Source organism: Prunus dulcis, chromosome 4, assembly GCF_902201215.1.
Source record: "Prunus dulcis chromosome 4, ALMONDv2, whole genome shotgun sequence".
Classification (NCBI taxonomy): Eukaryota; Viridiplantae; Streptophyta; class Magnoliopsida; order Rosales; family Rosaceae; genus Prunus; species Prunus dulcis.
Window position 1 is genome coordinate 14034154 of NC_047653.1, and position 104809 is coordinate 14138962.

Below are 104809 nucleotides of genomic sequence, written 5' to 3' on the forward strand. Positions count from 1 at the left end.
TATGCTATTCGTCGAGCCCACCAATTACCATGTGCACATGAAATTGCGGAGTATAGAGATCGTGGTGTACCAATACCATTTGATGTTGTGCATTCACATTGGCGGAAATTAGATCTCATCAATATAGGAAACAGTAGTCATGGCACAACTTCACCAGGAAGATCACAATTACAAAGATTCAATATGTGGTATGAACAACATGATGATGAAAAGAAGAGACAAGTCCACATGACACTGGAGGAGCTAATGAACCCTGGTTCTACTGCGCTTATTGAACCAAAAGAGAAGTTGAAGACTAAAGAAAGATTGCGAAAAGTCGACACTTCTACTCGTCGTTTGCCATCTGCAATTGAGATTGTTGAGGCCTTCATTGCTCTACCTAAAAATAAACCAAAGCAAAGCCTCACCGCCTCACTAAAAATAAAATCGAAGAAAAGTGCCATTGCAGTGCCAAAGAAAAGAGACATGGTTGCTTCTAATTCCATGTTGTCTAATCCAAAAAAATTTAATGTATGTGCTACAAATGTTGTATTTTACAATGTGTAGATGTCTTCGACATGCACCCAAGGGGCTCACGTTCCTAGTTAAACAAAAAAAATATATTAAGGTTAATTCCAGACTTATATTCTACCTTCTATTGTCACAGCAAAACGACTTACCTGGTTATTCCAAATTGCAGATGCTATGTGAGTTTTAAAACTCGTAAGCAAAGATAGATCAATGGGACTTACTCGAGATGGCTCAGTAGGCTCGTCATATACCTCAATATTACTATCATGAGTAGCAACTACATCTTCAACCTCTGCGTCAACATTACTATCATGAGTAGAAGCTACATTTTCAACCTCTGTAGTATCCTCAAAGTGATCTTAGGGAGCCGCTCTCTGTCTCCTCATGGAGGATGTGGGACGCTGTCTATTAGGTCGAGACGATAAAGGCTCAGCAGTACCTCTGTGAGTCCTCTTCATATCTAAAAACAAACAATATTAAGTACACACTCAGTAACGTATTCGGTGGATGATCACTGAAAACTGGAAACAAATTTGGTGGACTATCACTGTAAAAACAACACATATTCGGTGGAGTACCACTAAAAAACCGAAATACATTCGGTGGGAATCTCCTGAAAAATAGAAACAAATTCGGTGGACTACCACCGAAACAAAGTAACGATTTTGGTGGTAACCCACTGAAAGTAAAATTAATTTTAGTACAGATCAGGTTCAAATTCGGTGGACTACCACTGAAGTAATGTAACCATTTCGGTGGTAATCCACCAAAACTAAAATCCAGTTTCGTAAAACTAGGTACGAACCATACACCCACAGCGTTGAAATCAAAAATTAAAATCAGACTTTGGCTTTTCGAAAGTGAAATCAAATGTAGGCTTAATCAACACTTAGAAACGTAAATATAGAAATCAAACATTAGCTCTTCGAAGGATTTGTGAAAACTTGACAGATTGGTGATGGATGCTTGAGATGGCTGAGGAGATGGTGGTTTGCGATGGGGTGAGGTGTTTGGGGTTGCCTGTGAGGTGTGATGGCTCTGTTTCAGAGATGGGTTCGGGTTTGCAAAGATGGGTTGTGCTATGGGGTTCGGTGATTTGCAGAGATGGGTTGTGCGATGGCTTTGTTTCAAAGGGAATGGGGTGTGCGGTGGAGTTTGTTGTGAATCTAATGGGGTGTGCGATGGGGTGTGTCTGCAAGATGAGGGAATTTTCGATGGGGTGGGGCTTGATATCAGATGGGGTGGGGTTTGATATCACATGAAGTGTGTTTGAAAGGGAAGGAGGGTTTTCGATGGGTGGTGTATGATATGGGATGGGGTTTACACAGTGAGTTAGGGAATGGGGTTCATAAGGGCAATTTAGGAAAAATTTTTGGTATAATGAGTAATTTGAAATTTTATTAAAATTCAGTGGGGTGTAAAAAATTATGGGGTGTAAAGAGCAAATAATGGGGTTCATATAGACTTTCCCATTAGCATATCATACATGAACCATTTTCATTGAATTGGGATCAAAATCCGATGTAATTAATAAGAGATGCATTTGGTGACATAATACGATAATACTTGTGTTCATAACCCTTTAACTTAACGAAACAAATCTTAATTTGTCTTAATTTGATCGAAAAATCGTTCCAATTTGATATTATATATATTTTCAGAGAAAATGATTAAAAAGTTCACTTCAAGCCTTAAATTGTCTAATTAGTATAAATAATTAAGTTTTCTTCTTTGGATTGAAGCGGAAGAAAAAAAGAAGTTATTTCGGTTCATTTTAAACGTAACATTCATGGATGTCACTCTTGAATAGTAATCTATTGGATGTCACTGGTGGGTAGGGTGTCCATGTTTAGTTGCTTCATTTTATTTTATGTTTTTCCTCCCATTTCTTCTTTTTATGTCAAGACCACAAAAGTGAATAAAAAACTCTATTAGAGACCAATCATTTTAACAAAAAAAAAGCACCCATATGAAAATCAAAATACTAATCATGTCATTGTCGGAGAACGACATGATCAAGGTCACTGTTGAAGAATTACAAGGTCATAATAACTGGACTGGCTTGTACTTATTTGGAGGCATTGGACCATTTTTTCTTTGTGCCCTCCTATTTGTCCTTATATGGTAAAACCCCTTTATTTTATTATATTTTTATTTACTAAATATATATGCACATGTAAAAATATTGTGAACTTTTTTTTGTCAATAAATAAGGATACTTTTCAACTTATTTATTTATTTATATGACATAAAAGAAATCGAGTCATGTTATTGGACCTGATTTCCAATAATCTAACAAACCGAATATGGATATAGTCGTGAAAGATCCTTCGGATTATTGAATCAAATTACATTGAAATTTTTTTATATTTAAATCGAATCGGATCACTCTATATTTGATCCACCTTTGACCCATTTACAAGTCTACTACCATATGTTATAGGCATGTTTAATATGGGGTTAAGTTTACGGTTTTGCTCCTCTCTTTTTTGTTCTTTTTTTTAAAATAATAAATTTAAAGAAGGGGCCACCTTACACTATCGCCAACCACCACTGTCGATCATCCCTCATCCACCGGACCCCGATGTACAAGTCTACTACCATGTCTTGTAGGCATGTTTACTATGGGGTTAAGTTTACGTTTTTTACTCTTCTTTTTTTTTTTTTGTTTAGGAAGGGGCCACCTTACACTATCGCCAACCACCACCGTCGGTCATCTAACGTCCACCAAACACCACCGCCCCCATTTACAAGTCTACTATCATGTGTTGTATGACAGGAACAGCCCCGGATTCCCTCTTCGAATCTGTGACGAATCCTGCTGCCCGTTCGACATCTCGCCAATGTCGGACCCACTTACTAAAAATTCCTTTAGCCCCAATTTGAACTAATAGATAAAATTGTGGAAAAATTTTCCTTGAGTTGTCTATTGGTATGGTAAGAGAAGTAAATCATGATTTATGATAGCTAACATTTTGTCCTGAAGTTTGTTGGAAAATATAAAGCAGTTATTTAATTGTATTAGCTACCTTTTAAGTAGCATAAGAAAAGAGTAAACAATCATCTGCAGAATAAAGATTTTGTTATAAAACTAAGGGGAATTATAGAGAGAAATAAGAGGAAGAGAAAGACAAACTTGTATCATTCATCCTTGATAATCACCTATTTATAGGCTTACAATCATAGAAAATTAACCCAGAAATTGAAGTTAAAGGTACTAATTACAATAGTAATACAATAGGTTACAAACCATTAAAACCTGGAGGTAGTTGATATTATGGTGGTCATCCACATTCCACATATTTATAACATTCCCCCTTGGATGACCACCAAATAAACGACATAGTTGCCTCATTAAAAACTTTGCTTGGAAAACCCAGTGGGACAAAGCCTAAGCGAACGGAAAAAGAGTGCAACATTCTTCTGGATCATTGATATGGTGTTGGAAGCGCTTATACTGCCTTGTTAAAACCTTGCTAGGAAAAACCCGGTGGGACAAAAACCTAGGCGAAGGGAAAAGAGTACAATGCGCATATATCTTGTATGTAGTAGAACTAGGATGCTCCCCCTGATTGATATCTCCCCCAGATTTTGAATAACTTCTGGAATCTAAACTTCAAAAAGGCTTTGGTAAAAAGAGGTTCACCAGATTATCTTATGAACGAATTTGTTTGACTCCAATCTCTTGACTTTTTCGGAAACTATGTCACCCTTGATGAACCCTTCTTTGATTTGAGCAATACAAGCAACATTGTCTTCATACATGATCGTTTATCACACTATTTGACCTGTTTTTCACTTTTCAAATAATTGAACTCTTTAGGAACATCATCAACTAATCTAATAGTTAGAATATGTTACACCAATATCAAATTTGAATTCAAAATACTCAGACTCTTAGTGTTAACTCTTAATTAAGAATATTGTGGTACTTTATATCCTTCAAGGGGTCGCTTCATGTGATATATCTAAAATATTTCATGAGTTTTGAGGATTTCCTTTTACCATACAGTCTTAATAAATATGTGTGAGAACCTAGAAAATATATATATATATATATATAAAATAATTATGCATACTACATATTAATTATTTACTAGCCTCTTCGCACGCGCTTCCGAGCTTGCGAGAGGCTTCTTTCAGAAATTTTTAAATTTATTTTAGAATTAAAAAAGATAATGGTTAGTTGTGTTCCATAAAAATAGGATCCATTATCTTATTTTTCTTTTAATTTTAATTTTTTAATATGAAAAATATGAATTTACCATATTATCCTCATTTAATTAATAATTTCAATTCTTAATATTTGAATCAACCAATGGCATTTTTTGGTATTTTGAATGTTTCACCATTCTCTGCCTTTTGCTTTATATATATAGATTAATATGAATTTTTCTTATTTAAATATTTATTGTGAAGACTTATATGTTATTAAATCTTAAGCTTAGTATGAGATTATCCCTTTAGTTGAAAGATGACACCATTCTTGTTATCCATGTGTAGAGACTTCAAATTGGTTTTAATCAAATCATCATTGCCATGCCACCTTACATTCTAGTAACAAGTGATGTTGTGATATCATTGGCCAAAGGTGGATGACTCACATTATTCCTTACCTTTCTACCTTATCTTTTGGTGGTGGTGTTGTGATATCATTGGCCAAAAGGGGATGAGTCACATTATTCCCTTACTTTTCTATCTTATCCTTTGGTGGTTTAAAATATTGCATATATAAATATTATTTGGGTGCATCCATAGCCTCTCCTATAAGTATCATGCTTCCTTATTTCAATCATTCATTCCAATCCTTCTATTTTCAAGTCAAGCATGTCTAATTTGTGCAATATTTCACACAATATATATTATTTGGAGTGTTTGTGAAGTATGCATTATTCATGGAATATGAGAACTTCAGTGACGGGGTATCCGAAGAATAAATGTACCAGACGGGGACATAGGGCAGTGAGGCCGATAGGGGTCACGTACTGGGTACAATTTGTGAAAGATATGAAGTAATGATGTGATATGATTTGGATTGTGTATCTTTTTATTATGTTTTTCTAGAGTGTGTAAAATGACATTGCTTGACTGTCATATTACATAATCTACTCACTGAGCGGTGGTTTGCTCATCCCTCACCTATGTTGTTTTTCATATCAATTAGTGAGCAAGACAAAGCTGAAACCAAAGAAGTTGGATTAGTTTAAAGTGATAAACTTTTATTTATATCTTGTACACTTATAAGATTATTATAATTTATATATATATATATAATGGTAATGTATTTTAACCAATTTTTCAGTCTTTTTATTTATTTCTTTCAATTCAAGCACCCAAATTCTAGAATATTCTTTATTTTCGAATCGGGTCGTGATAATATGCATTTAACATATGGTATAAAAAACTTAAAGAAATGTGGATGCATCTACGATGGGATGGGAGACTAAAACCATGTCTCTACTAGGGAACCTTATGTGATATTAGTGACCTTATTTCACTTCACAACCACCAATCCGTAACGTTCATACTTAACATTTGTAATTTGGTGTTTGAGTTACAGGTTCAATATCCAACACTTCATATTTAGTGATAAATGGAATTGTATATTTCTATATTTTGGTCTATCACTTAACTTGTCAACATTCATGAAGCATGATTTAATATAATCATAGCTCTTGATGATTGTAGTAGCTACTAATAAACCAAATGTATCATCAATTTGTGATCCCACAATTCACATGTGCATGCGCATGCATAAGTTTTTAGCATCTCATTGCTTTGGGGTACCAATATCTTTTAAGGGCTTCTATTGTCACTTATGGGACAAACATCAATTTTAAGATGAATTATTTAGAATATGTATATCATAACCTCCTATAGAGCGTTATTTTCGATAGGGTTTGAATTTTTCAAATAATCTCCACTTCTGGGCAGTTAAGACTTTAGAACCTATATTTATGTCATGCAACATATATAGTCACTTATTGTCATGTTAATGGATTGTGATACGAGAGTATCAAGCCCTCTTAGCATATGTATAACTTATACATGCATTATCTTGATGAGACAAAAGCAGACTAATTCAACACTATTTCACGACGTTCTTTAGGAACTGCCATTTGGCCCCTAACGGTGGGGAAATTGTCTCAAAATTTAGGAAAATAAACTCACCATAATTATCAAGTCAAATTGACTGGATTGGATAATGTAGGAGTTGTGCTTGTAAGCGTCTTGACGATAGACAAAAATGTGACCATTTGTTAGGCTCATCCAGTAAAACTGGTGAAGTGGTCCATAATTAAATGTTGTATAGGCTCACAATCCCCTTTAATTATTTAAACAAAGAGGGGTCAAAGTCAATTTTTGACTGAGATGGTCCTATGATAGCTTTTCTTTGTGAGCATGGTTTGCAATGGTATTTGTTAGACAAGGCAATATTTTGAGTCTTTAAACGATATCCTTACGAATTTATAAAAATCTTATGCATCATTATGAACTATGGATTGCCAAGACAGTCATGTTACAACATAAAAGTTATTGGGTCAATGAACTTCTAGTTCATGACATCATAATGGTTGTGTAATACAACCCACAAAAGAAAGTATGAAGTTTCTCCAATAGACACCTCTGACTGTCAATATTGGGGAGGCAACAAAATATTACCATTTGTAAAACAAAATTAACTAATAACCCAACAAAAATAAAATCTAATAATAATAATAAATGAGTAAAGTGGTATAAACGAGGAGTAAACTAAATTAATTAAAGACTATGAAATTCCAAGATAATTCAATATTAATGTGGATTCAATATGTAGATAGAACTACAAGTTTAAGAATCGGATTTCCAACCAATTCAATGTGCATCAAAGTAGGCTACTTTCCATGAAATCATAAAATTTGAGTTTTTGATAATTCATCTCATGGATATAGAACTTCAGGTTCATATATAGTATTAAGATCCATGACAAGCTATGAACTTCAGGTTCATATCAACATATATTCGAAGCTTTAGGTTCGAATATGTAGATTTAATTAAATTGAATTAATAGTTGTGCTTTGAACTTCATATTCAAATCAATGTATATGCATTTGAAACTTCTGGTTTGGGTTCTTGACATATGTAGGCCTCATGGAATTGATTTTGATTAATACAAAATGAAGGAGTTTCATGTCCTTATGTGCTTTTTAAATTCGTAGAACTTCACGCCCTCAATTATTTGGAATCAAAGAACTTTAGTTTATGATTCAATCAAAAGGACTCCAACTCCTAATCTAGTTATATGATGAGGATCGAGGAACTTCAGCCCTTGATCTTTTGTATAATACAAACTCATCATAACAAGCTATAATTAATTAAGATCATGCTTAAAATTAAATAAACAAACAAATAAATAAAACATGACATTATATTCATGTGTAATAAGAATAAGAAACTTTTTTTTGTTCTTAAACGAGTATCGTGCTGATAACGTGTTATAAAACTAGGGGAAATTGTATAGAGAAATAAGAGGAAGAGAAAGACAATAGAATTTGTTCTATAAACTTGTATCATTCATCCTTGATAATCACCTATTCATAGGCTTACAACTATAGGAAATTAACTCATAAATTGTAGGTTAAAGATACTAATTACAATAGTAATACAATAGGTTACAAACCATTAAAACCTAGAGGTAGTGGATGTTATGGTGGTCATCCACATTCCATATATTTATAACACTCCCCCTTGAATTGCCCCCAAACAAACGACATAGTTCCCTAAAACCATACAAAGGTTTAATCACACAAAGTTTCAATCATACCATGAGGTTTGCCATTTAGCAAACCAGAGTGGAGGAAAACCAAATTTATATAGACAAGTAAAGAGATAATTCCAATTGATTCTATCATAAACTTTTTTCATATCTAATTTAATTGCCATTCGAGGCTTCTTAAAAATGTTCTGAGGAAAATTTGATAAAATTTCATGTCCAATAAGAATATTATAAAAAATTAACTACTTTAGTACAAATGCAACCTGAGAGGTACAAGAATGCAGAATTGGTCGTAATCTATTAACGAGGATTTTGGAGATGATTTTATAAGAAAGATTACAAAGACTAACATGTCGGTAATGAGTAGTTTTTTTGCCTTAGGAAGAAGTGTTATATAAGTACAGTCCTGATCTCTTGGACCCCTATAGTCCAAGAGATTTATGGTCACTCACCGTTGGATGTAAATTCAACGGTTGACTTGAATCGGGTAATAATAATTTATGTCATATTGCATTTATATATATCATTTTGAACTATTGGATTAATATCCAACGGTGGGTGACCACAATCTCTTGGACTCCTGTGGTCCAAGAGATCGGGACTGTATATAAGTATGATTAATTTCTTGCAAAGACATATTCGAATGAAGGGCCTTAAGATAGCGTAAACATTTTCCTAAATAATATTCCAATTTTTTTTATAAATAAAATGGCATGAAAACCAGGTCGTGGTGCTTTAAGACCACTAATTTGTCATATTGATAGATCAATTTCAGGAGAAGTAAAAGGGGCTATAAGATTTTGAGCATCAGCCTGTGAAATACAAGGTTGTATATGATTCAGAAAGGAATTTAATAGGTTTGAATCAATACTATGATCAAGGCTAAAACGTTGGTGATAATCTTGAACAATGAGATTTAAGCTCATTTTGAATTTTGGTAATTGTATTTTTAATGTTGCAGTAGCATGAAAAGTATTTAGTATTTGAATCTCCTATTTAGTACATTAATCATCTGATTATAACCAAAATGCCTCTACAATTCCATAAAACTTGCTTCATTCTTCATGAGTTGATAAAGTTGACCCAAGAGGGCTAGGGAATTGTTCAAGTGTACCAACAAGTTGGGCCATATTTGCATCAGCTTGTAGTTTAGATGGGACTTTGAAACTGATCCTAAGTACTAATAAGTTAGGGTAGATTGTATCAACTGGCATCTTGGAATTAAATATACTAGCATGAAAATCAGTGGAAACAGTAGCATCAGCCAGATGATTAGCATCATACCCCATGAGATATGACAAGTTTTTTTTCTAATTTCTTTCTCAGTTAATGATAATTTACAGCTACAATAAAATATGATCGCGAGAAAATCAAAATTGTGCATTCACCACCCTGTTACAGCTACAATAAAGACCAACAAGCAATGGCTCCTACACTCAACTCTACGTTGCAAAACAGCCACTGTTGCAAGCAGGAAACAGCATATGAAAGATAATTTTAAACATCTAAGTAGAAAGGAAAACCAGATTCATAAAAACTACTCTCTGATAAACTTCACCAATTATCACCTCTCTTTTTTTCTTCATTTACTCCCTCATGCTACTATCATCCTCATCCTCGTCATCACGCAGTTCAAGGTCAGCAAGCAACTCTTCAAGTGGGACAGAAGGTGCATCTTCCCCATCAGTCATGGATGCCCTCTCTGACGGCCGGTACTCTTCATTATGGTATAATGATATATTTAACCTCATCTCAGGGTTCTCCTCCAGATCCTTCAAGAACTGCTCATACTCAGAGTCCACCTTTTCTTGATCAAGTTTAGCTTTATCATCAACTTCCATGCCAAGGGATTTAAGCTTCCATGGACGAGCCTTCGCGTGCTTCTTCTGTCGCTTTTCTTCGTAGCTCTTCTTTATTAAAATTGCATCAGGAATGACTAGACCCTTGTACTTCTCTAGTTCATCGTCATTACTGTTAGCCCCATATAAGTCGTAACCAAGAGCATAATCCCCGGGGTTTAAAAGATGGCCAAGATGTGTTTTAATATTGAAAATAGTATCATTCTTTCCAAAGTCAGAGACGCGAGCAACTTGTGCATCAGCTAAAGCAAACCTTGAGCCACCAACATTAACTTCAGGCGAAATAATCTCGATATCAAGCACTATATACTCCACTAGCTCCCGGCTTGTATGTAGAGATTTAAAGGAATACCTCCAATACTGATCAGTATCAAGGAAACAATGTCTCAGGGTGAAAGGATCAAACAAAGCAACACTGTTGGTCACTTTAGTGCAGATCACAAGAGGACCGAGGTTTCCCAAACTGGACCTGACCTTGGGAGGCAGACAAATCAAATCTTCACGGCAAATGGGGCTTATCTCAACTGAGAATGTATGCTTATAATTATAATTATTACTTTTAGAATCATGGGAAACAAGCTGTTTGTCACTGCGACTCCTTACTGGAGCAACTTTACCAACAAATTCCACAAATTTCACACCATGACTTCGGTTTGCAAAAAAGAAGTCGATACCTTGTTCCATCTGCTTTATTTTTATGGCACTAGCAGCAGCACCATGCCTCAGGATCAGCTGCTCGAGATAGAAAAACGTGCGTCGGTGAGAAACATGCTGGCGGAGTTGCACAGATGCAACCCATTGGTCAGGGTTGGCCTGAACCCTTGAACAAGACTCACACATATGCTCTTGTTGAACATACTCCACAACATATGATTGTTCAAGTATTGCTCCATTAAGAACCTCCTTCTGAACTTTCAACTTAACCTTGATCCTCTTGGAGTGAGGTTCAGTCCAAATAAACTCGGCATGAACTAGCCTAACTTTATTCAAATTCTTCAATCTCTTAACACAGAAGGTTAGCAGCTCCTTTGATTCTAATTGGGCTTTGATCCAAGTTCTTGGAGGCTGCAAGTAGCAATCACACTCTGGACAATGAACAATGGTCACATGCTTCTGCAAACCTTCCGTAATATCAACTTCAGAGCGCAAACACTTGACACACATATTGGCAGCATTTGGTGCCATGGGGATACCGCATTTGCAACATAGTACACTGCCAACAGTTTGATGAACCATAAACATACCTGCCTCTTCAGCCATTGCTGGTGAATCCCAAAAAAAAAAAAAGAGAGAGACAAATTGTTAGTATTTTACAATACCAACATAATAACAGCAAAGGTCGAAAATTTTGAGCAATAAAAATTATATATCCTTGCATTTAGCTCCTAAAACTATAATTTCAGGGTCATGAATCACTTATCCCTCAAATTAAATGGAAATCTCATCATTCACAATTCGAACTTTAACTGGTTTCGAGCTACTAAAAACAGACCAAATTTATATTCAAAAGAGAAAAAGATGTAATTTCACACTAAAAACATACCAAAACAGAGGAAAAAAAATTGAAACCAGATTATCATAAATTTATATATTGCAGACCCAAAAAAGGGCCACACCATAGAAAACCAATCATCTCAAAAGAAAGCAATTATAATTAATGTATTGCCTATTTCATCAGAATTTATTACAAAAAATTATATCAACAGTAACCAAACCACTTTTAACATTGTTGAAATAAGCTAATTGGTAGAGTTTATTACAAGACGTAACATCAACAATGAAAAACAGAGATACTAATTAACCCCATCCTGCCCAAGGAAAAAAAACAATCTGACCCCCATCAACCTAGATTTCATTTCATCATCACAAGTAAGCCCAAAACTGATTCACAGCCTGGGTTTCAAACGCACAAAATCATATGCACAAGGAGAACGTTAAAAGACCAAGCAGCTGAGATATTTTAGAACACAAGGCAAAATGATATCTGCAACATCATGCATCCCCCTAAAATCCTCTATCAAGCATTTCAATTTACCTCACAAACCTCCTACAGCTCAATTAGAACAAAAGCACCAAATTAACAGCAAACAAACCCTAATTCTATAAATTCAAGTTGAAAAACAGAAGAGATAAGAGAGAAGCTGACATTACTAATATGAAATCCTCACCTTGTCTCCAAATTAATGGTCCAAATACAAATTAAACAGTTGAAAACCTGCACAGACCATAGCGCAAAATTAAAACCTAAAACTTACAATATAAATTAGAAAACTCAAACCTTGAATAATTAAAATTATCTTTTGGCATAGGGAGAGTGATGCCCATAAGGATGCCCATCACTAAACTTTCTGGCTAAGATGGTTTCAGTTTAACAAAATTGAAACCCTAAACTTTCTATTTCAAAGGATGCCCATCGCTCACAGATTTGTGCCCACCCAAGTTTGGTGCTCGTATCTAAGAGAGAGAGAGAGAGAGAGAGAGAGAGAGAGAGCAAAACAGAGCTATAGAGAAATAGAATCGAGTGAGAGACGGAGAGTGAAGGCTGAAACGATTAAGAGAGAGAGAGAGAGAGAGAGAGAGAGAGAGAGAGAGATAGACGGCAGGGATCGAGCAAAATGGGGGTTTAGATTGGGGCTGAGATTTTTGGTATGGGTTTGGTTTTGAAACGAAGCCTGGGAAAGAGATTGAGAGACCATGAGATATAGAGATGAGAGAAACAATTATGGAGAAGAAAGAGAGAGATACCTGAGAGGAGATGAGTTGTGTTGGTGGCGCTGTCTCGTCGTCACAGAAGGAGGAGAGGAGCGACTTTGGAAGGAGTCGAACTCGAAGAGAGAGGGAAAAGAGAAACCCACCCCTAACTCAATTTCAAATGTCTTACTGATTTAACCGCTAACTAACTGAACGGTGTGGATAACTCCACATCACCAACTGTTCATGTAATGGTCTATAACAGTGGGCGCATCCATGCACCAGGCCTGCTGTAGAATTTTCCCTTAAACTAAACCTTGGTTGTTTGGGTGATTATACTAGTTTGGCCTTTCTTTGATTTAAATTCCTCATTACAGTCCCGATCTCTTGGATTACAGGGGTTCAAGAGATTTGTGGTCACTCACCGTTAGATGTAAATTCAACGGTTCACTTACTCTTGCATTCATTTTAAGAAACTTTTTTGAACTATTGGATTAATATCCAACGGTGAGTGACCACAATATCTTGGACTCTTGTAGTTAAAGAGATCGAAACTGTTCCTCATTAATGTCCATGAAGAATGTCATTTTTTTTGTCGAACTTTCCATTATATTCTCTAGAAGAACCAAAACTAAATTCTATGAGAATAAAAAAAATTAGGTTCTGGATGTGAAAAAATTTCATGAAACAAGGCAAGATTTGGATTCTTTAAATCATGCATGCCAACACGATTGATATGATACGAAATTGTATTGGTATGACTGATCTATGAGAGACTTACAAACAATTGCATGATTTGGGTTCATTAGTATCATGCTACCGCAATTGGGGACTCTTTTTTTTCGTTACAATACAATTGGCAATTGGCATAGGCGTAAGTTATGTATTTTATGAGAAAATTGTTTGTCTTCTATAAGGGAAGGGAAAAGTAAAAAATAAATTAGTGGACTATATATATGTGTGTTTGTGTATTGTTGAAACCTTCCACTCACTATAACAAATTCCAAAACTTTCGTTGTCATATTTGAGCTTCCCATATTTTCTTGAATAAGGGCTATTAATTTTAAAATTCTTTGACATACGCTTTTCTTTTGAATAAAAATGTAAATATGTATCCCTCAATTGAAAATTGAAAATTGAAATGAGAATGTCAATGCTCTAGTATGGGGCCTTGATTTGTAAACAAATGGTCTCAGGTTCGAACTCCAATAACACCTTAGAGCACTTCCACCACAAAACCCAGCCTCAGCAAAAGGCCCCCCCAAATTGAAGAAACCCACCCCATCTCACAAATTCAGCCCAGGCAGATGGTGGGCTCCACTGAGATTGAGCATGCCCGAAGGCAAGAAAAGCCCGAACTGTTGCTTGAGAGCGCTGACATCAGCGAATAATTTTTTTTTTTTAAAATCGAAAAAAATCTGAAAAATTACCAAAAAAATTTAGAATATTTTTTTTATACATACCTAGCAATTTTTTATTATTAATCTCATACATAAAAATAAAATTAATCATATGTGAATAGTAATTGTCCTTGGGTTGCCATGACAATGGGTGAAAAAGCAAATAAAAAATATTGCTAGGGCAGGCACTAGTCACGTGAATAGTGCTTGCCCTTTGCCATGGCACGATGGGTGGAAGTGCTCTTAATAGTTTGAGAAATCCCCCTCTCGGTTCTAGCTTAGACTATCACTTTTATTCAAAAGAAAATTGGAATGAAAATTAAAAAGATACTGAATCAATGAGAATCTTTTATTAATCTCAAGTGATAATATTGAAAAATTGAACTGTGCACATCTATTATTATTACCAAAGAAAACGACTTTAATTTCACGTATTGCTGTCACTATTGTTTCTTGTTGTAACATTGTTGTTGGTATTATTGTTTGAATGAACATTGCCAACGATAGAGGTGATGGCTGCTACCAGAGCCGCTGTGAAGTTAGGGTCAGCTGTGATGGCCGCTGTTGCTGCATTGACTTTGTCAGCCAATGAGTGTGTAGCGCTATCCAATCCCTGAAAGCTATCGAGAACCGAGAATTTCGATTGGCTGGAAAGGGCTTGACCTAGAATTTGTGGCATAGACATCATGTTTTGAGGAAAACTACTTGGAGGCAGCTGGTTTGGCTGGCCAAGTGGCATCTCTGAGGAAGTTGGAGTTCGAGTGAGGTCCAATGTGACAGTGGGAAATGGAGCTGAAGCTGAGAGTGTTGCCAAACTTGGTGGGCAGTTTGGTAGGGCACTTCTTGCCAGGAAGCTGTTTGAGCTTATTAGGCCATCAGCACTAGGCATTGAGCCTGATAGTAGCATTGATGCTGCTGCTGATGTTGTAGACGCCATTGCCATTGCAGCAGGAGGGAGTGGATGGTTGTGGTGGCCTTCGTAGGTCGTTACAAGTATTGTTCGGTCTTCTGCACATCTTTGCACCTGTCAATTACGATTCCAATTAGGTCCAGTTATTAACATGTTATGCTGTCAAACTGTTAATCTAAAAACAAGAAAGAGGTATGTACTTGTTAACCCAAGAACAAGAAAGAGAGTATGTACCTGTTTGCGAACTGGGCAACCAGTTCCCATGGTACAACGATAATAAGCTCGAGGGCATGGGTTTCCTTTAGCCATTTTCTGACCATACTTTCTCCATTGGCATCCATCAGATATCTGCAAGAGAATTTGATATTAGGATGATGAAGCACGTGTGTTTTAATTTCCTGTTTTCTGTTTGGGTTATTGAGGTGTGCTTTGAAATGATCAGAAAAGTACTTGCTTCTGAATATATATGTACTGCATAATTTGTCCACACCCATCTCATTAAGAAGACATTTCTTTCCGAGTTTTCCAATTAATTTTATAATACGTTTACTAATATTGAAGATTATAATCTGTATCACACATTCAGATGAGAATCAACATGATCGATCAATGGTCTATGTATACAGTTTGACAAACAAATCTCAACTATATGATAGTTTCTTACCATGGACGCTTCAGATCGTGCCCGAACAGAAACGCGGGCTTTCTTAATCATGGACATGGTTTCCGATGAGGCTTGATCCACGTCCCTGGGACTCATCATCTTGGACACTTTCTTAGGAACCCACCCTTGAAACTCTTGGTCAGGGCTATCTTCTCCCCCATTAGTAGTACTAATTCTTCCACTAAGATCCCTGTGAAGTACATGACTAGTACTCTTGCCGCACTCCATTGACTCAACGATGTCGTTTCGTGGAGGCGACCCGGAACAATCTTGGGATCTGCAGCCTTCCAAAGAGCACTGTGAAAGCTCATCTTTCTCAGCCCTGCCCATATCCATAAATTGCCTTGGAACAATATGGTTGAACCCGTTCATCATCTGCTTCTCTTCTACCACGACTGATCCATTATTGATCATCTAAGCAAACCCATGAAGTTGCGGATATTAGTGAAATTAAAGAAATAATATATATTATGTAGTCAAGGAATCAGATTAATATATATATATATATATACACATATACCTTGTGTTGTTCTGGAGTTTGATGATCAGCCTTTTGATTTTGCTGGCGTTGCATCAGTGTCACAATCTGCACCTGTAATGCCTGGTAATTGTTGTTCACCTGGCTAATCATAACTCTCAACCGTTGATTTTCTACACTCATACGGCCTAATTCAGCCTGAAGAACTGCCAACTGCATGAAAACCCAAAATTAATTTCTCACATGAATATATATTAATTCATCTAAATTAATGAACCACCAAAATTAATAGTAATTCAAGCTCGTAAAGTTCGTAATTATTTAGCCCCAGAAAGAAAAGAAAAAAAAACTGTCCAAATATTCCATTTATATATACGTGCCTACCTCATTTGTTCTATGCTTGTCTTCCATATTATGGGACGATGAAGTTCCATCATCCATGGATGATTTGTCGCTACTGGTGTATGTTGTGAGAAGATTTAAACCAGTCTATAATAATCAAAACCATGAAAAAAAATGAAAATGAAAAACAAAAACAATTAGCACTAATTCAGGTGGCGTAAGAAATTCAAAGAAAGAAAAAAAAAAAAAAAAAAAAAAAAAAAAAAGACTCGGTAAATATATTGGACGAACTATATGACTAGAACTTTTCATACATTTACGTCGGGTAGTTGCTTTTCTTGACCAACGCCGTGATGATCATGTGCGCCTTCTTCTTTAACCTCAACCGTCTGATCTCTCATTTCCATCAGACGACCCTTGTTATCAGCAAAGAAGTCCAACTCATCAACAATCCGCTTCCCGTGATGATCGTGATCAACGGCTGTTTCCGGAGAAAGTAGAGGCTGCTCGATTGATCTGCAGTTGTGAATCGAATGATCCCTAGCTGCAGATTCCATGGTTTGTGTAAGAAATGAATGAAATGGTGTTTTGGAGGGTTTAAATTGAATTCAGTCTATTTCTATATGTGAAGGATTTGGTTTGCTGCTGGTGGTAGGAAGAAGAAGAAAAAGAGAGCTGTTGTGGACAGGGCAGTCGTCTTGGTTTGTCCATAAAAATAAAAATATATATATATATATATATATATATAGAGAGAGAGAGAGAGAGAGAGAGAGAGAGAGAGAGAGAGAGAGAGAGAAGAGAGAGAAACGAAGGCCAAAGAGTGAAGTTTGAAGTCATAAGAGATGCAATAGACTCGGCTTTAAAAGGGTTTGGTTGGACTAAGACCAACCAACATGTGTATGCTGAAAATGAGTGAGATCGATCTTAACATACAACAACATCATGAAATATGGTAGAGAATAGAGGAGTGAGGTCAGGTGGTGCGTCAAGCCACCACGTGGCTACACATTCGCGAGAGAGAGAGAGAGGGGGTAACTCTTCTTTCCATCTGTTATATATATTTTTTTATTTTTCATTTCCTTTAGAACAATTGTGGGAAGGGATAAAAGCAGCAGGGTGGTACATGCATGTTACTAGCACAAGTCAATAAGACCTATATGCTTAATTATTACAGATTTTTTTTAAAAAAAAATTGGAAAATTAGTTTTCACTAATAGGTGTTATTGGCATTCCAAAATGGTCATCTCAACTCTACCCTAATGAAAAAATAAGGAGATATAGAAGTGCACATCCTGATCAAATGCACTCGCTTAAGTACCTAGAAATAAAGCGTCTATTTGCAACGATGGTCGGAGATCATCTAATGGTTGCAAAGTATTATAACATTAAAATTATTGAATAATATCTAATGGTATATTTTTAAGCGTTCCTGCAATTTGTTATGGCGGTTTTCGTTCAACCTCACATTATCTCATACCTAAAATTCATGGAAATTTTGCTAGGGCTTAATCATAATGATAAAATTCATTGAAAATTTTCAAGTGATAATGATAAAACTCATTGAAATTTTTCAGGAAAAGTATAAAGGAGCTGGTAGATAAGAAATGTTGCTAATTTTGTTGGAGAGAAAATACAAGAATGTATGTAGTTGTGTGTAGTTGTGTGTCAAAGAAGTGAGTTTGATTGATTCCTGATGTGCATTGGGGCTATTGGTCCGGCGCAATCCATGTGCAGGGAGGAAAAGGCAGAGTCAACGATATAGACGGCCAAGCTCCCTTGCGACTATACTGGGTCCCATTTATGTTTTCTTTGACCGCCCTCGTTTTGGATCAAATCAATCATCAAAGAAAACAAAAGGCGTACAAAAGAAGTTAATTGTAGTAATTTTGGTGAGGTAAGGTGTTCCAATATTCAAATATTGTCATTATATAGTCACCCGATGAATCGAGTGAAATGTGATATGATTATAGCAGTTGAGAAAATGAAGTATATACGTAATGGATTGGTTGAAAGAGGAAAAATATGTAAAACAAAAGTAATTTGTATGTCACGGTAGTACTCGATGAAACTTTGATGTGGAGAAATATTCGTTTTATCGACACATGTATTATAATATGGATAACCAACATGGTTTATATTTTAGGAACCTATAGTACAATATTAATAAATAGAAATAAATAATCTAACATGAGTTGATTGATAACGCCACGTAGCACTATAATGTTTCTAAACCTAATATAGTACACCTATTATAATTTGATTAGGGTAAATTTGTAGCATCATACTAACATGCATGTGGTTTTACCATTGCGCATGATGATTTCTCATAGAATAGCGACTAATTACAATTAAGATAATGTGTATATTTCCTTAGTTTTTAAATAAATAATTGGATCAATAGTAAAGAGACTTGTAATTTAAATGATTAAGTGCATTAACCGAACATATGAGGATCTGTATCTAAATTTCTCTCTCCCAATAATATCACCAAAAATCGACAAAAACGTAGTTAGCATTTTTATATTATGATTTAAAAATAGAGTTTGGTGATTTCTCCTCTCGACTTGCCACGTTTCTTGATTCTCTAATTGATTCCTCACATGAGATATTTGGCTAATGCTAATCAAGTTTCCAAGTTTCATAAAAAATAAATAAATAAATGAGTGTTCATATTATCATACAATTATATGATCCCAAAATTCCCTTTGTACACATTTGTGTATGCATTAAAAAAAATATATAAATCCATCAATAATTTTGATTAAGAAAAGTAAGTCGCTATCTGTCTCAAGTCTTAATTTGATGAATATATATCCCAACATTGCATCATCCAAATGAAGTCAAAAGTACAAAAAAAGACGTAACTTGGAAATGCTATGCTCACAATATTATCTTATCTCTTAGATTCATATGGTCACGACCTTCTCACTTTTTCATACTTTGCCTCCGTCCCGTAATAATTGAAATAGAAATTATTAGAATGTTCCAATATCACGGAAAGTCTAAAAAGTTATATCCTCTGTGAGTCTGGATTCACATTTTCATTTCATGTTGTCTATGTGAATCTGGATATGGAATCGGAGACCATCCAACAATTTAAGCAGACTTAGACTTGAATATTATATATCTATATACAGGCAATATACATGACAAATAGTTCAAAAGTTATTCAAGGAAAAAATATGGTGCCATGGATGTATTCTATATATAACTGTACTTTTTTTTTTTTAACGTCAATGTGTTTTAACCACTTGATGTAGGGATAAATACTCTTAATCACTTGAACTGCTTGCGTTTGAATATTCTTACATAGTTTAAGTATTATTATATATGCTCGTGTAAATAATTGACTTCGCCTATCATATGAAAATTAAGGATGATCATATAGATTAATTTTCAACAGTCAACTCACCCCGCCCGACGCATTAAGACTGAATCATGTCCATATTCTCCTTTCTAAAAAGGTTTTTTTGTTACATATGTTAAAGATTTCTCATCATATTTCGTTTATAATAAGACAACACAAACTTGAATATGAGAAATTCTAACCCATTTAAAATCTGTGGATTTTGCCAAACTTGAGGTTTGAATGGCACCAACGACATTGTGGTTGGTGAGTATTGAAAGTTAATTTGAAAGAGAGGCAAACTAATAGAGACTACATAGTATCAATAACTATTCAGTTCTACTTTAGGACCACTCTACATATAATTACTCATATTGCTTGTATAATTGTGAATAAATATGACTGCACTTTTAGAAAACTGCAGAATACTCTAGAAAATCAACTTTTTATTTTCTGCATGCATGGCTGTGAAACCTTTTGATTTTGATATGGCTGGTTTTAGGCACCTTTTGATTAATAAGTTGGGGAAAGTCACTTGTCCAATTAAGTACAGCCTTGAGGTCCATTCAAAGAGTCTTATATATATATACATGTACTACTTTAAGTCAGACTACAAAATGGGTAACCTTCGCTTAATTAAAGACAAGTCTAAAAGGGATTAGTTGGCAAAGCTTGCTCACAAGTTTTAAATGGTTGTAGAGTTAAGATTGATGCTCGTGTTTGTTAGATAGTTTGATATGTTATATATATGGATTTATTATTAATCGATTTGGTGTTTATTCTCATTATCTCACTCTATAAACGATGAAATTAAACTTATTTTTCAAAAGTGATAAGAAACATACCCTAACATATGACACAAGAAAGTTTATAGCATATCCTCCTAAAATTAAAGCCATAGAAGCATCGCATGAGACATGCTTCGTGCACCTCCTCAAGCTTAATATAGTTGCACATAGATAGCCCCCTCAAGCTTAATATAATTGCGCATGACAGTGTTGGCCTCCTCATTTAAGATTATAAAGTCATTTACTATTATAAATTATAAATTTTGTTCTTTCCAATCTAAAAATCCTAACTCCTCACTTCTCTTGTTCCCATTTTTCCTGTGTCCTCCCCGTCACCTATCTCAATTTTTTGACACCTCCGTTAACATAACAGTGTTAACAGCCTGGTCCAAACAATCGCAAGATCTCCTTTCCTCCCCATTTCTACCACAATTTGCGAAAGGTTTTGGTGGCTATTCTTATTGTAAAATATGTAATTAGCATACAAAACTTTCTTGTATGGAATCAACCCAACAAGTTCAGACCAACCAAAAAAGAAAAGAAAAAGGAATCATCCCAACAAGTGGTGGCGAACATAATTTATTGCAAAAAAGAAAATACCCACATTAGTTGTGTCTCATATTTACTCAAAAACAAATTTATATTCATATTTCCATTTATTCTTCCATCCCAAAGTTAGTACGTTTCTCTGAGTTATATGTGATGACTTTGAAAAAGCCACTAAATGTTTGTATTATTTTCATAACACAAAGTACTACCTCAAACGTCAACGGCATAATTCCAATCAAAAATAAAATTTAATGGCATAATTTTTTAGAAAAGGGGTTGAAACTTGACCGACTAATAAATTATTTTGTTGAGGTTCAATGCTTGCTTGCCCTAATTTTATAAACAAGAAAAATGCTTACCAAATGCGAACAAATAAAGCTTGCCGTGTTGACATAAGATTCAATTCAGCATGGCATGCAATTACTTGCAGAGTAACACAAAGAAAAAGTTAGGTCGAATATTAAAGAAAAAGTTTATAGAGTTTGAAAAAATTGTAGTGAGAGACGGTGGAATTTAATAAGACAGCATTGAGAGAGCAGAAAAACATTATATTGAAGAAAAAGAGTACTCTACCCTATGATACATTTGGTAGGGAAATATTCATTATTGATAGGGGCTAAGGTTGGACCAAGATGGTGGCCAAATTAAGAGCCCCCGTCGGGTTGGATTGGATCACCAAAATTAATTAATATAGGAGTTACAATTTTGTCAAAGCAAAGGAAATAAGTGGTTTTAATTTCCACTTTCTGCGTTTGGTTTATGGGAAAAGAGGCTTGAGGATAGGAAATCAATTGTTTTTTCATGTTTGGTAAATTCAGGACATGGGAAGCGGTTGCTTGGCACATGGAAAAATAGGAGGGAAAATGTAACCCTCCTCCCTCCTTATGTTCTCATTTTCCCTTCTCCTGAGAAACTTTGGGAAAATAGGGCAGCATTAAATGCACATTTTTCATGACCATTTTGTCTCTATTAACAATTTAGAATTATAATATAGCATTAAATGCATTCTTTTTTTTTTTTTTTTATATATTTGATTTCATATGGGTATAATTAAAAAATTAAACAAACTTTGTTTTATATTCCAATGCAAAATGCAAAACAAACATAGAAAATGAAATAAAGTGGTATTTCCTGATTACTTTCCTAGCTTTAGAAAACATGGGGAAAAAATTTTCAATTTCTCATACCTTGGGGAAAAGACATGAGAAATTATTCCCATCAAATCTTTTCCGCGAACCAAATGGGAATCTTGAATCATATATGCAAGCATTTGTATTAGGCCTTTCACGTTTGTTAAAGGTTTGAACATAGAGTGATAAAATTTACAGCTAGACAATACTCGAGTTTTCTTATTAGACCAAATTCCCACCAATCATGTTTACTTACTTGGAATGAGAGAAGTAATTAAGGAATCGGAGAACTTAGAGAAAATAAGGAATTTGAATTGAATCAACTAGCCTCCTTGGTTGATCTAATTCCTAGTTTTGACGGTATTGCATTACTATTTTCAAAATGAGACCCATATATTGTCTGGTTCCATATGTATTAATAAAAATGGGAAAGTTATTAACTAAAATAATTATCTTTCTTCTCGTAGCCATTCCCGATAAGTGAACATATCATTTTTCTCAAGCTCTCAATTGGCAAGACAATTTAATCGGTCTTGCAACATTATTTTCAAGGCAGCTACTTGTTTATATCTTAATACAATATGTTATATTGTACTTCAAAGTTTTGGTCCTTGACCAACTAAATTAGTCAAAGATCGCAAATATAACTCTGACGCTGAAGACCTACTAGAAGCATAGGACATCTCACTTTGTCAAAGGTTGAGTCCTCCTTTAGGACATTATTAGCCTTCAAGTACCATTTTATTTTAAGGGTAATTCTGCACCCAAAAAAAAGAAGAAGGTATTTGGAGTGCTCAATGCAAGTAAGAACATTCATAATGGGATGGTGTATAAGGAGGTGTATGTTAAATATACACCATTTGTAGTCAGAATCATCTCTAATGGAAAGATGTAAATGGTTGTGAAAATACATCACAACCATGGAGATGTAAAATTAGATGCACATTTGCATCTTTTTTTACATCCTTTGCAAGTGGGAGTCACAAGAAAAAAAGAGAAAGAGAAGGATTGGAATTCAAAATGGAAGGCCTAGATTTCATGCAATTTGCATTGCACTTCCAATGGCCCAGATTTCTACATAGATATTTTTTTGTTAGTTTGTAGGTAAAATCATATGTTCTCCAAATTTAAATTTTTTTAGGTCCATTTATTTGGAAAAATAAAATAAATCTAACAATACGCACAAAATTAATTTTAAAAAGTTAAAACATACAAAAAAAACACACATAAAAGAATTATCACAAACAAATCGAATATGCATCTTTGGATTTACATCGTTTCTCATTGGAGCAAAAAACATATTCACACCCCCAAGAGGTGTAAAGGGAATGTAAAAATGGCATTACACCCCCAAAAATACACCCTCCACTATAGATACTCTAAGATTCGGATTTGGCACGACTGACCTTCTTCCGACTAGGCTTCCTCCTCCAACTACCCTCACCTGTCCTCTCCTTTGACTAATGAAGACCCTTTTATTTTTTTTGTCTTTTCTTCATTCTTCTTCCTAGAGAATTCTGTACAGCCAATGGTTTTGGCATATGATCTTATGCAAACGGTTTCCAGTTTTCCAACCTTAAGTTTTCTCATTATACTAGGTTCCAAAAAATTTGTCATTAATTTTTAGGCTAAATATTTTTTTGGAATTCAATGTGGTCAATGAGAAAAACATTTAATCAAATTGGTCACTGTATTTCTAAAATTTACAATTTATAGATATTTTATTATCTTTCATTAAGTATAGTTTTTATTTTTTATTTTTTAGAAAGAACCTTCAGTCTTCTTCCTCTAACTCAACAAATTAAGGTATACTGAGCTATTAGGGTTTAACAAATTGGGGAAAATCTTGAATTGAAATCAAAATTATGAGGTATAAGAAAAATAAATAAATCCAAACCAAATTAAAATAAAATCAACAACTTACCAATATATTTTGGTGTTCTATCACCTTGAATACGTCTCCTTGTCATCCGAAGTGACAATACAGTTCTCACTCAATTGATTCAGGCTTCAATATAGCATCCAATCCATGACCTTATACCTCACAATTTCTATTTCAATCCAAGATTTTCCCTAATTTGTTAAACACTAATAGCACAATATACCCTAACTCATTGAGTTGGAGGAAGAAACTAAACGTGCTTCCTAAAAAAGAAACTGAATGTGCTTCCTAAAAAAAGAAACTACACTTAACGGAATGTCTAAACATTGTAAAGTTTGGGAAACACAATGACCAATTTGGCTAGATTTTTTTTTCAGTGGCCAAATTGAATTTTCATGTAAAACCAGTGACCAAAAAGTTATTTAATCCTTAATTTTTAAACATTTTTTTCTTTAAAACCTAAACTATATACAAAACATACCAGCTATGGTTGCAATCACCACCTTCGTTTTCTTTTGTTAATTAAAAAAATTTATCAGTTATCTTAAAAGGTTTTGAACAAATTAATAAAATAAGCGGAGATATAAGTACCATACAGAATTTGCTTGTGTGAATAACAAAAACTTGATGCAAATTATGCAATTGATCCGTTCTACATGTATGTTAATTTTTGGGATTTCTGTAAATTGAAAAGCTTGAAGATACAACAGTCCTGAGCAGGGGCTAGGATAGGACTTGATAGGCAGCAGTCTGCAGTTCGAACTCAGAATAATGATATTCGGGTTATGGATAAAATCAAGACATTGTTTGAACTGTTTTTACAACAAATGAAACCTACAATCGTGCCTTTCTCACAAGGTTGCCATCAACATGGCACGGATTTTGGCTCTGAGATCATCCGAGACCTCAGTAGCTTGAGAGGGATGGGATGGAGCTCTTCCAATTTGATGCGACTTCGAAAAATCCACAAAAGCTTCCCTATTAGCATGATCACCCTCACTAGCTTTTGATTGATCTACCTTTGTATAGATCTCCCCTTCTTCTAAATCCGCTTCTTTTTCAGGCTCGGGTTTCCTATGCTTTCCCGATCTGCTGCGGTGCAGATGCTCATCCTCGGAGGAGTTATCGTGCTTATGCCGCCGCCTATAATGCTGGTGCTCATCATCAGACGAGTCACTATGCTTATACCTTCGTTGGGAAATCCGATGCTCATCATCAGAGGAACTCTCATGCCTATTCCTTTTTCGAGGCTGATGTTCATCATCAGAGGTATTTCTCTTATGCCTCCTCCGCGTGTGCCGATGCTTCTCATCATCATAACTGTCATGCTTACGATGGCGCCGAGAATCTCCATCCTTAGAAGAGGAATGCCTTCTGTGTTTATGCCTATCCCTACTATGTTCTGAAGAATGATGAGACCGACGCTTCTTCCTTGAGTGTTTGTGACCCCTTTTATCTTCTTCCTCCTCTGCCTCTTGTTCTAAATCATTGTCACTTTCTTCTTCTCCTTCATGCCTTTTAGATCTGGCACGGTAGCTCCTCTTTGATCGCCGCTCGTTACAATCATCAACAGAATTCTTCTTCTCAAACTCCTCAACCTTATCTGAAATATCAGCTTCTAATGGAACTGAACTGCCTTCTCTTTCTTTGGCTGAAAGATTTACAACCTCATTACCTGAAGAGGAAATCCCAGATTCTGGTGGTTCAGCCGATAAGCCACGCAATGATTCACTTTTCAATGGTGCAGATCCACTTTTTATCATGGCTGCAAACATCTTTGCTCGTTTCAATCTCTCAGCCTTCAGTTTCTGCTCTCTGGTCAAGGATGCTTCAGAGGAATCAGCCTCATTTGCGGCTGCAAGCGCAGCCGTCTCTGCAATAGCCTTGGCAACAGGGACAGGAATGCGAGGCTCCCCAGAAAAATTTTCCTTTTGAACGGAAGTTTGAAGTTGCGATGCATGTAGACTCCCTGAGCTCAAATCTCGCACACCCTCATTGCTATGGCCTTGACCTATACCACTCGATGACTTTGGGAATATCTCTAGACCCGGATTCTTGATGCCTCTTGTGGCTGCCTGAAGAATAGCTGCAGCTGTATCCAGACTGACTCCAGACTGAGGTTCGCTAGCTTTAGAAGGCGGATCATGTCCATCCTTCTTTAACTTGCTAATTACCATCTTAAATTTCTCTTTCCTGTCATAATCAAAGGGTAGATCATGACCAGCAGATCCTGATGAGGCGGTATCACCTTCCTTAGCAGTTTTCTTGTCCACTACATGCCCGACTGACTCATGCTTCTCAGAAACCAATCCTTTGCCAGGTAACTTGGACTGCAGGAAAAGAGACAGTCATAAATATCAGTAATATGGAAACAATACAGCATCAATCAATCAGATACTAACAAAGGATGTGAAGGAAGAATGCCATAAACAAACCTAAATTTTCACAACATAGATTTAACCTCTATATGCGCTAAAAAATTAGACTTCAAACAATTACCACTATCAAACTCTCTGGTAACTCACAAAATCCAAATTTACATATTCTCACAAACAGCAATGTTCCAATGTACACAGATTTGCATCTACTTAAAGACCCTTGGATTGCTAGTAAACCATATGCAGGCTGGCAACCCAACGGCTTTTAGGTAGACGTACATCAGTTCTTATGTGCAATGGAGAGTTACTCTTCTTATCAAATACAAATTTAATAACTTCCAACTGATATCCAAAATGTACATGAATGATAAACAACACAAGGCAGCTTAAGAAAATAGCCTACTAATACAAGACAACATATAGAGGAACATATGCACCCTAAATAGAATAGCTGGATGATTCACAAATTTGGGGGCAAAGGCACCCATAATTCTTTCATTTTTATCAAAAGAAACTCAATCAAAAAGCATAAAATCATTAAAGGCATTACAGGATCAGCACATACGCACCTCCTGAGCTTTTTGAAGAACTGTTAAATAGTAAGAATGATACTGGTTGGATGGCATAAGGAACAGAAACCTTCCATGTTTACAATTCTGTTCAATCAAAACAGCTTCAAATTCTCTACCGTTTTTCAATATGAACTCAACTATTTTCTCAACCACTTTCTTTTGATCAGGCGGTGGCTCCAAAATGGGTAGTTCAACCTTGGGTGTGCTAGGCATAGCAGGAGCATGTGACTTATTGGCAGCAGTGGAGACCAATCCTGGGGCATCACTCCCTTTCTTCGTCCCACTAATAGCTCCACCTTTAACTGTGCTAACTGTGCGATTATGTTTAATGACATTAACTTTTTCTTTCAAAGGAATACATGGACTCTTGGAAACAATATCATTTTTCCCAGCTATATTTCCAGAAGATTCTATCTGTTCTGATCCATGAGGAACAGATGCACTAACAGCATTAACAGCTTCGACGGACTTGAGCTTTCCCAATTCAGGTGCATCCTCAATTATACCATCCTCATCCTCTCCAGACCCATATACAGAACCAAGCAAAGACAATGCACCACCTGTCTGGTCAATCCCACCATCAGCTTTCTTCTCTTCATCTAGAGATTTTCCATCAGTATCATACTCCAGGAGTTCTTGGTGATCGACAAGAAACCTAAAGTAGGCATGAAGATGATGGTCAGGCATCAAGAACCCAAACGTAGGATTGTCTCCTTGTTTCACCCTCAAAATAATTTCTGATTGCCCACCATGCTTGGAGACGAATGTAGCAGTTCTTGCAATGATCTGATGTAACTTTTCTGTTGGAGGCTAAGGGAGAAAAAACAGAAAAGAAAAAAAAATCTTTCAGAATATGGAGAAATTCCACAAATGCAGATTTCACCTCAAAATAAAAAGACAAATAAATACCGCAAAAGAATACCTAAAATAAACACTCAGAACCTCACATATGTCAGATAACCACAAATATCAGAGAACACAACTCTACCAAGATATGTTTCTTCCAATTTGCTCACAAGCAGTAAAGATTCAGTAAATTTCTACAATCCTAATCCCACCTGCACAGCCCCTTGGGTCACAAGAACCGCATGCCTTCTCCGAGCATCTGAAACTTAGACATGGTAAGCCTTAGAATAACACACGCACCCTAGCAATTATCATCTGGCAGCATTTGTTAACTATCAAACAAACAATAATATCCAGGTCATATGAAGTTGTACAGAGACAAATAGGAAACATGAGGGAGTAGGCTTACAAGGTTTTGAATTAAGCTTTCCGGCACTGGAAAGGCTGGTTGAAAAACAGGCTCAGTATCATTATTCTTCTGCTCAGTGAACTCATCTGGGTTTCCATATGAGAAGCCAACAGTATGATAGCCACCAGCATCTGCCTGTTCTGGATCATTACCTGTATCTGGACATAAAAGGCTTAATAATCATAATCTCTTACAAACATCAATTTTACCCGAAGCGGCGTCATTGATACACACAGCCAACTGGCACAAAACATGGAGGCAAAAGAAAATAACAATAAAAGCTACAGTTAGATCAGAAATATTCTTACTCGTGTCTCTGATATATGCAACTGTTGCAAATTATATTCCATCCTGCAAACTGAAAAAATAATGCAAAAACAATAGCACTAATACAAGATAGTCACCAAACTCCGTCTCTCAATCATAGTCTTACACTCAGCCCCAAGAAAACGAGGCAAGAAAAGAACACCTCTTCTCAGGATCTGGCTCATTTCCAATTGCGATACAAAACAAGAGGGCCAATGAATCAAGACCTAAGGTCTATGTGGGGCATATTCTTCTGGGGGGTCTTCATAAAGCAAAGTTCACACTTAATTCAATCACCATGAATTCTATTACCATCTGATAGTTGCACGCCAAATATCAAGCTAAGCCCACAAATCCCTTCTTTATTTTCAGGCAGATAAATGTTTGTATTCATGTAGCAACCAAACAATTTTTACATATTTATTGGATTCTCGGCAAGTTAAAACCACATTACCAGGCAGGAAAATCTCAAAAACCAATGCATTTCAAGTGCAAAAACTATTTTGATTTTAATGAAACCTTACTAAGCACCAAACAAAACAGCAGCATGGCAAATTCATCTATAAAGCATAAAACTAATGCAACTATTTCCCGTGTGCTATCTTAACACACTAATTTTTAGCCCTTAATTTTCCTCTACAACATCCCTCTTCTCAGAAACCATACAATATCTACCAAATAACAAATCCTGAATATGAAAGCGATTGCTTCACCACTCTCTTCCCTTAAAAGTATCATTTCCTTATGTTTCAATAACCAAAACTTAACTAATTCAATGCAGACCAATCCAAACTATAATAATACAAAAACAATTACTTAAATTCAAAATAAAAGCTAACAACTTGTTCACTGATTTTGACTAATTTACCTTGTTCTGGTTCTTCAGACGGTGACGGTAAATCGAGGTACCGCTCCTGATCGAGCTCGAACTCGAGAGCGGCATCAGGTTGAGGCGGCGGCGAGGAGGATGAACGCGTGAGATGTCGTCGGCGCGTGATAGGGGGTAGAGGGCCGGAGAGGAGGTGGCGAACATCGTAGCGGTCGATGAAGAGCGAGTTCCACTCGACGAGGGCGTCGCGTGAGTTCACGAACGAGGCGCTGGCGTCGTCGTCGAAGAACAGAGCGTGGCGGCCCACCACCTCTAGATCCATTTCTTCACGACTGTCGTATTGGGTCGGAATTTGAGACAGAGCACAGAGAGAGAGAGAGAGAGAGAGAGAGAGAGAGAGAGAGAGGAGACGGGATTAGGATTTAGACACCAAGAGAAACCCTAATTGTGATTTTCTCAAGGGTCGGGATTCGACAAAGGACAAGGTGGACCTATTTTGACTCTCTCTTTCTGTGTTTTTGTTGTTTGATCACTGAATACACTTTTCATCCCCGTCCCTATAGTTTAACGAGTTTCTACTTTCGTCCCGATAATTTAATTTGAATTTCAATTTTATGCCCGTAAATGTTTTATTTATTTATTAGATTACTAAAGGTTTATACCATTGATCGAACTCATGAAATTTATTTATTGTTAAATTCAGGCTTTAACCAAAAAAAAAAAAATTCAAATACCAAATTTCATTTGATAAATTTCAAAGCGAAAACGTCGGACACGTAAGATAGACCAATTTATCAAGATAATATGTTCACTCTTTTCACTCGAGTTGGATCTCCCTCCTTATATATTAGAGTAGCTTAGAATATCATTTTATCAAAACGTCTACAAACATTTTGTGGCATTGAAGGCATTGATGATATTTGTGGCATTGAAGGCATTGATGATATTAACCTTGAACTGGTGTATCTGTCTAGGTTTGCTTTGCTGGGTGCCAATGTCACATCTTATAACTGTGCGAGTGTTGCATGCCAGAACTTCCTAAGCTAACCAAGTCCACTTGTAAATCGAGTTCTTGTAGGTAGTACATGTAACGTCCCCAACGGTATCAATCTTGGGGTTTAGATTAGTAAAGATTTAATTGAGTTTTTTTCATTTTGTTTTTTTGGGCCTGAATAAATTTGATGAACTTAAGCTTCATTTGAAGACATTCCAACCATTATTTCTTCCACACTCGCAAATTTCGAACGAAACTGTAACTCATTATTCAGAAGTAGAACAAGAGCAACCAAATTCGTACTCATGGAAAAATGCTTTGGCTTGTGTCTGTTCTGTTGGCATGTTACAATTTTACAAGCTTTTCGTTGTGTTTGTATAACTCACATGTACAGGTTGAGTATAAACAGATATTTGTGTAGTTTCTAACTGCTACTCTACAATGCCACTGTCAACGAGTTAAGGTAAATATTCGCCAAGCCAAGTGATGATACAGCAAACTGAAGACATTCACATAAAATCAGACAGCAACAGATGAATGTGACAAGTGATCAATAAATTGAATTGTCGATTGCAGATATCGATTGTTTGTGCTCAAACATGACTTCCCAGTCTCTATCAGTTTGGAGCAAATTGATGATATTTCCTGACTTAGCTGCCAAATAGAGTAGACAAAAGCAAATAAGACAATGAGGGGAGAAAATGAATACTGTATATGATTTGAAAGTCCAAGAAACCAAAGAAACCAAAGATGCAGACATTAAATTGTTTCAGCGATCAAAGAAGAGGAAGTCATTTTCTTCAAAAGTTGCTTAAGCAGCATTTGCCTCAGCCAGGTTTGTCCCCGCATCAGCATGGGAAATGTAGGAAGCTAATCATATAGATTGCCTCCAATAAGACGTAGAGCTTTTGAGCAATAGCTTCTAGTAGCTGGTTATCTTAAGCAGTTTTGAGGCTATGAGCAGGTTTTGGAGGCCAAATATGGAATTCCAGATCCCCATACAGTTACTGAAGGCCGCCACCAGCCACGGTGGGTTCTGGAAACAGGAAAATTAACTTTCGAATAAGAGTTGGACGCAGGAGCTAAATGTTTGACTATGCAGCCAAAAGACACTTGGAGCCTAAGAATGAGTTTGGATGATGGAGTATAAGAGTACTATGAAATTTGAAAACGATGGTATGTTCTAGAATTTTTGAAATTTTTTGTTTTGCAAACCTATGAAGAATAATGGAATTACATACGGAGTTTGAAGTTTATCTTTATGTTCAGGTATCAATCTATAGGTGCATGACCCCTAAATTCCAAGTTCTTTTCCAAGTACAATTATGAATTTCTTTCTTTATGAATCCCGATAAGGAAATTAGTATATGGCGTTTTAGACACTCTAAATCTGTCAAAGTTCCAAGTTTCTTTTCACTGTCCAAACACACCGTAAAACTATCACACTATCACACCTCTAGGCAGCTATGACAAACATACAGTACAACATACAAGATTTATGTGATCAAGCCATCATATTAGAACCTTTTTCTGGCAGTCCTCAGAGGTGTGACAAGGAAGAAAATCAAAGTCGAAAGCATCACAAGATCAACGTCCAGCCACTCATGAATCCCACTTCACATGCATACATACACTTGTAGGGCATTTAATGTACATCTTCCACTGATGAACTGAATTATTGTGTTATTCGGGCCCTTTTGGTAACATCATCGTTTTTGGTTTTCCGTTTTCTTTTTCAGTTTTTTTTTTTTTTTTTGGGGTTAGAGATAATGGGGAAATATATGGGAGAGACGAAAGAGTGGAGTTAGGATGGTAGGAGAGAGGTTGGAGGTGTGAGAAATGTATATGAAAACTAAAAAAAAATTAAAAATTTTAAAAAAAGTTACTATATTTAAGTTTTTGTTTGAGTCATTCTCTTCATTTCTTCCTCATCCCTCCAACCACCCTCCCTTCACCCATCTTCATCCCTCCTTTCCATTATATATTTTCACTAAGGTTACCAAAAAGTCAGTTCAGCAATTTCACTGGAACTTACAATCAAAGATGACGCAATGCAGTTGCAAGCTTCAAGCGCCATGCTCCCACGAGCAGTCTAAGTTTTAATCAATCACTGCCACAGATCAGTACCACAAAAATAGAAGGGCAAAAAGGAAATCCCATATTGAAAGTCATTGTTACCATGGAAGGTTCCTGTTGAATAGCATCAACCAGGTTCTGAAGAACAAACTGGCACAATGAGGCAAGCTCATGCAGATATGATGGATCACCAAAGAACAATTCGTCATTTCCTAGAAGCTGAAGAAATAAAAAATAGAATATATTAGCAGCCACAAGATAACGAAACTTCAGATGAAATACAAGACCTATAGCAAAAGCACAAGATAGTGCACACAGAGGTAATGTTTTCCCCCATTTTCTAGGCATTCCTAGCATTTAAGAATATTGTTTGTTTTAACTTTTAGAACTTTGACAAATGCAAACTTTTGAGATCTAGGAATTTCCACAAAGAACTGAATTGTGTACCTTTCCATTATCTGCATGATAAGGAAGATTTTGTTGAGATAGTGCCGCTAACAGCGAAACAATTGCACACAAAAATTTCACCCTCATTCTTGGAGTCATCCTATAACAATATCTTACAACATCAAAACAATAAGTATGTACAAATTATATTGATGCAAGGTTCTCAACATTAAGGCTCACCATGACTGTGAGTTGAGCAGCAACACCAAGTTCTTTGGTAAGTACGTAACTCCATGCTCAAGATTACCTTCATTTGGAAAAGATACAAAATAAAAGATATAAAAATGTTACTTAATATGATTTGATTGGGCAGGTGATAACTCAGAAACTCAAAAAGTGAATGGACAATGCTAATTAATTTATGATACTTCGGCATGTTTTATACTTTGTCAAATATTAAGGCAAATGCTAGGTTGACCATATTATTGTACTACATTGTTTACCGCCTCTGTAATGGAGTTTGGACCTACTTGTATTGGTGAGCAGCCCTACCTCCATTAGAGAGGTGGTACAATAATGTGGTCTCTCTAGCATTCCTTTTATGAAAATGTTTGAACTCCTTAATAGAAGAATCAACTTTTAAAAAATAAAGTACTGTCATCCTTTTTTACATAATCCAAAGTTAGATGACTTTGGCATATAGTGTGACTTCCATTATTGTTTTTCAGGAAAGTTGCATAAATACCACTTGGACTATTTGGGGTGCAGGCATTTACCACCCAATAATTGTTTTTGACAATTTGCCACCCACATTTGACTTTTAGTGTTAATGTACCACCTCCATCCAATTTTCTGTTAAATCAAGTCATGTAATGTGCACATGGGTGTTCTACGAGGGCAATTTCGTTAATTGCCTCAATAATTAAAAGACAAATTTTTTTCTGTTGGACTGAAAAAAGATGAGAAAAAATTCGAAAAGAAAATTACCAGCCCCGTCTTCCCTCTCTCTCTCTCTCTCTCTCTCTCTCTCTCACACACACACACACACACACAGAGCCAAAAGCAAAGCACTAACCCCAACAATGGGTGCCAATCTCTCTACACTCACACTACACAACCTTATCCTACACACAGCACCATCGCCTCTTTTGTGATTAATTCCTTTCTTTAATGTTGACGCATGAAGCATGGAAATTTTTTAACTACTTGTGTTGTATTTTGGCTTGTTCTACATGCCACAAGGTCTTGATATATGATTTATCTGTACTTGCGTTTGATAGAAGTTGAGAATCCAAGGACAAAAAGAAAGGAGTTTCATAAAAAAACAGATCAGAGAAAAATTAGAAACTTGAAGAGAGAGGGGGGCCTGCGTGAAGGTGGGTTTTTGGGAGGGGCCAGAATGGGAAGGGGGAGGGGAGGGGGGTGGGGGGTGGTCGGTGGAGGGGATGCCTGGGAGGGGAAGAGTTTGAGTGGGCCTTGTTCTTCTTTTTATTTTAGTGTTTTTTTTCATTAATTTATTTGAGGGACAAATTTGGATATGTATAATGAAATTGTGGGGAATGGGTGACTAGAGAGCATGATGGGGTGTCTTTAGAGTATTTTAATGGAAAACTGGATGGAAGTTGAGGGAGGTGGCACATTAACACTAACAATGAAGTTTAGGAGGCCAACTGCCAAAAGAAAAGTATTGGGTGGTAGATGCACACACCCCTAATAGTCCAGGTGGTATTTGTGCAAATTTCCCTTATTTTTTCCAAGTTTTCTGGTCATTGTATAAATCATTTATAAGAAGCAGGACAATTTTTAACTTGCAGGCATTCCTCAAAAGACTACCCTAAAAAAAATTGCAGGCATTCAATTTTTAATTTGCAGGCACAGTTCATAAAAAAAAAAATCATTATAGATTGTTCAGAAGATGGCCATAAGAAAGATAAAATACAGATGCAACCTAATCTACATATTATTGAGATATTACAGAACTACAAGCAAAATGGAAATGAAGGAAAAAAGAAGATAGTAAAAACCTGGAACCATAACCAAGAGACTAAATAATTTTTGAATTGAGGAGAGTACTCCATCAGCATCAATTGGTGTTCTAAAGCCTGCACAAGAAAACCAGAATTTTCTTTTTCTTTTTAAATTCAAATGCTATGACCCCAATGGAATGTGAAGTTACCTTATATATATATACACCTGGCCTTTACATAATACCTAGTGAGTAAGCTTATATACATAAAATGAAAATAAGCAACAGCATATACACACATACACACAGATTTTCTAGCATGGAACACCACCGAGCATGGGGGCCATTGATAGTGAAAGTTAATGTGATCAATAGCATCAAGGGGCATCACACATCTATGTCACACCAGTGATACACCTTGTATAAATTATTCATGTACAATAAGGTGAACATGCACACATAGTTATGCAATGTGATGAAGTTAAGAGTAGGAAGAGGGTTTGATATGTAGGAACCAGAATGGCACAATGCCCTGTTACCATACTGTACTTAAGTTTTGGACAAGAGTATATTGGACAATTTGTATTGCAATTGACAAAGAGAGTTCTCTCAATACATCTACAGAATTTTTTTGTCTGCCCAATACTGTGGCATATCACTGAAGACCGTTTATTAGGCATCAAATCATGTCTGAATGCATGCTTGGTTGATGGAGGAGGTAAGTCGCAGCAACTCCTTAAAACTTTATTGAAGAGGGGGTAAAGAGGGTTCTAGAACGGTGGTTCTGAATAAAATACTATTGTCAAATGAAAATTTCACTTTGAAGGAAGGGTTAACTAACCATCCAGTACATCTAAAATTTGCAAAGAGTTGATTGCTGAATCAATCAGTCCATCCGAATGGGAAATTAAGCCACCCAGTAGAGCTACCTGAACTATTAATGCAGGAATGAGGAAAAATATATGGTTAAGTTGATACACAACATGATCACACCAGAAGAAAACATTACCTCTGCAGTCTCAAGATAAAGATTTAACTGTCTAATCTGGGGTGAAATAGAAGGTAATGTGACTTCAGAAAATGCTATGCAGGATTTTACAAAACCAAGATGCCTATTCCCATCTTTCAAAGCCTTAATCGCTAAACAATTACTGGAGTGAATAAGAGTTTCCTGAAAGTAAATTAAGTGTTGAATTAACAGTAGAAAGGAATATATATAAATGAATGTACATATATTTGATATTATGGAAAATTGTCTTCCGATCAATTATCCGGGTTGGTATTAAAACAAGTACTTCTCATCATTGCGTCTTTCAACCCAAACTTATCATCAGACAGTTCAATGCAGTTACATAGAATCAAATCACTACTATCGTTAAAAACAGATATTGGACTTGTTGAAGTTAACAACAAAACATAATCAGGAAATCAAAAAAACCTTAAGCCCACGAATGCCACCAAAATATCCACGGCATTCAACTAAGAATGCCAACTGACTCTCCATCTCTGCCCCATAATCAACCTATCAATGAAGAGCAACAATCAATACCAGACAATCATATGAATTGCTACCACAAAAGAGTCACAACATTCTATTATGTAGTTCAAAATTAATCACCAGAGATACAAACTGAGAAATCAAACGTGCTGGTTGGTTAGTATCATCTTTTAGATTCCCAAAATTTTCGTCCTGATGTAGAGCCTGAGAAATTTCGAGAAGAAACTGTATGGTTCGTGGATCACATATACAACCATTCCTGCCAAATGAATAAGAAAACGTTAAACTGCTCCCAGGAAATTGAAGGACACATCATTCATATATACATGAGTAAAAAGAAAAAGAAAATTCTAATTTGAGCAGTTTCAAAAAGTTCTGAAGTTCAGACGATGTTTGTCTTTCAAAAGGCACAATAACAGTGAGGTGAGGCATTAAGTAGACAAAGTAGAAAATGAATATAAAGTAACTAAAAAGGCACCTTATCCCTATATCAAGGATATGCATATTGACGATGCTTCGCGAACTTCCATGCATTAGATCCAAGATCTTGAGAAAATGATTCTACAAAATAAAAAGCACAACTAATTACCCATGGGTAGTTCAACAAGATCTTATGGTTCAAAACTACACACCAATTATATAACTACAAGCAAGGTGATCATTACTTTAAAACTCCTTGCCATCATGGTATTAACACTGCCTGATAGGAGGGAGAGAGGAGAGAGAGAATACAACCAGGAAACCAGCTGCACCATAAGTACAAGGAAAAGCATACCATGGAAAATATGTCTTCTAAATCCTTGTAATAAGAAAGAAGCTTCACCAAGATGGACTGCAAGGTTGCCATTTCATCATCAGCAATCTCTTCACTGCATGCTCGTTTTGAAATACCTTCTAAAATGGAGTTCAGATGGTCATCCTGGCATATAATTAGATTCAGAGGAAGAAAACCGTGACAGCATGTAGATGCTAATGTGGTATACACACATTTGCATTCATCAATGCGAAGTTAACAAAAAATAAATATTACAGTTAGAATAAAAATCTTATAACAAGAACATCGAAGAGATGTCCCAAAAAACCCAGAGAGTGAAGACATTCCAATTAACTCAGCTCAACGTCGTCATATTGCCCATTAATCTTAACTAAATGTGGGGGGAATTGTCAATAGTGTTTAAGTTTATAAGTAGCAAGCCGAATTTCTCTTATCAATTGCCCTTGATATATACAGATGAGAAGGAAACTCAAAACTGCATAATCTTTTATTTTACCCTTCATATTCCGTACGAGCACTCCACTTTTTTCTGGTGTAACTTACATCAAAACTAGGAGAAAGTCACTATTCATGTTACAAATTACATTTTGCATTATGATTTAAATTGTGCAAGAAATTGGAGTTGTTCTTAGACAATATGATTTAACAAAGTGTTAGTTTCCATTTTACTTACCTGCGCAAGACCTAAAGTGCTGCACTTTAGTACAATTTAAGTTTAGTATACATTGTTGGTCCAATTCCTTACAATTTAAGCTTTCACGGCAATTCTCCAGTATGGTATTGGAGCTCGAATGTCCACAAAACCTTGGTTCAAATCTTAATGTCTCCACTTGTATATTCCTTTTCTAACATGGAAACCTCACACGTCAAGCACGCCTACACATAGACATAGGGATGGGTCTTAATGGGTTTTAAGCCTAATATTTATTGTAGCTTACTTCCTCAAAGTTTAAACAATAAGGACAACTGCTTATGGAGGCAGCTTTAGAAATACTAAGGTTGAAAGAGTGTTGTTTATAAGAGTTCAATGAGTTGCTGTTTGGTTTTATTGCGGTTTTCTGTTTTTTTGTGTTTGTTTTTGTTTTTTTTGTTTTGGTGGACTGCTTGATCACATTCAAGTAATATCATATTTCTCTGTTTCATATCCCCCCCCCAACCACAACAACAACAACAAAAAATAGACTAATTTAAAGTAAACAAAGAACCAGTCAACCAGAACGGTGTTACAACCAATTGGCACTTTCGATTCATCTAATAAATATGAAAACCTACTAAGACGCACCATATGATTTTGAAGGATAATATCCACATAAGCATCCGCAACCTTCAAGTACTCATCAAGGCCATCATATTGAACAATAACCTGATTTATCATCAAATAAAATGCATAAATTAGGTTTAAAATGAAAATTCTTAACCGGATTCCTCAGAAATGAAGTACTATGAAATTTTAAAAAAGAAAAGGTAAAATAACCAATGAAAAATAAAAACTAAGCAACTGGAAACAGATCCCTCTAAATACCTGGATGGCTTTGTCCACCACAGCGTTGGCAGTGTCAATTTGAGATCTTTCACACAGCCTAAATCCAAGTAATCTGTAATTCAAGCACTTTCCCAACCCAAAAAAAAAATAAAAAAATGAAGCAACAGAGATGATTCAAGAACTGCACATTGAAGACGGTCTTTCATAGATAAACTTGGACCTAACATCTAGATTAACCCAGGAAGGGTGACACATCAATAATGAAGTGCTTTACGTGTTCCAAAGTTATGACTTGACCACCTTCTTATGAACAATACCTGATCAAAGGAATCATCATTGCTTAACTCAATGAGACGAAGGATCTCCACAGCCCTTGAGCTAACTACTTCCGATGGAAGTTGCTTGAGTAGATGATGAAGAACAATTGAGACATATGGGAACCTTCCAAACAACTCCACTTGGTTGTCCCCAAGTCCAAGCTCAATGAGCACATCACCTACTTGTCTCTTTCAACAGATTAAAATTATGACTACATCATTACACAGTAAAGACTACTACTTCATGTCACAAAAGCTATTCATGATTTGATAGATTCAACTACCAACTAATTCATCTCACACCAGCATCACGTTTGGATATATTCAAAAACATTCTCTAAAACTTTTAAGAGATGAAAGAAGGCTTTGGAGTGAGCACAATGAAGATGAGACTCCCAACAAATCCGACATTGTTCAAATGGTATAATATTATGTTCTGCTTTATAATTACTTCAAAGGGTTCATACCAGCATATTAATGCTTATTAAATCCTAAAGCACCGTGCACTACCAATACCACATAAGTTTGCTTCCTATATTTTCAAAACAAGATATATCCAGGGCAATGGAATTTTGAATATAGCCATTTAATATAGAGTGCCGAAGACAAGTATTATTGCTACATGCAGTACATACCTCGGACATGTTCTTAAATATGCATTTCATGATAAACTCAATGGTGGGTTCCATCAGACCGACAAGCAATCTTTTGTTGTCACTCAAATTTCCATGACTGGTTTCCTCTGCTGATATGACCCGCATCAACACAATTTTGAAGTCATTCGCACAAGTGAGCAGGCATCCTGTAAAATAATTGCGAAACATGAGACTGTAAAGTATTAATTATTAGTACTGTTAGAAGTAAATAGTAAGAGTAAAAAGTACAAGGATGTTGTTTACCAACAGAAGGTTCAAATAGATTATTCAAGAACTCTATCAATCTGAGGTCCAAGCTAGGCTAGAATGCATGAATGATTTTATAAATTTGAGACCAAGTTATACATCTTTTAGCATAAGTTTGGTTTAAGCAGGAGCACAATTAGATTTCACCTATACTACAAACTTTCTGGTCAGTAAACCTTATCACCTATAGAAGTGGCAAGCACCAAAATAAACTGATAATTTATGAAATTAGCAAAAAAAATTTAACTTTTAAGAAAGACTATAAATAAAGTATTGAGAGCAAAAAAAAAATTCTTTCCAGCGGCTATTTATGCATTCAACCATTATCAGTTTTGACTCTTCTAAAGGTTGTTCTCTGACAAAACTATGATAAAAAATAATTTTTTTCATCAAATGACAGGGAAAGGGGGTTATCAACTTGGGACCTCAGGTGCAAGGGGTAAACGCTCATAACCACTAGATTTGAAAGCCCCTTGCAACAAGGATAAATGAATTGAAAAACACCCCAAACATCAATCTATCTTAGTTCAAAAAGGAAGTTAATCAAACTGAAATTTTGATTCAGTTTACAGTCCACCATTTTCTCTGCACCTTACTAAACATTGGATTTTTGTTTCAAGACAACTCCTACCTACAATTGCATTATAGTGATGATTGGAAATTGGAATGGATGAGAATAAGCATATAACAGGCCACGTGTCTTGGTGAGATGAGTAGTGTTCTGCCATACATATTTTTTATTTCAACAGGTCACTAAACCCATCTGATTGGGTCAATTATCAATGCCCTTCTGCCACAAAGTGCTACTGGGAAGGCACGTCATGAATAATCGTGTCCTTCCTCACTAATCCTATTTGCATTATTCTTGTCTTCTCTGTTCCTCTTCTCTTTTTTTCTTTAAATTGAACCAAATCAATCCACCACCAGTCACCAGTAAATTTATCATCTGTGTTGTGACTATAAATGTAGTACAGAAAATATATACCTGTATAATGTGAAGGTAACTTCCTCATACAATGGGACATATACAGACGGCAATAGGCAGATGCCAATGGATCTGCTAACCCTCTCGTCATCATTACCAAGCGCCGGAGACTGTCAAGAGGTTGGTCAACCAAGAAACGCCAGCAAGGCAATAATGCCAGCTCCAAATAACTGAAATTCATATCAAATTAATACCTGGATAATTCCATATTTAGAAAAAGGGGATGTGACAGAAGGAAGAAGCAAGAAGGAAATTCTTGCACGTAGAAACTACAAGTAAAAGAGCATAAAAAGAAAGTTGATAAAAAACATTGGAAGTCAATCAGGCAGTAACAATCAAGTCCTGATATCTTAAACACCCTATCCCAGTTTTGGTTCTTGTTTTTATTTTATTTTAGAATATCTAAGGCTTTAAGCTCAAAATATTAATGAAATCTTTTCCTTCTCATTTTGTTCCAGAAGAAAGTCTCATCCTTGTTCCTGTGCCCTTCTCTGTTTCTTTAATGCATGGTCATTTATTTATTAAAGAAAACTACCAAAGATTACAACATCATTAGAACAGAACAAAAGTAAGGCTGCATGCATTGCTACAGCATTTTTAGAGAGAGAGAGAGAGAGAGAGAGAGAGAGAGAGAGAGAGAGAGAGAGAGAGAATGAACAAAAAATCATAAAAATAATGAACAAGAACTTACATGCGTGGAAGAAGCTCTCGGACAGCACCAATTTTGCAGAACCAGTTATTGCAAGTTTCTTTGGCATCAGAGCAAACATCACTTGCTGAAAAGTTCTCTGCCGTAAACCAATCGAAACTTCAGGAAAAAAAAAATCATAAAACTGATACAGTAAAACGAAACTAACAATCTGCAAACCAATTGAAGTTAATTAATGTTACGAGTGCAAACAAAAACGATAACCAATAGTGGAGATAAGGAAGACTGGCAGATAAGTTTGCTAGTTCTCCAGGGCATCTATGATACATCGCGTCCTGTATTAAAGTTATGTATATGACAGTCCACTTTCCCTGCTTTTTGCAAAATCATCAGGCAAGTTAAGTTTCGCTTTCAACCATGTCAACATGCATAAAGATTTATTCCATACACTTCGACATATTCTAGAAATAGCGTCAAACAAAAAGACTTCAAAAGTATTGCTTCTAAGGAAAATAAAACAACTGATACAGAGGAAGAAATTTAACAGCAATACCTGGTAGGAAGCAGAATTTGGTTTCATCTTCATCAAATTCAGCTTTCAATTTGATGCGTTCCCATACCATATCCCCAAGCATATCCAAAATATCCGTAGCAAGAGCAAAGAGTGTAGGATAGCATTGTAAAACAGATGTATCCATCAAAAGCCTAGCAACCTGTCAAAAGAAAAATTGCTTTTGAAATGATAAAAGGTAATAACATTTACACAAAGAAGCAGCAGCATATACTCCTAAACCTATTTCTCTCACAAGATGGAGGAACATGAATTAGTAATATGATCCATGGACCTATCAAACTTTTTTTTTTAAGACAAACTAAATTTACATAAAAGTGGAAATGAGAAAACTGGTTATGTGTGCAATGAAGGAAAAACTTTAAGCTTGAGTTATAAACATGTATGGCTAAATTAACTTCAGAATGGCCTAATTCTCAGACAAGATGGATTCTTAACATGAATTGGTAATCTAACATGTTGACCTTTCAGAACTCATAAAAAAATGACCTTTTGCATAAGAGGCTACAGCTAAAATTTAGTGCTTTATGCCAAATAAATGGAAATATTAAAGCTCAAGTATAAGCACATATATCGCTAAGTAACTTCATAAATGATTTCATAGTAAAGGATGAAGATGCAACGAAGTTTTCAGCATAAAATGAAATAGTAACCTATGTAATCTTTTTTCATACCACAAACTCTCTCGAGGTAAGATATATTGTGCAAACCGAATTATCAACAAAAAATAATAAAATTACTTTTATTGATATTTTCAGGGATGTCACACGATCATCAGCATGCCATGCACGAGTTAATTCAGCTTTAAGTTCATGCAACCGAGAAACATATTCCTGCCCTGTGATGACCTTGCCACCCTCTTCTGCAAATTTTTCTGGATCGTCCAGTTCCTCCAAATGCATACTTGTTGAAGATTTCTCATATGCTGTAAATTCACATCATTAACAAAGAAAACCAAGTGATTGTTATAGCTGCTTTAACACATCGAGTATTGGCAACAAAAAGCTGGTGAAAATGATACTTTGTAGTTAGACAAAGGAAAGGAGTCCGACATACTTTTCCTGCCTTTCACCATCATATCGGACATCTGTAATTATTAAGAAAAGGAAAAAAAGGGTTACAAGGTAGGTTACAGCTTTCAATAAGGTACATAAGGAGAGGGAATAGCTGGGCCAGTTTAAAATATGATAATACCATTTAGGGAAAAATATAAAGATTTATCAAAAAGCTAATGAATGGGGAAGCTTATAAAAGAGATATATGATAAAAAAAATTTGAATTCCCATAGCATACTTCATACTTTTGAAAACTAGCCAGCAACAAGTGCAGTAACATTAATCCAGGAAACCCAAAAATAAAACTCTATTTCAATATGAAAAACATATAGAATCTGAAACCGATGTCAGAAACATAAGCCTCGCCTGCTAAGATATTTCATGCTTTTGTTTTGAAAACTAGCTAGCAACAATTGAAGTGGCATTCATCCAGGAATCAAACTCTAATTCATTACGAAATATACAGAATTGAAAATGGTGTCAGACACAAAGGCAACCCAGATATACTAGCTTGAAAATTACTCAAGATACCATCAAGCCACAGCAGATTGCACAAAATTTGAATATAGCACAGAATGTGGAACTCAAAACAAACCAAGAAGCATGAAATGCTTACTGAAGAAGTTGAAACTGTTTTGGAGACTGGAAACCTCTGCATCAGGGATCTCTTAAAAGAGGCCCATTCTTTAGATGGATTTTGAATAGAAGCTTCACTGGAGAGCCCTGCCCCAGAACTGGTTTCAATGTCTACTAAATCCTCTCTAGCAGCTTCGGCATTGTTATCGGACCTTCTTAGCGGATCAAAAAACTCCGTATCCCCATGGTCCACGACCTCAACCTATATCAAAATACTGCAATTTCTAAACAATCCAAGACTTTCAAAGATATCATAATAAAAGCACAAGACCAAATAAGTAATTAGATTTACTATAATTTGACATGGAATTTTCACACTTAGAGAATAAAAATGAGACATTGCATCCATCTATGATTAACAAAAACAAATTGTGCTCAAGTAGATGATAGCTCAAGCTCAAGCTCAAGTCTGTCTAACAAACCAAATTGCTCAAGCAAGTAAAATTGTTTTACTATCTGCGATCACGAATTTGAATTTCCTACGCTTTCTATGCAACCAAACAGATGCTTAGTGGCAGAGGTAACAAAATAACGAAAATTTGAATATATGATCGATGTGATTGGAACCTGGAGGTGAGGTAGAGACGATGGAGCGGAGAGAGGGTGATCGCCCGCTCTTACTCGCGGAAGCGCGTGGGCTTGCTTTTCGGCACTGTAATTGCGAGGTCTGAACTCCATGGCGAAGCAAACTATGGGACCGCGCTGCTTCATTTTCTGTGGAGAAAGATGTCAAAGGTGGCATCGCGACGGCCGTTTGCCGTTGTGGCCAGATGTCGTTTTCTTGGGAAAATGGCCGTAAGAACTAGAAACGTCATGTCGTTGAGAAAGCATTTTTTGTCAATTGGAAGTGTGTGTTAAATCTTACTTTTTCCCAAGAATATAGTTATTAAATCATAATTTATACCCCTAATTTTCTCTCATAAACAAGTCTCAAAATCCCATTATACAGTAGAAGATGTAAGTAGGCCAATTGGCTAGGGTAGTGAGCTTGTCGCCTTTATCTAAGTTCTAATCACCTACATAAATAAAAATTTCATTGTACAATAACAAAAATCATTTTAAATAATGTATATATACCCAATTAGTACTAATGTATTAACAGTTAATATATATATATATATATGTCTTGGTTAATATACTTTTCAAGGACTTAGAAGGTGTTGGGTTGCTAAGTCCATTGTCATTTGGTTTTGCTCTCGATTGTGGAACCTAAAACTCTTTCATGGTACTTTGAACTTTATCTTTTTATTTATTATAACTTTTACCGGCACATCTTCATTTTATGAACTAGTTAAGATTTAAAATAATTGAATATAAATATAAATGAAAATTTTACCCAAAAAAACTATTCGTGAAAATTTGACCAAAACAAAACTATCTGTGAAAATATTGATAGTGTGTATTTATATATATTTGAATCAAATACATATTGTTAAACTATCCGATTAAATATGGACACTTGAGAAGTTTTAAAATATAAAATAAAGAGTTTGTCAAATTATATATATATTTTTTACAGACACTTTATTTTATATTTTAAAAGCTTACAGGGTCAGAATGAATAATTGTGGATTCAACTGAATAGAGAAATAGCATGTGACGACCCTTTGATAGAGCAGCAAATGTGTACAACTCTTTCCTACTTGGTTGATGTAAATTCAAAGTTGTGATTGCCCATCCAACTTGTTGAGGGTAAACTTTGCAAGGAGATAAAAATAAACTTTGCATGCATCCAAGAAGAAGTACTTAAAGTAACTCACAACACTCTGTGCACATGTTAACGTTACCTAATATGGTTTTTGACGGGACCCGATCCTAATTCCACTTTGGAATTCGGACCGGACTCTATGCGTGTCCGACACCTGGCGAATGTCGGGCACAAAAGACCTTTTTACCCTTCCGGTTACAAACTACAATTCAAAACTTCCCTGGACTCCTACCGAAAATTCGGCAGAGTCTCCCCTGTAATTTGTTCAAACCCAAAAATTTCCACCTGTCAAACAAGCAAATATATTTACACCAACTGCCAGAATAAGTAAATAAAACATCCACCAATTCTGGTTCTCAACTCTAACCAGATATTAGAGCAGTTACTAATATTTACAAAAATTTAAGTGTTTTACAACAAAATCCTACGTTTCGTGGGTGGCGAGGGAGCTAGGAGAAGGCGCGGTGGTGGATTCCTGTGCACGTCTACTGCCTGGGGACGCAAAACATTTGAAAGTGTGAGTGGACCAAAAATAAGGTTCTCGAAACAATTTATGAACATAATAACCCCCACTGTAAAAACGATTATATAAGAAACTAGACTTTTTCCTATTCATTATATTCATACTGAAACTCAAAGCATTCTAATAAATATATATATATATGCTAAATGTCGAGAAAACTCGCATAAATCACTGTAATCATATTTGCATAAAAGAACTGAAATTCCTTTAAAACTACCACCTAGGTTTACCCCTGTAAATCCGTCAACTCCCTTGGCAGGTCTCGGCGACACACAGTCTATCCGAGCCGCAAACTGGCAGGATTCAGTGGACTATAGTCAGCCTGATCCGCTGGCAGGTCTCGGTGACACACAGTCAACTCGAGCCGCACTGGCAGGATTCAGGGGACCGTAGTCAGCCTGATCCGCAAATCCTGGCAGACCTCGGCGACACCAAGTCAAACCGAGCTGCAATCCTGGCACTCACGGTCCGAGCGTCCCCGAAACTCGTGAGGCAAATGTGAAGTGCACTGACAAAACTGAAAATAAACTAGATGTATGTCTGTAGACATCGGCATAACTGAGGGAATCACTGTAGTTGGGTACATGGTGGTTTAAAATAAAATATTTTAGAAAAGTCTGATAATTAACTGTATTTTAGCAAATCTGAATCTAAGCTGCTATTTCCTCTGATATAAGTCTCAAATTCTGCTTTTTATATTATTTTAGCATAATGAGCTAAGCAGCGTATAAATAAGATATTTAACTTCACAAACATGCTAGGAAAATCACAATGAATAAAACTTATTCAAGATAAAATAATGAAATTTATTTATATAACTCATTTATAAAAGAAAAGTCCACTCACTTCCTGTCCGAGCTAGCTAGACCTCTTGAAGGTCCCTCCTGAGGGTCGGTCTGGCCCCTGGTGCCTGATTAATCATGAATATTAAATTAATAAAATTGCTCAATAAAAGTATTAAATTAAAACCCTGACCCATGGCTCCTAGAAATGCGTGCACTCACTTTAAAGTCAATCATATGCCCACTTTAGCATTTTAGACGTTTAAAAGGGTCTTAAAAGACCTGAAGCTTTACTAAGCGATAAACTGTCGTATCGGTCAATCAGGAACCCCGTGGGCTCCATGACCTCCAATGGCCAATCTGGGATTCCCTAAGGTCCCTCACAGAGAAATACCCATATCCTGTTGGTTTGGCCCGAATTGGACGGTCGGATTGGCCACAATCGCGTAATCGCGTAATTTCCAAACCCTAGCCCCAGGGTTCGCGATTTCGGAGTATCCGGGACACCGATTCGCAATCCGTTGAATCCTACACGGTTCTGAAATTATGTAGAACAATATATCTCAAATTAAGTGCGATCCAACGGTTCAACAGTATTGAACCCGGGAATCGCACAATATGGAAAATCCGTTCGGGGTGGTCGGTGGCGGCGACTGGATCGAGTTGCAGACGGCAGCTCGCGCGCGGGAGGGAGGAGAGAGAGGAGAGAGAAACTGAGGGAGAAGAGAGAGAAGAGATAAAAATCTGACTTTTTGTCCAAATTACCGTTTTGCCCTTCACGGTATTTTGACCGTATTTTCTTCGTTACAACTCCGATTCGAGTCTACTCCGTGTCTACGGACTCGTTTCATCGTGCTCTACATAACGGCGTAAGTGGAATTGCCAAATTCTTTCTTGGTCAAAAAGTCAACTTTTCCCAATTAAAATATGGTGAGGGCAAGATCGTCCTTTTTCCAAAATAAAATAATAATTAATTAGGGATTTTTTGTTTTGTGGTATTACAGTTTTGTTCAACCTAAAACGTAGCTTTGTATTTTAGCATTGGATTAGATAGATTGTAAATATTCAAAGCACTTTAGTGGGCTCAACTATGTTTTGTATGGTGTATTTGGAGGCGTGTCACTATTGGTACTGTTAAGCTCAATATAAAATATGTAAATCAGATAGAAATGAAATGAAAGTCCTTTGCACCTTAAGGTAGGGGATTCAAAGCTTATTATAGTTTAGGGGTGTGTAGGTTCACGGCCCTGGTTGAGGTCAGCATAGAATCCTAACTCATTCTCAAGCAATTGTGCTCCCAATGGGGAACTGGTCTAGATTGATTTTTTTTCTATTCCTAAATTGATTAAGGACTTCAATATTCCTCTTGCATGAGGTAAGAACTCAAAGAACGAAATTTAACGAAAGCGATAAAGAATCTGATCAGATTGAAATAGCTTTAAATCGGATTGATTGGAGTACAATAAAACTTCTTACATAATCACAGTTGGAATCGGATGTCAACTGAAAATCATACCATCTATGGAAGAAGGCAGAGTAAAATAAACAAAAGATTCAATGGAGTTGTCAAGTGGAAACCCATAAATGAAAGCAAGAAAGATGTTGAGAAACTTGAGACCAAGTTGATCGAGTTGATATATATTTGAGAGATAGATTGGGTGTTCTCTTTTTGCCTTCAATTATTATAGTCCCTCCCAATTTCATAGTGATGGCAACCAAGTAGCGATGCCCAGATACTAGGAAACAACTTTCCTTAAATCACTACTGGAATTAAGCAGCCATGGATTTGCTTCAAAATGATGAAGTTGAGCTAAAATCCAACATTTTAAACGAGATTTGATTTTGTTTAAGTAGTAGTCTGAGTAGCATTTAATTCTCTCACCTAATCTGAATTTACAAGCTAGCCCATGTGAGAACTAGGGGAAAGCTTTTCGATGATTCTGTCCTTGCACACGTGGCCACCTTTTGGTCATTCCATTGGGTATTTTATTCAATCTGCAACCTTCCTTGGGCTAGAAAGATTATGGGCGTCAATTTTACCCCAAAAATGTGCCCCCGGATTTAACTAGCTTAAGACATAAGCTTGTTAAAATTTTCAATTAAAATCTCAAGTTGCCTTTCCTCGTGTCCCTCAATTTGCCATGTTGCCTCTCACGATTCATAAACAACCACTAGGCTAATGCTCGCTAAGCCTAGAATTAACTCGACTTCTTTTTGAAACTGAAGGCTCCCTTAGTCTTCTTCACCTTGCTCTACTTGTGAGTTCAAGAAAAAATCAAGCGATTTTGCAAAAGAAAATGCCCTAACGTCTCTTTGAGAGCTTTCATTATGCAACTCTCCTTTTCACTGAAATTTTAAACAATTTTTACTCAAAAATTTGACTCGGACTCATTGGCACCCAAAAGAGCTTCAAAGAAGGTGACTAAGCAACATGCCTGAACTACTGCAAAATCGGAGACGACACTAATTCCAGAATTCATTTCAGGCGATAATGTTGACATGCATCAGGAGTTATACTCAGGATCATTGAAAGGTACAACATTTTGAAAAACATTGTTGATGCAAAAAAAAAAATTGCACAACCAATCAAATTGCGTCAAACAAGTCAATCTATCTCTCATTTTGGTGGTTATATGGAAAAATGAGTGTAAGTAAGAGGAGGTTGATGGGCGGGAATGGCTTTAGGGGTTTCTTGAACCAGCTTTTGAAAGGGTCAAAAAGGGATCACCCTGTCTTAGCCCCCGGTTGGATACAATCATGCCCATAGCCCCCATCACTTAAACTTTTTTTTTTTTGGTGGTCTAAGTGGACTTTCATTCATAAGAAAAAGTTACAAATAAAGCCCAATATAACAAAGATCCAAAAGGCCCAAAACTAAACTAAACCCTAACAACTAAAACAAAACAAGAAAATGCAGCAGCCATGACATCTCTGCAACAAGAGAAGCAGCAGACATACATCTACAAACCATGGTCAAAACAAAACAACACACTTCTAAACCAACACTACAAACAATAACCCCAAATTCACTGGAACAAAGCCTTAAAATTGGTAAAACATAAAACCAGAAAATTCCCAATAATGCACTCCACTGCGATGCACTTTGCACTCATCGAACCCAAACTCGCATCCAAGAACAACAGCCACGCATTAGACGAATTTGAAGGCCTAAGCCAGCCCATAGCTAGCATAACCAACAAGAACCAATTCATGGAAGGTGGTGGTGCAAGGACTAGATTCGAAACTCTACCAATATTTCGATTAAGATTAAGATGCGAAGACGCGTGTTAATGATGAATAGCTGCAAACTTGGATTAAGATTGGAATGAGTGAGGAAGGAGAGAAGTATAGCAAATGATATGGGTGAGAGTAGTGGGGATCTGGGGGATGAGGACCATGGGGGTGAAAGAGGATGAAAAACCAATATAAGTGTTGGAGATTTCTATTAAATCATGAGCTAAAAGGGGTTGGGGAGGAAGGAGAAAACAGAAACACCAATAAAGAAAGGGCATAAAGACCTGAATTGAGATAGAGCTCACGGAAACGCCCATTATTGGTGGGAAATTGCCACTGACTCTCAAAATTGGAAGAGTGGTAGAGCACAAGGAGCCTTAACTTGGTTATCCACTTGGATAGATCAAATAAGAGTAGAAATGCAGTCCATGATAAAGTCTACCAATCTCTCATTAAATCCCAACCTCCATAGCACTATTGTTAGAAAAGACCACTCCACCCTATCATAAACTTTGAACACCTCCAACTTCATAATCATCTTTTTTGAACCGCTTCATCCCCTACATTTTACAGCATAGACACTTTGAAAAATTGTGAGAATATTGTCTGCGATCATCTATGAGGGAACAAAAATACTGTGAAATTTCGAAATCTTAATGAGTATAATTGGCTTCAATCTATTGACCAAAGTTTTGGATATGATCTTGTATAGTACATAAACTAATTGGTCGGTACCTTTTTATCCTCAAGTTCTTTAAAATAAAATAAAAATAATTCGAGTCATTTTCATTCGACTGTCCACCGAATTAATCATATAATGAAATGACCCCTAAACTACGAAAATACCAATATGGTATACGTGTTTGGTTGGAGAGAATGTACGTTTATCTTGTAAAGTTTATTGGAAGCTCTCAGCTTCATCTCAATCACAAGTTTTTTTTTTTTTTTGGGTCAAAATACCTCTATTACAAGTTGGAGAGAAACTCTTACAGTAATTTAGGGAATGATGCAAGCAAGTTTACTGTTATATAACCTGGTTCTCTATCTCTATGTCCAATTAAAAAAAAAATTGTTTGATCAATTTGTCCAAGATTTTGTTGCCTATTTCACAATCTAAATCATTGGGCTAGCCGTCACATCCATTTAATAATATTCTCATTTTTTCCAGCGACCTAACCCCACATTGGTTTTGGCATTCCTTATCATATGAGGTACATTGTATTGAGTTAATGTGACTCTAGAAAATCTAGACCATTTGTTCAGTGGTGACCTACAATAACAGTCACAAAGTCTTCATGGAGACTATGATTGAACCTTGGAATTTTGAGGTTGATGTGATTAGAAAACAAGAGTTAAGTCTCAAAAACTCCTTTTTGACCAATATCCATCTCTTGTAAACTGCGTACCTAATCTTAACTTCAAAGAATCGAGTGTTTTCACGAAACTTGGGATGATTAAGGATGCTTTCTGGTCTCTTGTTCTTCCTCTCAAAATGTGGTATATTTCTTTTAATCCTAATTATAAGTCGGGTATTAAAGAGAAAAAGGTTGTTCCATGAGATCATAATTTCAAACAATGGATTGTTCAAAGTCATATAATCTAATTAGGAACCTTAATCTATTTTCTATTACTGATTATTAAAATGTATAGCAGAAGTTGTTGCATAAGATGATGGCTCTCAGAAGAATTATGACCTATTAGGAATTATAAACGGGAAATGCGAGAGCCTTTGTACCTATAGGGAGATACAAAGAAGGAATTGTTGCTTATGCAGCAGTTTTAGGAGCAATGTCTGAAGAGGCTCATACCAAATCATGGTGACAGACATTATGCGATTGACAATGGGCTACTCCACTAAGTATCTGGTAAAGAAAACGCTTTATATTAGCATGCTCCAAGTGTCTGTTTTCTTCGACGACCTTAAAAAGTGTCTTGTTAAGATACTCGAACACAAGGTACATAGTGGATTTCTTCTTCATTTTATCCATCAAAGAAAAAAACGTCATCAAATCTAATAACGTCGTTTGTTTTCTGGTCCATAAATTGAGGCTTATGACAAAGATTGTGAATTTATTAGGACTGGGTCTTACAACACAGTTTACAAGGCCAAAGTCAATGATACTGACGACATTGTCGACATAAAGAAGATAAATCTTAACCTCAATCAAATAGCAGGCCTACATCCCAATGTTATTCGCAAGATCACACTTCTCTAGAGGATCTCCCTACACCTGAACATCGTCCGATTTGATGACATTTTTTGGATGATGGATAAAGGCGTAAAGAAACCCACTATGTACCTTGTGTTTAAGAGTTTTGACAAGACACTTTTTAAGCTCGTCGAAGAAAACAGCCGCATGAGTACCTACATGATGTTATTCGTGAGTCAAATCTAATAACGTCGTTTGTTTTCTGGTCCATAAAGGGTTATGACAAAGATTGTGAATTTATTAGGACTGGGTCTTACAACACAGTTTACAAGGCCAAAGTCAATGATACTGACGACATTGTCGACATAAAGAAGATAAATCTTGACCTCAATCAAATAGCAGGCCTACATCCCAATGTTATTCGCAAGATCACACTTCTCTAGAGGATCTCCCTACACCTGAACATCGTCCGATTTGATGACATTTTTTGGATGATGGATAAAGGCGTGAAGAAACCCACTATGTACCTTGTGTTTAAGAGTTTTGACAAGACACTTTTTAAGCTCGTCGAAGAAAACAGCCGCATGAGTACCTACATGATGTTATTCGTGAGTCACTTTTCTCCACATGATATCTCCACACCCTAACATGGTCCGATTTCATGACATTTTCTTCGATGAGCTTAAAAAGTATCTTGTCACACTACTCAAACACAGGGTATGTGTTTCTTCTCCCCTTTATCTATCAAAGAAAAAAAATGTCATCATATCAAATGATGTTCGGGTGTGGAGATCCCTAGATAAGAGTGACCTCGCGATTAACATTGAGATCTCCTCCTATTTTATTGAGGTTGGGATTTATCTTCTCTATTCCAACAACGTCATCTATATCTTTGACCTTGGCATTTCAACAACGTCGTTTGTTTTCTAGTTAAGAAATGAAGGCTTACGACAAAGATTGAGAATTTATTGAGGTTGGGTCATACGACACAGTTTACAAAGCCAAAGTCAAAGATATATATGACGTTGTTGCAATAAAGAAGATAAATCTCGAGCTTGATCAAATAGAAGCCCTACATCTCGGTATTATTCGCGAGGTCACTTTTCTCCAGAAGACCTCCCCGTACTTGAACATTGTCTGATTTGATAACGTTTATTCGGTGATGGATAAGAGAGAGAAGAAACCTACAATGTACCTTATCTTCAAGTATCTTGACAAGACACTTTTTAAGCTCATCGAAGAAAATGGTCGTTTGGGTCATGTTTATATAAAGCGTTTTCTTCGATTTGATCAACATGGGAGTCACTTTCCTTTTGGACAGTATATTTCCATAGATGGTGTCACGTCCCAAAATCGAGACACGTGACCGCGATACGTATCTTGAGGATCCCAAAAAATATAACACCTAGATCCAAGGGGTATACTCTCAAGATTCCCAAAATATGCGAAGCCTTTTAATTAAGTAAAACGAGTTGGGTCAGAGTTGTAAATAATAACCGAAAAATGGATAAAACATTATATAAACTTTATTAATGAGAAACCAACCCAAAGGTCAAGCAAGAGTATGTGATATGTTCCATTTAATTTCACATGATTTCATATCCTTTTTACTTAGTTTTGTGAATTAATTTGGAATAAAAATGCTGAGTTTAGTTGGTTTTTCAGATTATGAGCCACGAAATGTATCAAATTCGCCAAATATTCATTGTAGCAAAGTTTGATATGATTCAATTGGATATGCAAGGCAAAAGTTTGTCCATGAATATTTTCATAACTTTTGAAGACTGTAAAGGTGCCTAATTTTAATTAAACAACTCAGCATAAATCAATTCCCGGAGAATACTGAGTAAGCTGGGGTATTTTGGCCATAACTCACTCATATAACATTGGATTGAGGCACACCATATCTGGCTGAAAAGAAGACATCCAGAGCTTTCCAAAAAGTGGTCGTAAGTAATTTTTCGAGTCATAAAGGTGTCCAAATCACATTCTCAATGAGGATCACTTGCAGTTTCCTGGAGGTTTTAGGAAACTTAGTTTAATTACCTTTTCTAGTTAGGAACTGACTTGGAAATCAAGTCTTCATGTAAGGCCACTTGTTTAGGCCCATTCTAACTAGGTTTTAGAATCTTTTACGAGGGGAGGTTGTGGGGGCTCAAGAGGGACACTGGAAATTTCAAACTTCAACCGTGGAGCAAGGAAGAGTGACCGTGCCTCTAAACTCTAAGGGTTTTTCTTATCTCGTTCTCTATGTTTTATTTTTGCTTTGTTACCATGATTATGAGTAACTAATTTTCTTTTACTAAGACACAATGTAACCCTTTTCTAATTATTCAAAGCTTAGTTATGTCATACCATTAGAATTTCCATGTTGTTGAAATTTAATCACTGTGCTTTTTTTTCTTAACTAATGATCTTGATGCTTAGCTACCATCTAGGTTTTTGGTTAAGTAATTTGATGCATGTTAGGGTATACACCATACCTAATATGAGTTTTGCATCTTGTGATTAAATTCATGAATGTGCCTAAGGTAAACACCATACTCTTAGGGCTTTGTGTGAAGTTCTCATTGAACCTAAGGTCTTTTTATATGTTTATATTTATGCCTCTTGCCAAGGATAAATGGCGTGTTAGAAGAAGTGGTTAATTGCTGTGAAAAGAGTTAATCATAATTTTGAAGAACTAATCATCAACACAACTTGAGAAATTTGATAGTATGCATGCTAAGGTTTGGATAAGAGGAATTGTGGTGAAATTGTTGTCTTGGTAAACTTCCTTAAAATCCTTCACAAACTTATTTAGTTCATGTTTTTCTTCGTTATCTTGTCTTTTAACTTTCCTGTTTTCAACGTTCTTTTAAAGGAAATCTTTCAAAACCAACTTTCAAAACTCCTCTATTAAGTTTTAGTTGAGTCATTAGTTGTAAGTTTATTAATTAGGGTGTCTAGAGTAATTTAGGATTTAAATTAGTTCATAATTCACAACAACTTGATAATTTATTCAGTCTCTGTAGGAACGACCTTGTAGTTGCCTTGGCTATATTGCATTAACCTTGTGCGCTTGCAAGTTTATTTCTTCAATTTAACTATCTAATTTTCATGTAGTGAAATTATACATCAAGTTTTTGGCGCCGCTGCCGGGGACTGAGTTTAATTCTTTGTGTTGTGTGATTTTAGCTTTGGTCTTTATTTCAGTTGCTTGTCGTCCCTTTTATATTTGTGTTATTGTTTTACTTTATTGTATTTGTTTGATTTATTCTCTTTTATTATTTCCTTCGTTATTATTAACTATTTTTTTTGGTTTGTTGTCTTGGTTGATCTCAAATATCTGCCTGTTGCATGCGTGTCCGGGAGCTCTGTCACATCAACCAACGAGCATTTGTTACTGTTTTCGAGTCTGACATAGAGTCAATGGCAGCCAACACTAAGCCTTTGAAGGAGTATTCACAGCTCCATAATTTTAGAAAAGCCTTCATGTATCACATTTCCTGAAATTAATGATGTTTCGTTTGAGCTGAAATCCAGCACCGTTGGTCTTCTTCCTTCGTTCTATAGTAAATCAAATGAAGATCCCAACATTCATATTAAGGATTTTTACATAGCTGTGGTACGGTTCATATCAAGGAGAGTTTCACAAGAAATAGTGCGCCTGAGATTGTTCCCCTTCACTCTCAAAGACAAGGCCAAGTTATGGTTCACCTCTTTTCCTGCTGGATCCATCACATCATGGGAAGAACTTGCTCAAAAATTCATGTTGAAATTTTTCCTTGCCTCAAAAACATTGCTACTTGGGAAGGAAATCACGAACTTTGAACAAAAACCTCAAGAATCTTTTCATAAGTGTTGGGAGAGATTTTGTTATCTACTACAACAATGTCCTTATCATGGAGTGGAAACTTGGATGCAAAGTGCAGATCTTTTACCAAAGACTAACCTTAGCTAGTAGAAATAATGTCAATGCTGCGTGTGGAGGACTTTGAGTGAGAAAGATATGAAGAGTGCTTCAAAACTTTTGAGAGAATTGGTGCCAACTCTATGCAATGGGGAGATGACATATTCACAAGGAAGATTAGTGTGCATAATGTCGATATAAATCCTAGAGTTGCTTCAGCATCTCAAGTATCCAACTTGGAAAAGAAGCTTGAAAATTTCATGCAGTCAATGACCAGCTTTGTTTCTCCTTCCTCTATTTGTGCTATTTGCTCTGATAATTCTTATCCAACTAATAGTTGCCCTTTGAGTGATCTTACGCAGGAGAATCCGTTTGTTCTTCTTGTTAATTGTGGACAGTTCAAAGTATAGTGAAATTTCAATTTTGAATTTGATATTCATAGGTGAGTTTAAAGGTTTGAACATGCTTCCATTATGAAATCTAGGATGAAATTTGAAATCACAGTTATTTACTTTGGATTTGTGGATTAGTCATATGCTTCACCTTGAGACTTTCACATGCACACCAACATTCTTGCAAGGAGTTAAATGAGTTTTAAGTATACTCATCCTTTATTTTGTAAAATATAGGACTAGTTAACATTTAAGTAAAAAAAAAAAAAAAAGGTATATCATATTGAAAGTGACCAAAGAAGTCACATCCCTATGCAAAATCAAAGTACAATTCAACGAAGCTATGGTGAAAATTGAAGTGAACTAAAAGCTAAAAGTCAGAAATTACATACAATCCTTTTCAACTCGAGTGAGTAAGTCCTTTGGGATGTCTTCACATTTTGTGCCTTAAAGTCATTTGATTTGGGAGTCACTAACCTAAAGCTCGTTACATGGGTTGATTAGAAAGCTTGTTCCGAATAAATAAAAAATGCCTTTGCTAGTCGTATGCTAGGTAGTCCCGTGTTTTATAATATAAGAGGTGCTGCATACTTGAGATTGGTTTAATTTTCTGCGTTTGTGTTGGCCTCACACTACACCAAGAAATGCATGTGAGTTCTTTACTCATCTTTTATAAATCTCTTTGATTGTTTGAATTAATTGTTTAAAATTTTGGAAGTTTGTTCTTTCTTTTAAACTTTTCTATGAGTTGAGAATTCTGATTTGTGTTCCAATGTGCTTTCGATTGATTGCAATTGGCGAGGAGAAATGGCGAGGAGAAAAATTGAACTAAGACTAACACTTTTGGTTTGTACGAAGAAGAGTCTTGTGTGTCATGTGTTTTCTATTTCTTTTCGTATGTTTCCTTTTTTTCTTTCTTCGTTCTTTATTTTTTTTTTGCTCGAGGACTAGCAAAATTCAAGTTGGTATGCTCACACAACTTTCCCAAATGTTTTCTGGCCGCCCAAATATGCTTGTCTGACAATCGATCACTTAAAGGCCAACTACCCTACCAGTCATAAAATATGACCAACTTGCCTGGTATGGTAGCGAGAATGTCCATTTATCGGCTAACCTCGTCGACTAAACCACACACAAAGGTATTGGTAAAGTATGTTCACGTAACCCCTCCGGAGGTTTAGGGGATCGAAACCCAGGGAAAATGCTATGCCCCTTCACTCTCAGGTCGTTAAGGATAATGCCCGCATGCATATACCCTTCAAAACTTTGGAAATCTAATGCTAAGCATCTATATGGCATCCAAAAACAATGTACCTTTTGCACACAATAATATTTACTACGTCATACACACTAGGGCAGGGATTTTGTCCCAAGAAACCGACCGAATCAACACGAAAATTTATGTAAAAAAATCGGCCTTTGTGGCGTCGGTCAGTATTGGGCAAGTATTTTGGGCCTAGCTGATTAACTCGGTTGTCGAAGTGGTTATCAATTTTGAGAACCGTCGGTATACCGAACCGACTTGATATAATTAAAATTATATATTTTCTAATTATATTTATATATACTATTAATGTAAACAATTGATTCTTATTAATAAAAAAAGCCCCCGAATAATCTGGACCGTCCAATTCTCCTCACCCTAATTGTCTATTTCTTCTCTCAATATTTGTCATTCAATGCCTCAGTCACCTCCTCACCCTCCCTCTCTCTCTCTCTCTCTCTCTCTCTCTCTCTCTCTCTCTCTCAGATCAATCGATGCCTTGAAGCAACTCGACGACGAAATCAACACCACGCCTCGCCACCTCTCCAAGTCGTCGTCATCCCCCAACCTCAATCAATCTCCATCTCTCCCTCTCTGTTCCTCTCTCTCTCTCTCTCTCTCTCTCTCTCTGTCAATTTTTCCCTATTCGTACCTCTCTTGCCAAAGACGCCTCCTCCACTTGCAAACAGACATAACACAAGAAAGGTAAGTAATTTTGGGTTCGATTTTGAGTTTCTTTCTAGGAATTTCGAATTAGGGTTTGGAATTTTAGGCTTGGGGCTTTCGGGTTTGGGGTTGTGATTGCAATTGGTTTCAATTTGAGCATTTCTATTGTGAATTTGTGATATTTTAACCTTTTTTCATGGATTTAATTGATAGACATTGGAAAAAAAAAAGAAGGCAGTTGATAGTCTTGTGGTTATTGCTTTGCTAGGGTGAATTGAGGCAGGTATTGAAAATTTTAATTTGTTTATAATTTGTTTTATGTTGTTTTATGTTTTTGAAAATATGTGTTTGATGTTTTCATCTCTGTTTTAGGTTTTTTAAGTTGTTTAGAATTTGATTTAGGTTTTTTAAGTTGTTTAGAATCTGATTAAGGTTGTTTTAACTTATTTAGAATATGTTTTCATATGTTTGGCTATGATTTATATAGTTTTAAGTATGTTTTTCTATATGAAATGTTATAGCTGGCTGTTGGTTAGGGTTTTAAATTTGCATTTGCTTTCTCTGAATTTTTTTGGAATGGTTACAATTATGTTTTAGCTGGCTGATTAGTTAGGATTTTGTTTGATTTATTATGTATGATAGGAAAATGGAGTCTAGCCAATCAAACACACTTAATGCCTCAATTAGTGCACCTACAATTGAACCCCAAATACAACCCCAAGCCCAACCACAATCTCAAACACAACCTCAAACACAATCGCAAACACAAGGCAAATATGAAGAAGTTGTGTCATCATCTCATTTAGGAGGGAAGAGGAAACCGAATAAGAGTATGGTGTGGGATCACTGTACAAAAATTAGAAAGAAGGATGATACGAGGTTTGAGAGAATAATTGGGGTTTGCAATTATTGCAAAGCAGAGATGCCGGTGAATCCCAAGAGAAATGGGACAACCGGGTTGAAAACCCACTTAGAAAGGAGATGCAAGGTATCTCTTATCTATGAAAAAGGTAATGCAAACCAATCGATACTAGCACAAGGGGAGGCAAGTAGTGCTTTGGTGCCTCACACCTTCAATCAAGTAAGATCGGAAATGAAGTGTGTGAAGTACATCATCAAGGATGAAATCCCTTTTAGGGCAGTGGAGGGGACGAGGTTTAGGGAATTTATCTATGATCTTCAATCTAGATTCATGATCCCTAATAGGAAAAAGGTTGCTAAGGGAGTGTGAGATTTGTTCTTAGTTAAGAAGACTAAGATTATGAGTATGATAAGTGATCAAAGAGTAAGTATCACAATCGATACTTGGACCTCTATCCAAAACATCAACTACATAGTAGTCACCGCTCATTTCATGGATTATGAATGGAAGTAGCATAAGAGGATAATAAATTTCGTTAAGATCACAAGTCACAAGGGTGATGACATTGGGAGGGGTTTAGATGCTTGTTTGAATAGTTGGGAGACAAAAAAAGTGTTTAGTATTACGATTGATAATGCTAGTGCAAATGATGGGGCAGTGAAGTATATGGCCAAGAGGTTTAAGTCATTGAACACTCTTATGCTTGACGGAAAATATTTGCATATGAGGTGTGCTTGTCACATTCTTAATTTGGTTGTTAAGGATGGGTTGAAGGAACTTTCTAGCTCAATTGAGGGAATTAGAAATTGTGTGTAGTACATAAATTCTTCACCATCAAAGTTGGATAAGTTTAGGGATTTTGCCATTTTAGAGAGTATGGATAATATGGCAAACATTCCCTTGGATGTGGCAACAAGGTGGAATGTCACTTATAAGATGCTTGTTGGTGCATTTAATTATAAAAATGTGTTTGCTAGGATGGCAGACGAGAATGCTCCATTTGTTGCTTACTTTAATGAGCTTGAGAGGGATGGGAAAAAAAAAAAAAAAAACCCTTGTGAAAAGAGTTGGGCCACCAACTGAGTCGGATTGGGAGAATGCACAAGCCTTCGTGCATTTTCTTAAAGAGTTTTATGAAACCACCCTAAAGTTTAGTGCCACCAAAACTTGTATATCCAAAATCATGTTTACCGAATTAGTTGGGTTACAAGTTGAGATTGAAAGAAAAATTAAAGATGAGGGGAATGAAACTTTGCAAAAGGTGGCTTCTTCAATGAAGCTCAAGTGTGATAAGTATTGGGGTAGCTTTGAGGGTGTCAACAAACTTGCGTTTATAGGGAATGTGTTAGGCCCTAGATGGAAGCTTGCCTTGCTCAAGATTAGCTTTTACAATCTTGAATCAGAACCTTCAAAGGTTGAAACTATTGGGGATGAAGTCAAACTTGCCTTGCTTACTTTGTATAATGAGTATAAAGGGGTTGGTACCTTGGGTCCTCTACAAACACTAGATGAGGGGGATAAGGAAGGTTTGGAAGATGCGCTTGATGGTGATGATGCTCATTCTCAAATGTTAAGGGAGATGTTGCTTTAAAGGAATGAGGAACAACAAATGGAGATCTCTAATGAAGTTGATAAATACTTTGCCGATCCATTTGAAAACCCAATGAACAAAAAGTTTAACATTTTGAATTGGTGGAAAGGGAATCAATCAAGATATCCAATCCTTTCCAAGTTTGCCAAGGACATATTTGCAATCCCTTCCTCTACGGTTGCTAGTGAGAATGTCTTTAGCCTAGGCAAAATGATTGTGGATCCTTTTAGAATCTCCTTGACTCCAAAAATGGTAGAAGCATTAGTGTGTACTCATGATTGGCTTAGGGCGGATGAATTTAACTTATACAAGGAACCAACGGATGAGGAAATTACTTTTTATAAAGAACTTAACGACATTCAAGCAAGTAAGTATTTCAATTATTTATCTTTAGATTTTATTGATGCTTTGATGGTTTAATGCTTCTTCTAATATGTACATTTTCTTATATTTTTTTTTTCATGTAGTGGCCACTAAGGCTCAAGGTGGTAATGCTCAAGTTTCAACTTCAACAAGCATTTTGCCTCCTCCAACTCCATCACATTTGTAATGCTCAAGTGAAGTGCCTATTTTTCTTTGGGTTGTAAACTAATTAAAACTTCTTCTTTTGTTTGGGTTGTAAACTAATTAAAACTTACACTTTTTCTTTTTGGGTTGTAAACTAATTCAAACTTCTTCTTTTATTGGGTTGTAACTTGTAACTTAAGTTTAACTATGTCGTACTTTCACTTTGGATTTGGATGTTTAGTCACTACAAAACTGAATGCCTTTAGCGAGGGCGGTTTGTGGTTGAAAAAGGTCTTTTGCCGTCAGAAATACCCTTTTTCGACGGCAAATTATCGTCGGAAGTCGTCGGAAAAACGACGGTTGGAAATAGTTTTTTTCCCACCACTTCGTCGGAAATAATGTATTTCCAACGGCCATGTTTCGTCAATATTGCTTAAATTTTCATCGGAAATAAGTTTTCAAAACGACTATACAAATTCATTTCCAACCAGAAATCCGGTCGCAAATACTTATGCAACTATCGAAAATAGTTTTTTTATCGAGATCTTTTGTTTTGCGACACTATATTTTCGACCAATGGCTATTTGTCAAAAATAGTATTTCTGACCCTAAATTACTATTTGTGATCAATATAATTTGTCGGAATTGTGCATTTCCAACATAGAAGTGTGTCGAAAAAAATATTTTTCCGACTACATTTAGAGCAATTATCAAGAGTAAAAAGTTGTCAGAATATATGAATATTTTGTAAAAGAAAAAAAAAATTCCAATGAGAAATTGTTGTCCCAAAAATAATATATATTATCATTAATAAAAGACCAATATAATAAATTCCAAAAACTCATTACAATCCTATATCATTAGTAAACATTTTCAATATCCCAAAGTAAATCTAAACTCTTATGGTGCTTCTATGTTAAGATAATAGTTCATCTTTAAGTCATTGAAGAGGTGGGCAAGGTACGGGTCTCCACACGAGGAAAAAAAAGATGCTTCTCTAATTGTGGCGAGTCATTCAACTTGATTGACACTGCTGCTTCTCTATTGCTGCAAGGATTTTCAAAAAAGCAAAAAAGAATTTCATGTTAATAGGCCTCCAGTACTTTGAAAGAAAGGATTTTCATGTTACTTGGGTGATACAAACCTCATACCCAAATTACCAGAAGCTAAAAGAACTCAAGAAGCTATGTTGTACAAATATTAAGCCAATACCCAGATAACAAACAATACACAGGCCTTAAGAGAATGATGAAGAATGAAAGTCATTGAGCGTGTTAACCTAAGCAAAGTCTATCAAATCCAACTAATAACGTTTCAATGGCATAGGCAAGTTTAAGATTTGAATGCTAAATTCAGTTCCTCTACAAGTTACGCACAAAGAAGCAGTTTAACATTTGCAATACAGTGGCAGCATAGTTCAAGAAATGGAGCACAAAGTGATTGGCATATAAAAGCTAATTACATATGTTCACCAAATCTGAGAACACAAATAAGAGGAATACATGAAACCAAACCTTTGCAAGAGAAACAAACAGCCCCAGGAAAACAGAACAGCAACCCAGGCCAACAGAGAAGGGGAAATAAATGCAGATGTATTTTTCCTGATGAAAGTCAACCAAATACTACCAATCTGGAAAAGAAGAACATACCTAGAAATCAATTAACCCAAAATCCAATTGTTGTTCCCTTGAGCCATAGAAAACACCTGCACAAATTCAATTTATCGTTAGATTCAAAAGGAAACACCACATGCCTTGAAAATCGAAAGACAATTTCGAAATACCCAAAATCCACATGATCATTTATACCAACAACAAACAAAAAAAACCAGAGACATGAAAAAGAGAACTGAAATCTAACTAATTGAGACAGAGGTGAGATCATGAGAGAGACGGAGAGGGTGAGATCGTGCGAGAGAGACAGAGACATAGAGAGGCAGATGAAGATGCGGAGAAGAAGATGAGGTTGAGAGAGAGAGAGAGAGAGAGAGAGAGAAGCAGGTGGCTGAAGATGCGAGGTGAGATCGTTCCTTGAAAAAGAGAACTGAAATCTAACTAATTGAGAAAGAGGTGAGATCGTGAGAGAGACAGAGAGGGTGAGATTGTGAGAGAGAGAGAGACAGAGGCAGTGAGAGGCAGACGAAGATGGATGAGATGAGAGAGAAACGCAGAGGAAGAGTGAGTGTTGGGCGGCTGCTAGGTTTTCGAAATTGCCCATTTTTCACTTTGGCTGGAGAAGAACGGGGAAATTTGAGTTTTGGCTGGAGTTATTTGGCGGTCAATGAAAAATGAAAGAGTTCCTCCCCTCACCAATCCCCAAATTCAAAAAAATATAATAAATAAATTTAAAATCAGAAACATACACTAATAAAAAAAAATTTAAATAAAAAAATAAAAAATAAAAAATATATATATATATATATTTGTTTATTTCACATTAAAAAAAAAAAGAGAAAATATGGGACTACATTCATTTAAAACAACAACAACAACAACAAAATCTACCATCTTCAACAGCTTTTGATTTTCTTCTTACAATATTTCAAACTGATGTTGATTCGTCTCCACTGTCTTTGCTCTCTCCTTCTTCAAACTCCTTATAACACGCTGCCATTCTTCAACAAATTCCGCTCTGCAACCAACTAAGCTCTTAGCACCTGTACTTCATGGGATTTCACAATAAGGTGATGCCCCACACTTGCGATAGATGCCGCACTTTACACGCTCAGTGCCATGGCATCACTCACGACTCAGTGCTGCTAACTAAACATTCAGTTTAATTCAAAACAATGTAAAACTTTCCATATCATAACTAGACATATAGAACTTCATCATATAAAAAATTTGTTCAATTCGATGTTAAGGAATCATGTCAAACATTGAATTCGAAATAGACTAAGTTACAGACTTTTCTGTTTTTCTACAGCATAACACTAATTTGAAAAAGTTACCATAAATTCAATTTAACTATGATTTACATGAAACAAGTTTTCAAAGGTTCATTGAGATGTCTATTTTCATATAACAAAAGTAGGTGTTTTAAAACTTCGTGATTTCCGCTTCATGTTTTCTGGCTTTCCACCTCGAGCTACACACCCTGTTTTATGGCTTTTCACCTCGACCACTTAATTAGGGAAAAAAAAAAAAAGGAAGAAAAAGACTTGTGAAATTCTACTTTTTTTTAAAAACAGCTTGTAGAAACATTATAAATATCACATAGTATAGCATATAATCACAAACTTGTATGTAGCATAGTGGATAAAGCCTTGGAAAGGAATGAAAGTGGCACGAGTTCGAAACCCCTTGTTTGTGTGTTGAATTCTCCATTTTCTTTCATTCTTTAGCGGGTTGGCAGGTATTTAATTTGTTATGATTATTTTAAGAGTCATTTTTGACGACCGCTAATTCTCCTCGTAAATATAACGGCATTACCAAGCGACCATATTTCTCCTCGGAAATAGTCAAACAATTCCAACGGCATGAGAAGCCCCTCGGAAATAATCATCTCATTTCCGACAAACAAATTGTTTGTCGTTAATAAAGTTGGAGCCAAGTTTTCCCGCCAAATAAATTACATTTCCGACGACCATAAAGACTTTTTTCAAGGGCCGTTCCTTTGTCGGAAATAAATTCCAGCCCCATAACATATTTCCAACGGACAACAATTTTTCGTTGGAAAAAACACTTTTACCGAGGGAAATTGGGGGCCCTCGGAAAACATTGGTTGGTAATGAACCTTTTTTTTGTAGTGAGTTTAGTTTTAGGCATCAATTTATGTTTTGAGCATGTTTAAATGTAGTTTTACAAAAATTAGGCTTAAATTTCTTATTTTATCATGTTTGCCCAAGTATCTGTCGAAAACAATCCTTAAAACATTGCCCTACAAAATTGGGTTAAAAACTGCATTCAAATCTCAAATTGCAGTCCAGAAAATGTAAAGTGGGCTAAAAAGTTTTGGTCAAAAAAGGCCAATCTGTTTGTTTCGGTAGGCCCACCATCGAACCGGCCCAACCGCTACTTGCGATATTGCCGACAGTCAAAGAACCGACTTCAAATCGGTCGACGGCAGTTTTAATTTTTGATAAATCAATTACCATCTAGTAGGAGTAGCACTATCATAATCTAAGCAATAAGTGCCACATTAATTAACATCAATTTTAAGTGCATGCCATTTTGTCATAAGTTTTTTATAACAACAATATCCCAATTAGATCCATAGAATTTCAACTATATGGGATTTGTTCCCCACAGATCATCATGAAAATGAATAATTATGGCTTATCAGGTGATTAACATGCATTCTTATTGGTTCATTGGGTGTATTTTATATTCTCTCTCTAGAAGAAGACGGATCTTGACCTCCCAAAGCGTTATAACCAATAACATCAAATGTGGTTGAAATGAGCGAAAGGAATTGACCTGAATATTCCTTTCATAGAGAACATGATGAAGTCATACTATTAATGCTTTTCGAATATGGCATTTGAAATATTCAAACTATTATCTTTTTAAATCTTAGATATCATCAGTACATATTTTAAGCTATGTTGATCTACAATACAAGTAACCAATGCATGTTCATATAAATAAATAAAAAATAAAAAAACCATGCAAGTAACCCATCAGCCATCAGAAGGTCTATTCTCTAAAAGCAGTTTGTGGGTTAATAATATTCAGACTCAACGTATATGTACATATAACGTATTAATATTAATACAATGTTAATCACTGGTTCAGTCTCATTTCAAAACGTAATTTTATGATATGAATCGTTCATTTACATTCAAGGATATCCATTCATATAATCCTTACACTATTGTTGGTTGATTATAGGACTAACTATAATGGCTCAAGACGAACATATTACTTTTTTTTCTTTTTCTTTTTTGAAATGGGGGAATAAACACACAAAATTAAATAACAGAGACAGTATAAGTTCTACAAACATATTACTTTCAACTTAACTAAAACAAAAAAACAAAAAACAAAAAATAAAGAACACATAATTAACAATTTGAGACTTGGGAAGAAAAAAAAAATTGATTAAAGAAATTGATTGGATTCATCAATTAGTTAACTTGTCCTTGGGTTAAAAGAATATTCCAGAATTCTTCTTTTGAAAATACACTTGATTCATGTTCATTCTGAATCTTTCTCTATACACAAATAATGGAAGAAGCTTGATGAACTCGTAGAAATCAATTAAAACACATGATTTGAAAATAGGGCAATACTAAAAATATACGAAACTTGTGTCAAATTAAGCTGCCTAAAAAGCGTACGTGGCGGTCATTCATTTGCCGGGGCTCCCCGTGATACTTGGCATGCTCTATAATTACGTGCTACACAATAAACGCGGGTATAAGTATTAAGCCTTCAGGGCTAGTTTACTTGCATAATTGCATTTACATGTTTTTTTTTTTTCCTTGATTAATAAGCTGTGCACAGAGCACCCTACTTAGAGCTCAAGTATCGTTTAGAAAAGGACACGTCAGGTAGAAAAACGTTTTTTAAGGTCTGGGCGATCTGTTTGCTTCGTTGTGTAATAGCTTTTCATCAATGGCCAATCCCTTTGCTTCCTCTCACAGCATGCCTAAATTTCTTCAGGTTCGCCCATTTCGGCACATTTGATTCTCATATTTCGGGCACCCCATGGTCGGGATCAAGGGTAGTGAAATGTCAAAACTACCTTTTGACTTTATTGGTGCGACATTGGTATTGAGATCATTCAGATGCGAAGAACAATATGCTTCATGCTTGAATCACATTAGATCTAGCATCTATGGTTCATTCGTGTTACATTAATTATAGACCTTTTAGTTTTAATAAACAGATTAATAGGTGCAGACCGTTAGTCAAATTTGAATTCATATGAGAAAAATTTCTCCTTCAAATATCGCTCGTATTATAGATTAAAAATAAATAAATAAAGTAAATCATCTGTGATATAATATGATGGTAATTGGTCGAAGAGAAATTATCTTTTTGATATTACATGCATCATAGGGTCTTTGAAAATGGAGGGGTTGAGTTTGAGTGCCCATATCAATTAAGTTTCTTTAACAAGTAAGACTAATATACTATGCCCTATGGCCTAGAATTTGACCACACTCTTTGCGTCACATCCCAAATAACCACCAGCTTTTACCTACCACCTTCCCCGCGTCAACCCCTCGCTACTATAAAACCTGAGTTTTCCCCTCCTCCCATCAAATCAAACTCTCCACAGAATCCAACACCATCTCTCTCTCTCACCCAGACGGACACAAAAAAAACACACGAACACAAAGAGAGAGACAAAGCCATGAAGGTCATCAAGATTCTAGTGATCATAGCAACAACCATGGCTTTGTCCATCACTCTCACGACCGTGACAAGGGTTAGCCATCAAGAAGAAGAAGGCAAATCCCCTTTCACCGACTCATGGAAAGAGCAACCGTCGGCTGACGACGAAAACAAGTTGATACTGCCCTCCAAGAGGGTGAGTCGCTTCCTTTCTGAAAAGGATCTGGTAGCAAGAAGCCTTAAAGCAGCTTCCCAGTGCAAGAATGACTATGACACATGCTCCAACGTGCTGCCGGGCCATCGGAACTTCACCTGCTGCAACAAGAAGTGCGTGGATTTGTCCTCAAACAAGGAAAACTGTGGTGCATGCAAGAAGTGCTGCAAGTACACGGAGTCGTGTTGCAGAGGGCAGTGCGTGGACCTGAGTTCTGACAAGAGGCATTGTGGCCGGTGCGACCATCCCTGCAAGAATGGAACGTATTGCGTGTATGGTCTCTGTGATTATGCGTGATTAAGACGGTCCATTAAGGGATTGTGAGTGCTCCTGAGGTTCGTAATTTTATTGATTATGCAATAAAACAACCACAATAAGAAGAAGAAGGAAAAAGAAATCGGTGGTTCTCTCAAATAATTATGTAGTTATTACTACTTTTATTATTAATTATACAGTCCTCGAGTGCTTTTCTCTAAATGTTATGATCGATGTTATGATCTATATAAGAACTTGATTTATGAGTACGGAATCTGTATGAATCAATAACTTATAATTATTCAATACTTATACGTTTTTTGTCCGAGAGATATAGAGAGTCTGCATAGGGAGACCACTATAAATTATACTTTGTTCAATATAATATGGATATTGTTATAATGAGAGATTCCTTTGGTGCCCATTGTTTTATTTTATTTCATTTTTTACATAACAAAGAAATATTTAGTTAATAGGGTGACTTAGTTTTTGTTTCAACATAATTTCAAAACAATTCCCCAAAAATAATTAAAATACTTCACATGAACTAGCCAACAGTCACTTTTTTTTTTTTTTTTTCCTAGTACAAGCGGTTGGGGGGTTTGTTTACACAAATATTTTAGCTAGAAGAGATCAACCAACTGAGCTATACCCCACTGACAATCAATATTCATTTTAAAGATTGAATACTATTGCTCAACTATAGTTGTTTTTTACTTGTTTTTGTTTATCTATTAATAAAATACAATCGCTCTTTTTATTAAAAGATTTATTTATGTAATTATTTCTTATATTTAGTATTTAATTGTTCCAAGTAACACTGTAAGTTGCCGTTAATAGGACTGTAAAACATTAATCAATTTTTTTTAGTTCTCATGTTATCGGAGCAAATGCTTAACTATATACAACTAATTGTATGCAAGAACTACTCTCACATTAGACGGTTACGCCTCTCATGCGTCCACTGTAAGAAAACTCTTCTCCGGAGAGAAGTGGGATAATCCCAAACAAATTTATTCCTCAATCCCTAAAATTAGAATTATACTCCTTTTTTTTTATGGTTGCCATTATTTTAACTTACTAAAACTAATTTTTAAGTGGCATAGACTTTATTATCGTTGAAATAATCATTAATTTTCTTTATTTTAAAGGAGTATAAGCAGCATGTACATAGATGCCTCATTTGAGATCGAAGCAAGAACTTAAAAAAGTGCGGGCCAGTCAAAGGTCTGCCTCTATGCATGCGCTGCTCCTACTTTAATAATAGGCCATTTGTTTGATAAGTGATAACTTGATAAGCAAACAAAACAAGCAAGATCCAGCTTTGTAATTAGGTGATGAAATCATTGATTTCCTCAATTTGCGATTCTTCCTATAACACTCTGGTTGAAGCAAATGGCCATAACATTTTCCAGGAAAGTCGCTTTGTAAAGCACATGGCCTCATATATATAGCTTTTGTGTTTCCGCCAAAAATGGTGCTAGTTGTTGCGGATTCAGGATTTGGAAGTAGAGTAGGCGAAATTTGTAGGTTGTATGAATAGGTACGTCGATATGGAAAATTTCAAAAAATTAGGATATGTGTATAGCACCGATACGATGTGTGCTCTAGTGTACAAAAATTGGGCTCGGGTGTACAAAAAAATTGGGTGTCCAAATAATTTTGTCCAGTCCAAAATAATTATAGAGTCCAATACTACTCATATCTAATCATGTGACTCCCTGTCACTTTTATCCCTCTCTCCCCTCTCTCTCTCTCTCCCCCCTTTTTGTCTTTTTTCCATAAGCTTCTTGTTTCCTTCTCACTTTTTTTTTTTTTTTCTTTCTCTTCTTTCCTTTCTCTTTCCCTTGGTCTTGTTGCTTCATATCTACCTATTTTTATTTCCGACAATTTTTGGGTAGGCAGCATGGCTAGATCCCAGGGACAGATTCAGGAATCTTGACTCATAGAGTCATAGTGTGAAAGTTCAATTTTTTTTTTTAAAGATTAAAATAACATTGAAAATGAAACTATAGTACATTCATTCATAATTCATGTAAAAACAACATTACAAATTATTATTGGCCATAACGAGGTTCATATTTTGAAACGTAGCGGCAATGTAGGAGTTGGGGCTTAAAGACTTGGTGGGGGAGAGGGTTAAAGGTTTGAGGGTTGAGGAAATGGGGGTTTGGGAGTTCTCAACTTGGGAGGGATAATCTGTTCTTTTTTTTTTTTTTTTAAAGACCTGGACCAAAACGACGTCGTTTTGGCCAGGTCTTTTAAAAAAAAAAATTCGCTGGGTTGGTCCAAAATGATGCTATTTTGGCCAGCTTCTTTAAAAAAAAACAAAAAAAACAAAACCCCTGTTCAGCTTCTTCTTGCTCATATCTGCAACCTCCACCTTTAGGCATTCATGGGGTCACACACTCATTCAAAGGGACCTTTTACCTTGCCTTTATGGAGTCCATAGGGTCATTTTTCCCCATTGACCCCATTGTGGGTTCATCCCTGCGTGCCAGTGGGTGCTAGTGCCATATTTAACATAGAGAGATGCAGTTACATATGTTCTTCGTTTTTCTCCTTCCCAAATTAGACAAATGTGAGTGTGTTATTATTTAAACAATCTGAAATTTTTCTAAAGATTTGAAGTTTTGAAACTAAGATATATGGATTTTCCTAAATTTCAGCATTAGAATTCTTTTTGAAACCCTAATTTTCTAGCTAGAAGGGGGATGTTCGACCATTAATTGAGGATTAATTAGAGGAGTAACATGGATCGGACTTAAATGTCCACCCACGACATATGCAATGGGTACATACACAAATTGAGCAAGAAATGACCATGTGCTAGGCACGACCCATTCAAACGAACAATTTGGAAAATAGAAAGTATTGCAAGATTTGGCTTGAAGGCCAAGATAACATCTTAAGGATGAGTCGCTGATGGCCTAGGTCAAGACCCCTACAAATATGAAAAGCTTTAGCACATCAACTAACACACACAACTTCACAGAAGATTCCTAGGGGCCATTTAGGATTGCCTTTTTTGTCAAAAATTTATGTGTTTCGTAAAAATAAAATAGGGTTTCACTACTATATAATTATGGAAAACTACGACCCGTATTAGACGACCATAAAACTAAAAAGAGTCGTGTTTTAAAAAATCATAAAAAAACCATGACGGTTCCTTTTGGAACCGTCATTCTTTAAATGGCTCAGATAAAAATTACGACAATTTATTTCGAAAACTGTCATCCTTTAAAATGCACTGGAAAGGGAAGGGCACTGTGCACAAGCAGCGCGCTCTGGCCTATGCTGCGCCTTTTGGGGCATTTTATCAAGAAGGTTGTAGGCATCTTGCAGGGGTCAATTTCTTCCCCTCCTATAACAGAGTCCAGCGTTGCTGAAGTCAATTGACCACTCTTACTTCTCTGTGGATCCACCACTGACTCTGGCTTTATGCCAGTTTTATGCGTTATGCATGTTTGTGTTTTATTATTTTAATAGGCCTTTTGTGTTGCATTTGATTGAACTCATTTTTTATATATAGTTTCTCTATGATTTATGATGTAATTTCCATTGACTTTCTATTAATGAAACTTAATTCCAAAAAAATAAAATAAAAAATTCAATCAAATCGTTTTATACTATTGTGGCTACACCATAGCTTGTTTGTTTTGGTTGAATTACATATGTTATTCAAGGGTGGAACAACTATATAGGCTGCAGTATAGGCTACGGCCCATGGAGGTTTTTGGGGAAAAAGAAATCAAGCCTACATATTTGACTTATTTTAAATATAGCCTATTTGTGTCTTACATTCTTTGTATTTTCACATGAAATTAGCGAAATATTTGTTTCTAGCTACAACTTTAATCACTTCATTGGTTGGTGCTGCAAATTTATTTCCTCATGGGTTTTATAGCCCAAATTTCTTATTAATTATGTTCTACAATTTTGTGCGGTATTGAAACACTGTATTGTTGTTAATCGACGTATGCAACTGGTTCATATTTCAAATATATAATATATATTTTTTAATATACAAGTGATAGTTTAAACTACAAGAAGAAGGGGATTTCACACACACTAGTACTATCAAGGTGTCATGTGGGTTCGAACCTGAGATCACTGGTCTGCAAATCAAGCCCCTTTTTCACTAGACTAAACCCCATTGACTTCAAATATATATACTAATAACATGCGTTCACGTGTTATATTCGGTTCAATTTATTTGCAGTCTCTAGGGTTGATACAACTTTAAGTATCAATCATAAGGTAAATGATTGGCATTGGTGTTCATAGAATCATAAACTTTGAACTCTTAAGATAGTGGGAAAGGATTGACAAATAATAGAATATGAAACTGGAAACTGATTGATGAAAGGAATGATCATCATCAATCTCATTGTAATAAAGTTAACCACCACTTATAGGGATAACTTTGAAAGCAGAGTCGACATGGTAGCTTTGCTAGCTAGCAGCATATACAATGCATCATGCATGTTCTCTTAGTGGAATGGTACAAATTCAACGGCTGTTCTTTTTATAATAAGGTCCTCATGTCAAATTCAAATAGATACAAATTGGAAAGTGATAGCAAAAAGCAACGAGAAAATTAACATATATATTTTAAGGTCAATTATTGGTTCATTATAATTAGCGAGGTACGAAGTCAAAGCATAATCTCTGTTTCATCAAATGCTCCAGATGTCCAGAACTCATTGTAAATTTAGTTGTGAAAACTAAGAATATAAACAATGGCTTGATGCTTTGAGCACCAAAATGCAATCAAATTCAATCTTTGATCAGAGGGGTACGTGTCTATGTGAAACTATAAGAAATTGCTCCACTTTAGCCATGTGAATATTCTCCTCCAATATTCTAGGATTAACTCAGCGCACCTTCACCTCTATAATATTCTCCTCACCACCAACATTTGTCGCCTAATTTCATGCCAAAAGAAGTTTATATGCTAAAACTTTCTACCTCCATCTATCAGTATTTTTTTGCATAAATCATCTTTAAATGGTGATTTTGATTGTGAAAATAAATGCTCCCTAAACTGTCAATTTCAATAGAACTAATTTAGACTATAAGGTTTAGCGCTCCCGTCTTTTCATATGAATATCATTATTCAATGTTCGTCGTATTGCTATTTAGATGGTATTCAATCAAATGCAGCATGTTGCTATAAGGATTATGTTGACGAGTCCTTACTTAGTTAATTACGATTTTGGTTCCCAATTATAATAGGACTAAAAGGGAGTGAAGAGAATGTGTGTGTGAATTAGGTAGAGTACAAATATGGAGGAATTCTCCTTCACTTCGTTTGACAGATTATGATTTGGGTTTTCTTTTTTTTTCTTTTTTTCTTTTTGTAAAAATTAAAATTGTTTTGGTTGGAGTATGATCAAACTAGAAGGATTCATCTGGCAGCAAAATTAAGTTAGGCCTTTTGCCATTACTGCTTGCCGTTATCACGAGCACATGTTTCCAACATAACTAAAAATTTCTTTGGAAAATATGATATAAAATTAATATTTTGCTTGCTTGCTTGCAATTGCATACAATTTCAAGAATTTCAATTAGACGTTCAAGAAAAACAAAAAACAAAAGAATCAAAATATTACTATGCATAGTTGCATAGGCCAAATGCACAAAACCCCCCATCTTTGCACCTATTGTTGCAGCCACCACAATGCCCCTTATTGAAAGATGGATTTACACATTTTCCCTTGCAGCATATCTCATTGTACCTACACTTCTTTCCACATCTTCCACAGTTGAGGCGGTCCGTCAACACATTAACACACTTCTTCTTGCAGCAAGAAGGCCCTGGGCTTCCCTTAGCACGGCATATCCCAGGTAACTTGTTACAAGTCAATCGCAGCCGGCGATTGCGCAAGAGAGAGCGGCCATTTCCATGTAAGGTTGAAGATTGTTCTTCAGTTTCGTTTACCAGAGAGTTCAAAGAATCATTAATATTGGTTTCATGTTCTTCCTCCTCTGCATTGGGGTTTGCCTCAATGTTGGTTAGAACAAGAGCCAAGAGGAGAAGAAATATCAAGAAATGCTGTATCAGCTTCATGGAGAAAGAATGTGTAATGAGAGGGTTTCTAGGGAGAGGTTTTGTGTTGTTGAAGGGAAACAGGCTTAGATGGGACTTGGGAAGAATGAATGGTTGATTAAGGGTGACAATGGAGGTGGGTTTTTATAGGAAGGCTGGCATGCAGATTTTTCCTTTTGAGCTTAGTGGAGTGGTCTACATACCAATAAAAAACTAAATTTGGATCATGAAAATTGAGCCAAAAGTTAGGTCGTCATTCGAATGTCAAACAAGTTGAAGGAACGCGGCGGAGAGGAGGAAGCTGACTTATGGGGATTGAAAAAGTGCAATTTAAATATATTGAAATAGGTGGGTTTTATTAATGCATCAAAATAACCCTTTCTTTTCTCAATCCTAACGAAAACACTTCGATACGTCGACTGAATGGTGAAAGTGGGTGTCATTTTTATTTTCCTCATCGGTTTTACAGCCCAAATTTCTTATTAATTATGTTATACAAATTTGTGTGGTATGGGCGTGTCCAATATAGGTCCCTATAATTTTTATTTTCTAGATATATACCCATCATTTTATAAATCTATGTGTAAAACTCAGTTTCAAACTTAAATGACCAGTAGGATATTAGAGGTCATAGTATTCTTATGTTTTTACATCGTTGCCATTAGACTTCATATTTTATTTATAATTTATTCCAATCATTTTATTAACTGTCATAATTGTAATTAAAACTCTGTATTAATAGCATGTCAATCACCCCATTTCTATTGGTTACATTCCCTCAAACATATCACCCTCAAAAATTGCAAACCAAAAAATAAATATGTAAATTACATATCCAATAATGTACATATGAAAATATAAATATAAATAAATACGTATAAAAATATGGGTATATTATTTACCCCAAAAAAAAAAAAAACTAGGTCAGTTACTTTGTAATTGAAATTTTCGTACATTTTTCATAAATTAAAAATAGGTGCACAATAATTTATAGAAAATTGGTACGTTGAATAATTGAAATTTATGCACATTTTTTTATAAGAATAATGCTACTCTTATCACATTTGTATACCACATCCTTATACCATCTTATGTGACAGCTGAGGTGGACAGCCACGTCAATTGAAATTATTTAATATTTTCTTTTCTTTTATGATTTATTCCAGTATTTATTTTTCTAATTGTCTTAATTAAAATACACTTCATTGATTTAATTGATTTGACATATAATATGGATATGCCACATCATGTGGTATAGAAATGTGGGATAAAAATGTGATAAGTGTACCATTACTCTTTTTTAAATTAAAAATAGGTACATTATTTAGAAAAAAAAAATAAGTTCATTATACTAAGTAGTTTTTTTTACTAGGTATACATTATTAGAGGAAAAAAAAAAGGTACTTTAGAGAAAAAAAAAATAGGCTCATCTAAAAAAAACATCATAAAATAAAAAATAAATAGATTATCAAATTATTTTTCATAAAACAAGTAATAGGTACATTATTTAGAGAAAAAAAATAGATACAAAATTTAGCAAACAAATAAGTTCATTATATTAGGTAAATTGTTTTACTAGGTACATTATTTTTTGGAGGACCTCTCCTATTGAAATGGGTGATAGCATATTAAACTCACACACACAACACGAATGCTAGGACTCGAACCTAGGACTTTGCCCGAGGAAGTAAATACTCCAAACCACTACAATAGTGGGTCCTTTGCAAAAAAAAATAGGTTCATTTTTTAAAAAAAAAATTCATAAAACAAATAATAAAAAGATGATCAAATTATTTTTCATAGAACAAGTAATAGGTGCTTTATTTAGAGAAAAAAAATGTACATTATTTAGAGAAAAAAAATAAGTACATTATTTAGAGAAAACATAGGTTCATATAAAAAATGTATTTCAAAAAATAAAAAATAAATAGATTATCAAATCATTTTTCAACATAATTAGAATGTACACTATTATTCATTAAACTATAATAAAATAGATTAGTAGTGGTATAATTCATAAAAGGAAAACAACATAATTTTTTTATTAAATAAACCGAAACATTAATCACCTATAGATTACTAATACGTTAATGTTGAATTTAATATTTAATTTCAAATAAGTTTCTAAATTAATTCCTACATCCACTACAACCATTTGGAGATCTTTCCAAACTCAATGTGTGTCATTAGTTACCCATCCATAACACATTAACTTATAAATAAGGGTAGTTTTGGAATCCTAAAACTATAATAAATCATATTTTAGGTTATATTAGGTAACTTACTTAGTTGGATCCTAGTCATCGGGTATTATTTGAAAAAATTGGGTATTTTAAGTAGAAAAATAAGGGGAAGGGTTGTAGGTGATTTAAAATGAATTTTATGGGTCTAAGCTTAATATACTATTGTAGGGCATGTATTATTTATAAATTAGGCACAAAGACCTTCAGCCACAAGAGCAAATACAAATGTCCATAAAGGAGTAATACAAATATGAAAGTATAGTAACCACATATGGTTAATCCAAATATAGGTCACAAAAGGCCAGACAAATTTCAGCATAAAAGTCGCATGCCTGAACAAACCGGACATAAATCGCAGTGCCCAAATCTACCAATACAACTACAACTCTTAACTCTCACAAGTACAAAATACAAGTAAATACTAGAAAATAATTAAACACCCAACTCACAAGGAGTCGATGCAATTATTATAAAAAAGAAAACTGCAAACAAACAACCAAAAACCAACCGAACCACTACCACCGTTGTTGCCACCACCACTAACACCACAACTGTCGTTGATGCCTTGAAGACACAGAACACAACTAAGATTTCAGCCCATCACACCCTACAACAAAACACCAACTAACAATTGAATTCTTGTGTATTGATCTATGTAGAGATTACAGCATTTATATTTGTACAATGGAAAATGGAAATAGCCATAAATGATAATGTAGGGGTTTTTTTTTTCCAGCAGCTGTAGATGGGTTGGGCTGTCGTAAAGGGCAGATGGATGAAATTATCCCTTGTGCCTGAGTTCAAAAATCAAACCTCAAAAATGCTTCGAAAGGACAGAGAAGCCTTAAGAAGCACCTTGGTTACCTTCACCAATGAAAATAACAACAACTTACAGATAAATTTTTTAGCTTGGCATGTGAGCAAAATTGTCATGAGTTTAGCACTGAAGATAAAACTAAGTGTTCCCGGGGGGGAAGGGAAGTGGTATTAATGTAGGAGATGAAGAGTTTGCAGATAGGTTTGGCTGAGAATAAGGAAAAAGAAAGGAACGGGTGGCTTGAGTATTATTTCCGGTAGCTTGACAGTGACTCTGTCAAATGCTAGAGCAGCCTGTCAGAAGGAGGAAAAATGGGGTGGAGGATGAATAGAGCACAAATTTGTTAGGTGTTGCAGGTGAGAGAGGAAGCTTGCTCTCTCAAGTGGGTTGTGTTTGGTTGGGTAGAAGAGGCCCCTTTTATAACCGCTAGAAGCCATCTTTTTTCAAGAAACCCAAATGGTTTCTATCCAATTTGGCCAAGCTTTTCCTTCCTTTCTCCTCCCCTTATTTGACTTATCTTATTCTAGCAAAATCTTCTCTGTCCAATCTCACAAAATCAGGGATTTTTGGGAGCTCAATTTTCTTTCCCGCAGCTGCCTCTATTTCCAGCCATCTCTTTCTTTTCTTTTCTTCCTTCTTCCATGGTCAGGTCTGATGAGGGAAAGAGAATGGGTATGCATGCTGGTTCAAAAGGCGATTCCTCTCCTAGTAGGCTGCGCGCCAATTTCCTTTGGTCCCTTGGGTGTCTTTTGCTTGAAACTTGCTCATTTCCCATGTGTTTGAACCTCCCAGCAGCTTTGTATAATGGACCTTCAGACTTCCCCCTTCGTGGCTTTTATTTTTCCAGCCAAGTGCTGGGGCTTTTGTAGCTAATTATGATAATTGTATGGGCAAAGGTGATTCATTAAGTAAGTGGGCTTTCTTTATCAAACGTTTGGGCTTTTTGGTTGAGTAAATAGACTATATTGGTTGGGCTATTTTTGTTAGGAGTGATGGGCTATTCTTTTCTCTCTTGTGCTCACCCACATGTTTGGGCCTATGAAATGGGCTTGAGTCCCGAGGCTTCTAAGCAACCCGGGACTTCCATTTCTCGGCCCATCAATGGGCCTCATGACAATTTATTACCATCCATATCACAACCCACTCAAACAAGCCCTGGGTATTTGAGTGGCTTGGGGCCCACTTAAGCTTGTAGCGTGATTGGGTGCGGAATAATAATTCCTTGCTTGGCGTGGCATGTCGCTTGTCGTGCTTCAATTTTATCGTCTTTGAAGAGGGACACGGTGCTTAGTTTAGCATGGACTTGTATTTTATAATATTATCTCAGTCATTGGCATGACAAATTATTTATTTAGCATGTCATGTGGACTATGACTTGTATATGACAAGCCTTCGTCTACTTCGATATGTGACTTTTTTTAATACAGTATCATATTGGGCCGGAAACTTATTTGGACCTAACCATGAACTTTTTTAAGCCTCAACAGATAATAACTGCAAATATTTGCACAGCAAGTCAACTATGGAAAGGGAGAAGAATGTGATCTTGAATCTTCTCCCTTGATGAGCGCAGGTGCGTTTACAAATGGGTTTTTTCTTTTTATAAGGTCCTCATTTCAAATTAAAATAGATACAAATTGGAAAATGATATGAAAAGCAACGAGAAAATTAACATATATATTTTAAGGTCAATTATTAGTTAATTATAATTAGCGAGATACGAAGTCAAAGCATAATCTCTGTTTCATCAAATGCTCCAGATGTCCAGAACTCATTGTAAATTTAGTTGTGAAAACTAAGAATATAAACAATGGCTTGATGCTTTGAGCACCAAAATGCAATCAAATTCAATCTTTGATCAGAGGGGTACGTGTCTACGTGAAACTATAAGAAATGGCTCCACTAATTAGCCATGTGAATAACATCCCTATTCTCCTCCAATATTCTAGGATTAACTCAGCCCACCTTCCTTCTATAATATTCCTCACCACCAACCATTGGTCGAATTTCATGCCAAAAGTTTATTTGTATTTTTTTAAGCTTATGAATTTAAGACTATAAGGTTTAGCGCTCTCGTCTTTTCATATAAATATTATTGTTCAATGTCCGTTGTACTGCTACTTGGATGGTATTCAATTAAATGCAACACGTTGCTATAAGGATTATGATTTTGTTTTTTCATAAAAATTAAAATTGCTTTGGTTGGAGTATGACCAAACTAGAAGGATTTATCTGGCAGCAAAAAATTAAGTTAGGCCTTTTGCCGTTACTGCTTGCGGCGGCCATGAGCACATGTTTTCAACATAACTAAAAATTTCTTTGGAATTATGATATATAAAATTAATATTTTGTTTGCGTGCTTGTAATTGCATACAATTTCAAGAATTTGAATTAAACGAGAACCAAAAACAAAAGAATCAAAATATTACTATGCATAGTTGCATAGGCCAAATGCACAAAACCCCCCATCTTTGCACCTATTTTTGCAGCCACCACAATGCCCCTTGTTGAAAGATGGATTTACACATTTTCCCTTGCAGCATATCTCATTGTACCTACACTTCTTTCCACATCTTCCACAGTTGAGGCGGTCTGTCAACACATTAACACACTTCTTCTTGCAGCAAGAAGGCCCCGGGCTTCCCTTAGCACGGCATATCCTGGGGAACTTGTTACATGTCAATCGCCGCCGGCGTTTGCTCAAGAGAGAACGGCCAATTCCATGTAAGGTTGAAGATTGTTCTTCAGTTTCGTTTACCAGAGAGTTCAAAGAATCATTAATATTGGTTTCATGTTCTTCCTCCTCTGCATTGGGGTTTGCTTCAATGTTGGTTATAACAAGAGCCAAGAGGAGAAGAATTATCAAGAAATGCTGTATCAGTTTCATGGAGAAAGAATGTGTAATGAAAGGGTTTCTAGGGAGAGGTTTTGTGTTGTTGGAAGGGAAACAGGCTTAGATGGGACTTGGGAGGAATGAATGGTTGATTAAGGGTGACAATGGAGGTGGGTTTTTATAGGAAGGCTGGCGTGCAGATTTTTCCTCTTGAGCTTAGTGGAGTGGTCTACATACCAATAAAAAACTAAATTTGGATCATGAAAATGAGCCAAAAGTTAAGTCGTCATTCGAATGTCAAACAAGTTGAAGGAACGTGGCGAAGAGGAGGAAGCTGACTTATGGGGATGGAAATAGTGCAATTAAAATATATTGAAATAGGTGGTTTTCTTAATGCATCAAAATAACCCTTTCTTTTTTTACCAACAAGAAATGGGTGATTTGAATTTTGGATATCTTTCAATTTTAGGATGATGAATATTTTCTAAATTTTAGTTATAAAATATGATAAGGTAAAATGACAATATCTTAAGTAACGGGAGGGATTTGAACTCGAATGTAGAATGGGAGTACATTCATTTTAGCCAATTTAGCTAAGCCCATGTATGTCACTTTGAACATATTTTGTATAAGTAAATAGTTATTTAGTAGTCTTTATTTGGATTTATCATGGTTTAGTATAGTTTACGTGAAATTCTTAGTTTAGAATACCCTTTTACGCTTAGAAATTTAAGATTTAAGTTTCAAGTTATTCGCGGATCCCTCTAAGCCATAAACATGCATGATCTTAAAGAAAGTAGGCAAATTAGTGTAATATTTTCATTAAGTTACATTTCGAATTTATTTGGGTTAGTATATATATAGGGTATAATTTAAAAGTGAAAAAGGATTCAATGTTTCTAGCTATGACTAAATTATGATACTCCAGAGACTGTGCTAGCGTATGGCGTCCCCTTTCTTGAATCTGATAAATTAACCCCAAAATAACCTCATAAAACAAATGAACTATTACGTACGGTCTTACATTATTTAACATTCAAAATTGTACGATAAAGTCTGAGTAAATATATCGTTAGTATTGAGATTTTTTTGTTGGTCAAGATTTTGTATTGAGATTAATGTGAACTGTGCAGCTCTTTATAGAGTAGATGGATAGACTTTTTTGTTCTAACGGATTCTGGCCATAATCCACAAAAATATAAGCCAATGTGATCTACTACTTTAGAATTGTAGACAATGACACTTTTAAGATTTCTTCTATTTTTAGGTAGTGCTGACTCCTGCTAAGTCTGCCCCCGCCAACCCACCCACCATAAGTGGGCGAGTCTAATGTCCTCCAAAGTTGATTTGGTCTCATAGACATGTACCATCCTTCATCCTTAATAGAAACATGCACAAAGGTCAAACAACTTGTAAAAGCGTGCTGATTTGGTGTACTGAATTCATAAAATTAGAATATTTGTATCGAAGTAAGAAGTTTGTAACTCAAATTATTAAGAGTATTTACTCATGCACCCGAAGTCTTAGGTTCAATTTCCTCTATCCCCAATATCACATGTACAAAAATAAATAAATAAATTATGCATATTGGGTCATTATTCTACCATTTATGATTTAGATAGTCTAGGTACGTAATAATAATAAAAATAATATGGTTTGCATGAATTTAATACATCACATATGTATTATATAAAAATAACCAAAGTAATTAAAGACTGGGGTCATAAAACCTTGGGAGAAAGAAAAGTTGAAGGGTGTAAAGCAAAGGTGAAGAGAATTTCTTAGTCCGTTGGGTTAAGTATATTGGGAAACACATGAAACACGAGCTCCTCTTATTTGATTTTCTTTATCTTATGTTCCCGAACTTGCATGGTGAAAGCATAGACAACACCTTATGGTCCTTAGCTCTATACATATTTTTATATATATTTGTTCTCTTGATCACACCTGGATGTCTCCAACTTTTGGCAAATTTATTAATGTTAATTAAACTAGAGCTAGGAAGGTTCTGTATATACACTTGTCGTGTGGTGGTTAGCTATTAATCACTAGAATTAAGTAATTTTTAGATGTTCTGGATATATCACGTGGCTAGTGTATCATCTAATAGACTTACGATACGTGAGATATTTCTAATGGAGCCAGCCACATGTCATAAAAAGCAATGTAGTAAGTTAGAGAATAATTCAACATATTATATGTGTATTGGATGATACATCAACCACGTGCTGTATCCGGAACAATTAAAAATTTCCACTTGCACTTTGCACAACATCTTCATTAACCATTCCCTTCTTGGGTTTTATTTCATCCAAACTTCACCATGAAGGCCTCACAAGAACATTTCTTGAAGCATTTGGCAAGCAACAACAAGATGAAATGTATAATTTTCACTTTCATTGGAGAGAATAAGGAATCTGATTTATACACAACCTGTCTTTCCTAAAGCCAGCAGAAAAGCTGCTGGGCTACTTATGAAGGTATCTATTTCTCCCATAGAAAAAGCACCATGTGAGATGTGACCCAACAAGCAGTAAAAAGTGAGTAAATTTAAAAGGCTATGCTTAACTTCTTCCTTAATCTTACCCAATATTTTAATAAAAAATAAACATGCGTACATCTCATAACAACCTAAGTACATATACCATAAACTGAAACTCTGAAATTAGTACATTTGTCAGACATGTTGGGCACTACCAAATCTTTAATTCTCATAACATTGACCATTTCGTCCTTTCTCTTCACAATTTCTGAGCAATATTCCAATTGCAGCCCGATCAATCCCATGAAAATTACCAACTGCAAGAAACTAATCACTCTGGGAGCTGAATTTGGGTGGAATATTCACAGCAACAACCAAATTGACATCTTGTTCAGCATTAAAATTTCTGGTGATCAGAGAGCAAAATGGCTTGCCTGGGGTGTGAACCCAGATCCACACCGGCCGAAGATGGTCGGGACCAGGGCTATTATAGGCATTTCACAGCCCAATGGGACTTTGGCAGTCAGGAAGTACAACATCACCAGTGATACAAGGCTGGGTTGTAGGCTGCAGCCTTCACAAGATTTTGATGATGTTATCGTCAAAACCATGGAAGGTCATGTGCAGGCTGATAAATACATGTCAATATTTGCAACCTTAATTTTGCCTCCTGATCCAGCTGCATATAACATTTCAAAGCTGAACCATGTGTGGCAAGTTGGGTTTGAAGCTGATGATGTTCATCTGGAGCCTAAGATGCATTCCACTGCTCTCCAGAATGTGGACAGCACAGAAACTCTGAACTTGACCTCTGCCCGCGGTATTAGCATAGGACATCGCCGGCACCACCTCAGAAAGGTAAGATATGACAACTTAGACTGAGATCATTCACCGTTTTACTAATTTTTCTTCTTTTTTTATCAACAACTTTTTGTTTGCTTGGTAATAGGTGCATGGGATTCTGAATATTGTGGGGTGGGGAACACTGTTGCCATTGGGAGTGATTATAGCAAGGTACTACAGAAGATATCCTTTTCATTGTCAAAAATGGGATGTCCTTCACATCTCCTGCCAGATTGTTGGTTACAGCCTTGGCACAGCTGGTTGGGCAATCGGGCTATGGCTTGGACATGCTTCCAGACACTATAGCTTCCCCACTCACCGAATTCTCGCCATGTTCATATTTGCATTCACCACATTACAAGTATAATTACCACTCCTCTCTCTCTCTCTCTCTCTCTCTCTCTCTCTCTCTCTTTTCCACTGCGTCTTCAATCCGTCACATGATGGCCTAGCATCTTTTTTGTGCACGTAAAACTGTTCGTATTACATGACAGTGCTAAATGACAGAATAATTTATTTAAAAGACGACATTTGTTTGAAGTTTAATCTTAATATTTTATTTCTTGACACATATCATCTCTATAACGTTGTTCCGTACAAAACATTCGTCTTCTTGGTGAAGCTTGACATGGTTTTATGTATTGTAGATGCTTGCCTTGCGTTTAAGGCCCACCTCAAGTGATGACTACCGCAAGTACTGGGACATGTACCATCATTTTCTAGGGTATGCACTGCTGGCTGCGATCTCAGTGAACATATTCAATGGCATTGCCATCTTGAAGCCAGATAAAACCTGGCTATGGGCTTACATCGGGGTCCTTTCTGTATTTGCTTTCATTGCGTTGGGTATGGAGATTTTTACTTGGGCTAAGTTCATATTTACATCACGAAAAAATAGAGCACCCACCGCAGCAGTATCTGCGGATAATAATGCAGAAGCACCTCAAGCGTGGCAGGGCCCAGGCCCACAATCAGAGGGCCCAGGTCCACAATCAGAGGGCCCACAAGCAAATAAAACTAGGATTGCCAATTAATAGCGCCGAGATTCTTGTTTTGTTTTGTTTTTTTGTTTTTGGTTAGATTATACGGCCAAGTGTGAAGACGCATGAATTTTAGTTCACATGTACTCTTGTTAATTGCTTGTTAACTAGTCTATGTTTGTCCTCTCTTTTTTGATTCCATGTTCCAATCTAGCTTGGACTTTGGAATTAAAGATTGGCTAAGATCATACTTGATCTTGATGTACTTCTTGAGCAATTCCTATTTTAGGTTTTTTGGTTTTGACTTGATTGTCAGAAACTTCACGTTGCCAATTAAATTAGTTTATCTTGCTATATCTTTAATGTTGTCTCATGATCCGAACTTGTTCATAGGTTAAATCTCATCTTAAATGTCATCCTTGAAAAAAAATTAATTGAATTGAAAATCATTTAGGTTCTTTAAAAATCTTCTAGTTAAAGAAGATTAGTGCATATTCTTAGTTGGTGGCAGAAAAAAAAAATCAATTGAATTGAAAATCAGTTACACCCTTTAAATGTGATTGTTCCTTGGTAACAAACGCCCTAGCTAAGGAATCTAGGGATAGCAAAAATTTCCCTCGTGCCCCCAGTCCTAACGGAGGAGAGTTTAAAGAAAAATTATAGGCGAGTACGAAAATTTCCAAATTTTAAAAATGTCAGATCGAGAACTTCCCCTAATTATATTTCGCAATATCCTTCTCGACCATTGCAAACATCACTCCCTCTATCTAAGCCGCCTAAACCTAGTGATGTTCTAGGTTTCTTATAAATCAATTTCTTTTTTCTTTTTCTTCAAATTCCCAAATTCCCAAATCTAGTTTTTTTTCTTCCCCTTTTTGCCCTTTCTACTCTTTCGCCTCATTTTCCTGTATATTTTATCATTTCATACAGGATTTACTTTGTTTTAATTATTTTTTTTTAAAAAAAATATGTGTTGTCAGTTTTCTCGTCATTTGATGATAATTAAATGATGTGGCATGTTGAGAATATACAAAATATGGTTTGATTCCCTCTATTCCAATATCGCTTGTATACAAAAAAACAAGAAATCAGAAGTCCCCCTTATTCAAATATGCATGTATACAAAAATTAAGAAATCAGAAGGTCCCCTATTCCAATATAGCTTCTATACAAAAAACAAGAAATCAGAAGTAAAAAAACGTAAGGCCTCTCTTTAAGGAAAAAAAAAAAAGAAAAAAAAAAAGGGGTAAAATGAGGATGACGTGAAAAATAAGAAATTTTTTTTGAGTGATGATGGGTGCAAATAGACACCACAAGGTGCAGGAAGAAGAAACCCAATGGTTTTACGTTTATCATATGAACCCCACAACTTCACACTTCACAGAAACCAGGACCAAGGCCCAGGAAGAGGAAACCCAATACACAGCTTGCATGGCTGCGCCAGCTGTCGAAATCGCCGCCGTTTCGGCGCTCCGGTCGGTCATGCTCCGAGTCCGGCACGCTGCGGAGCGGTCGGGTCGGAATCCGGGTCAGGTGAGGGTAGTAGCGGTGTCGAAGACTAAGCCCGTTTCTCTCATCCGCCAAGTATACGACGCCGGCCACCGTCGTTTTGGCGAGAATTACGTCCAGGAAATCCTCGACAAAGCTCCTCAGGTGAGTCCATCTCTCTGCCTCTCTCTCTCTCTCTCTCTCTCTCTCTCTATAAGTATGTGGGGTTAAACGCAGCGTTTAATGATTGCAAACGTTTATGTCTGCAGCTTCCTGAAGACATAGAATGGCATTTTGTTGGGCATTTGCAGAGCAACAAAGCGAAATTGCTTCTGGGTATCCTTTGCTTTTTCTTTTTCTTTTCAGTTTTCAATTGCAGTCTCAAAATTCATTTACTTTTACATGACAGATATACGTGGTGTTTGGTTGCTGGAATGAACATTGGAATGAAATTCAAACTAGAAAGAGATAAAAGTGATTTAATCAGAATTGGAATAGAATGTCCTATTGGGGGAGAGAGTCAGAGTTAAAATTAAAGTAGGAAAATTTGAAAATTGGTAAAGAACCCAACTTTTGATAAATTTTTACAGAATCTCAAACTCAGAAACTATTGCAACTCTTTTTAGATTTCTGCTGTTTCATATTGTGAGAGTTGGGTATCGTGGTTTGTGTATAATTCAAACAATTTGCAGGTTGTTGGCTTTATGATAATCTTATAAGTTCTGAGACAGAGATCATATCCTACTTTGAATCTTATGTGGAAATTCTTTTAATAATTTGTTACTATGTCTATATGCAGCTGGAGTCCCGAATCTGGCCTTGGTTGAGGGGGTAGACAATGAGAAGGTAAAGACAAGTCCAAATATCTGTTTTATTTGCTGAAGGTAATTAACTTATTTTGTGTAAATTTTATTTGGACTTGTCTTTACCTTCATATTATTGTTTATTAGCCAAATTATTGGTAATATGCCATGGAAACCTTCGTGGATTTCAGTTGATTAATCATTGTGCAGGTGTTATGCTTGTGTTATTACTCAAAATGACATTGTGTTACTTTGTGTATATAATCCACAGATTGCAAACCATCTTGATCGAGCAGTGTCAAACCTTGGTAGAAATCCTTTAAAGGTTTTGGTCCAAGTAAATACCAGTGGAGAAGTATGTAAGTAATTTCAAAATCATCACTCGTTCCTGCAGTAATTAGTCATGTTGTTCAATTGAGCATTAGTATGGCATTGAAGTTGCTTGAATCTTTCTCTTCCCTGTTCTCCCTTTTTAGCTGCATAAAAGTATATTTCCCTCAATTAACTTTGTGGTTGTAATGTAACCACAAAAATTCTACATGATAAATGTAACACGTGGTATTTCCTCTGAAGAGCACAACCTATGTGCGTAATAAGTTCAGTAATTATATCATCTCATGTCTCCATATCTTAACATGTCCTTTACCAATGAAAAGAAACTTTGCCTGGCCTTCAACTTTTAACTCAGCTGCTTATTAAGGCAGTCAAAACCTTATGCAGTCAAGATACATTATAGTTGGTCACTTGCAGAAAGAAGGATCATACTCTTTCTAACTATTGAACTAAATTCTATTTCCAGTAATTCAGAGATAAATTTTAATTTGCCCCACCTCACCTACTTCATGTGTTTTTCTGATATTTTCTGCAGCCAAATCTGGTATCGATCCTTCTGGTTGTGTTGAACTTGCGAAACATGTCAAATTTCGGTGCCCAAATCTAGAGTTTTCTGGCTTAATGACAATAGGGATGCCAGACTATACATCAACTCCAGAAAACTTCAGGGTAACTTTCTTACTTGCATAGTGGGGTGCATGGAAACTGCTTACAATGGCATTGTTTGGTTCTTGTTTCACAGACCAATCAAAATAGGTTGTCTGTCTCACAAACTGAAGTCATCTGTTTGAAGTGCCTAAAGCCTAAACCCTCTGTTTTTCCTATATATTTAATTCCATTGATATATATTTAAAATAGAATTGAATCATTTGATACTCATTTAATGTTGTTTTCTTTGAGAACGAAATGGTAATTTGTAGGCTATGCAATATAGAGTTAAACTTTCCCCTCCCAGACCTTAGTCCTCCTGTGGGTTGGACTCGAGACCTTTACTTATTAAAAGGGAGAGGTACTGGTATCACGTTGGTTTTATTTTTGGCCAGTAGTATCACTTTGGCTACAAGGACTAGTAAATATCCATTTAATGTTTGAAGTCCCCGTTACTGAGTTTCATTTATATTATTTTTTCTTTTGGATATTTCATTTATTTTTCCCGTGTCTTTTTTGTTGTTCATTAATTTGATTAGGTTTTATATCTTGTAATTCAACAGATGCTATCAAAGTGTAGAGCTCAGGTCTGCAAGGTGCTTGATATGGCAGAGGAGCACTGTGAGCTATCAATGGGCATGTCTGGCGACTTTGAACAAGCGGTATGAAATGCCCTATCTTGACATTGAACTTCAAGGAAATTGCAACAAACTCATATTTTCCAAACGGCTGAATGACAGTTGTTGCTATATCCTTTATTACAACTTAAATAGAACAACCTTGCAAATTTGAACTTATTATCCAGTATTCTACTAAGCAATGGTTGGATTGGATCATACAGCGGTTATCCGAAGACCTAGACCTTTGTGGCGATTTTAAATGTAATATTTAAGAACCATCTTAAGGAAGAAATGATTAACACTCTTGATCGTACCGTGCAGATTGAAATGGGCAGCACCAATGTCAGAATTGGATCCACCATATTCGGGCCGAGGGATTATGCAAAGAAGCAACCAGACTAGAGTCTTCCAACCCCTGCCCTTTTTCTATGTGTTTATTGATCCCGGCAAAGCTTGTATCCCTCTTTTTCAGTTGTATAGTGTAACAATCATCAACTGTCATTCTGCTGCTCATCATATGCAGCTCCTGACCTTTATTGTAATCAAATCATCTACCACAAAATCTTTCATATATTGATATATTTGTTATGAAGTCTTTCTTACAGAGCCTATGGTTCGACTCCCCTTTTAAATAAAATTAAGAGAATAGTAAAAAAAATATACAGAGAAAACCAGCTACTCGACAATAAAATGGAGAAAAATCACCAATTTTTACTCTTTATTTTGAGCTAATATGTAATTAAATTTCTGTCTTAGTGGGAAGGTTCTTCCAATCATAGCGATTTGTACTCCTAATTGCACAATGGTCCCGTCTGAATGAGCCCTTAGCATCCTGTATCTAATCATTAGACCATATAAGTCTAATAGATGGTAGGTCTAGGTTACAAGATTGTTATGGAGGTCAAGGACATGGACATACATTGATACTGTCTAATCATTCTCAAATGCAAAGTCTAATAGATGGTGGAAATATAAGGTTCGTGGGGAAATATAACAGAGGGATGAATCAAAATACGGTAACTTTTTTATTATTGTTGGTGCAATTTGATTGGCTTACATTGATACTGTTTTTACTGAGTTACAACTGATCATAGGAAATTATAGTTACACTACAAATAAAATAAATATATGGTTCAAGACTTGCAGAAGGAAAAATTACCCTGCAAATCTTGTTCTTGAAGGAATTTTTATTCATTTTGGACATCAAAGTTGTGGGGCACCTGTATTACAGGTTTTGTGCAAGCTGGTGGGTTTTGTTTGCCATCGGTTATAACATCTACTTTTGAGCATGCTGATACAGCCGGTCCATCAGGACCCTTGTAACTTAGGTTGATGTCTCTCAACTGAATCTTCTGACACGGCTTCGTTTCGCTACACTTGAGAGTAACAACATTTGGTGTGCTTGAAGTACCCCAAATGTTAATCATCTTGACGTCTACAATCTGAATTTGGGATGATTCCTGCACGCAATGAAAGCGATTAATCCAATTTGTAAATCACAATGTGCATAAATTATTAGGGGAGCACGTCCATCTGTGCTTCATCTGTTAAAGGATAGATTTTGTATCGATAATCATGTTGGTGTATTTTTTTAATTGGCATGTTATCAACACCATATTAACAGTCTGTCTTTAAAAAAACCCTCACATTGTATACCACATCTATAATTATGCGTACACACTATAGTTGGTTTATAATTACGTACCGTTGGACTGCACCTACGAGCAGGGCAATAATTTTGATCGATGACTATAGGGTTTTTGACCCGATCCATTCGAATGTTCTCAACGTAAACATGTGAAACAGTGCCTTGTTTAGAGGGAGCCCATGTTTTGATTCTCACTCCATTGTCAGTGCCAACAAAGGAGCAGTTTCTTATGTCCACAAAAGAAACATTATTATTATTTCCCCTGCCAAGGCTTCCAATGCTCATTCCATGGCCTGGTCCACAGTGAACACCGTTAACATTGATCTTGCTTGATCCGGCACTGAAGGATATGCAGTCATCCCCGGTGGCGATCACGGAGTCCAAAATTTGGACGTTGGACGATGAACCAATGTGGATTCCGTCGGTGTTGGGGCTGTCAGCGGGAGCTGATATGTTAACGTTGGTAACTTTTACGTCTTGGCATGCAAAGAGGTTGATGTGGAGATTTTTGCTGTTAATCGATGTTATGTGATCTATGTTTAGATTTGTGACGAAATCAAATCTCAAATTCTGAAAAAAATAAGGCAAACACAACACAAACATTAGCAATAAACTAGACATATCATATATATACTTTTCGCATTCAAGTCCATGATATATATATTGAACAAAATGAACAAAATGAAGGGCAAGAACTTACTGCAGGGAGTCGCTTGCATTCTGGATCTTCCAGGCAGTTGTTATGGTGCCAAGCAGAGGGTCCTTGCCCATCCAATAAACCACCACCATTGATGTCCAAGTTGTCAACGTGTTGGAATTTGATCCAATGGTCCATATCAACAGAAGATTGGACCCCTGGGGGAGCCAGTAGGGTCCCTTCTATCTGCAACCCAATTGGCCCCTTGCATTCCCCTTTCAAAATCACTGGCCTTACCAAGTATTTCCCGGTTGGAAATAAGATCACACCACCTCCATTTGTTTGACAAGCTTGAGTCCATGCATCAGTGAAGGCCTAGAAATAAAAATAACAAATAAATATTGACATCTTCATCATAATCTTAACATTTGGATTAAGACAAACTCAGAAAGATTACCTTGCTGTTATCAGTTTTTCCATCAGCAACGCCGCCGTTTTTCGTCACATCAAAAACTGTTTGCTTAGCTCGAACTCTGGAAATGGATACCACCACGAAGAACACAATGCAAACAAATTGACCAACCAAGCTGGAAACCATTTTCATATTTTCACTTTAATTTTTGTTTACCAGTGATCTTCTTCAATCATGTGTCTCTATTGATGTTATGGATTATGTGTTTTTATATGCTGTTTGTGCAGATAGAAATGGAATGATACCACCATATGATTTTGTTTCTGATTTTGTTTCTAATTTTGTTTTGATTGAATTTCTTTTAAAGGGTTTAAGAAAATCTGTTCCTCCCAAATTGAAAGCTTTTTGTTTTTTTATTTTCGTACATTTTACATGTATTAGAGGAAGGGAGTTGAATTTCATGGCTAGCCTGCTAATTATAAGGTACATTTTAAGGTAAATATATTGAATATGGCATAGTTGCATAGATTATGGTACGATTTTCTTCTTCTTCTTCTTCCAATATAGATTGATTTTGTAATCTTTGTTTTCTTTTTTAAGAGGATTCATTTGCAATTCACATTCACATGGTCTGTGGTACACGTTTAGGGTGGGTTAGGCAGATCGGTTGTAAACCTAAGTTCTTCACAAATGAGGCCCTGAGAACTACATGTCATAGTAGAAAACACTTCACCATTTTGAAGTAAAAAAAAACACCCATGAAGTGAACTTTTTTTTGTCGAAGCTTGAATTCGAGATCACTGATATGCATGTAAATGCTTTTACTACTGAGCTACAGATCCTTTGGGCTATTGAAAATTGTATGAACCAAACCAAACACCTATAACAATTATACTACATTTTGACACATTAGATTTAATTACTCTCACCATTTATTCATGTGTTTAGTCTCATACTTTGACATCAACCATTTCATACTGAAAACTAAAATCGCATTTGGCTCTGAATATTTCTCCATCTTCTTCAGTTTGAAGCTCTCTTAATTATTGTTCCATTTTAAAATATGAAGTATCCATTGGTACAAGTTAGAGAATATAAAATAGTTGCTTAACCCACAAAATCAAATCGCCAAGCTGATCACTGAATGGATCAATTTGATTAAGTTGTGCTACTAGTTTTAGGTTACACCAAACCTATTGAAATTTGGTTTGGTTTGCGGTTTGAGACTTATATTGAACTAAATCATACTTGAAATGGAAAATTCATTTCCTAATAAATGTTTAGTAAGTTTAGTAATGATGGAAAAGTGACTAGGAAATATCATTTCATTTCCATTCATAAGTTTGGTTTGTGTATGAATTGGAATTGAAATTGTAAACCTAATTTGTTTAATTTTCAAATGTATAGTCATAAATTAGAATATGCAATTAATGTGTGCCTTAATTTTTGTCGATACAATCAACAATTTATTTATTTATTTAGTGCAAGCGATTAGGGGAGGGGGGTTTACACAAACATTCATTGGGTACATGAGGGTTTTCAAATCTCCGTCCACATGAGTGGAAGTGGAAGAGCTCAACCAACTGAGCTATACCACACTGACTTTTTAATTGTTAATATGTAGGGTTTGGTTTAGGGTTTAGAAGATAACTGAAATGCTTAATTTCTTTAGGACTCACCAAATAAAACCTGTCCATCGGAAATGCCCTTAGCGGAATAATTTTTGTATACAACTGCCCTAGGCACAACATGGAAGGCTTTCTCTTCTATTTTTTTTTTCTCTTCTTTTGATACAAATGATACTGGGCGAGGGGGGTTTTTTTTTTATACACACTTTCAAGGTGCCATGGAAGTTCAAACTTCAGGCCACTCTGCAAGTCAAAGCCTTTTCCACTGGACTAAACCCCATTAGTGGAACACTCTCTCTTTTGCAACCCTTAACAGAAGAAATTCTTGTATACGGGCCGAGCCGGCCCATTAACGCGTCAGCAGCAATCCTCATTGTTGGGTCTTGGGCTGGGCTAAATGGCCTGCATATAACTTTGTAGATTGAGCTGCCCAGTCCAACTCAAAATTTCAAACACTTCTCTATTTCCTTCTTCAAAGCTCTCATACAATACACCAAAACTCACAGTACCCGCCTTCTTATCCCAAAACCCAAAACCCCAGACCCCAAACCCAGAACTGCCAGTGTCTCTGCTCTCTCTCTCTCTCTCTCTCTCTCTCTCTCTGTGCAGCAGCAACAACACCAACTATACCACAACTCCTCACCATGACTTCACTTTCGCTTTCAACCAAATTTTCTCTCTATCCAAACAGCACATTTCTCCAATTTCAGTTCCCAAACAGAACTCAAAGAATCAGCTTCCCCAAGAAAACACAAATAGCGTGCTCGGCCACAGAGCAACCAAAAGGACAGCAAAAGCGGCCAAAGAAGAAAAAAAGCGTTACGGACAGCGAGAAAGGGATTGACCCAGTTGGCTTCCTGACCAAATTCGGCATTTCCCATAAACAATTTTCTCAGTTCCTCCGTGAAAGGTATATAGATATGAGTCATTCTCTGCTAATTGGTCAAAACTATGGGAAAGTAGAAAATTTTCAAACTTTGATACATCGATAATTTGAGCCTGGTTTCACTTTGAAAGAATTGCAGTGAGCTAATAAAATTTAAAGTTCAATTCAATTGTATTCTTTTTTGCTTCAAAGGTTGTGAATAAAAATTGGTTTGATTATGCAGACACAAATCCTTGAAGGACCTCACGGATGAAATTTTCAATCGTCACATTGATCTCCGAGATATGGCTTCAGGGTTTGTTGCAAACTAAAATTCCATTTACTTCATTTCAATATTGTTTCCAATGCTAGTTAAACTATAGTCTTAAATCTCACTTTAGTGGATTTGTCTGATTTTTTTAATTGCAACCTCATTCTTATAACTTAAGAGGACTTGCATTCAAATAATTGAATAGTTACTTCCATTATGTTTGTGAATTTGGCGATGTTATAGCCACAATTTATCGTGCATGCAATTTGAAACCAAACCAAAAAAAACATATGGCTGACCCTTGAGTGGTTATGGTTCACTATTCGTGATGTAATTGCTATTTTTCTTCTCTAGATTTGAGATATTGGGTATTCATCGACACCCGGAACATAGAGAGGATTATATGGAGTGGGCCCCAGGTTTGATAAAAGCCTAAACCCTTTTCCTTTTTCAATTTTTTATTTATTGTCAATGTGATTCTCAAATGTTGTTACTTGATTGATCCCCTGGCATGTGATTTTTCCTTGATAATTAAAGATGGCCTAGAGTTTTTTCTCTAAAATTTTCTTCTGTTAATACATCTTCTATAACTTTCTTATGGTCATTTTTTGTCTGTCTGAACCATATATTGACTAGATGCAGAACAGGGTCTGTATTCAAATTCTAGTCAGCTTGAATTATGACTAGTCACCAATAGTTCGGGACCATGATAAGAACTTGTTTCTCTGGTGTCTAATTTGTATTGTTTGGACTTTCCATCTACCAGATGATATGTGTCTGATAAGCTTGTCGCATACAGGTGCTCGCTACTGTGCACTGGTTGGTGATTTCAATGGGTGGTCTCCTACAGAGAACTGTGCAAGAGAGGGTCATTTTGGCCATGATGACTATGGATACTGGTTCATCATTCTTGAAGATAAGTTGAGGGACGGAGAAAAACCAGATGAACTCTACTTTCAACAGTATAACTACATTGATGACTATGATAAAGGTGACAGTGGTGTTCCCATTGAAGAAATATTTAAGAAAGCAAATGATGAATATTGGGAACCTGGAGAAGACCGGTTTATCAAGAACCGTTATGAAATTCCAGCAAAGTTATATGAGCAGATTTTTGGGCCTAATGGTCCTCAAACATTGGAGGAACTTGAAGAAATACCGGACGCAGAAACAAGATATAAAGCATGGAAAGAACAGCATAAAGATGACTTACCTAGTAATGCACCTTGCTATGATGTGATTGACAATGGAAAAGAGTATGACATTTTCAATGTTGTGCTTGATCCTGTATCACAAGAGAAATTTCGTGCAAAGAAGCCTCCCTTGGCATATTGGTTGGAGACACGCAAAGGAAGGCAGGCATGGTTGAAAAAGTACAGTCCTTGCATTCCTCATGGGAGCAAGTACAGGGTCTATTTTAACACTCCTAGTGGGCCATTGGAACGAGTACCTGCTTGGGCTACTTATGTGCAACCAGGTAAATTTGCTTTGCTTTTGCTTGTTCCTCCTTTGTTGAAGATATGTAGAAATTATTGGCTATTTTACTTCATCAGGTAAATAGGATATCTGCTTACAGCCATGCTTTGTACAATCAGGACCGGTGAAGACTATTCTGGTTGCTTGTGTGTGTGTGTGTGTGTGTGTGTGTTTCTGTCTCTGTCAGTCAGTCAGTCAGTCAGTCTGTCTGTCTCTCTCTCTCATGCTCTTGGTTTCTTTAGGAAATTCTGATAAGCCATGGTATGCTTTTTTCTGTAGTGGTATCTTGTCATCCCTTTTATTATGTTTTCTGCATTTTGTCAGTATCTATGTAGGCATATATTATGTTTCCTTTATTTCATCTGAACTCTGTTGGTTACCTTCAGATGCAGAAGGAGAGCAAGCTTTTGCTATCCACTGGGATCCGCCGCCAGAATATGCATACAAATGGAAAAATTCACGCCCGAAAGTGCCAAAATCTCTGCGTATTTATGAATGCCATGTTGGCATAAGTGGATCAGAGCCAAAAATATCTTCTTTCAGTGATTTCATAGAGAAGGCAACTCCTGGATTGCTGCGTTATTAAACTTACATCTGCTATTATAGCAGTCAAATTCCTCATTTTGCACTCGTCATGTTTCTTACAGGTCCTTCCTCATGTAAAGGAGGCTGGATATAATACAATCCAACTGATTGGAGTTATTGAACACAAAGATTATTTCACTGTTGGTTATAGAGTGAGTCAAATATTCTTTCTGCTCTTTCTATTCGCACATTTAAACATTGATTACTTCTACCTTGTCAATTTCCATGGTTTGGATACACCCATATAAATATGATGTTAACCAGAAGATGAATTTGTTCAAAGAATTTCCTGTGATCTTGATTTACATGGCTGTTCAACAAATGTGATAAAACAATTTTATGGATTTCAGGCCACTAATTTATATGCTGTTAGCAGCCGATATGGCACTCCTGATGATTTCAAGCAGTTGGTTGATGAAGCACATGGTGATCACTATTCATTCAATTCCATTCATCTCAATAACCTGTAACCTCAAAGATTTTATGTACGCTTTAGCAGTGGCTATGTGATTTTCTGCTTGGCCTGTTCAGCTTTGCAAAAGATATTTTACTTGCTGAAAAATTCTTTTTGTATTGCATCACATTTGAGCTTGACATATGATAACAAATGTAAAGGTCGCTGCTTATATTTTCATGATGCATGGGTTTGCATCTTGTTTGTAGATTCCAATTGTTGTATATCGATGGCATCAGTAATAAAAAGTTGTCTGTCAGCTCTTTTATTTATTTTTAAGGAAAGAAAAATAATTGACAAAAAGATATGACACCACAGGATGACAATAGCGTAAGCCTCTTTAGATAACAAGTATTTTCAGTTCATGCTTCTTAATAATAATATTCATGAAGAGAATGCTATTTCTCGACTGTTTTGGCATCAATAACATGTTTCTTCCGCATCTTTTCCCCTATATTATTTACTGAACGATTAAAGCTTACAAAAAGCAACCTACCTTCTTTACTTCACAGGACTAGGACTGCTGGTCTTCTTAGACATTGTCCATTCCTACTCAGCTGCAGATGAGATGGTTGGATTGTCACTATTTGATGGAACAAATGACTGCTACTTCCACACAGGTATTTATACTACTTGTGCTTGCTCTTTAATTGACAGTAGATCTCACTTGGGGTAGACGCCTCAAATTTGTTTCATAGTGAGCCAAGATACAGAACTGATTGAAATGCAAAAAAACTGACCCAATCCAACACAATAGAGATTGGTTGGATCTGATCGGTATGGGGGAAGAGAATCCTAAGTGCTTGAAGGGCCAACAGAAATTGGTCTTGAGATCAAACCTAGATCTGGGAGGAATCATACCATGTTAAAAAAGTAATAAATAAGTATACAAGCCAAAAAATTTACGTCATTAGGTGGAGAGGTCCCTTTAATATTTATCAAGGGCTATATCGAACTAATTGAAGATTTCTTTCTTTCATGGGACTGAAGTGAATTGTTTATGGAACTAATTGTCAAACCTCAAAGACTGATAGAAAGATCTGGAACATGGCCATGAGGCTATTAGAATAGGCAGCTAGCCCTCCTGCTATGTTTGTAGAGGCCATTAAAAAAAAAAAAAAAAAAAAAAAAAAAAAAAAAAGGTCCCAAATGCTTGAAGAGCCAATATAAGTAATATTGTGGTAATATATGAGGCATGGGAGAGAGACCAACCAAAACCTAGCTATGTAATTGGATTAAGTACCATAAAGACTACCGTATCCAACACTTATGCCATGAAATTAGTAATAATGGTATCTAACCAATGTGGGATTATTCTCTTTGGCAATATTGGCCTTTTTTCTCATTTCATATATCATCTTGTTCTGCAATCACATTACTTTTTTTATATAGGTAAACGGGGACATCACAAGTATTGGGGTACCAGAATGTTTAAATATGGTGATCTGGATGTCCTGCATTTCCTGCTCTCAAATTTGAACTGGTAAATGTGAAGCTCAACGAACGGTTCTCTGTTTTAAAACATTAGTAGAGTTGCTTTCTTGCACCAAACCAATCATCATTGAACTGCCTGATTCAGTGTTCCAATACCATTTTATCTGCTATTATTTTGTTTTTGGAAGTTATATGTTTCTTTCTTTCGTTTTGATTCAGTGTGTTATCTCAATAATAGCGATTTTCTACAGGTGGCCCACAGAGTACCAAATTGATGGTTTTCATTTCCATTCACTCTCATCAATGATGTATACGCACAATGGTTTTGCTTCTTTTACTGGTGACTTGGAGGAGTAAGGCAGTGATTGAAACTTCCATAATTTCCTATATTATTGTTTACACTTTATAGTAACTGCCAAAGTTTCTTGGGCTTAACAAAGGCATCGTGAGTTTCCAAGATATCGCTTATATGCTTATCCTTTTGCTGAATATTTACAGTTTAACAAGCTGGATTTGACATGCAGTCTCTATTAATCATAATTGTATTTTGTTTGTTTGTAATTTATGGTCTATATAAGAAGAGACCTCAACTGCCTCTGTTAATATGTTGGTGGCTGAATTACATTGACCAAGACAAAAATTGGTTGAATTAAGGATGGAACATAACTGGTATGGAAATTAAATACTTTTCTAGGGCTAGAAAATGTAAACTTTTGTGTTCTATGACCTACTATGGTATTTCATAGTCAACCTCCTAAATACTCTCTTTCAACTGATTTCAGTGTTTTTCACCATACGTTATGGTTCAGGCTAGCTATGAACTCAAAACTCAATCTTGCTATTTTGGCAGGTACTGCAATCAATATGTTGATAAGGACGCACTATTATACCTCATTTTGGCAAACGAGATACTTCATGCTTTGCATCCAGATATAATAACAATTGCCGAAGATGTGAGAAATTGATATTTAAATGTTTGTTTATAGTATGAGAACTCCTATAAAGAAACTCACAAACATTTGTTTTTCTTCATAGAAGGCTATAAAAAAAAAAATTAGCACATAGCTGCTAGTGGGGTCCATAGTCCAGGTCATATTGGGATATTGGCTCTACCAAAATTTATATTCTGATTTTGTATTCAAGTCGAGCAGCAGATATATTGATATCATTAAAGATGATTAAAAAAACAGATTTGAATCTTCTTTTTTTACTGTTTTTTTTTTCCATGCAAAGTTTAGGGTTACATATGCAGAGACTTGTAATTTTAATTTCTCTTCACTCTATCAATTAATGAAATGCAGTCCATTCATTTATTGAGGTGTTCATGTTCTTACTGAATTTATTCAGTGCTATGCATAACTTGTGGCTTCTACAGAGTTTTATTCTTGATATATTTTCCAGGCAACTTTCTATCCTGGGCTGTGTGAACCAACCTCTCAAGGCGGGTTGGGATTTGATTATTGTGTCAATCTTTCTGTGTCAGAGATGTGGTCATCTTTTCTTGAGACTGTTCCAGACCATGATTGGAGCATGAGGAAGGTTGTATTATTTAATTGTTATATATTGTCTTAGAATCAAGTGGGATTGCGTCATTTCCTTGTTAATTTACTTACTTTTTTTCGCTTCCATAAGGTGAAAATTCAGTGATGTTAACCTACATTGCAGATTGTCAGCACATTAATGGGCAACAGAAAGTTTGCAGATAAAACACTTGTGTATGCCGAAAATCATAACCAGGTATTAATCTCTTGTACATCAACAACTCTATTGAGATACCCAAATCATAAATTCTATACCTTGTTTTAATTTATTTGTGTTTGATTTATTGCTACACCGTGTTATTACATTCTGCATATCAGTCGATATCTGGAGGGCGGTCATTTGCGGAGATATTGTTTGGTGAAATCAGGGATGGTTCCCATGACACGGAGAAATTACTGCTGAGAGGTTGTTCCTTACACAAGGTATGCTATGTGCCTTCTATAGTAAACACATCTTTATTATCTTGAAAATCAAAGTCTAACTGGCAGAATTTGTGTACTGTTTTATATACATACATGCCCTCACAGATGCATTGCTTCTTATATATGCATAATGCACATCTGCATGAAAACACATGCAATGAATGCAACATGTAATGTGTAAATTTTGTAAGCTGTTGTTCTCATCTCATGTTTTTGTTTGGTCTGTTTATTTATATGTTCATTTTCGGTCTTGAGCCAGATGATCAGGTTAATTACTTTGACAATTGGTGGCCCTGCCTATCTCAACTTCATGGGCAATGAATTTGGACATCCAGAGGTGAGGTTACTGGCCCCTGCATGACCAAGAACTTCATTTCATGTGACTAATGATCTTTCTCATGTTGCAGAGGGTTGAGTTCCCAATGCCAAGCAACAATTTCTCATTTTCACTTGCCAAGCGTAGGTGGGATCTTCTTGCAAAGGAAGGATTGCATCGCAACTTGTTTATTTTTGACCAGGTGTCAAATAATAACTTTTTGTTACCATCTTATTGCCCTGACATGCTGACATGTTATGATCTTCTGGCTGTCTTTCTGTGGCATCTGCTGTTGTTAATAGTTGCTGAATACTATCTAGTACAGGTTTCTAATAATTAAAAATTCCCCCATAAATGCAGTTTCTCTAATGTGTGCTCACTCTTGGTTTCACCATAAGCATGTTCAACTTAAAATTACTATTTTGGATTATTCTTATGAACTATTAAATGGCCTCTGTCTTAAGTGACTAATGTTCCGTGATATCATGGTAGCAAAGTAATTTTGATCTTTCCTCTTTCCTAGGACTTGATGAATTTGGATGAAAATGAAAGAGTACTTACAAGAGTTTTACCCAGCATTCATCATGTGAATGACGATAACATGGTATGGTGACTCTTCCATTCAATTACTTTGGTCTGCTTGCATGCATTTGGGAAAGAATTTTATGCCATTTACTGATTAAAATATTTCTTTACCTTTACAGGTAATAGCTTACCTAAGAGGCCCCCTTCTCTTCATATTTAACTTTCATCCAACAGATTCTTATGACGGATACAGAATAGGTGTAGAAGAGGCTGGAGAGTATCAAGTAGGTTTTGACAAACAGCTTCTAGTAGTTTATCAAGTAGAGATAGGGCTTTTAACTCTTAATTTTTATTCTTTTATTTTATTATCTGTGTGCTGCCATGAGTACATGAATTCTGGGAACAGAAGAACCAAGTATTTTGCTTTTGATGTCAAACATTATATGTATGCATAGAACTGCAGGGCTTAAATTAAATAAAAATCTTTTACTTTTCTGACCACAGCTTGTACTCAATACGGATGAAATAAAGTATGGAGGTCAGGGACTTATAAAGGATGACCAGTATTTGAGGAAAACTATTAGCAAAAGGTTAGTGTTAACTTCCTTGACTCCATGACTACCTCTACAATATTTCTTATTTTCTGTCTTTTATCTTTGTGTGCATGTTTTGGAATTCAATTCTGGTTACTTTCTTTGGTTTTGCCCTTTATGTTGTTCTGAGATCTTGGTTCTGCAGAGGCGATGGCCTCCGAAACTGCTTAGAAGTGCCTATGCCCAGTAGGACTGCCCAGGTTGGTAAATCTTTCTGCAGTTTTTCTTTTGTTAGTATCTAGTTTTGTGGCTATTAATTTTCTTTGCTTTAGATAGCTAGGGGATGCAACAACTATTGTAAAGGGCTTTTTTATCTGTTTAGGACCGTACTTTGTTTTCAAATGGTATATAGCCTCACTCGATAATTGACTGTTGTACTTGATCTACTGCGTGCATTTGGATACATATTAAATAATTTTGGTACAAACACTAAATCTTGAGGCATTTTTGCTCTTGTACATCCACAATCTTGCTTTTGGTTCTGTTGTTTCAAGTCCCACTGATACTGTGCGGGACCTAAAAGGCCAAAACCTCTTCTCACTATGCACCATGTGACCAAACTGTGTGATATACTGAATAGTGGTGAATTTAGATTACATTTTGACATGAATATTTATTATGTTAATTTTCTTATTTGCAGGTTTACAAATTAAGTAGAATTTTGAGAATATAAAAAATATTGCACTCAGAGAGTAACTTGTAAGCCGATATTCAAGCACGAAGGCTAACACTTACTACATACCACTCATCAAGTTATAAAGTTTATATGGTTGCTCATCACTTCTGTGAGTGGTCTGTGAGTGGCGTTGATGGGAAATCTCATATTTTAACAAGAAGATTAAGCGTTCAAGAAGAAAGGTAGTTTGTTCGTCTATTCTTTGCACTACCATGGTTCTTTGTTTTGGAGGCTTTGGCATGTTGATCTCATTTCTTCCAAGTGAACTCAAGGAAGTGTATGTTATGATGCAGCAAGAGGGTTCAAGCAGAATATTTGGATGGGGGGAATTGTGAGATGACACTTCGATTCCCAACTGTTTCTCTCACCCTCCCTCCTTAGAGGAGAATGTATAAATTAGGCAGGAGAATGTATTTATAATTTCCCCCCTTTTTTGTATGAAGTTTGAGACTCAAGGGAACGTGTTGTCAACCACATACAAGAAATAACAATTATATTCTTATTTCATCAATGTTATAAAATGAACGGGGATATGAGCGAATATTGAACTGCACGTAAAGTAGATGAGACACAGCATTTAACGAGGTTCGGCTATGCCTACGTCCTCGAAGAGCAGCAACAGTAACCTTTCATTCATAACATAATATGGTTACAACTCTAGTGTTTACAATATGTATGCTCACCTAATTTTCTCTCTAGGAGAATTTCTCTTTGCTCTCTTTCTCTTCACACACTCACCCTCTTTCTTCCTTCCCTTCATCTTCTCTCATTTCATCTCACATTACAAGCAAATAGAATGCCTATTTATAGGCAAAGCAAATGGCTTGGTTTGGTGGGTGTGTGATTTGGTTTGGTGGGTGTGTGATTTGGTTTGGTGGGTGTGTGATTTGGTTTGGTGGGTGTGTGATTTGGTTTGGTAGGTATGTGGTTTGGTTTGATGGGTGTGTGGTTTGATTTGGTGTTGAATGTTAGAGCATGTGGGCTTCACCCATCTTTACAACACTCCCCCTTGGAGACCACATGTCCCTAGATTGGTTGTCTCATTAAAACCTTGCTTGGAGAAAACCTAGTGAGGTAGAAAACTGATGGAAGGAAGAAAAAAGAGTATAACAATCTGAATAGCATACTTCTGGATGCTCCTCCCTGATTAATATCTCCCCCTGATGTCTTCATGACTATCTTCTGGAGTGAGAATCTTTCGGAGTGAGTGGAGGATGTAGCCATTAATAATTCTCGTAGTTGAGTAAGTAAATATATTTCCAGTGAGCTATCTCTATGTAAATCATAAAATTTTTCAAAGTCCGCTTTTCCAACAAAACTTGGGCTATTTGTAAGTTCACTTGAAAGAATATGCCCGTACATAGTGTTATGCGGAAATAGCATCAAATATACCTCACATCATCCCAAAATGATGGTGATGGAGTTGAGCTCTATCTGGAAAATATGATGTCCGGTCCAATATACTTCCGGAAAATCCTTAAAGTGTCCAACGGATAATCCTCATAAAAATGCTTCAATACTTTCTTAGTATAAGCAATAATCTCGTTGGCATAATGCTCGATCTTTAAGTCGAGACAAATATTTCTGGAACTCTTGAGAAGCTTTAATGTGTTTGCAAACATATTAATGTACTCACTGAGGCAATTTATGCATATTAGTATTGAGTACAGATTTTGTGCTTCAGGACATGTCATTCAGGGACTTGCTTCATGCAATTTCAATCCTTTCAAGGATTTTGTTTAAAGGGATTAAACTTTATGACACATTATATAGCTTTAACCGAGCTATTTATACATCTTTAGGAAATCGCTTTTGGCAATATGCTCCATGCCTTTAATAACTTTTAGAGATAACATGTTGGTCTCCATGTGCAATAAGGGGGGCACAATTGAATTTTGAAAATATGGAGAAAACCCAACATTCCTTGTTTCTGCCAGAAACATTGTGTCATACAAAGTAGGTATATTCCCTTTTATTCCGAACACCCAAGTATAACTTTTAATATTAACATCTTTTGGGGTTCGTACTGTGGGTTTGTTCTTTCACGTTCATTCTCATCTATAATGGAATTGCCTCATTCCATTTTGGCCAATGATATTGTCGACATTTAATAATTGAACGTGGTTCCAATCAACACAGCCCATTGATGATTTGAGTAGCTACTCCAAAATCAAAATTTGTCATTCATCAATTCATGATCCCACCATTCTCATGTGCATGCGCATGCATCAATTATAAGCATTTCTTTGCTTTTGGGTACCCAAGCCACTACAGGGGGCTTTTATTATGTGAGAATGTGGATTATAACCTCCAATGGAGCGTTATGTTATAGTAGGGCGTGGATAATCTCCATTTAGGGAGTTGGAACATTTAGAACCATATATCTGGCATGCTGCAGGCATGCCACAGATTAATATATACATGTCAATTGATTTCTGGGACTTTAACCCATACAATTTGCAACGCATTAGGCGTGCACAATATCAATATTGACATGTCAAAGGATTGTCCTTTCGGGACTTCAATCCACATCATTTGCTACGCAACAGGCGTGCATCATATTGATCACTGCTATACCCATATTATGTTCTTATGGGACTTTAATCTGTGCAGTGTATTATCAATGTATCCAACTTGCAATCTGAAAAATTTGCCTTAATAATTCATGGATACATACAAGCCATTCTTTTGGAACGGACTTATCTCCCCATTTGGTTACCTTTCAAGATAAAATATCAAATAAGTATATAAGCATAAAATAACACAAGTATTGCTTACATCCTTAGGTGGGAGAAACTTTTCTCAAGTATCATTCATGCTTGTATCGGCCCAGTAAATATAATGTAGCGCCTGATGATCTAGTTATATCCTGCAAGAGCAAAATCACAATTCTTTTCTCTGTCAAAAACAAATAACTCTC

The 104809-nt window shown here is 36.0% G+C and overlaps 10 protein-coding genes and 1 long non-coding RNA gene across 13 annotated transcripts; 4 read left to right on the forward strand and 7 right to left on the reverse strand.

Moving 5' to 3' along the window:
* Positions 1-9622: 9622 nt before the first annotated feature.
* On the reverse strand, positions 9623-12985 carry LOC117626681 (60S ribosomal export protein NMD3-like). The gene is made up of 3 exons (XM_034358485.1): positions 12871-12985; positions 12294-12340; positions 9623-11387 (listed from the first exon to the last, which is right to left on the reverse strand). Exon 3 carries the CDS (start codon positions 11383-11385, stop codon positions 9853-9855), a length of 1533 nt encoding a protein of 510 aa, XP_034214376.1. The 5' UTR covers positions 11386-11387; positions 12294-12340; positions 12871-12985; the 3' UTR covers positions 9623-9852.
* Positions 12986-14605: 1620 nt separating this feature from the next.
* On the reverse strand, positions 14606-17288 carry LOC117625819 (probable WRKY transcription factor 31). The gene is made up of 6 exons (XM_034357387.1): positions 16925-17288; positions 16653-16757; positions 16311-16481; positions 15791-16204; positions 15361-15474; positions 14606-15240 (listed from the first exon to the last, which is right to left on the reverse strand). The coding sequence occupies exons 1-6, from the start codon at positions 17165-17167 to the stop codon at positions 14644-14646; spliced, it is 1644 nt and encodes a 547-aa protein (XP_034213278.1). The 5' UTR covers positions 17168-17288; the 3' UTR covers positions 14606-14643.
* Positions 17289-24919: 7631 nt separating this feature from the next.
* LOC117624355 (splicing factor, suppressor of white-apricot homolog) lies at positions 24920-30154 on the reverse strand. Its single transcript, XM_034355551.1, has 4 exons — positions 29685-30154; positions 28511-28668; positions 27253-28065; positions 24920-26635 (listed from the first exon to the last, which is right to left on the reverse strand). Exons 1-4 carry the CDS (start codon positions 29965-29967, stop codon positions 25157-25159), a joined length of 2733 nt encoding a protein of 910 aa, XP_034211442.1. The 5' UTR covers positions 29968-30154; the 3' UTR covers positions 24920-25156.
* Positions 30155-30908: 754 nt separating this feature from the next.
* On the reverse strand, positions 30909-44678 carry LOC117624526 (VPS35 endosomal protein sorting factor-like). Of its 2 annotated transcripts, XR_004585335.1 has the most exons (24): positions 44507-44678; positions 43920-44141; positions 43305-43335; positions 42989-43173; positions 42231-42390; positions 41720-41816; positions 41029-41198; positions 39777-39943; positions 39142-39330; positions 38864-38950; positions 38624-38704; positions 37342-37485; positions 37045-37127; positions 36687-36825; positions 36507-36590; positions 36078-36239; positions 35910-35997; positions 35127-35204; positions 33343-33409; positions 33163-33262; positions 32818-32934; positions 32675-32731; positions 31398-31675; positions 31182-31293 (listed from the first exon to the last, which is right to left on the reverse strand). XR_004585335.1 is itself a non-coding variant. In XM_034355826.1 (23 exons), the coding sequence occupies exons 1-23, from the start codon at positions 44648-44650 to the stop codon at positions 31159-31161; spliced, it is 2787 nt and encodes a 928-aa protein (XP_034211717.1). In that variant the 5' UTR covers positions 44651-44677; the 3' UTR covers positions 30909-31158. The 2 variants fall into 2 exon arrangements, 1 of the variants encoding a protein (XP_034211717.1); XM_034355826.1 differs by lacking the exon at positions 31398-31675 and having other exon boundaries at positions 30909-31293; positions 44507-44677.
* Positions 44679-62311: 17633 nt separating this feature from the next.
* On the reverse strand, positions 62312-63477 carry LOC117626057. Its single transcript, XR_004585484.1, has 2 exons — positions 63160-63477; positions 62312-62557 (listed from the first exon to the last, which is right to left on the reverse strand). It is a non-coding gene; the product is annotated as an uncharacterized LOC117626057 (long non-coding RNA).
* Positions 63478-67813: 4336 nt separating this feature from the next.
* On the forward strand, positions 67814-68305 carry LOC117626563 (stigma-specific STIG1-like protein 1). The gene has a single exon (XM_034358300.1). The coding sequence runs from the start codon at positions 67814-67816 to the stop codon at positions 68303-68305; it is 492 nt and encodes a 163-aa protein (XP_034214191.1).
* Positions 68306-82885: 14580 nt separating this feature from the next.
* On the forward strand, positions 82886-84745 carry LOC117626127 (cytochrome b561 and DOMON domain-containing protein At4g12980-like). 2 transcript variants are annotated; one of them, XM_034357777.1, is made up of 3 exons: positions 82886-83548; positions 83640-83894; positions 84181-84745. In XM_034357777.1, the coding sequence occupies exons 1-3, from the start codon at positions 82892-82894 to the stop codon at positions 84565-84567; spliced, it is 1299 nt and encodes a 432-aa protein (XP_034213668.1). In that variant the 5' UTR covers positions 82886-82891; the 3' UTR covers positions 84568-84745. The 2 variants fall into 2 exon arrangements, with proteins under 2 accessions (XP_034213668.1, XP_034213669.1); XM_034357778.1 differs by lacking the exon at positions 83640-83894.
* A 1076-nt stretch (positions 84746-85821) lies between these two features.
* Positions 85822-89000, forward strand: LOC117624720 (pyridoxal phosphate homeostasis protein-like). The gene is made up of 7 exons (XM_034356138.1): positions 85822-86166; positions 86271-86337; positions 86801-86847; positions 87076-87163; positions 87673-87806; positions 88349-88447; positions 88727-89000. Exons 1-7 carry the CDS (start codon positions 85870-85872, stop codon positions 88805-88807), a joined length of 813 nt encoding a protein of 270 aa, XP_034212029.1. The 5' UTR covers positions 85822-85869; the 3' UTR covers positions 88808-89000.
* A 521-nt stretch (positions 89001-89521) lies between these two features.
* On the reverse strand, positions 89522-90656 carry LOC117626519 (polygalacturonase-like). Its single transcript, XM_034358244.1, has 2 exons — positions 90111-90656; positions 89522-89865 (listed from the first exon to the last, which is right to left on the reverse strand). Exons 1-2 carry the CDS (start codon positions 90654-90656, stop codon positions 89593-89595), a joined length of 819 nt encoding a protein of 272 aa, XP_034214135.1. The 3' UTR covers positions 89522-89592.
* A 40-nt stretch (positions 90657-90696) lies between these two features.
* LOC117625436 (exopolygalacturonase-like) lies at positions 90697-91288 on the reverse strand. Its single transcript, XM_034356989.1, has 2 exons — positions 91148-91288; positions 90697-91065 (listed from the first exon to the last, which is right to left on the reverse strand). The coding sequence occupies exons 1-2, from the start codon at positions 91286-91288 to the stop codon at positions 90697-90699; spliced, it is 510 nt and encodes a 169-aa protein (XP_034212880.1).
* Positions 91289-93197: 1909 nt separating this feature from the next.
* Positions 93198-102400, forward strand: LOC117626143 (1,4-alpha-glucan-branching enzyme 3, chloroplastic/amyloplastic). Its single transcript, XM_034357792.1, has 21 exons — positions 93198-93640; positions 93840-93911; positions 94221-94285; positions 94666-95343; positions 95729-95901; positions 95990-96079; positions 96278-96353; positions 96894-97001; positions 97774-97864; positions 98067-98168; positions 98666-98768; positions 99217-99354; positions 99481-99552; positions 99675-99779; positions 100039-100116; positions 100187-100297; positions 100619-100699; positions 100800-100904; positions 101125-101210; positions 101359-101413; positions 101854-102400. Exons 1-21 carry the CDS (start codon positions 93375-93377, stop codon positions 101884-101886), a joined length of 2688 nt encoding a protein of 895 aa, XP_034213683.1. The 5' UTR covers positions 93198-93374; the 3' UTR covers positions 101887-102400.
* Positions 102401-104809: the final 2409 nt, after the last annotated feature.

Bases quoted from the DNA above. Each gene is read 5' to 3' on its own strand.
- LOC117626681 (XM_034358485.1), bottom strand. From the start codon at position 11,385: ATGGCTGAAGAGGCAGGTATGTTTATGGTTCATCAAACTGTTGGCAGT.
- LOC117625819 (XM_034357387.1), bottom strand. From the start codon at position 17,167: ATGGAATCTGCAGCTAGGGATCATTCGATTCACAACTGCAGATCAATC. The intron at 16,758-16,924 runs GTATGAAAAGTT...TGATTATTATAG, and splicing joins AGCAACTACCCGACGTAAAT to ACTGGTTTAAATCTTCTCAC. The intron at 16,482-16,652 runs GTAGGCACGTAT...GTTTTCATGCAG, and splicing joins ACAAGCATAGAACAAATGAG to TTGGCAGTTCTTCAGGCTGA.
- LOC117624355 (XM_034355551.1), bottom strand. From the start codon at position 29,967: ATGGATCTAGAGGTGGTGGGCCGCCACGCTCTGTTCTTCGACGACGAC. The intron at 28,066-28,510 runs GTAAGCCTACTC...TTTCTCCCTTAG, and splicing joins AAAGCTTAATTCAAAACCTT to CCTCCAACAGAAAAGTTACA. The intron at 26,636-27,252 runs GTGCGTATGTGC...CTTTTCCTGCAG, and splicing joins TTCTTCAAAAAGCTCAGGAG to TCCAAGTTACCTGGCAAAGG.
- LOC117624526 (XM_034355826.1), bottom strand. From the start codon at position 44,650: ATGAAGCAGCGCGGTCCCATAGTTTGCTTCGCCATGGAGTTCAGACCT. The intron at 35,205-35,909 runs GTTAGTTAACCC...TTTCTTGTGCAG, and splicing joins AATTTTAGATGTACTGGATG to GCTTTAGAACACCAATTGAT. The intron at 32,935-33,162 runs GTACACAATTCA...TTATTTCTTCAG, and splicing joins ATCATGCAGATAATGGAAAG to CTTCTAGGAAATGACGAATT.
- LOC117626563 (XM_034358300.1), top strand. From the start codon at position 67,814: ATGAAGGTCATCAAGATTCTAGTGATCATAGCAACAACCATGGCTTTG.
- LOC117626127 (XM_034357777.1), top strand. From the start codon at position 82,892: ATGTTGGGCACTACCAAATCTTTAATTCTCATAACATTGACCATTTCG. The intron at 83,549-83,639 runs GTAAGATATGAC...GCTTGGTAATAG, and splicing joins GCCGGCACCACCTCAGAAAG to GTGCATGGGATTCTGAATAT. The intron at 83,895-84,180 runs GTATAATTACCA...TATGTATTGTAG, and splicing joins TTGCATTCACCACATTACAA to ATGCTTGCCTTGCGTTTAAG.
- LOC117624720 (XM_034356138.1), top strand. From the start codon at position 85,870: ATGAACCCCACAACTTCACACTTCACAGAAACCAGGACCAAGGCCCAG. The intron at 86,167-86,270 runs GTGAGTCCATCT...TTATGTCTGCAG, and splicing joins TCCTCGACAAAGCTCCTCAG to CTTCCTGAAGACATAGAATG. The intron at 87,164-87,672 runs GTAAGTAATTTC...TATTTTCTGCAG, and splicing joins AAATACCAGTGGAGAAGTAT to CCAAATCTGGTATCGATCCT.
- LOC117626519 (XM_034358244.1), bottom strand. From the start codon at position 90,656: ATGTTTGTGTTGTGTTTGCCTTATTTTTTTCAGAATTTGAGATTTGAT. The intron at 89,866-90,110 runs GTACGTAATTAT...CATTGCGTGCAG, and splicing joins CTCGTAGGTGCAGTCCAACG to GAATCATCCCAAATTCAGAT.
- LOC117625436 (XM_034356989.1), bottom strand. From the start codon at position 91,288: ATGGTTTCCAGCTTGGTTGGTCAATTTGTTTGCATTGTGTTCTTCGTG. The intron at 91,066-91,147 runs GTAATCTTTCTG...TTTTATTTCTAG, and splicing joins GAAAAACTGATAACAGCAAG to GCCTTCACTGATGCATGGAC.
- LOC117626143 (XM_034357792.1), top strand. From the start codon at position 93,375: ATGACTTCACTTTCGCTTTCAACCAAATTTTCTCTCTATCCAAACAGC. The intron at 98,769-99,216 runs GTGAGAAATTGA...TATATTTTCCAG, and splicing joins TAATAACAATTGCCGAAGAT to GCAACTTTCTATCCTGGGCT. The intron at 99,780-100,038 runs GTATGCTATGTG...GTCTTGAGCCAG, and splicing joins GAGGTTGTTCCTTACACAAG to ATGATCAGGTTAATTACTTT.